This window comes from Pseudochaenichthys georgianus, chromosome 20 (assembly GCF_902827115.2).
Source record: "Pseudochaenichthys georgianus chromosome 20, fPseGeo1.2, whole genome shotgun sequence".
NCBI lineage: Eukaryota > Metazoa > Chordata > Actinopteri > Perciformes > Channichthyidae > Pseudochaenichthys > Pseudochaenichthys georgianus.
Window position 1 is genome coordinate 6,610,573 of NC_047522.1, and position 144,179 is coordinate 6,754,751.

Here is a 144,179-nt window from a genome sequence, read left to right on the forward strand (position 1 = left end):
AAGCTTACAGGTTATTTTAAACCTGTAGGCCAGGATGAGGAGGAAGGACAGATTAGTTCTGTACCGAGCGGCAGCGGTGCCGGCCGCGGGGCCTCGGAGCCAAGTAGGCCGTCTGGTTCTGATAGCGATGGAGTAGCGGGAGAGGAAAAACAGACAGGAGGGACATTATCTGTTGGAGGAGATGGAGAGGACGACGAGGACTTGCTACGTGGAGGGGAGCCAACGGCAACCGGACAAATACATGAGGGAGGCCCGATACGTCACTCATCTGGAGGAGAGGACCAGGCGCGCGTAGAGCAGAGTGGAGAAGTGTGATCACAGAGCCTGCCGAGGAAATGACTTTGATTTGTTGTTTAAATAGGGGGCCTACAAAAAACAAACAAAAAAAAAACAGCCCCAGGGCCTGATGGCAGGTTAAGGCGGGCTTGGTAGTACCATTCAATAACGCAATCGCTGCTGTCTGTCTGTCCCATAGAAGAACATGACAGCGCAGCGCAACTATACTACGGACGTGACTGCCCTGGCAGTGACAGCAACATAGCCTGCTTGTGTTACCACACTTTCCCCTCAAAATATCGTTAAATAACGAAACTTGTAAATAGTGCCAATCCATACAAAGTGTAACCACATCATGTAAATATGAAAGCAATCTTTAAAAAATAACAGCGTTGGTTTAATCTATGACTATTTTGACCATGTTTGTGCTGTTTTTGCCATAGAGAAGCATTGCCACGGAAGTGCGTTTGGAACTATCCCGGCATACATAAACCACGTGACCGGCTGGCGGCGACATCATAGATAGTGTCGTAACTCTTATCTCTCGAGGGCTCTGGTTGTAATCAAGTGACCAGAAATTATGCAAGCTCCTCCCATTTCTCCTTGCCTGTGAAAGAGAGATCCTCATTGCGTTCTAGTAAGTAAACATTTTTACAAAAAAACGTGTTTTGCTTGTCAAAGTACATTTTCTAGATGTCAGCTATATCGGCTGTCATGTAAAAAAAAAAGTATCCTGGTTTAAACACTTATATTGTATATGTTGATGTGTTGGCAGCGTATTAAACCATGTGAATCATTAAGCTAAAGATGACTCTGAATTTTAATGCTAGGCTATTTTTTCTAAAATGGTGGCTATGGGGTAAAGTGAACCATGGTTCTTGGGGTAAATTGAGCCAGTTTTTCAATGGAGAAATGAATGAAAGTAGGCCAAGTTGATAATAAGAGCTCATTGTAGGCTACATTTAAAGTTGATTTTACCCTGTCTTTGATTGGTAAGATGTATGAAATTGTATCACCATTTGTATGATTACTTTTCCTTTTAACATGTTAAAAAAATCAATCAATTCAATCGAAATGTATATTAAAAATATTTGAAAAACTAAGGTTGTATTTGGTTTGTTATTTATTATTTATAGTTACCTTTAAGATTTGTTGTAGGTATGCCCAGGTTTGAACAGGTATGCCCAGGTTTGAACAGTGGTTCAATTTACCCCTTGACCTGGATCAACTTACCCCTACACTGGGGCAAGTTGAGCCACAAGACTTTTTTTTTTAAGAAGTAATATTTTCACTGCCCTTGATCAAATATTAATTCTTATCATTGCCATTGATAGGAGACATCCTGAATTATAGGTGTGTGTTTTCATTTTTACTATGTGTCATTTGTCCTTGCTTAGAGGACAGCATAACTAAAAAATGGCTCAACTTATCCCACTCTCCCCTACCGGAAGTACGGTGTCGCGCTCGGCCCAATACCCGTATGTGTGTGTGAAAGAATATATATAAAAATAGGGACACCTTGTATTGTTTACTCTCAGTACAGCACCACTTTCCGAACAGGAAATGCACGCTAATACAAAATAAAATAGCACTGACACTTATTATCTATATATATCTATAGATATATATATATTTATTTATATATATAAATACGACATCTTGTATTTTAGTTACACCCGCTAGACAACAGTGGAAGGTTCGAGAAACAACCGTGTTTGCCGGGTGCACCGCGGCAGGTGGGGAGGTTCCAGCTGGGAACCTCCACCCCGCTGCGGGACCCCTGGACAGTGCGTCTTGGTCACGCTTCATATCGGCCGGCGCGGAGGTCCTCCGACAGTGGGTCGCGTTTGCCATTCGATCAGTGAGAGGAGAGGAGAAAAATGCAACACAAATTGTCAAAATCTGTTAATATATGGATGAGTGTGGGGGGGGCCACACTGGCTGTACACAGGCCGTGGGGAGACCGGGCAATGTCCCCGGTAGAAACCGGGTGAAATAGCCAAAATAATAATAAAACCGGGGGAAAGTGAAAAAAAGTGTCCGAAAATAGGCACTCGTGAGGAGGGCAGAGTCCCCTGTCAACTCCCATTACATTCCTCCATGGTGTCATTTGAGCGAAAAACTTTTACGAGAACCAGGCTGGGGGGGTCAAAAGGGCTTGACCAAGGCCGACCCAAAGTGCACGGTGGTCGGACTCGAGTCTCCATTGTGATTTGAAAACTGTAGGTTACTTACGTAACCCCAGGCCTCTGAGTAACATGAAGTGAGATGTCTCACTATGGGATGCGCCTCATCGCGGAGCAAACAGAAGCATCAATCTCATTACGCCAATCCTGATTGGCTGGTGATCTTGACGTCAACGTCAGGGGAAATCACCCCCTATAAGTAGCCTGCGCCACGACGCATGCTTCATTCAAAATAAGCACCTCTTCTCGCTTCACCATAGCAAGGAGGGCCGTCTGGTGAGACATCTCACTTAATGTTACTCTGAGAACTGGGGTTACGTAAGTAACCTATAGTTCTCATTCATAACACTCCGTTCGATGTCTCACTATGGGATATTGTAGCTCCCGTATTGCCAGACGAGCTTATCTCGAAGATCACCGATCAACCAGAATTTAACAGGTAGAGTCCCGACTCAACAAGGTGCCCAGCACTGCTCGGGCCACGCTTGGAGCGGAGACATCTAGCCTGTAAAAGCGGACAAAAGTGAGCGGCGAAGACCAGCTTGCCGCTGCACAGATGTCTTGGATGAAAACACCCTTGAACAAAGCCCAGGATGTAGCCAGGCGCCGAGTCGAGTGAGCCCGCAGACCCGAAGGTGCTTGCAGATTCTGACTCGTATAGGCCAAAGCAATCGCCTCCACGATCCAGTGGGAGAGCCGTTGCTTAGTAACAGGTTTACCCTTGTGAGGATTAGCCCAGGACACGAAGAGTTGGTCATTAAGACGAAGCTCTTTTGATCTGTCCATCTATGTGTGTAAAGCCCGGACTGGACACAACAGATCCTGCTGCTGCTCCCCGGAGGAAACCAGCTGCGGAGGAAATGCCTCAATGTCAATTGGGGTACACGAACCAACCACCTTTGGTGTAAAGGCAGGGTTGGGTTTCAACAACACTCTCGTTTGCCCTGGGGCGAACTGAGTGCATGAGGGATGTACAGACAGTGCATGGATATCGCTGACCCGCTTGGCGGATGCCAGGGCCAGTAACAGCACTGTCTTGAGTGACAGATGTTTCATGTCAGCTCCTTCCAGGGGTTCAAATGGGGTCATTTTGAGCCCATTTAAAATCACTGCCAGGTCCCATAAGGGCACCAGCGACCTGGAGACAGGGAGGAGCCTGGGAGTTCCCTTCATAAAACGGCAAACCAAAGGATGTTGGCTAGCCGTCTTACCCTCAAAGCCCACATGGCATGCAGCAATAGCAGCCAGGTACACCTTGATCGTGGAGAAAGCTCTGTGTTTTTCGATCAAGTCCTGTAGAAATGATAAAATCACCCCGACAGGACATTGAAAAGAGATGTGTCCTTCTTGAAGGCACCACTCCTCAAACACCCTCCACTTACAGTCGTAAAGAGACCTGGTGGAGGAAGCTCTCGCACTCTGAATAGTGTTTATCACCTTCTGAGGGAGTCCCACTGTATTCCGATTGTACCACTCACGGGTCAGGCCCATAGTGCCCCGCGCTCTGGGCGTGGGTAAAGGATCGCCCCCCCCCGCCTGAGACAATCTGTCCCTGCGTGGTGGGGGCTGCCATGGCTGCCCGCACAGCTGATATATCTCCGCCAGCCCGTACATTGCGGGCTAGGGCGGAAACATCAGAGTAAGTGTGTGGTGTTGCTCCTTCACTCTGGCCAGAGTTGGGGGTAACAGAGCCAGGGGTGGGAACACGCACAGAGGACCCGGAGGTCGATCGTGTACGAGTACGAGTGTGTCCCCGCCTAACAGTGCGTTTAAATCGTGCATTAAAGAGAACAGCTGTCATTGAGCATTTTCTCCTTTTGCGAACAGACTTAACGCGGCTCCGCCGTAACACACCCACAGCGGACTCCCGATCCTTGGATGAGGAGTCCAGTCTGCATAGAGTGGTGCACCTCTGGACAGTAATTCTGTCCCGAGGTGCATAACTCCCGGTACCTGTGTCGCTCTCAGAGAGAGGAGACGTCTGCCGCTCCAAGGGATCAGTTTGTGTGCCAGTGACTGGAGACAACGCAACCTTCCCTGGCGGTTCATACACGATATCGTGTTGTCTGTCCTCACGAGGACATGGTGTCCTCTGAGAGAAGGCAGGAAGCGTTTTAGGGTGGGGAACACCGCTAAAAGCTCCGGGTAGTTTACGTGTGCCCGCTGGAGGTCTCTGCTCTAGGGACCTCTCACCGGGCAACCTTCGTAAATACCCTATCAGCCTGTCTGACCTGCGTCCGTGGTGACCACCTTCCGTGAAAGGACAGCACCCGTAGGCGCGTCCCGCACTAGAAAAGTCGGGTGTAGTGCCACTACGCATTACATAATAACCAAAACTCTCCGCACGCCGTGGCGCGCGGGGTTTAGTTTTATTATGAGGCCCATGTTGAGTGGGTGCTTTACGAGGACATTTTCCCCCGTAATCTGACTCCGCTCGGTGGACATCATAGATAAAACCAGTGGCGGCCGGCCTATAGGGGCGCTAGGGGCGCCGCCCCACCTCTTGCCAGATACAAAATAAAAATAAATAAAAAAATATATATTTAAAAAAAATATATTTAAAAAAAAAATATATTTTATATTTTAATTTTTAATGAACAAGGTAAATATCTTGAGAGATGCCGTAGCTACTCTCAAAAGGGGAAGAATTGGCGGGCTGTCCTTTACAGCTCTAGCCGGCACTGTGCATGCGCGTGACGGTGGAGCCTTTACGACCCCAGCCGGCACTGCGCATGCGCGTGACGGTAGTGCCCTTAAAGCCCCAACCGACACTGCGCATGCGCGTGGCGGTGGTGCGTTCACAGACCCGTTTATTATCCACCTTTTGAGAGAGGCCGTAGCTGCTCTCAGAAGGGGATTTATAGTTAACGGACTGTTTATTGTTTTTCTTTTCATTTTTTTGAGCTGCGCCCTTGGCCGAAGCCTGGATGCGTCAGCGGAAAATGGTTTATTTAAACAACAAAGATGTGACATGTGTTTTATGCGGACTTGAGGATGACGTTGAGGCATCTCTCGAGGCAGCGGGGACACGTTTAGAGCCGGGGAAAGAACTTCCAGCTCTGTCACAGAGGGGAGAAGGAGGGGCTGTCAGGCCGCTCGCTTCTTCTTCCTCGACTGCTGGCCGAAATTCTGGGTTGGCTGCGCCTGGGCTGAAGCCGGAACCGGAGATTTTCTAGGCCAACTCGCCCTCGTCTCCTGCCTGGGCTGGGGACTCGGGGTGGGCTGCGACCTCTGCTGTCCTGGTACTTTAAACCTAGCAGGGTTCGGTGCAGCTTGGGCGAAGGGCCGCTGTTGCGAAGGGCCGCTGTTGCGAAGGCAGCGGCTGGACCCTTCGAGGGAGACAGAGGTGGAGGGCCTCGTCTTCCTTCTTTTTCGACTCGCACTTCCTCTGCATGGAAGCGAGAGCGGAGCCGAAAATCCTCTCGGGAACGATGGGCATATCAAGCACATCTTCCTTTTCCCGGTCTGGGAGGTTGGTGAGGTTGAGCCATCTAGCTCTTTCCTGCACCACCATGATCCCCATTACCTTGCCCGTGGCCTGGACGGCGCAGCGTTGGACACGGAGACAAATGTCTGTGACCGCGGCTATCTCGTCCAGAGTGGCCGGTCCAGGATTGCTCGACAGATCCTCACAGAGCTCCGCTTGGTACGTGGTTAGCATCGAGGAAACGATTAGAGCCCTGGCGGACAATGCTGCGGCTCTGTAGGACCGTTCAGTCATGGTCGACTGGAATCGGTCCGCCTTCGCTGGCAGTGTGGGGTTCCTGCTTGGTGACGGGCCCATCCTCGGTAGGAGGTGGGTTGCCACCAGCGGTTCCATAGGCGGTATGCGGAGCAGGCCGAGCCTCTCCATACCGTCACAGTCAAGGGAGGAGGCATCCTGGATTGGGGCCTTGTTGCTAAAGGGCCGGTCTCTCCACGAGACCGACACCTCATCCAACATCTCCGGGAAGACCGGAAGGAGTTGCCTCTTCGTCCTCGTTGTTTGGGGAAAATGTTTCCCCTCGTAACGGGACCTGGAGGTCTCCTTGGCCATTTCGGGCCACGGGATGTCTAGCCTGGACGCAGCGCGCTGACACACGGCTTGCAGGTCCATGCTTAGACAGGGCGAAGCTGGTGTGCTATCGCCCGGGAGAGCAGCCATCGCTCCCGGCTTTGCAGCCTGAGCTGATGACACGAAGATGTTGTCTTCTTGCTCATCCGAATCAGACAGGAGGAACTCAGAGGCATCCTCTTCGTCCTCCATGTAATCCAATTCTAGGACATCCTCCGCGGGTGAAACCATGGTGAGGTCCAGCCGGGAGCCCCAGCTTGGTATAGCGTGGGGCCCCGTTTCCGCGTCTCTTGCCGCCACCGGATCCCGGCCTGATATGGAGCGGGAATCCGGTTCCGCGGCTGCCGCTGTTGATGAGCCCCAGACTGTAATGGTGAGGGGCTCAAACTCTGCGGCGGACGCCCCCGCGTCTTGATTGCCAGCCGGCAAATCAATGGACATGAGGGGATCCTGTCCCGACAAGCTAGCTTGTCGTGCTAACCGTCGGCGGAGGCTCTTCATGGTGAAGCGGGCACAATGCCCGCACGAGCCGGGGTTGTCGATAGCCTCCTGGGCGTGTTCCAGCCCGAGGCAGGACGAGCAGACCTGGTGTGAGTCTGTGCCTGATATCTTCAACCCGCAGCCGCAGAGTCGAGCCTCCGAGTCGAGCCTCCGAGTCGAGCCTCCGAGTCCCTGACTCCTCTGGTGTGAGGGAGAGAGGCGTCCATCTCGTTCGCCGCGAGGCGTGGAGAGGACCCGCTTTTAACAGGTACGTCAAGAAAAAAGGTGTTACCAATCTGTCTTTAATCCGGAGAAAAAAGGACAGTGTGGGTCTTTTTCCTCAAAGAATATTACCTGGTGTGGTAATATTCTTTTTAATCCTTTTCTCCTCCGTGAGAAGAGAAAAGAAAAAACGTCCTCGCTACCGTGGTGTCGGCAGTGAGGGAAAAAACACAAGCTAGCAACGGGTGTGTTGCTAACTTGAGAATCAAAACCTTACCTTAATTCCAGAGGAAGAACGGCGAGGTTGATTATAATACTAACTGGTGTGTTAGTACTATACTCTTCTGCGAGGCAGAATAGGGTAGCCGGCTAACGCCCGTCGACCGAAATTAGCTTTTGGTTCAGTCTGTGGACTGTTAAGCTAGCCCGGCTACCATTAGAGATGTGCTCTGAAGCGAGAAGAGGTGTTTGAATGACGCATGCGTCGTGACGCAGGCTACTTATAGGGGGTGATTTCCCCTGACGTTGACGTCAAAGATCACCAGCCAATCAGGATTGGCGTAATGAGATTGATGCTTCTGGTTGCTCCGCGATGAGGCGCATCCCATAGTGAGACATCGAACGGAGTGTTATGAATGAGAACTTCCATCAAACGAGTCCTTCGGTGGGCGGGAAAAAACGCGTAAGAATCGTCATTTCCTGTACTGACAGTGGAGGTGTCCTGAGAGTCGAGGTCTGCACCGGAACTGTCCTGAGAGTGGAGGTCTGCAGGCAGGCTCCCATGACGAAATGAGCCAGGCCCTACTGCATTATGAAGCTACAGCCAGGGGACCCCAAGTTTATCTTAGCATTAGCAGTAGAAATAGAGTTAAACAGCTAGCCTGGTTGTGTTTACGCTAAACAAATGATAGAACAAGGTAATACGTTAGCTTTTGGAAGTGCTTTCAAGCACAATTTGTTAGCTTCTGACAGAGTAAAGAAACCCTATTTTCACCCTAGGCTAAATTGAGCTAAACCAAGCTAAAATAAGCCAAGCTATCTGTCTCATAACTATTGGCAAACAGAGACTATGCATAGTTTCCAAAATGTTCAACTAATAATCCTTTATGTTCTTTAGTTTCATTTCAAACCTTTATTTATACAGATAAAATCCCATTGAGATCATTGATTTCTTTTCCAAGGGAGACCTGCTCAAGTAGTTCCACATGAAACATAAAAACATAAATAGAACAACAAAAGGACATCATACAGCATCATTTACAAAATTATCCACATAAACAGGTACCAATAGCTTCCGATTGAGTAGCATCCAACCGAGCTTTAAAAACATTTAGTGGCACCAGATTGTTCAGTTTCCATTTAATTTGCAGACTATTCCAAGACAGAGGAGCTGCGCATCTAAAAGCTGTCTTCCCTAAGACAGTCCTAGCAGTTGGCACATTTAATAAAACCACAGCATTCGATCTCAGGCAGTAGCCACTTACAATTCTCCGTGAGATCAGGGAGCAGATATAAGATGGAAGTTTCCCTAACATGGCTTTGTATATAAAAATGTACCAGTGACTGAGCCTCCATACAGTTAGTGAAAGCAAACCAGCCCTTGCATACAGGGTACAGTGATGTGTTAATGCTTTACAGTTTGTCACAAATCTCAGTGCACTGTGATACGCAGCATCTAACTTGACCAGGCAATTGGCAGGTGCATTCATATAGACCAGATCCCCATAGTCCAGCACAGGTAAAAAGGTCACAGTGACTAGCCTTTTCCTGGCCTCAAGCGAGAAACAGGACTTGTTTCTGAAAAAGAACCCTAGCCTAACCCTCAGTTTTTTAAGCAGGTTATTGACATGAAGTTTAAAAGTGAGACAATCATCAAGCCAGATACCAAGGTATTTGTAACAGGCAACAACTTCAAGTTTTGTTCCTTGCATAGTTACAATATCTTGTTGTGGCCCCCAAAGCACTGCTCCGGAAGGTTGGGGATCTCCTCCTCCACATTGACGGCTGTTCCATCTCCCCGTCTCCCGAAGTCCGTAACCTGGGTGTCATCCTTGACTCCACTCTCTCATTTCAGTCACACATCAAATCCGTCACTAAGTCTGCCTTCTATCACCTCAGGAACATCTCCCGTCTACGACCATCACTCTCTGATTCCGTGGCCGAAACCCTCATTCATGCATTCGTCTCCTCCCGGTTGAATTACTGCAACGGAGTCCTGTTCGGGGTTCCCAGTAAAGCCCTGGACAGGCTCCAGTATGTGCAGAACTCGGCTGCCAGGGTGCTCACTCACACCAAGCCCTGGCAGCACATTACCCCCACCCTGATCCACCTCCACTGGCTCCCAGTCAAGCACCGTATCACCTATAAACTCCTTCTTCTGACTTACAAATCCCTCCATGCCCTCGCCCCCCAATACCTGTCTGACCTTCTCCGCTACCACACTCCATCCCGGAAGCTAAGATCATCTGGACAGGATCTTCTCTCCACCCCCCGCACCAGGTTGCAGACTTTTGGTGACAGAGCCTTCAGTGTGGCATCCCCCGCCCTCTGGAACTCTCTCCCCCCCGAAATCCGCAGCGCCCCAACCCTGGACATTTTCAAAAAAGCCCTCAAAACGCACCTTTTTACTAAGGCTTTCCCCACTAGTTAGTTTAATAGGTTTATTTTTCCACTACTTCCCCCCCCCTACCCGACTTGTAAAGCGACCTTGGGTTTCCTGAAAGGCGCTATAAAAATATTATATATTATTATTATTTTATTAATATCTAAAACAGGCTCTGGTGTCTTTTTGTCTTTTTTGCTTTTGAAAAGAGCATTACCTTGGTTTTATCCACATTTAAAAGAAGCTTTAATTCAGAGAACTGAGTCTGAATAGTGTTAAAAACAGCCTGTAATTTAACAACAGCCTCCTTAATGGTGGGACCTGCACAATACATCACAGTATCATCTGCATAAAAATGTAAAGTAGCTTCATCCACATTATCACCTACGCTGTTAATATGGAAAATAAAAGTGGTCCTAAAACAGAACCTTGTGGTACACCATTAGAAATATTTAACCACTCAGAAGACAGTCCATCAAAATGAACACATTGGGACCTTTCAGAGAGGTAGTTCACAAACCACCCCACTGCAAGGCTGGATATGCCAATACTGAGTAGCCTCTGCTTTAAGATGCGATGATCAACGGTGTCAAACGCTTTGGAAAGGTCAATAAACAGAGCTGCACAACTCTGCTTATTATCTAAAATACTAGTAATGTCATTCACCACTTTCATTGTGGCAGTGATGGTGCTGTGTTTCTTTCTGAAGCCTGACTGATGTTTAGACAGGATGTCATTTGTACATTAAAAACTCCTTTACCTGTTCACTCACTAGGCGTTTAAGAACCTTAGCCAGAACTGACAATTTAGAGATTGGCCTATAGTTATTTAAAATAGTTGCCTCTCCTCATTTCAGTAAAGGCAAGACATAAGCAGACTTCCATACTTTTGGAATTGTATTTGTGCTGAGGGAGAGGTTAAAAAGAGAAGTAAGAGGTGGAGCAATAAAATCTGCAGCTATCTTTAAAAAGAAAGGTTCTAAGTTGTCCGGGCCAGCCGGTTTCCTAGGATCTAGTTTAGATAAGGCTTCATGAACAACATTGACAGTAAAAGGAGTAAAACTGAAAGGGTTTTCCAGACCACGTTGTTCAGAGTCACAGACTGTAGTGTTCACAGAAGCAGAGTTAGTCACAGAATCAAACATAAAACCGCAGGACACAAAATGCTCATTAAAGCAATTTAGCATAGTGGCCCTGTCCGATATAGAGCCAGATGCTGTGGTAAGGCACGGAGGTAGCTCATTACGGATCTCACCGGTTGATATCGATTTGATTGCTTTCCAACATTTCCTAGGATTATTTAGGTTTTCTGTGGTAACTGACAAATAGTACTTCGACTTTGCACTTTTGACATTTGAAGTGAAGCTATTCCTTAGCTGCCTAAAACGCAGCCACTCTATCTCTGAGCCTGATTTCCTAGCCTTTGCCCAGGCCTTGTTTCTCTCATGAAGGAGACTAGACAGCTCAGCAGAAAACCAAGGATTGTCTCGTCCATTCACTCTAAATGTACGCAGGGGTGCATGTCTATCAATGATCTCCATAAAACCAAGATAAAAATAAGACCATGCGGTTTCCACATCAGCACACAGATCGATTTTACCCCAATCAAAATCAAACAGATCATGCACAAAACCCTGCTCCACAAAATGTTTTTTGTCTCTCTTGATGATAATGCAAGGTTTAACCTTTTGGACCTTAGTGTCCCTAATTGTGGCTACAACACAGTGATCGCTCAGATCATTTGCAAATACTCCCACAGATGAATATTTATGGGGAACATTAGTTAAAATGAGATCAATTAGGGAGGATTTATTAGGGGACTTAATATTTGGGCGAGTAGGACTCTCCACAATCTGAGTAACATTCAATGAGATACAAAGGTTTTTAAAATCCTCTGACACTGCAGTTAACCAGTCCCAGTTAAAATATCCAAGTAGGACTATTTCCTTGTAGACTAGTTGTGATAAAAGATTTGCTAGTGAAGACAAGGAGTCTTTGACAGCTGAGGGGGGTCTGTAACAACTCACTACCATGACCTGTTGACCCTTTGCCACTTCTATATTTAAGGCTAAAAATTCAAATTGCTTACTGATGGATTTGGAAACTAATGTGGTTACACTGAACTTATTCTTAACATAAATTGCAACGCCACCACCTTTATTAGGCCGGTCGGTACGATACACATTAAAACCATTTAAGGCAATGTCAGAGGCCAAAATAGACTTATTTAGCCATGTTTCAGATAAGACAATGACGTCAGCGTCAGTCGATTTTGCCCAGATACGGACAAAATCTAGTTTACCTAACAGACTGCGCACATTCAAGTGGATGAAACCCAACCCAGACCTAGCTTTAAAATCAGCAGGAGTAGCGATCTGACTATTACTACTGGGCGGACCAGGGTTAGGTTGTACATTTCCTGACAGTAATAACAACAACAAAAACAGGCATCTTTTCCTCTTAAATGACACACATAGCCTACATTGTCATCTAATTTAGAAACACCGGAAAAGTCTGCAAGAGTGTGATTAGAGCTTAAGAAGCAGTCCTGAAGAACCATCAACGCAGGAAAATAAAAAAGACAAACATATTTTGTCGAGCAGATTGACTGTGACAAGGCAACCGGTAATTGTTTGAGCAACACATCCGAACCTTTGCAGGGGATGCCCACTGCGGGTGGCAGAACAGACCTGAATCCAGTAGTCTTCTCAGAATGACTAGAGATCTTCTCATAGTCCAAAACAGTTAACAGGCACAGTAGAATCACGATATGGGCCATTTTCCCAGACCAGCACAGCATCCGGATAGGCGTGCAAGCAGGCCCGAAATGTGGAGGCGCTCCGTTCTCCTCGCGATATCCCCGGTGCAGAACCTCCTCAGTACAGCAGGATAGGCGAAGCAGGACCAGCTCGAGGCGTAGAGGCGCTCCGGTCTCTCCGCGATATCCTCGTGGTAAAACGTCCTCGGCACCGTAGAGCACGACAGGTGGAGCAGGTGGATACAGGCCTCAACTACAGCAGGTGTAAAGCAGGCCGCAGCCCGAACGCGAAGCCGCTCCGGTCTCTCCGTTACGCCCCCCGGGGCAAAATCTCGCTAGGACAGCAGCACACGACAAGTGGAAGCAGGTCCCCCCGCCACAGCACAAGTGAGGCAAAAGAGGTACCATTTGAATCCTCCACCCTCCTCACCTCCAACACTGATTGGGACTAATTGAGGAATGTTATCCTGTATCCAGCTACACATGCTAGGTAATTGCTTGAGGCCGGAATATAACTTGGGATGTTATGGTTTATGGCATGTGCTGCAAATATTCAGCTACCAAGGCGCTCCGTGTTTATTGTCTTTTTCTGTCAAACTACGTAGCCTACGTATTTGGCTATTTATTTTAAAAATAAATAGCCAAATAAACCATATAATTTGAATCATTAATACAATACATGCTGTCAACACCCCTTAACTGTGCTCTTTGCAATGTCTGCACTGTTGTTGTTTACCTGTGTAAACTTGACTAAAACCAACAAATTCACCGCTGTGTTATCTCCACTCCACCTACTGTATACCCAACATCCTACAAAAAAGAAGAAAGACAAATGAGAGCTGTGATTGCACCCTCAGCCTCTGTGACTAGGATATCTGTTCCATGGCAGATACTCCTCCCAGTAGACCTGCATTCTTCCAGAGCTGGGCGTCACCCTCTTCAAACTGCACACAGAAATGTTTCCTCTTCCTCTCCTTGACTGGAGTCAATACACTGCTGCTCTTGGAGCTATTACGATATGCTCCGGCCAAGTGTAAAACCTCTATCTGCCACTTATCAGCACAGCAACTCTCCTCTATGAAAACTTCCCATTATGACACACCACCTCTCCTCCACTTCCAGCACACGTCATATTTCAGCTATTTCTGTCCATTTGAGGCCTTCGGAGAGGAAGTTTGATCACATAGTAAAGTGTAAGCTTCAATGTAGCACCACCAGCATTTTTATAATTCTGCTACTAAACAACACTGTATCTTTATAATGGGTATGTTAAAATATGGGAGAAGCCAGATTAATCATATTTAGTCAATTAAACTGAAAGTTGTAAGTAAATAAAAACATCTGACTCAATTGGAGCATGTCTCCTTTGAAAAAGCAAAGTTATGGAGATTCATGAGCTTTTTAAGAAAGCAGAATTTCATTAACTTACATCTTTATTCGAATCTTTGTAGGTATACATAATAAAAGAGCCAATTAAGATTGTATAAATGAACTTCTGTGTGAAGTCAAATGGATTTGGCAAAAGCTGTGGGGTAGAAGCTCTCTCTCTCTTTTACACAAACACACTCACAGAAAAGAAAGGGACTCGGGGTCCTACTATAATGGGAGAATAAGCAGAGCCGCTAGAAATGGATTAGCCTTGTAAAACCAATTTGGTTTCAGTTTTGAAAGAATGAAGCCATGTTCTGCGCGGGTCTATTGGTAAAACAAAGCACAATGAAAACAAATGTGCTACAATAAAGTAATCAGATATCACAAACAATCAATGCAATCAAACCTTAAGAACTCGTCAAAACATAGAGAAAAATAACCTTTTAATTATTTTCTGCACATATGGGGTCAAGATGTAAATAATTACATTAAGCTTACGCTTTAATCCAAAGTGACTTACAATAGGTGCAATAAATCATCAAGAAAGAAACTCAGAAAAACAAGAAAGATATATCTAGTGCAGATATATTTGCTTCAAAAGAGTCAAACCATTGTAAGTGCTGTTGCATTAGTTTCAAACAGGATACACTCTTTAAGTGCTATTTATTCAATGGAAAAGGTACAATGGGCCCTCAATGGGGAGGTCGTTCCACCATCTTGGAGCCAGGATCGCGAACAGGTGTATTTTTGTTGAGGGGTACCTGGGTCCAACTCTCAGTGGGGAGAAGCAATCTGATCGGCTGATGCAGAGCGAAGTGCACATGCTTAAAGAGAACAAAAGTGAAGAGTACAAACAATCAATAGAGGAAGCAGGAAAGCACTCAAATCTTAATCTGAATTTAACATAAAATAATAATGGCTTCAGATTTATCTTGGATGAATAGTGGGTCTTTAGTAGGATCAAATCAAACAATCTCCATATTGTTTTCATTATCTTGGATGCCAAAAAACGTTGAATAAAGATGTGTTCATTGTGCTGGCCTGGAAAACCAGATTGCACATGAAGCTCATGGTTAGACATACATTCAATTGTTGTTGAATTTAATGGGCAACTCATTTAAAGATGGGACAACAATGAAACTCTAATACATGTCCTGCAATCAGTTTTAATTGTTGTATTCAGAAGTATCAAAAATCACTTAAAGTACAACAATTAAACTCATGGTGGACTCCTCCTTCCATCTGCAGCTGCTGGGTGGTGCTTTACAGGATGGGTGTAATTAGAAAAGGAGGCAGCCGGTATACCTGCAGAAAATCCATGGCCTGGAGCACATCGTTCCACCAACAGTGGGATGCAGCCTTCTTTGCAAGCCAAGCAAACTGCTCGTAGATGTGGGCTTTCAAAGACTGGACGATGCCTGCTTAAAAAGGTAAAATGTATGAGCTAGGACAACAGAGAAGATGAAATCATCAGGATTCAGAACAATAAGAGACATATTCAATGCCTGGTTCTCCTCTCCGCTACATTGCACAGTATTCCCCAAGAACTGCATGATTTACCTTTAAAACAAAAACATCTGCACACTCTGCTTTACAGACTAAGGGAGCAGCTCTCCTTTCATTATTCCATAAACATGTGTTAGCCCCTAGGGTGGCTAATGTTGAATGTAATAATCTATTTAATCACAACTTAATGTTATTGATCCCCATGTTAAAAGCTATGTATGTGAGGGCCTGGGGGCTGGCAGAGTGACGGGCCAACTCCCGTCTGTGTCATTTACAAGACAATGGTACTTGCGTACCATGCTGCGAATGGATCTGGCCCTTCCTACATCCAGGACATGGTTAAACCGTACACCCCAGCACGTGCACTCCGCTCTGCATCAGCCAAACGGCTCGCTGCACCCTCGCTGTGGGGGGGACCCAAGTTCCCATCAGCAAAAACACGTGGATTTGCTATCCTGGCTCCAAAATGGTGGAATGAGCTCCCCATTGACATCAGGACAGCAGATAGCTTACACATCTTCCGGCGCAGACTGAAAACTAGTCTCTTTCGACTCCACTTCGAGCGATAGAACTATTAACAAAGCACTTATATACTAATAAAGGACTGGCTTATCTAAAGCCAGTTGAGTAGCACTTGAAATGTTTTTGCTCTATGAAGCCTGATGTACTTATATGATTCGGTTTTCTTCAAGTTTGTATTTTGTTGGTCGAACGCACTTATTGTAAGTCGCTTTGGATAAAAGCGTCAGCTAAATGCAATGTAATGTAATTTATTTCCCATTCCACCATGCTAGCCAGAGGCCTGCAGCGTGCTGGTGAGATAACAAATTAAATATGTGTCTGCTGAGAGGGATCATGTATGCCGGGGCTCAGGAAGAGGAGAGCGGTCCTCACTCAGACCCTTAGCAAAACATACAGTACCGTATTTACAGAAGAGTGTGTCAACACCATGATAACGTGTGTGTGTGTGTGTGTGTGTGTGTGTGTGTGTGTGTGTGTGTGTGTGTGTGTGTGTGTGTGTGTGTGTGTGTGTGTGTGTGTGTGTGTGTGTTTCCATTTGTCTGCCATTTAAAGGAAGGTTGCCACCAAACATGCCTGCAATTTGTGATTCACACTATTTACTGTCAAAGCAAGGAAGAAGTGCCAGCTGATGATACATTACAATAGATGGAATAATGTCCCTCCAAAGAGGTCAGATAAGGTATGGATTTGTTCAGGATTTGTTTTTGTTTTCCTCTTTCCCACAAACAAAGACATTAATCCATGTGTCTTTTTTGTTTGTTTGTTAGTATGTTGTGTTTATTGACACATTAGTAAGTAAGTAAGTACAACTGTATTTATATAGCACCCTTCTCAACACGAATGTACAAAGTGCTTTACAGTATACAGTAGGGCTGCTCAATTAATCGTATTTTAATCGCGATTACGATTTTGGCTTGCAACGATTACGAAAACAACGTAATCGAAATAAAACGATTATTTTGTTTTTAGTTTTTATTGGTTTTTCAGTTGAATTATACTTAAAGTTCAGGGTAATCAACTGTTAAAAACATACTGTTCAAATGTATTTTTTCAATAAATGGATGTTTTAAAAGTAAAAGGATAATCGTTTTTAATAATCGTGATATCAATTATTGACCCAAATAATCGAGATTATGATTTTTGCCATAATCGAGCAGCCCTAGTATACAGTACACAATACACAATTCAAAGTACAACTATAAAATGTAGAATAAAAGGCATAAAACACAGCAGGTAAAACATAGTCAGTGTCCTCAAACTGCTCCAGTCCCACAATCAGCACCATGGACAGCAGTCGGGAAGCACTGATCATAAGAAACACAAGATTTGAGAGATGCTTAGAAAATTAGATAATTTATTAAAGATTGAAATCTTCTTCTCGACCCTTTTTGGCTATGGAAACTACCTCAGAGAGAGTATTTTATCAAAATATATTATATTATTATTTATATTATAGGCCCAGTCTCATTCAAACAGCCTGCAGGAGCATTTTAGATTACATTTACAATAAACTAAATGAATAACAAACATGATTAAATGCAAATATATGAAAATCATTCTTTTTCATTTATTTAAAAATGAAAAGTTGTGCCCCTAATACTAATCTATCCCCACAAATATAAGGCTTTTTTCAGTGTATTGTTAATATTTGTATGGTTCATGAATCTTAATTTGGGCATGTTTTAGATTTTTAGATTTCGACAGTGTTGTTCATGATATGAAAAAAAAAAAAATATATACAAATAATATATATATATATACACATGTTGCTGCATGGCTGTTGCTGTACTAGAACTAGCTTACCACGCGTGGTGTAATGGTACCATAAACAACAACATTAATAATTGCCATGCAAGCAAACTCACGCACGCTCACGCTCGCACGCTCACGCGCACGCGCGCACGCACACGCGCACACACACACACACACACACACGACGTACACACACACACACACACACACACACACACACACACACACACACACACACACACACACACACACACACACACCACACACACACACACACACACACACACACACACACACACACACACACACACACACACACACACACACACACACGACGTACACGTACACACACAGGCATCAGCTGCATGTGCCAAGTAATTAAAGCCTAAATCATGATATGTCAGAGCCCTTCCCCACGCCCTGCGGCTCCTGGAAGGTGTCCTGGCTTATCAGGGTCGTATTGATCTGTGCCGCAGGGGAAGCTGGTCTGAGGGAATTTGTGTTCATTTTGGAAGAGGACACAGCTGTCAGCGGGCCAAAGATTAGTTTGTCTTAAGAGCTTTTCTGACAGCATCACTAAATAGTGTCTGGCTGGATGCAGACAGGGAGAATCAAACCTCAGTCTCCTGTGTGTCAAATAAATCAAACTGTACTATTTGTATCATTTGTCCAAGAGTACAGAGACAGGTTTGAGATACCCCAGAAATGTGAGGCGCATTAGGAACCAACACAGAAAGCCACCACCTAAATGTTCATCTGGCTTTTGTATTGTGAGAATAGGATTTGTTTTCTGTGAGACAGTCAGCACGGTGGAGGTTCATTACTGTAAGCATCTACAACCAATTTGAACCATGACCAAGTACGATTGCCTCCTCCCCCCCACTCCCCCGCCCATCAGCTTAGAAATAAGTCATGTTGTTTCACACCACAGTGCACTTGCGCCACACGATACGTGACATTTGTTTATGTTGTCGCTCAGACAATGTCAAGAAAGGCCGCGTCGCGTACTCTTCTGCTTAACCACTCAAGTTTAAGTACAGTTGGTTTTCTCGCTTCCTGCTAACAAAAGATGAACTTTTCTAGGGACCAACTCTTTAAGTGGGCCATGGTATGGATTGACAGACCTTGCCAGGGTACAACGCACAGTGTCCACACTAATCAAACAGGTCAGTAGATTTAAACTAGCTGCCTTAAGAGATGATTGTGACACAACATAAGGTTCCGAAAAACTATGTTAGAGTTTTAGACTGTAGACTTGGAATCAAGAATCATCCGTTTCTCCAAATAAAGGCATTTTCTAAATAAGAAGCTGTTTCCTGTGTCTTCACCTAAAGGACATGAGAATTGGCTGGCTCTGAAATTCTTGAGACTAGACATTGACTTACGCCTGGGTTGCTGATAAACCTCTGGGGATGGGTTGATTGTTTGGCCACTTTCTACTGTTGCTCTGGAACTCCCTCCCCCAATACCTCCGTGAGTCTGAGTCCCTCACCCTGTTCCAGTCCCGCCTCAAAACCCACCTCTTCAACTCTGTATCCATAAGCCCCCCCCCCTCTCAACCAACTTCCTCCTGACTGCTTTTCTGTTTTGTTTTGTTTCTTTGTTTTTCTTTTGTTTGTCTACCCTCCCTCCCAAATGTAAAGCGTCTTTGGGTTCAAGAAAAGCGCTATAGAAATAAAATGTATTATTATTATTACTGAAACAATTGCTATGATTCTGGTTTCAAGTGAAATATCTCAACAACCATTGAAGGGATTACCAAGAATGGTGCTATGGACATTCAAGATCCCTACCTTGATGTCATAAAGTATAGAGTTAAACATCTCCACGTCCACAGAATGAATCGGCACTAATTCTGGAACACATGGTCCCCAGAGTATGACACCTACTGACGTTTTCTTCAGTGTCGCATTGAGATTGACATTTGGGGTTCAGAGTGATATGCCTCAAGAACTGATGGATGGATTAATGCGGCGTTGTGCTGGACTTCATGGCGTTTATGACCTTTTTGTACCCATCTTTTCATTAATTTGGTCAATGAGTCCAATCACTACCATATAGTACAATACAGCCAACAGCTTTTGTATCATTTTAGACACCATTGCATGTTTGACTCTGTGCCTCAGAAACTCTCTTTTCACCTCTTTGTGGCGAGATACTGAACACTTTTTACTACAAGATTACATTATACTACTTCAACATGGTAAGATGTGTTTAATACTTGTACGGTGTATTATATAAAGACTGAAAAGTGTGAAGAGATTAGAAAGCTTTGCTTTAATGATTCATGGGTTGAGTGGGTGTCAATTTTTTAAATGTCGCATCAATATTATTTCATTGCAGCTTCTCTTTTTTTAAACTGTTGCTGCTGATATGTGCAGCAAGCTCAGTGCTACACCCACTATTTCTTCACAGTTGCTAAAGTACCTCCCTGTCTGAACCCAAGTCCCTCTGATGGATCCCCTTGTGTTCATGTATTGAACCCAGGTAGGTGTATCCAATTAGTGTTTCTGTGTCTCCCATGTCAGGCTATGCTAAATCTGGCTCCAAAAACCTGGGGATCCTATTAGCTCGGAGTAACGCCTCTGTATTTTATACTATGGCTTTTATGGTCTTTCCAATGTCACTGCATCAAAGGAGCCTTGTCTGTACATGAATCTCACCATGCCAGAATCCTTCAACCCCATTATCTGGGTGAAGTGCCCTTCCTCAGCTATTTGTATCCTCCCGCGCCTCGCGCCATTACCTTCCACTGTGTAATAGCTCTTTAGGTTTCTTGTCTTTTTGTTCGGCTTCTGTTACAAGAAAAAAAGTGCTAAACTTGTTTTGCTTCTTTTTCTGGGTTTCTGGGACGCAACTTTTTATGTTCTAATATTTTTTCTATATAAGATTGGACAACAATTGCTGCATTGTGAAGTCTCTTACAGTAAGTGTTGATACTGGAGATAACAGGTACATACTCTGTCATGATATTCTGTAATGAGGATACAGAAGCGTAAAGTGATAAGCACTGGGTAAATACCATAAGAATAGCTCAGTGAAACAACTGAAATTGACATACTATTATATCATTTAACTTGAGTAAAACTCAAGACACCACTTTCATCTTTTCTCTGCTTTCCCATTAAACTCAAATGAGATGATTATTTACCCTGGATCTGCTCTGTCATGCATAGCCGATCTCTCAAGTCCCCTACGCAGTGCTGGATGGATATAAAAAACAAAAACCTCAAGGATAATGGAAAATTGATTTTTATCTCCCCCATATCTGTTTAAATATGATTAACAGTGAGTTTGACACAGCACATCAAATTAATAATGACGTGCAGTGGGAAAAGGCAATCAATAATTGACAAGATACATTTAGATAACGGTTCATAATGCTCCTGACGCGGGTCACGCCGATAACAAATGAAGCATTAGCATGTGAATGATAATCAGGAGTCATTAGGCAGGTGTGAATGACAATACAATAGCGTGATGGCGGCCGCTTTTTGACATCACCTCTAGCACTCAGAGGGCAGCGTGTGAAATTAACTGAGCTCTGTATCTCTCTGTTAATCTTTTCCGGGAACCTAGAGGTCATTTCGCAAAGCGCCACATTACTCCTCCGCGTTGACCCCGCCACCACGCCGCTCCACTGTTTCACCGCATCAAAAAAAGTGAAGTGGCGGCTAATGAAAACAAATAGCACATTTTTATGTCGTTAGTACAGAGCGGGGGCTCCAGGGGGAGGGGGAGCGTTGGTCGCGTGTACGTAGTTCAGCAGTGATTAGGCAGAGGTTAACGGCCGCCCTGACATAAGTGTTAGACTCCTCGTATTATGTCGATTCACTGAGCTGTTGAACCATTACCAGTCTCCCACTCACAGGCAGATACAAGTATTTGCCCACGGCTAGACACATGTACTTTGCATTTATGAGAGCATACATTACGCTTGACATCAAACATTTGCTTAACACTGCCTTGGGATCTCATTTCATTTTCCTCAGGTTGCAGTATTCTAGCAGATACTATTTCCTGTATTAAATAAATACTTATAAGGCTGCAGAAGTGTAAGCAGCAAAAAACGGTGCAAAGTCTCAGCCTTAACTTATCATCCGCCTGCTCAAAACTATGGGTTTTTAGATGACAGGGCTCGTAAATGGGTTATCTAAAATCCAATAAATATTGGAGGAGAGATCGCAGGGGGAGAGGCGCGCTTGACTGTATCATCCTGATCCATAACTTTCCCTCCAACCAGGGGCCCATTTATTGTCGATTCCATCCGAAAGATGGGTCTGTCAGTTGGGTGGGAGTCTCGCTGCTGTTTATTTTCAAATCAATACTCAATTACTATAAGGAAGATCCACTCCCTTGGCCATTTTCAAGATGAAATTATGAACTGCAGCAATAACACTTAGTCAAGGCGGAAAGCTGGTGTCATTAACTCACAACTGGGCAGGAGAGGTACACCGGGATTTTACAACAACTGGATTTCTAACGTCCCCCTCCTTCATTTACCATTTTAGTTTCTAATTCATCACTGTGAAGAAGACCCGTCGCACCATGAAGGATGGCCGGAGAAAACAATTTTCACCCTAAGAGCCTTTTAATTTTAAACTCTGAGAGCTCATTGACTGCAACTCCCAACAACCCATCAATGCTGGTTTTTAATGCACTTCCTCTTTTGTTATTGTGAAGAATGGAGAGGCAGCGAAGGCCCCGGCTCCTCTCCATAACTCATGTCATTGATTTGCTAAATGCCAGACATTTGCCATCTGCACGAGTCCTGTCAATGGCTTTGGCAGGGTGTGTGTAAATTACTCCATTAGGGAGGATTTTGGGTTATTTATGATTGGGAGAAGTAGCGGTAGGGATGCATAAATGGGCATGGATTGGGCACTAGAAGTCAAATACACCCCATGTTGGTCATGATGAGGTCACTTAAGTAGAAGAAAAAGCATGTCCAATATTACAGCATAAAAACAGAAAAGCCGCCATTCACCGTAACACTTTATGACAGACGTGCTTTGCTCTTGTGAAAGTAGGCTAGACAGGTCCGAGGGCTAAAATCCAGCCCTGACACAGACTGTGCCAAGCGGTTCTGTTGGAGTTACTGTTAGCGTCCACAACAGCTGGATGGGTCAGTCGTGTGGCATCGCAACACGTTGGCAAGATGCTGTCTTTTGTGGAACGCAAATCACAAAAAGAAAGTTCAGAGACAGCAGACCAAGACAGAAACGGGTCATAGCTGTTTGCACTTCACAAACATAGGTCAATCTAATCCTCTGCCGATTCGTTGAATTCAACATAAGAGGTCCTGGAAGTGGATGAATGGGATCTAATTCATCTCCGTTAGGCTGTTACATTCATCTATCTTATTGAAATAAAAATGCATGTGATTTAATAAGGTTTAACTTACAAAATTGAGAAACTCCAAAATGTAAACATCAAGTTTTGGGTTAATAAAACCATTTTATAATAGAAATTATAAATATCTTCTGCTGCTTGTATCAGAAATCAATCTTTTGTTGATACTGTTATTGATACTCTAACGGTGGTTTAAGATGTATATTTTAATCGTAGCAAGTTCGAGTCCCACTGCAGTCAGCATGTCGTTGTGTCCCTGGGCAAGACACTTCACCCCAAATTGCTCCTGTGGGGACTGTCCACAGTATTGAATGTATGTAAGTCGCTTTGGATAAAAGCGTCTAACAAATGACATGTAATGTTGAGTACTATTCACCGGTTGCCTGTTAACAAAACAAGAAGAAGTTTGTGTGGCATTCCAACAAATAGCAACACAACTTACCCCTCAGAAAACCACACATTTGTGTTGTTTTCCATGAACCATTTTCAGGTTCATATTTTTTATTTTGTGCCTCGACTGTGACATATCTCCATGCTTTAATGTTGAAAATTGTCTTTATTTTTCTCATACTGCCTGTGCTGCAGAACCTCTTTTCACCCTCTGTCTGAAACCAGAGCCAAGTCTGCTCTGATTGGTTATTTGGCAGGCTCCGTTATGATTGGTCAATTGCATAAAAATATCCCGCCCCTTAGCACGTACAACATGTTGGAGCGCTAGCCAATAGAAGAGCAAGTGTTACATAGTGATGTTAGAATGTAATGGAAGTAGACAAAGGAGCCAATGGAGGCTTTTCAAGTAGGGTGGGGGGGGAGAGAAACTCGCTCTGGATTTCAGGACTTTGGGATTTCAGCCTATCCAGAACATTTACATGCACACAAACCTTTATAACTCACTACAGGAAACGGAAAATCCCAATCATAGGGCCCCTTTAATGTTTTTCTTCTCATAGATTAGGCTTAGAGAAGATGTCACCTTAATTGGAGAGCATTACTTACCCATCCAACTGTTAACCATAGCATTGTCACATCGTATAACAGATGTATTATTCAGTGATTTGAAACAGTTTTGGAAAGCACACACAAATAATGTCATCCTGCAGACAGAGGCGTCAGACCAGGAAATGGGCAAATTCAGGTGGAGATGTAAAGCATTCGGACACATGGTATAATAATTACAGCTATAGTTTGAGCAACTCTGACATAAACTGACAGTGCAAGGTGTGAACAAAAACATTTCATAATGTGAATATTCAGACTGCTGCACCGCTCACAATTCAAGGAGCATGTTCTCCTTACAAACATTCACCTGCATACTTCCATGCTTCCTGGACTGTTATTTTGTATTTCTACATAAAAGCAACATGTGACTTCCTTTGTACAGAGAGAAGATTACTGAATTATAGCTAGTAACTCAAAGATATATACATTTGAGCTGTTCAATTATGGGGTGAGTGATTGTGCATTCTTGTGGTCCCAAATTATCATCAATCATGGCAACCATTTTAAAATCCTTTAGCTGTACATGCAATGATGTAGAAGAAAATATAAAATACCATGGTATTATTTTTAAATAATTGTTGGTGAGCAGCTAAGGCCACAATCAGCCGGTCATTGTCTGAGCTTTCTTCTGTAATCACAACATTGTAGGTTGTAGGTTTTTTTTATCTGGAGACATATTTCAGTATTGTTGCTGCCTTTAAAACGGGCTCCTGATAGACAAAAAGCTTCCTGTTTCAAGTGATTGCCGAGGAGGCAGCATTCAACTTGATTCAAAGTAGTTTTCTGCACTGGTATGCAGTCTTCAGGATCCCTGGATTGATTCCTATAGACCTTTCTATTTGTTCACCTCTGCTGTTTGGTTTCAATCACTGCAAAATGACACGGTACAAGATAAACCAATAGCAATCTCCATGGGAAGCACAGAGCTTCGATATCACATCCTCAGGAGACGACCACATGATCATTTTTAAATGTTATTGTCACAAAGTGAATAAAGTCAGTATGTTAGACAGTGGGACGGATGGTTAAACCTTTTATAAATTGTTGCATGTTACATATAGTGTTGTGATTTTAATGTTGTGCACTATTTAGCGATGAACTCTTTTTATTTACATGCTTGTTTAACCTCCTCAACGAACTGTCACAACAAAGACACAGACACTGCTGATTGACACACCGGCACCCATTGAAAATCAGCGATCTCATTCGCCAGTTGCCAAATCCACTCCCCCATAAATACGCCGACCACCTGCTAGACGGCAGCTATTCTTCTCTTGACAGTTGCTGCCTCACCTCGCCGCAGATCGGACCGGATCGGACCCCTCCTGCTCCTCCTCACCTCGCAGCAAATCGGACCGGATCCCTCCTGCTCCTCCTCACCTCGCAGCAAATCGGACCGGATCGGATCCCTCCTGCTCCTCCTCACCTCGCAGCAAATCGGACAGGATCCCTCCTGCTCCTCCTTACCTCGCCGAGGATTGGACCGGACCCTCCTCTAACCATCGGATTCAACGCTGAAACAGACTCCAGATAAAGGGAAGTGGCTATTTCTCCTGCTTTTGGGCGTCTAGTTTTACATCAGGAAAGTTACATTGTTGTTTTCCCCCTTGAGTCTCCTTTTGTTGTTTACCGAGGGCTCCGCGACCAGAGGCTGACGGACAGACTGCGGCGGGCCGGCAACGTGGAAATCCTGGCACTGGATTTCCTGGAGGGGACTTGAACCTTGCACTTCTGCCTGGCAAAAACCCGGAGTTGAGTTCGCTTCCTAGCGGACAGGACTTTCAGGATTTTATCAACCCCTGCTAGAACTGTAATTCTTAAGTAACTGGTTTATATTTATTGAGCATCATTTTAACCTTACGTTATTTTAAGTATTTATCAAAGGAGTGTTTTTAAAGTAACTTTGTACAAATAAACCATTTTACACCTATTGTGCTGTCCTTCTCACTGTATTGGTGTGGCCGGGAATCTGAATCTTTTAATATAAATTTGATGTTAACAGGCCTCACTAGGCTGTTACATTAGTGGCGTTGTCGGCAGGATTCCTTTTCCACACCATACAGTGTAGAATGGCAGATGAAGGATATGAAGCTGCAAGGCCCAGTGGGTCATCAGAAAATGGGGGCAGGCTAGAAAATAGTCAGCCTGTTATAAATGCAATGATGATGCCTTGGTTTATGGGTGTCCCATGGATCCCAAAGTTCAATGGTGACCGAAGCAAGATGTGTTTTTCTGAATGGCATGGGCAGGTTCAGGCAATGCTGAGGGCACAAGGGTTAAATGAGGAACAGAAAATTGATTTTATTTTTGCGGCACTGGAGGGTGACGCAAAAAGGGAGATGCGGCTGCTTGACCCCAACAAACTCTCAAGTAGCGTAGCCATACTGCAGGAGTTAAAGAGACTGTATGGACGTGTAACCCCAGTAGCCCAGCTTCGGACACAGTTTTTCAAATGTTACCAACAGGAAGAGGAAACTGCTGCTTCTTTCCTCCTTCGGCTCTGTGAACTATTCCACCAATGGGAAGAAGTTGAACCAGCTGGCTCAGCCCAGGATGAGAGTACTATCCGAGACCAGCTTGTCCTTGGTTTGAAGCCCGGTATGGTACAACAGGAACTTCAACGGCAGGTGCGTAGAAATCCTACAATGTCTTTCCGTGAGGTGTCTGGTGAAGTTAAAGCATTAGAAACTGAACTAAGGATGGAGTCTGCCTGTGCATCACGTGTTTCAGTGCCACAGCCATGACTGGCCGTGGCACCACCTAGACTGGAAGAATGGAGAGAAACAGTAAGAACTGAACTCAGGAAAGAAATTAAAGACCAACTGTCCATTATTACAGAGACTCTTACAGAAGAGATCAGACGCCAACTCTCACCACAAAATGCCCCAGTTGGGCACAGAGACTCTACCCCACCCCCTAACAGACTAGCTCAGAGAGGCCATAACGCATCCTCCCCCAGGCAACAAAGGTTTGAGTGGGACCAACGTGGCCAACCTATTTGCAGAGGCTGTAGGCAGGCTGGCCATATTCAGAGAAACTGCCAGCATGTAAGGGGGCCGTTAAACTAACAGCCTCAGCCACTGAGAGCCATGTGGTTGGGGAGGGGAAACCAAGCAGACAGGCCCTCTATTGTTGGGGAGTGCCCAGGGGTTGACATACTAGTAGCAGGAGTACAATTGCCCTGCTTGCTTGATACAGGCTCACAAGTTACGCTGTTTAGTGAAACTTTCTTTCAGAAATGGTTGAGTGGAGAACAGAAAAGAAACCCACAAGATCTGCACTAGCTAACGCTCAAGGCAGCCAATGGACTAAAGATCCCCTACACCGGGTACGCCATCCTGGATTTCTCAGTGGGACGAGTCACTGTGCCAGGAAAAGGAGTCATTATCAAAGATGAGTGTCTGAAGGCGGAAAGAGGTATACTAGGGATGAATGTGATTTCACACTGCTGGAAAGAACTGTTTCAGGGTGTCCACCCCGGGCTGACTGCATTCGGAGCCACCATGTCCCAACAAGCCAAAGGAGAGTAGGAACGTGCCTTTGCTGTCTGCTAAAAGGTGTCACAAATTGATTCCTCGGATGAACCGGTGGGAGTGGCCAGGTTGACCCGCCAGGAATCAGTGGTTGTGCCTCCAAACAGCGAGATGGTGCTCTGGACACAGCTGTATGGGGCGGAGACCAAGTCAGATTTTTGTGCCCTGGTGGAAGGACCAGAAAGAGATGACGTGTGGCAGGTAGCCCACACCGTCTCCTGGGTGGTGAAAGGACGGCTCCCCATAAGGGTATGTAACCCAAATCCTTACCCAGTCACAATACCCCAATGGCGCCCGCTTGCTAATGTCTTCCAGGTTGAACCAAGCCAGATTCGGGGAGAAAAGGACCTTGTACTGAAAGCCTCAGACCCAGGTGTAGTAGAGGTGAATGTCCAGGTGAACCGGGTCACCGTTGAAGGCCAGCATCCAGTCAACCTGCTAAAAGGGGAGGGATTGTTGACCGAACAACAGCAGAAAATGGACTCCCTGTTGCAGCGATGGCGGGATGTCTTTGCAGCAGGGGATGAGGATTTTGGTCAAACTGATGCAGTCCTCCACTCCATCCCCACAGGCTCTGCACCACCTAGCCGGGAGCGCTACAGGCCAATCCCACCAACCCTCTACCCTGAGTTGAGGAGCCTCATCCAAAACATGTTGGACACAGATGTTATCAAGGAAAGCTCCAGCCCTTGGGCGGCACCCATCGTATTGGTAAGGAAGAAAGATCGATCCTGGCGCTTCTGTGTCGATTACAGAAGGCTCAATTCTCTGACTCAGAAAAGATGCCTACCCCCTGTCAAGAATTGAAGAATCCCTCACAAGTCTCAAACAAGCTGCTTGGTACTCCACTCTGGACCTCGCCAGTGGATTTTGGCAGGTGGAAATGGACCCAAAAGATCGGGAGAAGACTGCATTCAACACCCCCATGGGCCTCTACGAGTTCCAGAGGATGCCCTTTGGCCTTTGTAATGCCCCAGCGACTTTCAAAAGACTAATGCAGCGCTGCCTGGGAGGACAGGTCCAGGAGTCTCCTGATCTATTTTGATGACGTGGTAGTATACTCCCCTGATTTTGACACCCACATTGAACACCTGGAGCAGGTTTTTTCGAAAAGCTGGCCGCCCACGGCCTGAAGTTGCAGCCCCATAAATGCCACTTGTTTCGGAAAAAGGGCACCTACCTCGGACATGTCATCTCGAAGGACGGAGTATCCACAAACCCTGAAAAGACCGCCGCTGTAAGGAACTGGGCAACCCCTTCGACCATCAAGCAGGTACGGTCATTCCTTGGATTTGTAGGATATTACCGTAGATTTGTGAAGGGCTTCTCCAAAATCGCTGCACCCCTTAACGCTCTCCTAGTAGGTTCTGCTAGCATGCGACAAGGGAAGAATGCAGTGGATTGGACTGCAGACTGCCAGGTGGCATTCGATGCTCTGAAGACTGTGTTGGTGAGTGCCCCAGTTTTGGCCTTTGCCGACTTCGCAAAGCCATTCCATCTCTACACTGATGCTAGCCTAGGAGGATTGGGGGCAGTGCTATCACAAGTACAGGATGGCAGGGAGAGGGTTATTGCTTATGCCAGCAGAAGCTTACACCCCACTGAAAGGAACGACAACAATTACAGTTCATTCAAACTGGAGTTTTTGGCCCTCAAGTGGGCTGTCACTGAGAAATTCAAAGACTATTTGTGGGGCAACAAATTCCTAGCTTTTACAGACAATAACCCACTCGTCCACCTGAACACAGCACACTTAGGTGCCACTGAACAGCGGTGGGCAGCCCAGCTGGCAAACTTTGACTTTGACTTGAAATATTGCCCTGGCTCTGCAAACCAGAATGCTGATCTTTTGTCCAGGCTGCCACAAGACGCAGAACCCACCCAGCAGACCCAAGCAGAGACAGCAGTGGTGGAATTGGAGGACACCCCTGAAACTGAAGAACATTGGAAGCATTGTCAAGAAGGAGACCAAGCACTGGTCCAAGTGAAGGGGTGGGTGGCAAGAGGACACTTCCCACTACCTGAGGAAAGGAAAGCCAGTCAGCCTGCAGTAAAACGTCTCTTGCGAGAATATATACATCCAGGAAGGTGTGTTGAAGCGGAGAACCCAAGAGCGTCATACTGGGCTGAACCTCTCCCAAATTGTGGTGCCCACTGGCAAGACACAGGAGCTGTGGGAAAAGTATCACCAAGCCTCAGGACACATGGGCATAGCCAAGATCGATGCCCTGCTGAGGAAGACTTTCTACTGGGTAGGGATGGGAACTGACCTACAGACATGGGCGTCCAATTGTGCGAGCTGCACCCAACAGAAAAAGGGCCCAGAGGTAAGAGCACCTTTGGTTCCTATCCTAACATCATACCCTTTGGAAATTGTCTCAATCGACTACCTGTCTCTTGGCCGGCATGGCGACACTTACCCTTATCTATTGGTTATGACTGACCTTTTCACAAAGTATGGATGGGCTATCCCTACAAAAGACCAGACGGCAGCCACCACAGCTCGTGTTCTCTGGCGACACCTCATCCAGCCATGGGGTTGCCCAGAACGTATCCTGTCTGACCAAGGGGGAGCCTTTGAGTCAAACCTGGTAGCACAGCTGTGCAGCCTTTATGGGTGTGTGAAGGTCCGAACCACACCCTACAGGCTCCAAAGAAACGGGCCTGTGAAAGATTTAACAAGACTCTGTTGTCTCTTCTAGGATCATTGAGCTTGGCGGACCAAGTACACTGGCCAGACCACTTGCCTTCTCTGCTCCAGATGTATAACAATACCACTCATGAGAGGACTGGAATGACCCCACATTTTGTAATGTTTGGCCGGCATGCCCGCCTGCCTGTTGAAACTGCGGTGAGAGCACCACCACTGACTCAGAGACATGACCTGACCTTGCAGAGAGTCTACAAACAAGTGGCAGCAAGGACCAAAGCAAACAGACTGCGAGACAAGGACAGGTACGATCGGAAAGCAAAGCACCTCCCCTTGTTACCCGGAGAGCGGGTGCTGTTGCGAAATTTCCGACGCAGAGGGGAGGGAAAGTTGACGCCCCACTGGCAGCCCCAACTCTATGTTGTTCATGATCAACTACGCCCCGGCCTGCCAGTTTTCCAGATCAGGCCAGAAGGAAAAGAAGGCCCTATTAAGACAATCCATCGTAACCATCTTAGGCCTTGCCCTTTCGATCCACCTGAAGTACCACATCATGCCCCAGAGATTGAAACAAACTCAATCTTCCCCAATTCGCTACTTCCCAGGCCCCTGTTGTTGCCTTTGACCCTTGTGCCCATAGTAATTGCTCCTCCCACAGGTCCCGTAGGAGAGGACCCTGTGGCCCCACAAGAGCAGAGAAATGCATCACCCCTACGAAGGTCTCAGAGGCAAAACAGGGGTAGGCCTCCAGACAGGTATGGACAGTAAGATTGTCGGGACGACAACTGTTAAAGGGGGGAGGAGTGTCACAAAGTGAATAAAGTCAGTATGTTAGATAGTGGGACGGATGGTTAAACCTTTTATAAATTGTTGCATGTTACATATAGTGTTGTGATTTTAATGTTGTGCGCTATTTAGCGATGAACTCTTTTTATTTACATGCTTGTTTAACCTCCAACGAACTGTCACAACAAAGACACAGACACAGCTGATTGACACACCGGCACCGAGTGAAAATCAGCGATCTCATTCGCCAGTTGCCAAATCCACTCCCCCATAAATACGCCGACCACCTGCTAGACGGCAGCTATTCTTCTCTTGACAGTTGCTGCCTCACCTCGCCGCAGATCGGACCGGATCGGATCCCTCTTGCTCCTCCTCACCTCGCAGCAAATCGGACCGGATCGGATCCCTCCTGCTCCTCCTCACCTCGCAGCAAATCGGACCGGATCGGATCCCTCCTGCTCCTCCTTACCTCGCCGCAGATCGGACCGGACCCTCCTCTAACCATCGGATTCAACGCTGAAACAGACTCCAGATAAAGGGAAGTGGCTATTTCTCCTGCTTTTGGGCGTCTAGTTTTACGTCAGGAAAGTTACATTGTTGTCCCCTCCCCTGAGTCTCCTTTTGTTGTTTACCGAGGGCTCCGCGACCAGAGGCTGACGGACAGAATGAGACGGGCCGGCAACGTGGAAATCCTGGCACTGGATTTCCTGGAAGGGACTTGAACCTTGCACTTCTGCCTGGCAAAAACCCGGAGTTGAGTTCGCTTCCAAGCGGACAGGACTTTCAGGATTTTATCAACCCCTGCTAGAACTGTAATTCTTAAGTAACTGGTTTATATTTATTGAACATCATTTTAACCTTACGTTATTTTAAGTATTTATCAAAGGAGTGTTTTTAAAGTAACTTTGTACAAATAAACCATTTTACACCTATTGTGCTGTCCTTCTCACTGTATTGGTGTGGCCGGGAATCTGAATCTTTTAATATAAATTTGATGTTAACAGGCCTCACTAGGCTGTTACATTATAACTTTTTGAAACGATTGCAAAATGTTTTTGTATTAAATGAGAGTAATTAAATCACGCAGGGTTCCAATTTGAAATTCATTTTTCATGTGTTGTTCGCGGAAGTGGGCAAAGTAGTTTTCATAGATGCTTCAAAATCTATTTTACTCATTCAATTTGTAAAATATTTAACAGAATAAAAACTAAAAAAAGTTTCCCTAAGGGTTAGTTTTTTTTTTTGCCTTGACTTTTCTATGACACCTTACAGTACAGAGTAATTACCTTAACAAGAAGCATTTAGAGAAAATTATCCTAATTTTTCTGCTAAAATAACACCAAATCAGTAGTGAGTGAATTTCAGAATCGCTAATCAGCATCTCATTAGGTGTTGCAAATTCCTGATTTAGTCAGCTTTCAATGACAAATGCAATTAGTGCTACAAAACAACAAGAAAGTGACAACATCGTGCCAAACAGAGCGATTTAATCTGTCACATCCTTCAGAGACTTCCCATGTTTCTTCAATTCATAATGTCTAATTATATTTGGAGAGCGCGTGTGCACGCTCCTGAGATGCTATCCGTTGCCCGAGTGAAACAAAAGGTTCAAAGTCAATGGGAGCCACGCTGGGAGTGAGGGTTGGAGAATCTCTCCTCCTCCAGCAAATGGAGCAGATAAGCGGAAACGTTCTCTTCCTCTCTTCTCCCGAGTTAGCTGGTGCAGCAAGGTCAGGTGAATGTGATCAGCCACTGTGTCTAAGCGTATTATCAGGTGGAATCTGCGGAGTGATGTGAGCGAACCGGGCCAGTCAGCTGTCTGCAAAAATCATTATACAGAGCAAGACATTTTTGGATAACTCTGGAGGCAATCGGCCGCATGGGATGCCGGCGTGGAGCTCTGTGTGAACAAAACGCCCTTGAATGGAAAAACTTCAGGAGCCTAATTGAGATTTGACTGAGGAGAAAAGGCAGGTATACTGTAAGCCTATGACTTTAAAAAAAAACTCACTGTCGAGCCACTGCTTTATAGATCTGATGTCTTTAAGTATTAGTGCTAAAAACACACATCTAAAAATCAAGATCATAATACCACACCACCATATCTAAAGATTGTGCATATTTGAGGGATTTGTGCATTACAACTCATTGGAATCCACTTCCAGTTTAGTCTACATCTATAATGTATTCCAGTATATAATTAAACTTCATTATTAAATTCATTATTAAATTAACACTATTAAATTGACTGTGTACAATGTCTTCAGACCAGTGGTGGATTGTTACTAAGTACATTTGATTGAGTCATGAACATAAATCTGCTCTAATAAATATTTCTTCAGAGCTTTATGAGAACAGTGAGAGTCCGGATCAAAGTTGTGGGCCCAAAAACAATAGCATGAAAGACTCTAAAAGGTTCCGTAAAGCAGATACAGAAATGTTTCTCTTTGCAATTTTCCCAATCAGTGACAACATTTACATACACAATGTCATTTGATCTACTGTAAATATTGATTATGCTGTCATTTAAAAACATCCCAACTCACTATAAATCACTTAACCCAATGCTTATTATTTGATAGAAGGTTTTCACTTGGATACATCCATGTCCACAAGTCTACGCTTCTAATTTTCAATATGATTATCAATGTCCACTTAATTGTGTTTATCCCAAGTAGCCATTTTTTCTTTATGTAATATTTTTTTTATTTATATAGGGATCCATAAAGAGTTGTAGTTGCCCCGATACCATCTAATGGGGGTCCAAAAACCTGGATCCAAAGAACATGGCAAGTCAAGCAAATCATCTCCCTTCAATCAGTCAATCGCCCACAGACAGGAAACAGATGCTTTCCGTTAGTTTAAAAGTCACCAAAGTCAACTTCTTTAATTAATTTCCTTAATGTTTAAACATCACGCAAACTTTAACTCGGAATTCATAATTACTCCCATAATGATGGCTCATTAATTATAAGCTATAATTAGTCAGCGATCGGCCTAATGATAAGACACAATTATGTCTCCAGATGCATTGTTTCTAATCAAGCCCTAATATTCAAACACAGCCCAGTGAGCGTCAGATGTAAACTGTCTGTCATCGCGGAGTCACTTCCTGCGTTTGTGAACCCCTTTAAATACATTTCACCCCGTCTCCCGGTGTGCCTGTCTCACTGCCGGTGTGTGTGTATCCGTAAAGTCTGATGAGGTATAGTTATTACCATACATAAACTGGACGTTTGAAGTAAAATAGCATTTAATGACTTATTTGAAGTATTTGAATTGCAAAGGGGATGAAACATCCCTTTGAGGGAGGAAATGCCATATTCCAATCAAACATTTCACTGTTGCGAAGGTTAATGAATGCCATTAGCCCAGCGCCAATAAATTCAGACTTCTACTTTCACAAGATGCATAAATTAGATAAAAACCCAGAATCCAAAGCTTCATACGGTGGGGAGAGGGAACGTATGACAGCAACACAATTACATGCCTGTGGAAGAGAAAAAGGCTGCAAAATGGAGACAATTCGACAAGCTTCAGCAACTGGAAGTTTCCATCAGCTTTTACTTCCTTCTAAACACTACAGCCGTTTTTCTTTTTAAACACTAATGTGGTTCATTAACACATATTTGTGTATCCTAATTGTAGCTCATCTCCATGCACATTAGCGAGATTCATTACCAAACTGAATAATGCCACCACAAAATGTTACCAATTCCTCGGATTGGTTTGTTGCATGACTGAATGGGTTATATTTATTTTCAGATTTTATAATAATTATAAACCAATTTGCACATTATGTTTCCTATGAGACGCTAACCCGTGCTAATGGCTCATCACTTCTTCAAGTGTCCTGCTTGGCACTAATAAGGTCTGACGTAGGCATTTTCTATACTTCATTACTCCTTTCAAATGATCATTGGCCTCCTTAATTATATGACGGTTGAGTTATAGCCCCCACTGTCGACTGCGACCTTCGAAAGAAGTTGAGATCTGACAAATGGTACTCTGAGCTTGAGAGATAATGGACGGAATGACACTTTGTTTTGTTCTTAGAGACTGGTCACTTTGAGGAGTTTTCACTTTTACTGCAATTTCAGCTACATGTAAACCCCCATTAGGATACCTGTGATCATTAAATGTCAGTTACAAGAAGAGAGTTTGATACAAGTCATACAAAGATAGCAGCAGAGGTGAAGGAGGAGACTGCGTGACTTCATGCACAGTGTGGTGGGATATTAATAATCTCTGCAGCTTCTCCATGTTGAACGGTTTTATCGAGAATTCATTTCCAAACATATTGAATTATTGATACAAACGAAAAAAGTTTGGTTCCCTCCAAAATTCTTAAAGATCTGCCAACTGCTGTTGCCAAAAACTCAATGTTTAGTTTGGTATAAGTTAAAGGGGACCTATCATGCAAAATGCACTTTTTTATGTCTTTTATACATAAATATGTGTCCCCGGTCCATCAGGGAACTTTCGCAGCGTCAGAAAATAAAACCCTCTCTCTTTTCCTCCGTACCCAAATCTCTAAAAACGGGGGTACAACGGAGCTGATCCAGATTTGCGGCCGATATGACGTCATATCGGCAATGCAGACCCACAGCACTATCAGAAATGTTGCTATGACAATTTCAATTTAATTTGGGACCGACCCGCCCTCTTCGGCACTGATGGAACCCACCCCAGCAGGCTTGGTAGCCGCATGCAAGCGGCTAACATGCATCACGCTGTTCAGACGTCTCCCTGACTTTTCCAGCGCCACGTTGACACACCCCCCTCTCGGGCGGTGTCATCTAAGGCCACTGTTTCCACGCCTGCCGTCTCGCTCTCTGGTGCCACCCAGCGACCAGAGGCTTCTATGCCAGTGCAGCGTCCAATTTGTGTTGTGGCCTGCTTACACAGGCTGGTGACTCGGACTGAGAACAGAGGATCCAAGGGCATCCGTCTGAATGTATGTAATGTATCAAATGTTGCAGTGATTCCACGTGCTCCACGTTCTGTCGTTAACAGTCAGAGTGGTGGTATGTCAAACACACTCAAACTGACTTTATTAAATGTCAGGTCTTTAGCAGGTAAATCATTTTTAATCAATGATTTTATCACCAAGCACAACCTGGATTTAATGTTTTTAACTGAAACTTGGTTAGACCAAAACAACAGCACTTTAATTCTATGAGTCAGGCAAGACTACATAAGAAAGGGGGTGGAGTAGCTATTTTGTTTAATTACTTATTTCAATGCAAGCAGACTATGTATGGGAACTTTGCTTCTTTTGAATATGTGGCCCTTCAGTTGAAATGCTCCTTTCGAGCTCTTTTCCTAAACATCTATAGACCACCCAAATACTGTGCAAGCTTTTTTGATGATTTTACCGAGTTGTTGTCTATAGTGTGATTTGACTTTGACCGTTTAATCATTGTTGGCGATTTTAATATCCATGTTGACAACCCTGAGGACAGAGGGGCTAAAGAACTGTTTTGTGTTATCGACAATTTTGGACTGACTCAGCATGTCAAGGGTCTGACGCACAATAAGGGGCACACCCTGGACTTAATTGTATCAAAGGGTCTGAACATCTCCAAGCTTGTGGTGACTGATGTTGCGCTCTCCGACCATTCCTGTGTTTTCTTTGAGAGCTCTATTACCGTCCATACAATTGTTAAGAAAGAGGTAACCACTAGACGTCACTTAACTGAAAATGTATTAGAAAGGTTTTCCCAGATTTTTACTCCCTCACTTGCCCATGCTAACTTCTCAGTAAATGAGCTAGTTGATCATTTTAATTCTAAAATAACAAATGTCATGGATACCATCGCTCCCATTAAAATAAAGGAAGTATCTGGCAAGAAAATATCTCCATGGAGAAAAGCCATGACTGTGAGAACAGAAAAAACTGAGTGCAGAAAATCTGAACGCAGGTGGAGAAAAACAAATCTCCAGATTCACTTGGAAATATATAAAGAGAAACTCGGTTTCTATAATCAGGAAATAAAAAAGGCACGACAATCGTTCTTCTCTGACATCATTAACAAAAATAAAAACAACTCACGTGCCTTGTTTGCTACCGTCAACAGACTAACAGTGTAGATAGCCTCAGAATTTCTATCCACCAGGGCCTGCAATGACTTTGCCTCCTTCTTCACTGACAAAATCATGCAAATTAGACAGGCAGTCAGTGCCTCTGTATCAGTTACAGCAAATGTACTGTCCCTATGTTCACCGAAAGCCATTTCAGACACCATGTCACAATTCCATCTGATAAAGGCTAAAGACCTGGAAGACATTATCCAACATCTGAAATCCTCCTCCTGTAGCCTCGACATCATCCCGACAGGATTTTTCAAAACTGTTTTTCATTGCTTGGCCTCAGATATACTACACATAGTAAACAAGTCTCTTCAATCAGGTGTATTTACACAGACCCTGAAAACTGCAATAATTAAACCGCTCCTAAAAAAGCATAACCTAGACGCAACCATAATGAATAATTACAGGCCAATATCAAACCTTCCCTTTTTAAGCAAATTGATTGAAAAAGCAGTTTTTCAGCAGTTGAGTAATTTCATGTTTTTAACTGACGGTTTTGATGTGCGTCAGTCGGGCTTTCGACCTAACCACAGCACTGAGACTTCACTTGTTAAGGTCTTAAATTACATCCATTTGAACACAGACAGTGGCAGAATATCAGTGTTAGTATTATTAGATCTCAGCGCTGCCTTTGATACTGTTGACCACAACATATTGCTAGACCGTCTTGAAAACTGGGTGGGAGTTTCAGCAACAGCTCTAAACTGGTTTAGCTCCTACTTAAAAGGACAGAACACCATCCATCCATCCATCCATCTTCTCCCGCTTATCCGTGGTCGGATCGCGGGGGTAGCAGTTCCAGCAGAGAGCCCCAAACTTCCTTTTTCCTGGCGACATCAACCAGCTCTGACTGGGGGATCCCAAGGCGCTCCCAGGCCAGCGAAGAGATATAATCCCTCCACCTGGTCCTAGGTCTACCCCTTGGTCTCTTCCCAGCTGGACGTGCCTGGAACACCTCCCTAGGGAGGCACCCACGTGGCATCCTAACTAGGTGCCTGAACCACCTCAACTGGCTCAACTCCGAGTCCCTCCCGGATGACCGAACTTCTCACCTTAGCCCTAAGGGAGACACCAACCACCCTGCGGAGAAAACCCATCTCGGCCGCTTGTATCCGCGATCTCGTTCTTTCGGTCATGACCCATCCTTCATGACCATAGGTGAGGGTAGGAACGAAAATGGCCCGGTAGACAGAGAGCTTTGCCTTCTGGCTCAGCTCCCTTTTCGTCACAACGGTGCGGTAAAGCGACTGCAGTACCGCTCCCGCTGCTCCGATTCTCCGGCCCATCTCACGCTCCATTGTTCCCTCACTCAAGAACAAGACCCCGAGATACTTGAACTCCTTCACTTGGGGTAAGGACTCATTCCCTACTTGGAGTGGACAGTCCATCGGTTTCCTGCTGAGAACCATGGCCTCAGATTTGGAGGTGCTGATCCTCATCCCAGCCGCTTCACACTCGGTTGCGAACCGATCCAGTGAGTGCTGAAGGTCGCAGACCGATGAAGCCATCAGAACCACATCATCTGCAAAAAGCAGTGGTGCAATCCTTAGTCCACCGAACTGCAGACTCCCTCCCCATGACTACGCCTCGAAATCCGATCCATGTATATTACAAACAGGATTGGTGACAAAGTGCAGCCCTGGCGGAGGCCAATCCTCACCGGAAATGGGTCCGACTTACTGCCGAGGACCCGGACACAGCTCTCGCTTTGAAAGTACAGAGATTGGATGGCCCTGAGTAGAGACCCCCTCACCCCATACTCCCGCAGCACCTCCCACAGTAACTCCCTGGGAACTCGGTCATACGCCTTCTCCAAGTCTACAAAACACATGTAGACCGGATAAGCGTACTCCCAGGCCCCCTGTTCCGTCGTTCCACGACCAGGACGGAATCCACATTGTTCCTCCTAAATCTGAGGTTGGAGGACAGAACACACGTTGTCTCAATAGTAGGGGTGTAACGGTTCACAAACATTTCGGTTCGGTACGTACCTCGGTTTTTAGGTCACGGTTCGGTTCGGTACAGCAGAAAAAATCATCACAAAACATAAAATATATATATATTTTTTTTAATTATTATTAAACTGTGAATAATGTAATCACTCAATAAATACAAAATATAATAAAATAAACATTAAGGTGCAGCATTTCGATGAACTGAAATAATCTGTATTTGAACTGTACTGTACTAGTACCTAAGCAGCCAGTTTGACATTATGACTTGCTTGTCATTGTATTTTCATGTTTTTTTAAAGAAAAATTAACTTTGCTTGCCGAAAAATTTACATTGCTTGCCGAAAGGGCAGATCTGCTGACACTAACAATGTCTCCTGCTGTGGAGAACACCCTCTCGCTAGGGACAGAGGTAACAGATATAGCCAGGTAGCGCTTTGCTAACACGGCAACATAAGGATATTGGCGTTTGTAATAGCTTTGGCTCGGTCTGAACTTTTTGCGAGTGGTGGAGGCTTAAATGCTAGCGGGAGTTGGGTTTGCACTTCAGTCTTTTTTCTTTTGGTACCGGTGATATTCAAGTTCGGGTGATGCCTTTTCAAATGAGTGTGCAAGTTTGATGTATTGCCAGCCGCGTAACCAATTTTGGTTGAACAATGCCGACAAACAGCTTTGGTTCGGTCCACCTGTCTTTGTCCGTCATCCTTGTACGTAACTGCGAAACCAAAATGTTCCCAAACCGGAGACTTCAATGATGCTGGAGGATTTTTGAGCTCAACTTTATCTGCGTTCGCCATTTCGACAGTTCCTCAAATTACCGACTAAATTTGAACGCATCCCTGTGACCAGCTCTCATAGTATGTCTCTCGTCCAATGAAATGACTTGCTCGCTCTATGACGCGTTGAACCCAATGTGAGCAAATTACTCTGAATGCTGCGACGCAGCACCTGAGATTAAAAGTTGTTCACGTTCTCAATTTTTACGTTTAACGTTATATTCGTTCGGTACACTTCGGTACACACGTGTACCGAACCGAAGGGCCCGTTCCGAATAATTTTGGTACGGGTACCGTTACACCCCTACTCAATAGGCAATTACAAATCAACCCTGATAAATATGTCATGCGGGGTTCCTCAAGGTTCCATCTTAGGACCTTTGCTTTTTAATATTTATATGCTACCTCTGGCTGAAATTATTAAAAACGGCGATCTAAGCTATCACATCTATGCAGACGACACCCAGATTTATTTTAAAATTACACCGGGAGACTACTCTCCGATTAGAACACTAAGCAAGTGCATTGAGCACATCACTGAATGGATGACTCAGAACTTTCTCCAATTGAACAAACTAAAAACTGAGATCATTGTTTTTGGAGCAAAGAAGGACCGATTAAAAGTAATCACAGAGCTTCAGTCGGCAGACTACAAAGTAACTCACAAAGCAAGAAATATGGGTGTAGTGATGGACTCAGACCTGAATTTTAACAGTCACATTACAACAGTTATTAGGTCTGCATACTACCACCTGAAGGATATTTCAAGGATTAAAAAACTAATGTCGCAACAGGATTTATAAAAACTTGTCCATGCTTTTATTTTCAGTAGACTCGACTACTGCAATAGTGTATTCACAGGGCTCACTAAAAAATCTATCAGAAAGCTGCAGCTGATTCAGAACGCTGCTGCTCGAGTACTCACTGACACTAGAAAAGTGGATCACATCACTCCGGTTCTGAGATCATTACACTGGCTTCCAGTCTGCCAAATAATTGATTTTAAAATACTACTGCTAGTTTTTAAATCACTAAATGGCTTAGGACCGAGGTATATAGACGACCTACTCCATCACTATGAAGCATCCAGAAGTCTCAGGTCTTCTGGGTTGGGTCTGCCCTCTGTTCCGAGAATAACCACTAAACATGGAAAAGCAGCTTTTAGTTATTATGCCCCAACAATTTGAAACAAACTGCCTAAATCATGCACGTCCGCTGAAACACTTCCTATTTTTAAATTCAGATTAAAAACACACCTATTTGCCGCTGCTTTTAATTGAGCTGCCCATACTCACACTACAATATGCCTTTTTAGTCATGTATTCTGTACCTGCTGTGTTTATTTATTTATTTTATTTCATTATCTTTGCTTTTTATGCCTGTTTTTAAATGCCTTTTTAATAATGTATTTATGCTGTATTTGTTCTTAAATGTCTTTTTCTTTTAATCTGTAAAGCACTTTGAATCTCCACGTGCTGAAAAGTGCTATATAAATAAAATTGCCTTGCCTTGCCTATCAGAAACAATGCCCGACTGTTTTGAACGTAATATGGTCGGTGTTTACATTAGCATCGCTAACACTCAGAAGCAGGAAATAAAAAGGAATTCACCTTGTGGTATAATAGAAAGCCTTTGAGCTCCACACTGTTTAAGAAATAATCCTTGATAATCCATGATATGGCATTTCATCACAGCAGAATCTGCCGGTAGAATCTCCCGCATGAGCAGGCATAAGCTCCGCCCCTCTTTTTTAAAGCTTTATACCCAAAATCAGAACTTTTGAAACAGGAAGTGAAATAGAGGGATATGAGGAATGGCTAGAATGGGTGATCTGTTTGGTATTTTGAGCAAAACACTTCATAATGTTTTTTTATATATTTGTATATATCTGAGACCTATGCTATTGCCTAAAAATAGCATGGTAGGTGACCTTTAAAACTACCTTAGGCAATGTATTGACATGCAAAAATGTCAGGAGATCACCCGAGTCAGTAGGCGTCATGCTCTGGGCACCATTGATAAATGTATATACAAATCAATCGCATAGTTATCGAGATAGTTCCGCTTGTACCAAAGTGGTGGACTGACCTACCGACTGACAAACCATTCCTATACAAATATATTCACGTTTGTGGTTGGTATTCACTGCACATCAAAAACTGGACAGTAGAACTACAGTAATAGCGATTTCAGAAAATATTCTTAAAAATCAGAGAAGATATTGTAATTTCCCTAAAGCATGCCTTTGAGAAGACAAATTATCCTTGATATATGAATGACTGGATAGATGAAAGGATGAGGGAACACTAGTAAAAGTAACAATACTGTAGGTTAGGCAAATGTTTTTCAGGAGCTACACTTACTGGTTTCTTTTCGGCAACACAACAGGCAGCATTTAAGAGAGCAGGAGTTCAACAACACTCTTTAGCAGAGTTTGATGCTCCTAGTTAACCCGACCTGCTACGGCTCCTGCTCCATCACCGAGGCTCCACTATCACTCTTGATGTACACCCCCACATCAGTCCAGTAAGCAAAATCCCCCGAGACGGGTCTTTTCTCAGCGCTAACATGTGAAATATTGTTTTGCTGGGTGTTCACTCAGGCGAGCAAAAATCATTGCCTCTCTCTAGGTAAGGTTGACAGATGGCCATCCGCACTGTGAGAAAAACAAAGGCTTGGATGGCGGAGTGAACAACCAGGTCGGCCCATGTTTTATTTCCCTTCATTTTGTAAAACGGCCCCCAAGGTTAACCCCGGCTGCCTTTCTTTGGTTTTTATTTAAGGAGAATATTTCAAAGAAAGCAGGATCAAGTTACTTTTAGATTTACCAGAGTCTTTCTTCCCCCGTGGATAAAAAAATGATTTTCTTTTCATGTTTTTCATTTGAACTCCACATCAGTATGTGGCAGGATATCTCTTACATATGCTTACACTCAATCAACACGCATAGAAATTAACAACTTCAAAATGAAATGCAATTTGCATGTGTTTGCTTTTGCAGAATAATCAAATCATGCGGTATTAGGGCACGCATGAAGCATTGGAGACAGTGGTTTTGTTCAGTCGGAGGTAATTGCGCCCCTCTGCCATCTCTTTTTTAGAATACAGCCTGACATAACCACTGGTTGTCGGCAATCTGACAAGTATCAGATGAATCATTTTAATGTTAATTACAGGGAAGCAGAAATACATTTAAAAATCCTTTGATGATGGGCAATGAAGGAAGTTAAAGATGTTGTTAAATGCACTAAACTGGGTTATTTTTAAAAGCAGAAGACGTGTGAGATCTAAGAGCTGTGTTATTTATAAGTAAACTACACTTTGTTAGTTTAAATTCATCCATGAAAGCCTGAAGGTCTGTTACTTTGACCCTGAAATAATGATAACCCATTGCTGGGTTCATAATAAAAGTTCATATTAAAGTTCATATTAAAAAGTTCATATTAAAAAGGAAGAAAAAGCATTTTAAACTCATATCTAGAAGAGAGGTTGTCTGATATCTTTCCATTGTTTCCTGAGGTGCAGAAACAAAAAATGTTCAGCACTGACGCTGGGGCTCCATTATTGTTTTTCATGGATATGATTTACACTTAATTTCCAGAATAGAATTTATTGATTTACTTATCCACCTGCTGTGATCTCCTCAGAACCTCTACAGAACGGTTGATGATCTCATTTTCAAACACTGCAACATGCTAGATTCTTAAATTGAAATGGATGATTGATATGGATGAGTTGATGAAAAGGGGTCACTGGAACTTTCAGTGGGAACACCAAAACATCAGTATGATAATATAACATTTTATGTGACTTAATAAGACAGTAATTCATAATCCCTCAAAGCCCTTTTGCAAAGCCCCCACTCCTTTTAGACCAGAACCTATTAAGGCAGAACCTTACACAGATCAGACATCTTTATTGTGTCTATACAAAATCACAATTTATACTAACTATTGTCAATACGGTCAGTGCGAAGGTCCAGACATTTCAATACAACTGTCACAAATCCACAGCCTGCATCCAATTGTAGGGCCAATGTAGCAGATGGATATCGTGATAGCTAGCTAGCAATCACCGTTAGCACCGTATCTATAGTCAGTAAAAGTATTAGTGCTTACTAGCGCAAAAGTCAACAAAAAAAGTGATACAAATCGACAACGATTGACAATATCAGTGTAGATACAACTTGTGTATTATTGTGAAAGAAAAGTCTGGCTCTTTAGCAGCTAAATACTGTTCTATGTTCACTAGCTAGCTGCTAACTTTGTCCTATTGCTGTTTGAGCTTGGCTAGTAGTGTAGAGTTGCTTTATCAGATATTTTTCACTGAAAACAACTGCATGCCACAGTTCTAATCATTAAGATTGATGCGAGCGGTGAAACTGAACTAAAACAGTAAAGTTGCATGCCATAAAATCAAAAATAGTTAGTCAAATAGATGCTAAGAACTCAAATAGCGCTAAAGAGAACTGCAGTTGGGAGTTGTTTATCCATGGGATAAATTACCGTTGCATTAAAGGGCCCATGTCATGCTTTTCCGGTTATTACCCGTTCCCTCCCTTGTGTGTTACAGTATGAAGGTTTTTATGCATGTAAACGGTCTGCAGAGTCAAAAACCCTCAAAGTACACCCTGTAGCGAGTAAAACTCCAGAACGCCTCGTTGGAGATTTCTCATTTTCCATTGTTTTCTTCCTGGGTTCTCCGACGTGTGAATACCCAAATCAATAACAAATGACTGGATCGAAGCACCTCACACACCAGGATCCCTTGGCTAGTCCCTTGGGAGTCCCCATTGACTTGCATAGAGCTCCCTGAACGCTGGTAATAGACGAGTTGGGATCGTGGAGAAATGCTCTCCGCAGACCCATTCTCACAGCATTATAAACCTTTTTTGTACTCAATATCAAGCCACACTTATTGTTTTTACTTCGGCTGTGAGTGTTTGTGTGTGCTCAGGATGAGTTTCGCTGTGTCTCGCTGTGTTGCCGACCCGGAATCCTGTCCGCTCCTCGCAGCAGCGAGCCTCGCAGCAGCGAGCCTCGCAACGTCCTGACCAATCAGAGCACACTGGGCTCACAGGGAGGGGGGGCAGGAGCTCCAACAAGCCGTTTAGGACAGAGTGAATACCTGGTGAATACACATACTATACAGAGATGCTGGATGAGAAACCAATGTGATTTTGGAAGATTGCACAATTTAAATCTATTCTACTAGACCTCAACAATGGAAATATGATCAGTAGAAATGGCCATGACATGGGACCTTTAAACATAGTTTTTTGAGCCGAACAAAAATATTGAATAGCTGCATTGAAGTTCAACTTTATTTTGAACAATAGATAATTTGATAAAAATAATCTGTAATAATATAAAATAGGTTTTTTTGGTCTGGGCCAAGATTGAAGTCAGCTCTGTATTTTTAAGATAGAGAATTGTCCGCTACCTTGAGACGGCAGCACCAGCTATCCATCAGTGAAAGATGAATGCTGAAGTCTGGTGGGTGACATAAAAATGACCAGCCCTTGCTTGGCAGTGATGGAGACGCTCTGTCGCTTTGATGCGTCGCCTTGCAATTCGGTGTTAGCAAAATGGACTGGGTGGCTGTAAATGCAGGTGTCGAGCTGTACGTCTGAATATAGACAGGGTCACTTCACCTGGTTACTAAGGGCGAGGGGCTGCTCAGTCAACCCTGAAAGCCTGTGTGCAGGAGGATTCGATCTGCTGAGGCGGCATAGAGGCGGAAAACCCATCACATGGAGGAAGAGTTCACTCTAGAGGCAGGGCAGTAGAAACTTGAAGATCGAGGTGCTTGAAACTTGGATTTAAAACAACATGAGCGAGCTGAGGTAGTATGTCACGCTCGGCACTCACATTCACTGTCAACCTCGCTTGTATCTTATATTCTGGCTGCTGTGCTTCACTGTCCATCACTCTCAGCACTTCTTCAGGGTGGTCATAACTCATGCAGAGTTTTGTCGTAGAAGACGCCTCCTGTCCTCTGGGATCAACTCCATGCTATCCCCCTCAGCATTGATTAGCACCGCGTTACGCTGACATGGACAAAGACAGATAGACTCTCCCGGATCTGTCCGCCTGATATTCCCCGCTGCCAAAAGAGGGGAGGACGCTAAACCAAACAGGCACAATGTGTTCAAACATCTCTGCGGCTAATGTCCGGAGGAGGTGTTTCGACAATGAGGAAATGAGGAGGTGACCCGGCGAGGCCACGATGCATATTGCTTTGACCCTCCCACTTGGCCCCGCCATTGTTTTTCAATTAATCGCAGCCACTTTGCGGCGAGCGACACTGACAGATGGCAAGGTCTTTGTCGGGGGTTCACGGGGGTGCGAGGCTGATAGTGCTTACTGGTGGGGAAAAGTGAATTTTAGGGCCAAATGATACACGCCCCTGAGTAGAGCCACTGAGGCAGATTTCTAAGTGCTGATCTATTCAAAGTGCAAGGAACCAGGAAATAAGGTGGAGGTGTCTCCACAGGTCCGGAGGATATTACACGGCTGTCAAGATAAGAGTTTTGCATGATGAAGAGACGTAATTTAAGTATCATAGTTATTCAATTAGCCTTTTAAACTTTTAATGCAGCACACAGCCCTTTGTCAGTGTTTCAGAACATTGACAACTGTACAGTTCTTGAAATATATAAAAATAATGAACGTCATTTATAGACATCTTATAAATGTCTGTTAACAAATAACACCTTACCAATGACGTATTGCTTTTATCAGCCGTCTTAATTTTGCGCTGCTTATACAGAGCCAAATATCCTGGGAAATCTACCTCATTGCTACCTTCTTGGCATTTGTTATGACAAACTGTCAGGAATAAGAGATGTATAATTGGCATCTTAAGGTAAAATGTTATGGCAACAAACCAAGCCAGTTGAGAATCTGTAGCGGTCATGTTTTATGCAAGTCATAGAGTTCTGTTCATTCGAGTTAGTTAGTTTGGAACCATTTCAGAAGTTAAACGATCTATATGTTGATTACATTTTTAGCTAACTGTTTAAGATTATCAAACCACTACTTCACCCAATACAAATATTACAAAATTGAAGTTTGACAAACCTCTTGGAGAACTATTTTAATAGTTTTTAATTGTCTAAAGCGGTCACAACTCTGGCTCGGCTCAGAGCACATAAAGCAAAGTCAGTAAAATCAGTTGTGGCTGCTTTTAGTATAGTTAAGTTTGGTTAGGAATTCAAGAAAATCCAGAGATGAATGCAGTTGACCCTCCTCTCTCTCTGTGAGGGCCGATCCTCGCCAATCACTCTCCTTTATGGGCCACTACACGCTGGCAGATGTGCTGTTAAGTAGCTCTCAACGATTGTTAGTGGAGCCCTAACTTCTCCCTGGTGCTGAGCTATTGATTTTGCATTAGATAAACATGAATCTTGTAAATAAGAGGTGAGCGTGGATCCATTGACCCTCCCCATTGTGCTCTGAGAGAGAGCACGAAAGGGACAGAGAGGGAGAGCTTTAAACATTAGCCGACACAATGAACGGAGCTTCATTTGAAGCGTAATTATCTTTCCCACTGAAGTGCAGTGAGGGGACAAATGGGAGCGTGGGAGGTGACAGATTCCCTACTGGTGGACGACAAAGGTCAAATATCGGAGCTAAAAGACTAGCGAGGGAATACATAGTGTTATGATGAGCAACAAATACAATTTAGGCTAAAAGTCAAAACTGCCAGCGTGATTGAAATATTGATGAATGCTTTTTGCAAAGAAAAAAGATTGGGGTCAAGGCACTTTTAGAAAATCTATCCGAGTGGCCTTTACAGTTAAAGTAACAGGATTGCACATGAAGATTTTCAATGCATGACGAAACAGCTGTGTTTATTGTTTGCCATTCTCCATAGGCATATTAATGGAGGATAGAGAATAGGCCTTCTGGGCTTTGTTGCATGAATCATGTGTCTTCAGGGACGAGAGGCTCACCAGAAAGTCAATATATACCAGATATGATCCAATAATGTAAATCTACTGTGTGTGATATGGATATAAAACAAAAGCTTGGTGCTATGGCTCTTGGCTTACTACCACAGATTTTCATCAGGGCTTTAATGACGGCAATAATGTTCTGAACACTGCGAGGACAGAAATTCATTCCAGGAAAGAGTAAATAAAAAAATAAAAAGCCCTGGTGGTATTTCATCCATCTGTTGAGGCAGCTTTTTTCTGCAGTGAGGAATTTATGAAAAAGTCTCTAACAAGTCTGATTTATGTTTATAGGCTTCTAAACAGACAGGTAGTCAGTGGAGCTCGGGGAGCGCTAAACAGAAGTACATAAAAACAATGGAGAAGGGATTGGATCAGCTCAGCTGAAACACATTTGTCCTGGGGGGGAAAAGCCTCTTTGGCAGCAAAAAGAGCAGCGGCAGGCAGACAGTATATCTGGGAAATGGAATCCTTTGACCGTTTATTAATCAATAAACACATTGGGTTGCATCAAAGCGTGACGCATTTCGGTCTGTTTTTTAATGTCACTGATTAATTTTACCAGGGTCCTTCGGTGCTGCAGACAGCTAACAAATTGTGTGCAGGCCTGTAGTTGGTTGAATCAGACGTAGTAAATACTCCACTGCTGTAAAGCACAAGGATCAGAATGGGGAACACATTATAAACTTTCACATTCACATAATTTAAAATCCAAACCGCTGGACAGCACATGAAACATCCATATTGGTTCGATGTTTTGTGGCTAACAGATACCAAGCGCAAGTATATGTCGTCTCTGCTTGTTGAAATCCAAAGCCCCTCTATCTCCTGAATCTCGAGGCATGTAAGTTGGAGGTTGGATGAGATTGAAAGTGAAAGCCTTCCAGTTTTATTTAACCCTGTCCCTCTGATTCAATATGAAGCCTGCCTGTGTGCAGATGATAACTGAGAGCAAAAGGTTGACATCAATAGGACTGACTGACTGACTGTCTGTCTCTGCTCGTGTGTGTACGAGTCTGTCGACATGCATGTTCGGGGGGTGTTTATGACTGTGATTACACATGAGCGTTCAAGTGTGTGTGAGCGTGTGTGTGACAGCAACACCCCAGACGACAGGGCTGCTAGCACAGAGCCGGTCTGTCAGTGAGTGATTAGTGAAACCTGCTACACGAATAATCCTCCTGTAATAGTTTTCTCAGAAGATGGCCCATTTGATTATTGGAATTCATTGGGGCCTTTAATTACATGCGCCAGGCATTTCCAGGCTAATTTGTACCTCCGTCCCTTTTAGCATTTCAAAGTGGAAAATCATTCTTGGCACCTTATTAGACATCTCCGATTCTTGGCGCAATGTTCTCTGCCGCCTCAGCCACGTCAATAAGGAAGTATTTTGAAGAAAGTTGAATTAAATAACAGATTGGTGCCCGGGAACATCAATGTAACACGGTCAGGGAAGCAAATACAAATAGCTTATGAATTAAATTACAACCTTGATCACTTCTTGAATTGCTGTATACGTTAATCCTTAAATGCGCAGGTAAAAGTAACATGATTATTCTTTTTCCCCCCCCAAAAATAATTCTGCATTTATATTCCAGGTAAAAGACCTCGTCTTAGATCTAACAGTCTTTTATTCCGCTACATTGCTTTTGTGCACAAAAGAAAGGAACTCCCGCTCTTATGAAAATCTAATAACATTCATCTCAAAGGGAGTTATTGAATTTTGATGTTCTCCCTATGAGAGCCATTTATAAACCTTAGCAGGAAATCAAAAGCCGTTTGACAAGCCTAGGAATCAAACAGTGCTACACCGGCTTATCTTCTTCATCTCCACTTTTTATAAAAGTCAGCTATTATTTCTCCATTTCCTCTCCCTTTTCTTTTTTCCAATCACGATGCTCCTAAGGCATTTTTTGTTATGTTTTTTCCCCCCGTTTCTTAAGACGTTTTCTCTAATTGTTGAACCTCTGCTATGAATTACTCCTTTCCCTCCCTTCTGGCCGTAGATGCTTCAAATGATTCCTCAGCCTGCCTACACTGATAAGGTGAGGAAGCCTATCTGATGGCGCTTTCTGAGGAAGCATGATTAGATCTAAGCTATAAAGTCACTTTAGTCTTTTCTAAAATAGCCACGAGGCAAAAAGTTCTCACCGTAGAAAAATGTAATCTACAGGACAAAACGGTCAAACAATCCTCTATACATTGAATGTTCCATGATCTCTGGAACATGGTGATGTTTTTCAAGCGATGCAGCTTTTGTTCCAACACCGATTACATCAACTAAAAACATTTTGAGACAAATATCTGTAGACAGGCTTGTTGTGGTGGGGGGTACAAATAGAAACCATTCCTTTTATTTTCTGTAGTAAAAAATGTGCAGTGCTTCTTCAAAGAAGGCATGTTTCATAATTTAATCAAATGATGGAACTAGTTTTATTAGTTATTTGTTGGGTCGGCTAATACTGCTAGCTAGCTAACATTTACGGTTGTGTGTTTCATGTCCGTGGAGCACCACAGTTTTCGATACATCTCTCACTTAACCATTGATTTATAAAAGTGTATCATCTTGCAATGATCACATTTCAATAAAGTACTGTACCACATTCCCTTGAAAGTCAAATGAACACCCAGAACAAATATTTGGTGTAATAAATGACGTTGATGATTATTATTTTGTAAGTGTCACAGTAGACTAAACCCTCCTAACAGTAGACTAAACCCTCCTAACTTCAAACAACATTACTAACATTGCTTTAAATGCTAGTATGGGGATACATAATTGCCCCCTTCTGTCATTTTGTTTACTTTATCACCATGTTGAAGTTAGTTTAAGTTACTTCCCTTCATTTTTTTATTCTTAGCCTATACTGTAGCTTGTTGTTGTTCATTGCGCCAGGTGCATCTCGTTGACTAATTAGTTCAACGCCTACTGATTACAGACACCTGTCTGACATTTAACACGCTGAAAACAGGGTTTGTTGCTTGCTTCAGCTTAATGCTGTAGCTTTCTGGACTGCAGTTTCACCGTTTGGTTCGTCCTCCCAGCTTTCGTCTTGCACCTTTAACAATGTTAGCCAGTAGCTTTTTATAACATGTTCAGCTAAAGAGCTATTTATTCTTATGTGCAGTTTGTTTAGAGAAAAAGGATAGCGAATATTCGACTTTTTATGATAAATTAATGCTCACTGTATGTTGCGACTTATCTTCCCATATTATGTCAATTGGGCTTAAAAAGAGATTAAAGTATATTTATAAAAAAAAGTTTAACTGCACAATAAATAAACCATTAAAATAATGTCAAAAATAATGACACTTTATTTGATTTAATTATCTATTCATAAATGTTTTGTGCCTTGTAATTGCACTGTTGAGGTTACTGCAATCTAAGTTTTTCATACATTACATAATTGCACCGTAGTTTTGTATGTGTTTATGACAATAAACCTGTAGTATCTATCAACTACACTGTTATTTTCCATTGACAAGATTGTCAAAACAGGCTCCTTTGTTTAACATCTTCCCTCACGGTGGAGTAGGCTCCAGAATATATTTCAGCGGGTGGACACGTTGGTGGTCTATCTTGTGGCCGTGGGGCTAAAGCAGCCAGACTTTGATTTCTGGTTCAAGGTTAATGCCTGTTGGCTCACCTCTGGACACACACGGCTGTGATTGATGCATGCTCAGTCGCTATGCTCGAGGGATTAACACTACCCGAATAACAGCAGCGTTTACATTCAGTGACCTCTTGCATCACCTTCCCACTGCGGCATGGATTACTGTCACATAGGTTGCCATCCGTGTTCCTTGTCTACCTTAGTTTTTTTCAACCAGAATACAAATTTCTGAAGACGAGGATTGACAGAGATTTGAATGTGAACTTTTGGTCCTCTCATCCCTCAAAAAACGATAAAAGTCCTCACAATGTTTAGTTAGAATGAGAACTGAGTAAGGCCAATGACCTGTGTTCTCACCTACTGATCTGTTAAAGACAAATGTTCTAGAAATCCGAATTATGCTGAATTTATTCCACCTTATAATGCATGTGAATAGCATACTGGGCCCTGGGGTAGTGGACACGCTGCATGTGTATCACAACACATGAGAGTCGATCACAGGCCATCTGGTCAGGCCCGGCAACAGCTCCGCCCGAGGCAAACTGTACAAGCAAGTCATTTATAAGTGTCGCAGGTGGTCCCCCGCGTCCTCAAACACTGTAATGAGTAATGAGAGTTAGTCCATCGAGGATCTGTCTTCCGGCAGGGGCTGCAAACGCAAGGACGCCGCATTCACCAGCAGGTAGTTTGATAATGTGACCAGGAGCCGATGCATTAATGCACACTGTGACCTTCGTTTACGTGATATATAGTGCATGTCGCTACAGACGTTTTACTAAATGGTATTGACAATGAAAATCTGATAAGTAATTATCTGCAGCATTTTTATATAAATCAATGTTTTGCCAACTTTGCGTGATGACCTTTCAGTTCAGGAGTGTCATGCAAGCTCAAGTTATGGGCTGGCAAAACTAGAGTGGGAGGCATGAAGTACTACACCCAACTAGAAATTGGGTGTAGTTTTCTGCACTTTTACATAAATATACTAGGGCCGTCAGTCGATTAAAATATTTAATCGCGATTAATCGCATGATTGTTCATAGTTAATCGCGATTAATCGCACATTTTTTATCTGTTCTAAATGTACCTTAGAGGAATATTTTTCAAGTTTTTAAGACTCTTATCAACATATGAGTGGACAAATATGCTTTATGCTAATGTTTATTATCATTTGAACAATGACAACGACAATGGCAACCTCTGAACATTACAAATATTCGCCTCAATTCAACCTGGAACCTCTCTCATTCAATAATACAATACGTGTGTGTGTGTGTGTGTGTGTGTGTGTGTGTGTGTGTGTGTGTGTGTGTGTGTGTGTGTGTGTGTGTGTGTGTGTGTGTGTGTGTGTGTGTGTGTGTGCGCGCGCGCGCGTGTGTGTGTGTGTGTGTGTGTGTGTGTGTGTGTGTGTGTGTGTGTGTGTGTGTGTGTGTGTGTGTGTGTGTGTTCGTTAGAGCTATGTGCAACTCAAGGCATATGCTCGAACGGGAGCTGCCTGGACGCTGCAATCATGTTGCGCCACTATCCGTGCTGAGTGTGCTGACTTTTCGTACAATCTCCCACTGTCTGGCTGCCTGCATAAAGTCACGTGCTCGGCACAGTTGTGGCGAAATGTCGCTCCTCTGTTTTCATTTAAACAGCTCCTTATATCCGTTAGCGCAGCTAGCTAGCACCAGATGCTAACAACAACAATACACGTAAGGTCTCTCTCTCGCTCGAGCCACACATACACACACCCTCCCGGTCCTCCCGATGGCCAGTCGGTGCCTGCCAGTGAGCGTGGAAGTGTGGTCTGCCGCAAGCAGGCAGCAGGAGCGGGGCTGTCAGCATCAGCTTGTAGATGGTATTTTAAACTCGATGCGCTCTGAAACTACGGGGCGGCCGAGGAAAAAAATACACATGTGTTAATCGCGTTAAAATAATTAGTGGCGTTAATTTTTTTTTGCGTTAACGCGTTATTAACGCGTTAACTTGACAGCCCTAAAATATATATTTTAATAATAGGGATTTTTTCTACTGTACTAAATCAATTTTGTAGCTCTGAAATGTCCTAAAATGAGGGTTCAAACTTTATATGTATTTATAGATTTTCACCTCAATTATTTGTGCCGTCATGGTTATTGACAATCACGCTCAAATATTCACTTACTACTATACTTAATTCCATTATTTCTATTTTCTGCCAATGCATTTAACTTTGGTTAAAACTACAGTATCTGACTATGTTTATTATGTTGCATTATTAGCTGTGCATTTGTCAAATATTAGCAATCCCCATCCTCATTTTTCTCAGCCACCATTTCCTATCTTAAGCGAGAACCAGAAGTAGGGCATGAATGTATAAATGAATATCTCGTGTAGTTTTCATTTTCATTTCAAACCTTTATTTAACCAGATTGGTCCCATTGAGATCATAGATCTCTTTTTCAAGGGAGACCTGCAGTAGTGATTATTTCTATCGGAAATTTAACAGAGTTGGAAACTGTTTTGGAATGAATTGGTAAGGAAATATGTTAGTGTGAGCAGTGTAATGGACGAACACACAAATACCACAAAATATAGAAAATCTAGTGTGACCAACAGGAAATCCAAGGCAAACTGGTCACACTGCCACCCACACTGTGTGACTGACAGCTGAGCTCTGGCAAATTCTGGCAAGTCTTTGGCTGCTAAACTCCAACACAGATGGAGCCAAAAGAAACATACGCACATAAGAAACAGATTTGTGGATTTCTCCTACATAAACCACTCGAAAACATCCATTGATAAAGAAAGCTCTCAGCATCACTGCTGCCACGCAGTGCAGAAAGTTCTGCAGCATAGATCAGAGTGGAGTGTATGGGGATCATGGTGTTCTTCCCTCCCACTCCTCTATATCTGAGGACCTAAAGACTGCTCTCCCTGGCTGATAATTGCTGACACACCAAAGCCAACATAGCCCAGCGAGCCTTTAATAGTTTTCATTTTTCTTCCTTACAGGATGGCCTCTAAGGTGCCATCATGAATGATCAGCACACAGCACTGCAGCTCCCTGTGCAGGCTGCACACACACACACACACACACACACACACACACACACACACACACACACACACACACACACACACACACACACACACACACACACACACACACACACACACACACACACACACACACACACACACACACACACACACACACACACACACACACACACACACACACACACACACACACACACACACACATCCTATAGCCATCCCAGACATCTCTCAGCATTGGCCATTACTCCCTCTGTGTCTTCCTCACTTCTCATCTCCTCCCCATACAGACAATTTATAAAAGATTTTCCTGCCCACACCTTTCATCACAGCACCTACTTTCAACACTGCGCCTATTTCCCAACATTAATACACTCTCTCTTACCAAAACCATAAAAACATTAACTCAAACTATTTTCGGGGTCCAATTTATCACGTCCTGACAGAGGATCATGCGCAAACATTACGACAGGATGGCGGCTGATATGACACACTGACGTAGGCTACTTTAGCTCCTCAGCACTGGTTAGAAACTCACCGTTACTTCGTCCAAAAGCCTAAAATCGTGAGGAGTAATACAAAAATGAATCACGGAATAACAGAGCCAACAAGGCTGAAGTACCCCCCTGAGTGGAAATGTCTGTGAGGAATTGGGCGCTCTTATGTTCGGCATTGCGACTCATTAGCCTAGCGGTATGCATGGGTGGAGAAAAGCAGAGCATGGAGGCTCAGCAGAAGCAGATATTTCCCACATCATTACTCGGTGCCCAGTGTGGGGGCGACCTACAACAATTCACCATCTGATGTTGGTCTTATTATTACTCTAAACCGTTTTACTGTCGTAAGTTATTATAGTCATCTATATCCATACTGTGAGATGCTTGCTTTACAAACAGGACATCATACTGTAACACAACCCGAGTTATTTTGAAGCTTCCTATTTTGAGTCCAAAGGTAAGGTCTCTCATGCCCCTTTCACACCAACACGTTTTCAGCTCCGGCTCGGAGCTGGAGCCTGAAAAGTACCGGTTTTTCCTGTTCACACTGCAGAGGCGCCGCCTCTTAGCTCCAGAATCCGGTTCACTTCCAGCTCCAAAAGATTGTCGGTCTAGAGCAGGGATGGCCAACCCGCGGCTCTCGAGCTGCATGCGGCTCTTTGCCTAGTTTCATGCGGCTCTTCAGTTCATATTGAATTGTATATGTGTGAGTTTGGGGGAGAGACACTGACTCCTGACTAGTGTTGCACGGTGTACCGATACTTGAAAGGTACCGCAATACCCTGCCGTTAAAAACTTTCCGATTCCTCCGTTTCATTAGTATCGGTACTTTAAGAATGACGGGAAAAGTACTCCGGTGAGAAAGCGCCGTTTTAATAAGAGCCGTGTGTTCAGCGCTCTGCTTCCACTCCCTGCACTGCAGCTGTGCCTGCAGTCCCGCCCCTCTCAAGCACGCTCAAGTGCCTCCCCTCTCTCGTGCACGCGCTAGCTGCCAGAGCATGTGAGAAAACGAGAAGCATGGCTGCAAGTGGGAGTGCAACTGCCGCTGCGCCTCGGCTTGTTGACAAAAAAGACGCAAGAAGCAACATTTGGAAGTATTTTAGCTATATCTCTGACAGTGAGGGCAAGCCTACGGACACCACGAGGCCTGTCTGTAAGAAATGTATTAATTTTATTTAATACGAATTCTTGTCATTTATTTTATTTATTGTTCTCATTGTTTAAAAGTTTGTGTTATGGTTCTGGTGTGAAATAAAGCACAATAATTACATTTAAGACTGTTTCCCTTTTTTTAAGAAAAGTATCGAAAAAGAATCGGAATCGCAATTCTCGACTTGGTATCGAAACCAAAATGTTGGTATCGTGACAACACTAGCTACTCCTGACAGTTAAACCTGATATTTAGTAGGTCTGTTAAGTATTGAATGCTGATAATTCTGATGTAATTTGGCCGGTCAAAGTTGTTTGGGCTCGGATAAAATCGCTCCGTTACTTTCGTCCCGTGTTACTTTCGTCCCGTGTTACTTTCGTCCCGTGTTACTTTCGTCCCGTGTTACTTTCGTCCCGGCTCTCCCTACGTGTGTATGTGTGGTGTCAGTATGAGAGGATGACAGCGCGTCTAATTTTGATGTGGCCCAAGAGCCAATCACAATAATACCTGCGATGCAGTGAACCAATCACCTTTGAGGGGGGGGAAATCATTGATTAAACACTATCCAGTGTTTCCCCTACCATTGTCTTGGAGGGGCGCTGCGCCCCGCCAACGGAGCCCCGCGTCCCCCCCCTGAAATTCAAGGTGTTTAAAAAATATATATAATTTTTAAATATATAGCACCAAATTGCAAATAATCTATACTGTAACTACTGTCACTTTTCACATTGAACATGTGCTCTTTTATTAAATAAACTAAACGCTTTCATTTCAAGTTGTGAGTTTAGTGTTTTTGACCCTAAGAAACACTGATGCATTAATCAATAACAATAATCCACAGCTCCTCTCTCTGCTTCAGAGGATTTAAAAAATATATATCCCAATGCCACAAAAATGCATCAGTGACGTGGTTGAAATCTTGTCTCCAGAAAACAAAAAACTGAAACAAGCAGTATCAGTGACTGTGTTTGATGTGGCTCTTTGCAGTAACATAGAACACATGTGGCTCTTAACCTCTGACTGGTTGGCCACCCCTGGTCTAGAGGCAAGAGCTTACGTCTCTCTTACGTCGAGGCGGGGGCAGGGGCATGTGATGTTTGTAAAGTTCCAAGTAAAGTCGTCCCTTGTAAAGTCGTCCGATGCTTTCCATTTCGTTTCGTAAGAGGATAACCAAAGCGAACAGCGCTTCAATACAATCGGCCATTGTTGTTGTTGTCGATGTGAGGGATTTCCGCGCGGTTTGGATTTTATGAAGCAGGCACGTAAACGGTGACGTGATGACGCAGCAGCGGCAGCTCTGGGCAGTGTGAACCGGTGTGAACAGAGCGGGAGCAGAAATGGGAAACCGGAGCTGAACCAGAAAAGCTCCCGCTCGGAGCTAGAAAGGGAAAAGCGCTGGTGTGAAAGCCGCATCAGAGCAATAAACCATTCGGTCTTAAAAATGTCTTGTAAATGACATTTTATATATATGATATCTTCAAAGAAACAGTAACATAGAATCTGAGTAAGTATTTGTCTTGTTACATGGAGTTCAACAGCCTATGTTGTCTTTTCACCACGTTAAAGACTCTCTGTTGGTTTTAAATAAGAACAACTCATCAGGTTTGAACAAATAATTCAAGTTTAGTTCAATTAACCCCATGTACATTACACTTACACAAATAAAAAAGGAGCCTTTGTAAATATTTTATAAAAAGTTAGATTCTAAGTGTTTGTTTTGGAAGATATTATTCAGTTAAGAGGATATTGAGACTTAAAGAGGGACATGACAGCTGTCTGAGTCACTTCTTGTTTGCTTGCAGCATCAGTTTCACCCATCTCCAACACAAAATTGGATTTTCAAATCTATTCAGGTTTCTAAACGTCCCTTTAGAAATTGGTAAAGACATAAATAGATGTGTTTTTACAGTCTACACAGTATGTCTCAGGACTACTTCCTGCATCTTAAAGTCAGAGAAGTAGATGCAATTGTAAACATAGCAAACAATAACCAAAATAAAAAATCATTGCCTCTTTGCTTCGTCTACCTTCTGTTTAGCTTCATTGCACTTTCTTCGTCATCTTCCCTCCGCTGTTGTTGTCACCTCCCTGATCTGTGTCAATCAAAAAGTTTCATATAACAGTTTAAAATCTAAACAGTCTCACTCTCACCATCAATCAAACATCTCCGAAGTGAGAGACCTCTGATTGTTTACGAAGACAATTTGTTCAATCTTGTTTGTCATGATTGCTTTACATCAATATTCTCCACTCCAACACTCCCAGAGCTCCGCCATATTTCCCCCATCAGCCCCGGTTCTGCTTCTCCTTTCGGGGTTTCCTGATCTCGTACTGCCGCCGCTGCTGGCTCTGTTGGCTGTCAGACAAGGGGGGAGGGGGGGGGCTGCGAGACATACACCACCTTCTTTTTAAACGTGGGCTTGTTTGTCTTTTTTTCTGCCGGCAGGCTTCATGTCTGGCTGGTCACAACAGGAATCAACAGAAACGTCACTTTTTGGGGACATAATGTGATTGCTATCAGTGAGATTACTTTGGTTTTATGACATATTGTGGTTCTGTGTTTCTGGACCAACACAAACCTGCTGGTGTCAGGGTCTAGAAATACCACAATGGCGGCTCAGTTAAGCTTCCTTTCCATCTTAACGTTGCGACTAAATGGGGATACATGCTCCGTCAGGCGTGGTTGAGCTAATGTGACAGGCAGCGATGCACGTATGATAATTGCTCAGATAAAGTTTGACGTCACATACACATCTCGGAGAATACCGGGGCGTTTCATTCCGGAGTGCATACTCCTCTATGATTGATCACACTCCTTATACACTGAACACAAATATAAATGCAACACTTTTGTTTTTGCTCCCATTTTTCATGAGATGAACTCAAAGATCTAAAACATTTTCTATATACACAAAATAACCATTTCTCTCAAATATTGTTCACAAATCTGAAAAAATCTGTGATAGTGAGCACTTCTCCTTTGCCGAGATAATCCATCCCACCTCACAGGTGTGGCATATCAAGATGCTGATTAGACAGCATGATTATTGCACAGGTGTGCCTTAGGCTGGACACAATGAAAGGCCACTCTAAAATGTTCAGTTTTATCACACAGCACAATGCCACAGATGTCGCAAGTTTTGAGGGAGCGTGCAATTGGCATGCTGACAGCAGGAATGTCCACCAGAGCTGTTGCCCGTGAATTGAATGTTCATTTCTCTACCATAAGCCGTCTCCAAAGGCATTTCAGAGAATTTGGCAGTACATCCAACCGGCCTCACAACCGCAGACCACGTGTAACCACACCAGCCCAGGACCTCCACATCCAGCATGTTCACCTCCAAGATCGTCTGAGACCAGCCACTCGGACAGCTGCTGCAACAATCGGTTTGCATAACCAAAGAATTTCTGCACAAACTGTCAGAAACCGTCTCAGGGAAGCTCATCTGCATGCTCGTCGTCCTCATCGGGGTCTCGACCTGACTCCGGTTCGTCGTCGTAACCGACTTGAGTGGGCAAATGCTCACATTCGATGGCGTCTGGCACGTTGGAGAGGTGTTCTCTTCACCGATGAATCCCGGTTTTCACTGTTCAGGGCAGATGGCAGACAGCGTGTGTGGCGTCGTGTGGGTGAGCGGTTTTCTGATGTCAATGGTGTGAATCGAGTGGCCCACGGTGGTGGTGGGGTTATGGTATGGGCAGGCGTATGTTATGGACGACGAACACAGGTGCATTTTATTGATGGCATTGTGAATGCACAGAGATACCGTGACGAGATCCTGAGGCCCATTGTTGTGCCATTCATCCACCACCATCACCTCATGTTGCAGCATGATAATGCACGGCCCCATGTTGCAAGGATCTGTACACAATTCCTGGAGGCTGAAAACATCCCAGTTCTTGCATGGCCAGCATACTCACCGGACATGTCACCCATTGAGCATGTTTGGGATGGTCTGGATCGGCGTATACGACAGCGTTTTCCAGTTCCTGCCAATACTCAGCAACTTGGCAGCCATTGAAGAGGAGTGGACCAACATTCCACAGGCCACAATCAATAACCTGATCAACTCTATGCGAAGGAGATGTGTTGCACTGCGTGAGGCAAATGGTGGTCACACCAGATACTGACTGGTTTTCGGACCCCCCCAGACCCCCCCAATAAAGCAAAACTGCACATTTCAGAGTGGCTTTTTATTGTGGCCAGCCTAAGGCACACCTGTGCAATAATCATGCTGTCTAATCAGCATCTTGATATGCCACACCTGTGAGGTGGGATGGATTATCTCGGCAAAGGAGAAGTGCTCACTATCACAGATTTTTTCAGATTTGTGAACAATATTTGAGAGAAATGGTTATTTTGTGTATATATAGAAAATGTTTTAGATCTTTGAGTTCATCTCATGAAAAATGGGAGCAAAAACAAAAGTGTTGCGTTTATATTTTTGTTCAGTGTAATTTCCTAATTTCCAATCCACTGGGGGACTTAACTGGAAGTAGCCCTTTTTCCTGAGCACCGACCAGCTTCCTTTTATTTCCGCGCAGGGCTAAATGGGAAGAATCTTCCAGCCCATTAAGCAGACTTTCTGTGTCATAAAAGTTTGGGGGCAGTCTCTCTCTATCTCTCTCTCCCCTCTCTCTGCAGCAGCATGGAACAGCCTGTTTGATCTGCAAGCTGCAGGTTAATAGAAATCAGCCTGCTCATCAGCAATAGTGGATTGAACTTAACCACCCACCTCCGCCCTGTCAATTCAGATTTGGAAAAAAACACTAAAACTGGTCGTAGCCTCATTTCCCTCTGTCAGGTAATCAGTATTTCACTATAATCCTTTACAGGGGTAAAATTACAATGACCTGTCCCTGGCTGCTGAATCAGGACGGCTAGTTGGATTTTTGGGAACGCCAGCCACAGAATGTAAACCCTAAAAAAATGTGATATATGCAGTGTTTCCCATACATTGATTTATTTGTGGCGAAAAAATATTTTTTTCTTTTAACATTTTTCTTTTGGTGGTTTAATGCAGGGATCACTACATTTGTCCAAGGGCCACCGGAGCCTCGCACCCACCTGAGCCCCCCGGTGGGTGCGTTTCTGTGGGAAACACTGATATGGGTAGAATGCACATGCTGCAAAAAAATTTCGTGGCTTCTAATGAAAGATTTGCAGGTTATATTTAAAGAATACATATTGATAAATGGCAAATTACGACCATGGCTTCGATGGTATGCATTATTTGATTTGAAAAGCGTCACCGATTGCTGTTTTCCTCAGTGACAAAATAACTATAATTACAGTCGGTCAGTCAGTCAGTCCTGCAAAGACATATGTTTATGTAAAGTCAAATACCTGCAAATGGGATTTTTCAGTGGGAATATCATTAAACTGTTATTTTTTTGAGGGGCAAAGGTTATGGATTTTGGGCTTTTCAATGCAAAGTTGTTTTTTCCTCATGTGAATTTCAAAGTTATTTGACAAAATGTCACAATCTTTGATGCCCATTACGATGCAGCAAGTGAGGAACCACTCACACGTTTAAATGAACTGTTAAAACAAACATTTTGAATGAATAATAAATGCCTTCATGGAAAAAATAGTTAGATTTGTTAGCTCTGCAACAGGTCAGTCGTGAGCAGTCAATTAGCTTAGTTTAGCATGAAGACTGGAGTCTGGACGCAGGGGTAAACAGCTAGCCGAATGCTCCCAGCAACTCCACATTTTAAAAACAAACTCATTTGCTTTTTTACAATTTAAGATGGACAGAAGTGAGCTTTAGAGCTTTATAGATACAGAGCCAGGCTAGCTGCTACCCCCTTCTTTTAGTCTTTTAGATAAACTAACTAAATCCCCTCATGGCTCAGACTTTGTTCTTTACTTTCAGACCTGACAGTGGAATTGATCTTCTCATCTAACCCTCAGCAACAAAGCCAATAAGCGCATGTCCCAAAATGTCAAACTATTTCTTGGTGCTGTATTTAATGGGATGTACTTAAGTCTGTTTTCACGGTGTGCGCAGCAGTCAGAACTGCTCTTCAGAGCTGGTTTCTTCTGCTGTTTCGAGAAGATTTAACATGGTCTTTGTTACCGATATAAACATGAACAAAAATGTGTCAAATTCCATTTTGCACCTACACTTCTCCTGCTTGTTTGAGGACTTTTTCAATCATGCTTTGTGCTCTTTACTTTTGCCTGAATTAACTTTCCAAAAGTCTTCAGTTTGTCTGTCTTTCTTTGGGATAAAACACAGATCTGGTGTTTCTTGTTTGCATGTCCCAGAATCGGATTGTGTACCACATATTCACGTGTTTCAGGAGTATTCCTCGCTGTGGGGAGCTTTTTTTGTTCGCAGTGATAAGGAAACATCAGAACTGTTTGAAAAGTGAGGAAAGAAATAGGTTGTCGTGTCAGTTTATCTAAAACCACTCTCTCAAATCAATCACAGAAAGAAAAACATCAAGCCTGAGATTATCCGTCTCTAACTCGGTGCTATGTGCCGGTTGATGGAGCGATGCTGTGTTGGTTCACGTTGAAATGAATAGAAGTGATAGGCAGCCCATTTTCTGACCTTAACACCATTAACTGACTAATTGAGATGAATGGAGAGATGATTTTAGGACAGGGGGAGGTGACAGAAGGACCACTGTATGTTTGCATGTTATAATCAGGTGTTGATTACAGACCTAGCTGCTGATTGAAAAACTTCAATCAGCAAACTAAATACATCTCCATACGCAGTCAGAAGAGGGAGCTTTCAATCATCATTTCATCATTAATTAATAGTGATGAGGAAGAGATATGACTGGACTGCATGACACCCTACATAATGTAAAGTAAGGAGGTTAAAAATACCTTGGAAATAGTTTGGAATATGTTATTCAGAGGATCAAAAAGGTAAAAAAAACAAGCTGCAGAATATGACGATGTTTAGTTTTGGATATGTTTGAATCTGCATTCTACTACATGGTTGGACATGACTCAACTCCACTGCATCAGCTACTTTGAAATGGTAGGTTTTGCCTTAGCTAGCTTGAAACATCATCCCTGATTAACAAAAAAAAAAAGGACAAGGTATCCACAAGATTTGCTAGTAGAAAACCAACAAAGAGCAAGATGAGTCGCATAGAGTAGTGACATACCATGCAGTGAAAATGTTACAATATAATATAAATGTTACAATATAAACTCATGGTACAGTGCAGATTTAAACATAAATGCTTACAAAAAAGCGTTATCTCCAAAGAGTGTTAATCCACCTTACTGTAACTGTGCAGAAAGAAATAAGCAAGATATGCTAATGCTAACGTTTAAAACAAAATATGCTTTTTTATGCTTTTGGTACTTTGTGTTTAGGAGCCTCCATTGCATTAACTAGTGCAGTTGATGGCTTGGGACACTAAGGCCTACCTCCAAACATTATTTTCAGTTTTTTCAGCAAGTAGCAATACATGTAAACACTTAAAGCTATCATCACAATGAGTCAACACTACCCGAGATGTGCATAATTTGACGCAATGAGTCCAAATGTTCGCCATAGTAAAGGCCTTTAATTACTAAATATTTCTAGGGACCGGTTTATTTTCAACTTTGACACACAATACATAATGCATTGTGACTGATGACTGCATCTAGCAAATGGCAAACAATATGCCACTTAGCTATTAGGGCTGTGCATCTTCACTGGTCTCACGATTCGATTCGATTACGATTATCCTGTCAACGATTCGATTCGGTTCGATATCCCGGTGCATCACGGTGCATCACGATTCATACCAATGCGTTGCATCCTCAATTTTCTATATTACTGCACATGGCTTATTTTTCATCAATGCATACTGCATGTATGTAAATACATATGAACTCTCTTTTTATTATTTAGAAAGTGCTTCAGAAATCAATTACATAAATGTCTTGACATTAATTTATAAACCAAAATAAATGAATTGTATAGGTCTAGCCTCCGTGTGTGAAGTTGTTCCATTCTCAATGTCCTGAATGTGGCATCACACACAGGACTTGAGTCTGAACACAGTAGACAACAGGAGTATTTACAACAGCATATACAAACAAAAATACTGCATGTGGGTGCACACTTACATTCTCTGTCTTACTGTTACATAAATCCCATGAATGTATGAGATTAAATTAGCTGCATTATATCTCAGTGATTAAGTGAATAACAAAGTTTCTATCGGGTCACTATCAGCCTGTCACTCATTATTTTCAGGGAGGGGGCGGGGCTTGGAGTAACGGAGAGGAGACGGTGATCGCGGAAGCTTTTTTCCTCCTGCCTTCACAAACTTTACACACGTATATATCGTCTGCAAATTGCTAGAGGACATTCATACTTTGCAATCCAAGACTTAATTAAATCCACCAAAAACCTGACATGATTGTAACGCGATTATTTTTGAAAAACATAAATCCCTCCCTGTGTCTCTGAGCCGCAGCGACATGCACGGAGTGATTCAGAGCGGGTCCTGCTGTTGTCGGTTCTGGACTGGTGTTCTTGTGTTGGTGGATAAAGCAGACTGCTCCGTGTTGCTGTGCCGCTGTCACGTATGTTCCCTGATCTCTGAGTCACCGACCGATTTGATATTAAAGTGACAGAAAAAACGTTATAGTAAAGCCGCGGCCGGAAAATCAGGAAGCAACGTTACTACTCTATAACCGATTATCTTCCGTCACTGCATCGAGACCGAATCGTCCACGTCCGCATCGCAATGCATCGTAGAAACGATTATTTTCAACACCCCTATTAGCTATACATATAATTCTCTACTGGTGTTAAATGGAAGAGCTACTAGAAAAACATGCATTGCAAATAAAACATGAAAAACAATGATGCACTGCTTTAAAAAACCATCACTATTAAAGTTACTACACTTTACAACATACCATGGAAACACAGCTGCTGAGTGAAATATATTTGTAGTGGAACAAAACTATGTCAAAGCAAAAATTATGCTAAATTAATATATTCTATTGTGTATGACTTTTTCTTCATTCTCATTTGGTGTCCGCAGAAATAGAAGAAGCTTAGTTTCTATAAATAGGCCTAACCCTGCAGTATTGATAGATGTTCTCAGCCTTTCCTAGGTCAGTGTTTAACCCCAAAGCAGATGGCTGTATCTGCTTTCTTCGAATATTCTGGGAGTTGGATTGTATTTTAGGGATTGAATGAACTCTTTATACAAACAGAAATGGACCACTGAGAATTATATTATAGTTAGAGCTTTGAAGTATGGAGGACAGAACATGACATAAGTATAAAAAAAATAAAATAATTAAATGTGTAATAAATACATGTATATGGAAGCCCATTTCCGCCACTTGAAAAAAATAAAATCCCCATGAAAAGTCATAATGAGATAAAAAAGTCGAAATAATGAGATAAAAAGTCATAATTATGAGATAAGAAAGTCGAAATTATGAGATAAAAAGTCATAATAATGAGATAAAAAGTCATAATGAGATAAAAAGTCATAATTATGAGATAAGAAAGTCGAAATAATGAGATAAAAAGTCATAATTATGAGATAAAAGTCATAATAATGAGATAAAAAGTCATAATTATGAGATAAGAAGTGCGCATGCGCTGCAGTGGCGCTGTCTTCAAAGGTCCCTTCATCACCTTGCTGCTCTCCACCATGCAAACGGCATCTAGTCCTAAATAAGGTAACTATTACAGGTGACTTTTGTAAATGTTAGATGTTAAATATAGCCTATATTGCAGCTACACTACAACAATGCAGTTTATAGCTTTGACATTACCTGTTATGAACTATAATATATATGCCTATAGTTTTGTGGTAACATTCACGGATTAGAGTTAGAGCAACTCACAGCAGCAGTATGCCTACACTATTGTCATTAGTGGCGTGAACGTTACCACAAAACTATAGGCATATATATTATAGTTCATAACAGGTAATGTCAAAGCTATGAACTGCATTGTTGTAGTTTAGCTGCAATATAGGCTATATGTAACATCTAACATTTACAAAAGTCACCTGTAATAGTTACCTTATTTAGGACTAGATAGATGCTGTTTGCATGGTGGAGAGCAGCAAGGTGATGAAGGGACCTTTAAAGACAGCGCCACTGCAGCGCATGCGCACTTCTTATCTCATAATTATGACTTTTTATCTCATTATTTCGACTTTCTTATCTCATAATTATGACTTTTTATCTCATTATGACTTTTTATCTTATAATTATGACTTTTTATCTCATTATGACTTTTTATCTCATTATTTCGACTTTCTTATCTCATAATTATGACTTTTTATCTCATAATTATGAATTTATCTCATTATTATGACTTTATCTCATTATTATGACTTTATCTCATAATTTCGACTTTTTTATCTCATAATTATGACTTTTCGTGGGGAATTTATTTTTTTCAAGTGTCGGAAATGGGCTTCCATACATGTATGAAGAAATCCAGGAATAAATAAATATGGAAATAAATAAATAAATCCAGGAATAAATAAATGAGGAAATAAATACAGAAATAAATAAATAAATGTGGAAATAAATACAAATAAATAAAATAATAAATGCATAAATAAATATGGAGATAAATATGAAAATAAATACATGAATGTATAAATAAATAAATAAAAGTCGAAAATAAAACAGAACACACGTTATTATTAGTGCTGTCAAAATTATCGCGTTAACGGCGGTAATTAATTTTTTGAATTAATTGCGTTAAAATATTTAACGCATTTAACGCATGTGCAGAATGGCCCGCCCCATACGTGCCACTAGTGGCAGCGCCAGGGTATGGCTGGGGTAGGCTACACCCATACCAAGAAATGGCTTAGCCCCACCATGAACAATGATGTTAAAGTAAGCAAAATAAAGTCTGCCAACTCTCGCGGAGTAAATTGCACAGACAGCAGTTAGTAAGATTGATTTCAGTAGCCAAGGTTTTGAAAACTTTTGTCACGTAGTGATCGTCTTCTCAATAGAACATCTTTGATAACGGCGTGGTGTTGTTGCAGGAAGTCCCGACGGAGAATACTCTTGCTGTAGTACAGGCAGTAGCGTTTCTATATCTACAAAAGTGGTGGGGCACAAAAAACTCAGATGTCTATAATATATAAGCTTCTGCAGAGAGGTTCATGGCTGGTGACGCACTGGCACTGACTCTTCAGGTTTACTAATATATTAAATCAAAATATAATATTATTTTCAAAAGCTTTTTTTGTCTGATGCTTCAATTACTTTTAAACAGACAGTTCAACAGAAGGATACCCAAAAAAAATGTAATTTTATCATTTAAATATTGAATTGTTCTCTCTTAGTAAGATCCCATTTTCAATAAAATTGCAGTCTTACCTTGACTTGAAGATTAAGTCCATTTGCCTATCCTTCTGGACAAACATCTCTATTACTTTTTTGTAAAAGTCCTCCTTATCTTCTTGTAGTTTCAAAAGTCTATCATAAATCTAATCTAATCAATAGATGTTTGATTCGAAAATGATAAAAGTAGGGTAGACATGTGGATATTATCCGGCTGAACAAAACGTGCATTTATCTAACAGGTTTGTTTCCCACAGATCTTATTTGGAGCTATTTTCTAAAATCCTATGGAGAAATCTCGTTGCTTTTTTGTGGAGGGAAGCCATGCGCAGCTTACTTCCTGGTTTTAGGACGCCTCACTGCAGCTCTCTCTCCTCCTCTTCACACACCACACTTTTCGCGGCACACGTACTTACAGCCAATCAGCTCTGAAGGATGTGAGATGACGTATGGTGGGGATGGCAGCACTTTGCCCCTATGGTCATTATTTTTTGCCACACACATTAAATAGGAAAATACTCTGAGCATGCGCAGTGTAGTTTTTGCAGTCACCGTTCACTAATGGCGCATTTCCACTGCAGCGGGTAGCCCCGTTTAAGCGTCCTGGACCGTCCTCAAGCGGCCAGGCCAGTTTTTGGTGGCATTTCCATATAGCCTAGTACCGGCTAGCGGGTACTTTTTCCCTCTTTTTCCGGCCCCATAAAATCGTGGTTCTATCAGACCAGGCCAGGGCTGTGACGTCAACACTCGACTGCTGATTGGTCAGAGAGAATCGTCACAAGATCGCGCGCGAGATCATCCCTCGCGTCACATATATATCAAGAAGCAAGCTTGCAGCATTTTGTAAACGGAGGAGCTACAAAAATGGCAACGTCGAAGAAAAGCACACCGTGGTCGACCGAGGAGGTGACGACGTTCCTACATCTCATTGGGGATGATAAAATCCAGCGGGAGCTCGACGGAACAACGCGAAATGTGAAAGTGTTCCAGGATGTCTCTGCACAGATGTCCGAGCGCGGATTTTCGAGGAATTTCCTGCGATGTAGGGAAAACGGCAACGGCTTTACTGGAGTCCCTGCAAGGTACGCTCACTTCTAACAAAGAAGTCTATTTTATCCTTACATTAATGTTCGACAACCCGTGCTTTTATGGAGCCCCGGAGAGCTACATAGCTAGCTAAGGCAGATAGCCTAGGCAGATAGCCTTAGCTAGAGCTATTGTTTGCTAACACCATATGTGCCATTGTTTACGTTCAGTTTTTCTTTTCTATAGTTGTTGTTGCTATTTAGTATTGTGCTGCAGTAGTTTGTGGAATTAACAAGTCATGTTGCTGTTCTAGATGATTACATTGGGACTCGTGAGGAGGAACATTCCCGAACAACGGGTGATGGCAGTGTTCCGTCCACTTCGTCATCGAATCCAGAACGGACCCCAGCCGAATAATCGACACCAACTCAACCACCAACACCGAGTGCCATCACGACACCGCAGCGTGTGGTTCTAGGTAAGAAATAGAAATGGCAAAACGACTGGAATTGTTTTTTTGTTTTTTTAAACCGTGGATCATCCATCGTCAGTAATTAAAATAAGCTATATCACTGTGTGGAAATGCTCTGTTACAAGTAAAGTCTTAGCTAGTAAGCAGCTAGTACAGTTGTGTGTGACATCCTATCATATACATACATTTATATTCATTATCAACAGGCTGGACATAATGTAATTCACTTTCACAATCATTGTAAACATCTAGGGCCAGAACTTTCTTTAGTTCACCTTACTGTTGTTCTGTTTATACATGTTATTCTTATATCCTTGTGTGACCTGTACCTGTCCTGTGTGTTTTCCTTATTGCTAATTATTATCTTATTGTCACCCAGGCAAGAGGAAACGAGGAGGAGAGGATCGGGCCCAGCAGGAACGGCACCATGACTGGGCAGCCGACGTGGCCCGTCTCCTCCCTGATACTTCAAAAAACCTTAATAGTTGTTGTACATATTATATATTTTTTATCTAGTTAATATTTAAATGCAACATTTGTACTTCCTTGTTTATTTATTTTCTTTAAAATGTTCATTTTATATTTACAATTCCATGTATATTTATGCTGGCTGCAATACAGTTTTACATTTTGTATTTGTATTGTTTAATGGCATGCCTTTTTGATACAACATTTGTATTTTTATACTGCCATCAATAAAGTACTTCTTTGACTTATCTTATCTCTTGTTGATAATGAATGGCACCCAACAGAAAAAAATCATAAACATACATGAATTTATAAAGCAATAACAAACACCATCAGTTAGGAAAAAGCCCCTTACTTTTAAGAGATTTAAAGCAAGAAATTGAGTTTGCTAGCTTGAGGTCCTACTCTAAAACATTATTACATGTTTATTTTGTAATGGTATTAAGAATACATGATTAATACATGTAGAAATTGCTCAATTGTAATACCCTCGTTCTACTAGACTCAAACAACACATTCCTTATATATTTCAAAGACGAGAGAACAAAATAAACCTATAACCCATTCAAGCAAGCTTTTAACATGTCTAGAAGAAAGATTGAGGTTATATTTAATATATTATTTGATGTTGTGGATACTTTAGTCTCCATCCATGTTTACAATTGTCCACACTATTTTACACTTGCATTTATGAATATAGTGTTGCCGTGTTTTACACTTTAGTATTTATGTTTATAGTTAGCTTTGATATTTGCTTAATTGATTAGAAAGATTTTCTTTTCATGATCTGATATTTCCTCAAATGTCATTATGGGGCAGTACTTACTGGTGCTTGAATTTCAAATATTCAATTCAGATAATATTTGTTTAAAACATTTGACAAACACATGTATATGAAAAAAAAGGATTTATTTATGTTCAATACAATGAATACAATACAATGCTTGCTGTGATCACTTTCCTTCTTGCTGTGATAACAAGCCACACACCAAGAAACAAGTAAACGATCGCTTCCACATCCTCCATTGTTGTGTGTGTTTTGTGAGTTGTGTCGCATTGAAGATGACGCCACTGCAGTTTTACCCAGCGTCGCTCCGACCAAAAAGCTGATCGCCCCGCCTACACTGCGTTGCTACCCCAGGTCCTAAACTGTAATGGAAATGCGCCACGGCCTCGGCCGGCCAGCGAGGCAGCCCGAGGCCTGAGCGAGGACGCTTAGGGACGCTTAAACGGGGCTACCCCGTTGCAGTGGAAATGCGCCATTAGACAGTCAGAGGGAGGGGCAGGATCAGGTTTTGTCCCACATGGCTCTAAACAGCTCAATAGGCACACACTGTAGACACTAATTAGAAGAGCACAGACTAAAACAGCAATGAGACGAATCAGACGATTAAACATGATCTTAAAATATATTTTATATATTTTTTTATTTATTTTTTGCATTTTGTTGTAATCATTATTTTAATACTTTCTGCTGACACTAGGTGGGGCTGTGCCCCACCTGCCCCTAATGACCAGTCGCCACTGAGTACAGGGCAGAGCCATATAATAGTAATAATATGGCTCTGGTACACAGGGGTGCACATAACTAACTGGTACGCAGGGTATGTGCTTAATCTGAAATGCGTACCGTCACTTGTGTCACAAAGCGCATTTGCGTGCCGACGTACTTGTGAAGCTTTTCCAGAAGGCGGTTCGATCACCGGACGACAGAGTCGGTCTCCGTGTGCACACTCACAGACAGGGCTGCTGTTAACGTCGGTCTGTACAACGGAATTGTGCCAAAACTACGCCAACCGGCTGCGGAGGGAGACTTCCCCCCCCCTAAAACAGCTGATCACAACGTTCACACTGTGTGGTCACGAAGTACTTCACTAGCCCCCCCCCCCCCCTCTGTCGACTTTCCTGAAGTAATCCCCGCTGATAGAAATCAACACGTAATGAATTAAGACCCCACGATTTGATGATTGATAGGTGTGTGGGCTGTCTTTCATTTTGACATGCAGAAAAATGTTATAATAAACATAGATACTGTATGTTAAATGGATAGATCCGCCTTCTTTCATTTATCTTTCCATTCCCACAACAATATACATAAATAAATGGCATATTTTGGACATAGTTCGAATGGTGATTAATCATGATTAATTAATTTTTAAACTGTGATTAATCTGATTAAAATTTGTAATCGTTTGACAGCCCTAGTTATTATATATCTTTAATATATTTCTACATTTACGGTCATTTACATTTATTTATTTCTGTATTTGTGTCCATATGCTAATGAAGTGGGCGGTCCTAACCTTAGTCTGAAGCATGATTGGTTACAGGAGTGTGATCATTTCTGGCAGATTGGGCTCTACTTCTAACGCCTGGCTGACAGCGCTGATTCGAATGCAGGAGGAGCATTACTGCCCTTATCTTTATACATCCATGGTTTATCCACTAGTGCTGGGGGGAAACGATTATTTTGAAAACGATTAATCGGGCGATTATTTTATCGATTAGTCGACTAATCTAACGATTATTTTTCTGTTGTTCGATTAATAAAAAAGATAATGTATCTCAAATAAATACCAAAAAATTCTTAATAATATCGTTTTTTTTTATTGCACAGCAAAATAAGAAATATAGAATAAAAGTATACAAAATAAAAAGGCCAGCCTGTTTAGTCTTACAGTCCAACAAAAAATCTCTTCTGTACAAAATTACAAAAGATAAAAAATGTAGTGCAAAAACAAACACTGTGCCGTGCACAGTACAGAAATTCAGAGTGTTTAACACAATATAACAGTCCCAACACAGGACCTCTTCTTTAAGTTTCCCTTCAGATCGTCAAGAACACGTTGGTATGCTTTCTCCAGCTGCTTGGTAAACCACCACCTGGAGGGACATTTGAAGCCTGGGCAAGCATATTCAATCATATCTATGAAGGCTTCACCCTCAACGAGAGACAAAGGCCTCATGTCTTTGACGATCACCTGTAAGATAAAACAAATATATTATTATTAATAACAACACCGCACCTTTCATAGAGCCATGTTGCTTACAGTGTAAGAAGCTTAATTATTACACAATCCAAACAAGGACACAAATAAAAAGGCCAAGTGAAGAAACACCTATAAACTAGCTAATAAATCAGGACACAATAAATGGGATCAGGACAGCCATTCCCTCCTAAAAGATGCTCAAAGGAAGCAAATAATGACTTACTCTCAAGATTCTTTTGCTGAGTTCGGCTGCCTTCTGTGGAGTGCATTGCGCCTCTTTCCCAAGATAGGACGGCAAGGTTCTTTGCTTTGTCCTAGAAAACACAACAGCAATGAACACTGGAACAACAGCTATGACAGTGGGGCATATTACATCTACTCTTAAACTCATTGCAGTGCTCTGGTATAATTAGCTTACTTGAAGGCTAACGTGGTTACTTTTCAAACAATGTTAAGTCCAACAATGCATTTCATGTTTATCTAAAAGCTTGTAGAGTACTATATACACACAGTGAAAATGTTTGGTAGTGCAACTCATATGAGCCCTATCACACTTGGATGTGCTGGTGCTCATTTTAATGTTTTCAATGCTCATAAAAACATTAATTAATTCATGACAACTGCGCACCAGCTTACGTGCAGCCCTGGCCTGGACATTGCTTGGCTCCGTTAGTTGACATACATTGATACTATAAGCTGACTAACGTTAGTCTAATGTCATGTTTGACTCGTAAACGACCACAACATGAGTTAGCTCTCTGTGTAGTTAGTTCGTTCCGGGTTAGTAGCGGCTAGATAGCGGTGTTCTGCAGACGTGAACTAGCTACCATTCCAGCCAACATTAAATGCTGACAAACGTTAACTAACACACAGCTGGCGCCGCTAGCTAGGTAGCTATTAACCAACTAAGCACGAACAAACCGCACGGAGAGCTATAAGATAGTTAGCACTACCGAAGTGCACAGAACTCAAGCTGCGCAACACACTACACAAACGTGGAATTAATTTAGCCAAAGTTAGTATTTACTTATCATTGTTCCCTCCACGAGAGACAAGGGGGTGCCTCCGCTTTAAATGCTCCAACATCGCTGTTGTGCTAGTGTGGTATGCCAACTCTACTTGGCAAAGACTGCAAATAACAATGCCTTTGCGTTTTGGACTAAATGTAAAGTATTCCCATGCTTTTGAAGACCTAGGGCGAGATGTTTTTGTTTGGGGGCTTTTTGCAGGGCTTCGTGCGCAATCCCGTGAGGAGGAGGTGGTAGCCGTTTCAGTCTCCATAGTGTTTCAAGTGCGATTGCGAACTGCTTGTTGTTGTTTTGGGTGTGTGGCGATGCGTCGACGAGGAAATATGCCGGCGACGATATTTTGAAGTCGCGTCGACGTCATCACTATCATCCACAGTTGTAATTGTTGACAATTCAAATGTACTCAGGTTTATTTATGGTTATTGGTTTAAGAGCCATTGGAGATCATTAGCGGACCATTTAGAGAATGGAGAACCAAAAAACTATGTCCAGTTTTGTGTGGAACGAGTATAGAGGACTTGCCCCCAAATGTTATATAAGCACAGGTTCGTTACTGCGGTCACCTTAGCCGTCTCTCGCGTTTGCTTGGTCAAATCAGCAGCTCTTCATTTTTGAGTGCACGATTTATCACGCCTTTACGGTAATCGCTGAGAAGCGGCTCTGACGCTAGTACAAGAGTAAAATAATGCATGTTTTTCAGAGCGATACAAATAATTGTTACCATAAATTCTTAATAAAACGGACACTGTTGGAGTCAGTCCTAGTTTGACTGCTACCAACAATAAAATGAAGTACTTTTACTGTGTACTTTTTGGGTAATACTCTCTCAAATTCTCCTCCCGAGAACAAAATCATGCCACTTCTGCTAAACACAATCTTTCAGAAATGATCACACTCCTGTAACCAATCATGCTTCAGACTGAGGTTAGGACCGCCCACCTAATTAGCATACGGACAGAAATACATAAATAAATGTAAGTGACCGTAAATGTAGAAATATATTAAAGATATATAATAACGTGTGTTCTGTTATATTTTCGACTTTTATTTATTTATCTATTTATACATACATTCAAGTATTTATTTCCATATTTATTTATGCATTTATTTTATTTATTTATGTGTGTATTTATTTCCACATTTATTTATTTGTGTATTTATTTCCTCATTTATTTATTCCTGTATTTATTTATTTATTCCTGTATTACTTCATACATTTATTTACACATTTATGTATTTATACTTATGTCATGTTCTGTCCTCCATATTGAAGGAAGAAGCCAGTACTGAAAAATGCTTGCGACAAGAAGTGAAAAACTTGTTTTCATTTTGGAATACAAAAGTTAATGTGTGTGGATTATTTAAGAGATAGTGACATGTTGTAAGGAAGCAGACAGGAACACCAGGTGCTGACAAGCAGAGAACTGTGATTGTTCCAGAAGCTTCTCCAACAAGAAGTCACGGCAGATGCTGGAGATGACAGAGCGGTCTGGGTGTCAGACTTCAGCGCACGTCAAGACCCAGCTGCAGCACACTGCGCTCGACAAGCGTCTGCAAGCTATGCTGCTCGGCACCGTGCGAGCACAGATCTGTACTGACCGCCCTGCTAAGTCTTACAGACAGCTTCTTTTAAACCCTCTCTCCAGTAATGTTTTAGACGTATACAAATATTTTGCTTTGAAGAACAATTCTGTCAGATATGGTATCTTCATAAAAAAAGTTTAGTTACATTGCTCAAATATCAGAATTCAGTATATATATATATATATATATACACATAAATAAATGTTATATTGATGGAGTTTAGAAGACACAAGATGACTCAATGAAAGACCATTCTCATTTTTTGGAACACGTGTTATTTCCATACTAACACTTGATTGGCTTCCAAACTGGTGATGTCAGAAAACCTGGTTTGATGAACACGTGTAAAACTAACACTTGATGGTGAGGTGAGCACACAAAAACGTCACTCTTTTAGGAATGTGGAAACGGTGTTAGAGTGTTCTGCACATGCCTCATTCAGCTAAGCGCTAACACCAAAGTAAATTCACATTTTCTGAATGGAGGGGCTTTCAATTAAAAGCATTAAACATGTACCTTCCTGTAAGTAGGGCTGCTCGATTATGGCAAAAATCATAATCTCGATTATTTGGGTCAATAATTGATATCACGATTATTAATTTACTTTGAAAACATAAATGTATTGAAGGTGTAGTATGTTTTTTTTTTTTTTTAAAGAAATAATAATAAAAAAAATAAAGAATTAATCGTTTTATTTCGATTATGTTGTTTTCATAATCGCTGCAAGCCAAAATCGTAATTGCGATTAAAATATGATTAATTGAGCAGCCCTACCTGTAAGCCTTTACAGGTAGTTTGTTTATTCTCATTTATTCAATGACGTGTTTAATCAAGTTTTAAACTAAAGCAAATACACACATTAAAAAGGGATTATAATGCAATTTGTTTCTTTTAGGAACAAAAAACTCTTATAAGGAAGAATCAGTGGCATGGTACCCTTCAATGAGGTTATACTACTCTCTAGTGGTAACCTCACGTTATTGCAGCAATACAAGTGTAGGTGTTTAACATGCACTCAAAGCCTTCATACGTGTTCACACTCTTATTCCCTAAAATAAACATGTTTGCTACCAAAAAACTACATATCCAAATACATTTTAGCCCTACAGACAACCATTACTGCCTTAAAACGTATTTCTCCTACCAATTTGAATTGAGTGAAGATATTTGGATACAGTACTACAAATAAAGAATTAATCTGGATTGTGTGTGTTTTCCTGTTTCCCTTGAGCCGGATTTGTGAAACCTTGAAAGAGGCTGCATCCTTCTCCCATTATCATGTCCTAATAGCTTGCTCAATGGTGCAGCGTGTTCTGAGGGTTCACTGGTCAACCAAGACACACGCCATTAGCCCGAGCAAACGTTGCCTTGCGATGCTACACAAAGCACACCTTATTTGTATCACATTAGCTCTTTGATGTGGCATAGCATATTATATCAACAGCTGCAATTTATCAAACCATTCTGGGGCTGATTTGCCTCACCGCCGGCGCCACGGCAGCAGCAGCAGCACCACCATCTTCAATTCTTTCCTTTACCAGAAGCTGCAGCGGCAAATAAATTAAACATGTGTCATTGAGCATGCTAAATGGCTTGCAACACATAATCATCTAAATAATTATGAGGCTGCCATTAAAGTGAGCTAGATGGATGACACATGAGGCATTATGGAAAAACTGGAGGTAATGGTGCAGGATTTTGATATGGGAGAAAAGGGGAGATGGCGGGGGGATAAAATAAAAAAAGAAGAAGAAGAAAATGCAGCTTTCTGTGCGGTTCCTTCTCGTCTTGCTGTTCAAATCCAAAGTGCTGAGGGACAATGGGGTGATTAGCCCAATCAAGAAAAGCAGTGAGGGATTGTGGGTAGGCTCACAGCCGTCTTTTTGTCCTCCCACATTTCATTAATCAGCAACCTGAGGCCCCCCGAAATCAGTTCAGCAGATTGGCAGCTCGCTCATTTGTTCCCATGTGGCAATCAGAGCGGAAAAGAAATCAGTTCACAACCTTTATGCTGTTACCTGACATTATAAACTACCTCTTTGTGTTCCCTTTGTTAATTCTCTCATCTTTTTTTCTGTCTCGTCACTGCTGAAAATGTACGTTCCTGACACCAAATGCGACCTCCATTAACCCCCAGACAAGGTGTTTTTTCGCGCCTATTGGTAACTATACTGCCAATTTCATCTGCCAGTCAAAGATAAAAGAAATAAAACATAAGTAATGCTTATTTTAATAATCAGCACGGTTGAATACACGAGTACAGCATTTCCCCATTTAGATTCCGTTGAAAAATAGAGTCTGCCAACAAGTAAAATATTTTAATGAGCCTCATGTATCAGGCTAAATGATGCAGCACGTCACCGGACATGCATGACGAGCGCAATGATATTCTGTTCATGGAGAATATTGTTCACGGCTCTACAGTTCTTTGTACACCCCATTACCTCACAATGTCCGTCCACTGTGTACTTTTTCATGATCACACTTTAATGGAGAAGACAGACATTAACTGTAAATAAGCCAAAGATGAGAAACACAAACACAGCATGCAAATAAGGGCAGGGGCTACACAAATACTTGTAGTGCTTTATATAGGATGTAATCTTGTTTTATTAGCAGTATGATTGATTTAGGTAATCATTTAGATTGGAGTCTGCACATTTTTATTGAGTTATTGCAAAATATGTGGAATCTTTAAAAGGACTTACAGTGTAGTTCTTGGACTATTAGGAAAGTATTGAGAAATATATGGAGATAAATAAGAGCTAAATGTGCTTTGCGAGATCTAAAAGTACAATAAAGATTTAAAAATGTGTATTGCAATTTGTGAGTAATGTATGGTGTTGACAAGCTTTTATGATTTTATTTGTATTTTACTTATTCCAATTTTAAACATCTATTTATTAGTTTTATTAATAGGGATAGGACCAATTATTTATATAGGTAACTTCATATTTAAAGGGTACCCTTTTAGTTTTCATCAGAAACAAAACATAAAAATGGGTAAAATAAGGTAACAGTCAAATTAGATAAGTTATGTCAGGGAACACAGCACAAATGTGTTGTTCATAATCGATTGTCTTCTATAATCCAATGTCATTTCAACTTGCCTTGAACCTTCTAATTGATGAGCAGTTCGACTTTTCTAACTTCTCTGCTTGACATCAACTTTTCCACACTGTCCAGGCAAGAGGCAGCAGTTCTTCTCCTGGGATGAATACAGATTGAGCTCCGTCCCTTCAGGACACAACATCTGCTAAAACTTGTCCCAACAGAAAGGACCAATCTGAGTGACAACCTCCAGCCAATAAACACACAATCAATGTGAGCCTGCAGAATCCTGCTCAAATTGGGACCACCGGATTTCCCCAGGGATACAGCTAGCAACTGAATAAGGGACGAGGTTTTAAGGTTTTGGCGCAAAATTGCAACCAGGAAATGTAATTTGACAGAGATGAAGTCCTCCCAAAGGGACAGAAGGCCGCTGGGAATGGAGATGATGTCATGAGTGACCTCTGCTGGGGGGGATCTGTTAGAATCAGCTGTATTAGGTTCATTAATGCTTCCAAATGTATTAGTACTAGATGCAGTTGTGGGAGAAGTACTCAGTTCCATTACTTTAGTACAAGTAAAAATACTTTGTTCCCCATTACAATTGAAAGTCCTGAATTGAGGTGTTTTTTAAGTAAACGAACCGAAGAATTATCAGCTAAATGTACTTGAAGTATCAAAAGTAGAAGTACTCAGTGTGCGGAATGGCTGTTGATATTATCCTGTCAATAAAAAATACATAGAAAAGTTCATTTGTCAATAAAATGGCACTTTTCTTTCCTTCTTTTTTTTTTTTAAATACTGGTTAGTATATGTATTAGGAAATACAGTTCTGTATGACATCATCTATATCACATGTTTTGTATCAGTAAAAAGTGAGTAAATATACAATATTGCCTCTGAAATGCAGTGAGTATAAGTACAAAGAAGCATAACATGGGGAAAAGTACAATGAGGTCAAAATAATACTTAGCTATTGTACTTAGGTGTACTTACATTCCACCGCTGACTTGATGCTATGTCGGTATTTCGGTTGCTGATATACCATCAGACTCAAACACCTGTGTGACAAGTATTCATAAGAATGGTAAATGATGCTTAGTCGTGTGGTCTCACCCCACAAAAAAACCTCTACAATTAATACTTAACAGTGTGGGGCTTAAGTCAGTTATGAGTGCAAAACAAAGTCAATAATGGAAGTTGCATCAACACCATGCAATGGACAGTGCCTCTACACATCAAACAGCAAAAAACATTCTCTCAAAAATTCCCAATATGTTATCCACATTAAAGATGGAAGCAAACCAATTAACCTTCAAACTATGATATGATTGTGGCCTTGGCCTACTTACCATATGTTGGGGGATCAGCTCAGAATGGGCCTAACAAATTTCCCCAGATGAATGGAATTCCTCAGCAAACAGTCTTTCCACTTTTTCCTCAATGTTTTGGTCAGGTCCTTCTCAAACCAAGTTGAAATGTGTGAGCTTTCCCAGGGTGCTTCTTCGGTGTTAACAGTGCCAGCATCTCCTTTCACAGAGTTCTCAACCCAGGGTCGTTAGGTGGAAAACAATCCAAGAGTAGCCGTTTTGGTTTATCCACTCCGAGGTCATATAGAATTACACAGCTTTATTCTCCAAAACTAAGGTTAGGATATACATTGATAACAGATAGCCTACTGATGGCCGCCTCGAAAGTACTTGATGGGTCACAGTACATGGCGGGAGATACAACGCGCTAGCCTCACTTGACCCTGCTTAGCATGCTAACTCGGTGCTAACGTGACGTCCAAGCTAGTTCCCGTTCATTACTGGGATTTACAAAACTGCAACTAGCTGCTTCTTGTATGGTGGTTGCAGCTGCTGAGTGGCTACCTATATTTGGTGAGCTTTTTCTGTCTAAAACCACTTGCTTATGTCAGTTTTCCCAGAGCAAATTATTGCTAAAAGTTCAACCAAGCTAGTCAGGCGTATGTTGCCAGACTACTGCCCGCTGAGGGGAAGCATCATACTAACAAACAAACACTCGCAACTTAAAACCGCTCAAAACTAAACCAGGCTCGTGGATCACCAGCAGAGGGCGCCATGGACCATTATGACCAAAAATAAACCAAACAATAAAAAAACAATTAAAGAAAACCTGATATCCCATCACCATAGTGATGGGATATCAGGTTTTCTTTAATTTGTGATTATGGTGTTAACATCAAGTGTTATCACTATGGTGATTACAGGTCCATCTTTAACATTTTAAATAACATAAAATAAATGCCACATTTTACTTACAGAAAAACATTACATTTTGTGTTTACCTTTCAAATGTTGTTGTAGGGAGCCTCTGGAGCAGAAATTAAAGAGTTTTACCAATTTTTTACGTTTTGGTAAGTTTTTAGGGAAATGTTGTAATATTGCAACGTTGGCCTTAGCTGGGAGCAGAATTTCTACTCACATAGTAGAATAAATGTATTGAACAACTATGGGTACATTTGCAGGATTGATTGCTTACTTAGACCTATATCAGTATATAGCATGAATAATAATCACACATCAGTCATATTTGTTATGAATAGTAATTTATTAAATAGTAATGCAATGGTAGTCCCAAAAACAGTTCCTGTCGTCGGAAAAGCACAGACGGATGTCACACTTGCTGCATTGCGTGTTTGTGTACCTGTAAATGACTTCCTCTGTGATATCTGGACCAGAAAAGTCAGTATTGGGACTGATCGAATATTTTTTCAGCCAGCGATATCTGTCACAGGGCTTGGTGTGTTTATTCGGTTGGGGCTCGATGTCCACATAATCACTGACTGGGCGGTCATTGGGTTGTTGGTTTTCTTTGTCCACTTGTCCACAGGCATCTTCATCTGCCTCTGCTTCACTCATAGCAGTGTCACTGTCCTCTGATTCCATCTCAAAATCACTTTCTCCTTTTTGGATGACATCACATCTTGCACCCTGAATCCAGGATCTCTCTTTGCTGGTGGCATTCTGAAATGGAAAAATGTATTAATAAATATGTGTCAATAATACATGTGCTTATTATATTGTAATATATTACCTGAAAGAATAGATAGGGTGGTGGAACAAGTGTTCATTCTGTCTGGCTTAGCCTATTATCACACTAAAAGGAATGCATGCAGCACCCCCCTTAGCAAAAAAATCTATAAAATCCTATAGAATCCTACACTGTAAAGAAAGATCGTAATTTTACAGGAAATAACTGTAAATGTTTATAGTAATTATCATGTTTTTTTAAATAACTTGCAAAATCTTTTACTATTACTATTATAAGACTTTAAGATGTTCTTTGTAATTTTAAGGTAATCATAAAACTGTAAAAAAAAATCGTCATATAAAAAAAACTTAAAATGTAATTAAAACCTTTTTACATAAATCATTTTCTCAATATTCGATTGAATCCACCACAAACACAAAATATCCAATGTTGAAACAAAAGTAAATAAATATGTTCTCATTACATTCCTAACTTACTATTAGTGCTGCGTACCGGTACGCCGAACCGGTACTGGACTTGTAAAAAGTTTCGGTTCAAGTCCGGTTAAAACCGGAACGTCAGGAACCGGTACTTGGACTCGCAAAAAAACTAGCACTTACGTATATTCTGGTGTCTGTGGTTATTTAAACATTCCCTGATAAACGTTATTCAGCGTCAATAAATGAGTGCTAATCCCAGTGTGCTCAGTGTACAACATCACATGTCATTTCACCTTCGATTTACGGTTTGAAAACGTAGAATTTCGCCACATGCTAATGCTAACCGGAAGTGAAGAATTTTCAGAATAAAAGTTTTAAGTTAATAGTGTGAACTTTCGGTTTTTTCAGAATAAAAGTGATTTAAATTAGTGTTTTTAATTCAAAATTACGCCATATCAACATTGATTTTAATTTCTAACAGTATGTATTGTAGAGTTGTAGAAAATACATGGTGCACAGACAGTACAGTACACTCTGACTGTACAGTCACTAGAGTGTAGCCTATACTGTATATTAGGCGTGTAACAGTGTGATGCGTATAGTCTACTCTACACTCTACCTTTCAGCAACGTTTTAGGGATTTAGGCTCAGTCAGCTCAGGGACTGTTTGGTTACTTTAGTTTGGTAAATGAAATAAATGTTTGAACTTTGTAGTAGTTCACTGTAGTTGCTGTCATAAGTCATTTGTAGACTAAGTGGCACATTTGTACTTTGTAGAGAAATGTAGACACAAGTTGGAAGGGAGCACAATAAACCTGATGAGTTTGAATTTGAGTTGATTATGAGTTAATTTTCAATTGATAATTAGCTCACAATAAGTTCACTTTAGTTACTCACACAACTTGACACAAGCCATGGGTTCAGGTCCGGACTTATAAGTCCGGACCTGAACCTGAACCTCTGGACTTGAGTCCGGACCTGAACCTGAATGTGAGTCCAGGTACGCAGCACTACTTACTATATTGTAAACATCTACAGTTGACAATATCATTAAAAAAAAAAAATGATAGAAAGTGGAGACATTTCTGCAGGGAGGACCAAGGTTTAAAACACACACTGTTATTTACTCAACAAGTCACAGTTATCCTTGTTTTATTTATGTTGCTGTTTTTTTTTCTTCCATTGGTCAATATACAGTAATAAGCCTTATTAGTTTTACAGTATAATGTATGGTTTTCGGATTCTGGCCGACAGCCAGAGCTACGGCACTTGAAATAGAATTCAGCCAAAACACGGCAGACAAGTCAGGCATGTTTGGAATGTGTCCACAACACTCCTGATTGGTTAATATAAACGTAATCGAAGAAACCTGCCAATGAGAACTGTCCGCCCTGTCGTTCACATTTGAAACATCCAAGTCAGTTTGAGCAGGTCTCCTCCTGCGAGCTACGGCTGTCTGTATGTCTGCTGCAGGAATTTATGGATTAATATCGGGATCGTTTTACATCTACACGTTAAATATGAGCATCGGGACGTCAACAAAAAACAGAAGACTTGAGATCTGATGAGTCCTGCAACTGTAATGGAGTTAAATATGTATTTAGATAATCCTTAGTTTGTGAATGTTTTATTTTTTATTTAAGGTTACGTTTCTTCTTCTAGTTAGCTGAGTTTCTTCCCGTTAAGTTGGTATGCATCATTAATAGGTTGTTAAATGTTAAGAATCCCCGAGATGCTGTTTCTTGCAAGATGTTGCGTCCGGGAAACCTTGATTAACAGGTGGCTGCTAACGTTAGCTTACAGTTTATTGCAGTGCTGCCCCTCCACCCTCTCGTCTCCAACACGGGAGAATTACACATAAACATGCAGCGGGGTGTCACAGTGTTGTCGCCAAGTTTAATGTAAAGTTTCACAGTTTTCTTACAGCGGAATCTAGTTTGTTAATGTTCAGTAACAGCTAGCATAGCATAAACAGCTAACCGCTAACGTTCGGCTAACTTGCTAGTTAGCTCTGCTCTATATATTACAAGCTAACATGACTAGCTAATGTCACACTGTGTGAACTAAAATACTTGTTGTATTACTAAATCATACATGCTTGGTCCAAATCACTGCTAAAATTAATTATTTTTGAAAATGTATAGTAAAGAAACACTCACAGCCATGCATGAAATAACATAGCAAAATAATACGGGTAATGTTTGACCCATGTTGTGCCTTAGAAGTATAGTGATACGAACATGATTTTTATTAAAAAAGTAAGAAAGGGAAACATAAAAATTGGTGTTGATCCAAAACAGGTTAATTGAGGAATACCTGGAATCCTGAATGGTTAAAGTAATTTATTGCAAAGATATTTACAATTAAAACTAAATCGGGTCACTTTTGACACATGTTGGTTGTATGTTGTGTAACAAAGGGTTAACATGACAGCTGTGATGTTCACTCTTTTGACAGAGCACCAGTGGACAGCGAGGACTGTGGAAGAGAAGATGTGATGGCTTTGTGTGGAAAGCTGCTGACGCCAGCCGGTGTCCCTCATCAGTCTCTCCAGGCAGCACCCAGCTATTCTTCCATCTTGCAGATGAAAAGACTTTGATATGTGAGTAATAACTAACTTGTGTCTAACATAGTATTGAATGTGGTTTAGTAAAGTATTTAAAAATACCCCACATTGTACATGTACAGGACAATCAGACCTTGTTCAACAAAGATCATCAGACAATTGTTTTGTCTTTGAGGTACAGCCGCAGCAGAGAGTCTGAGTTTGAAGAAAGCACTAACATTTTATTTAGTGTTTAATCAATCAATATTTACTGGTCTTGAATTTCCTCACTGGATTACAACATGCTCGAATCTTATTGTACAGATTTCATCACCTGAAGATGAAAATATAGATTCATCGATATGTACCATTTTAAGGAAATAGACTGTTAGCGGTATTGACCGAAGCTCCGCAGCTGTAGCTAGGCGCTGCTAATGAAGACTCAAGTGCTCAATTTGTTGGTTTTTATTTTTTATTAAGAATTGAGCAAGCATATCTTCCTCTTCGAAATCCCAGTTGTACTTCGCTAACACGCAGTGCCTGGGAGGGTGCGTTTGATTGTTCCCACCCTTACCTCACTTATGGACTAGGTCAAGTTAGACAAGCAATCCAGTGGTTAGTTTTAGGGTCACCTCCATTGTTTTATTTTTTATTTATTCACTTTAAGAGAAAGGGATTTCAGAAACAAGTCTCACAAGTTTGGCTCGAGGTAAAATTAACAATTAACAATTCACTTCCTCCTCCAGCACCTGGACACAGCAGGAACCTACGCCAGGATCCTGTTTGTGGACTTCAGCTCTGCCTTCAACACAACCCTCTGGCTGGAGGCTGCGCTCCATCAGGACCAAAACCTCTCTCCATCAGGACCAGTACCTCTCTCCATCAGGACCAAAACCTCTCCATCAGGACCAGAACCTCTCTCCATCGGGACCAGAACCTCTGCATCAGGACCAGAACCTCTCTCCATCGGGACCAGAACCTCTCTCCATCGGGACCAAAACCTCTCTCCATCGGGACCAGAACCTCTCTCCATCGGGACCAGAACCTCTCCATCGGGACCAGAACCTCTCTCCATCAGGACCAGAACCTCTCTCCATCATAGGGGTGGGCGATATTGAAAAATATGTTATCACGATATTTTCAAGCAGTATCACGATAGACGATATATATCACGATATTTTTTCATGTCGGTTATTATGGTTATTTTTCAAGTTACTTAACAGAACAAGCACCTACAAGGTTACAGAAACTAAAACAAAAAGGAGTAACAGACCAACACAGCATTTCAAGCTGGTTTTATTTCTGAAATGGATCCCTGAATAAACAAGTGAGCAGTGAACATCAATAAACATGAAAAGGAGGGTAAAACATAACTAAGTAAAACATAAAACATCAATGAGGAAAAGTCAGTGCCAAACAATTAAAATGTAAACTTTAGACTTGAAGTGTAATAAAATACTTTAGCATAACGGAAGGGAAAAACATAAAACGCCACCGCGTCAGTTATGTCTTTCCACCGTTTGCTAGTCTTTTCATAAGGAGCCCCTTTATGAAATGCCTGCCCTATGGTAGTTTGTTTTGGTGCAGTCGCTGCGGTAGATTGTGCATTCACACGCGGGGGACCTTGCACTCTTACAGTCTCTGCATGCTCTTTCTGGTGCTTGCGTTTGAGGTGGTCTCGTAAGCCCGACGTGTTGCCATCTGTGGCTTTGAAATTTCCTTTTTTGCACATTTTGCAAATTACATTTGTTTGCTCCGTGTCTGTTGTGTTATATCCAAAATATTTCCATACCACAGACGTAGAGTTCTTTTTGGGGACTAAATCTAATTCTTCTACATCAGAATCTGACTCTCCGTCCATTATTGCTGTGTGTGCAGACTGCCAACAGTGTATTTTCCCTCGCTGCAAAGAAAGGGGGCGGGAACTTTGGCAGCGTGTCAAACAACTCGGACTGAACGAAAGCAGAGGTGCGCTGACATTGTGAAATCCCGTAAATTAATGTTATAAGTTCTGCAGAAAAAAATGTATAGAAAACAATAGCAATTTTCTATAGGAATCCATAAATTATTTGGTGGAATCTATAGTAAAATTCATAGGTGAATTATATAGAATATTTGCCAATATCCTGCAGTATATTCTACAGAAACATCAATAGATTTTCTATAGATTATTTTGCAGAATCTATAGTCAAATCCATAGGTAAATTCTATAGAATATCTGCAAACATTCTATAGTATTCTTCAAAGAAGTTCTATAGAAATGTCCACAGATTCTATAGAATATAGGTCACAAATTCTATAGTATTCTACAGAATGGTATTCTACAGAACAGTTCTATAGAAAGCATCCATGGGGTTTTCTATAGGAGTCTATAGATTATTTTCTACAAAAAAACCATCTACACAGTATATATATTCTATAGATTATTTTCCAGAATCTATAGTAAAACACGTAGGCAATTTCTATTGTATGTCCGCAAAAATCCTGTAGTATTCTACAGACATTTTCTATAGAATTCGTCCATAGATTTTTCTATAGTATTGCTAAGGGAATGCAGACACAGAGAGACCTTTTGAAAGAAGTCTAAATGCCGTTAGAAGAGGGCTGGCTGCCGGGGAGATTATGAAAACTTCACGATGTGATTGCTCAGAGTCTGTATATCGGTGGGAGGTCTCTTCGTGTGTTCATCAGGGAGAGGCAAACACTGGCATTACACATTACAGAAACACCGGAGCGTTGTTATTCACTCGCTCTTATGAGTCAAAGCAGGAACAGGAGATTCCCTCGCCTCCTCCGTGAGATACACGGACTCACGCTCTGTTGCTATGGCACCAAGAAAGTGAAAGAAAGCTCTATACATGAAGATACTCAGTCACCGAGGGCAAGGTATTTGTTCTTCTGTCTAGAAAACGTATGAACATTTCTAACAAGTGTGCTCGCTTTCGACTTTGAAAGAAGACTGAAGGCGTACTTCTTCGTGTTCAAATCTATTCACCTTATGTAGCCCCGTCCCCTTTTCCACTTCTGTTTCATATGTGTACGTTTGTCTGGTTTAGCACTAGCTGCAATGTAAACAATGCTTTTGATTTGGGATCATTTCTCAGATACACTGCGGCGATTGGATGGTTTTACAGCATCCTGAAAGGGACATGACACAAAGGCCACAAATCACATGTGTTTATTAACTCTGTAGTGTCTTTTAGTGTAGATGGCTCCGTTATGAGACGTTTATAATAACTCTCACTGCCAGAAGAGGACACAACGGCCAACAAAACAATATAATAAAAACAAGTTAACCTACAGATCAAACTACCGTACTTTTCGTACCTGCATATAAGCCGCAGCAGCTAAGTTGTCCGTCTGTCTTGCTCTCGTTCTGTCTCTCGGTTCCACTTTTACTTTGGCGCGCTACCTGTCTCACTCTTTTCCGGCCTCCAGCTTTTCCTGCTGGAGCCCGCCGCTTAGAGGTGGTGGGCGCGGACCGGTCCTAGAGCCCGTAGAGTTAAAGGTGGTTAATTTTACCTGTAAAATCCATAGATTTAGGAGGTTCCCTAGTGGCTGTTAGCTGTACAAAAAAAATGGGGGGAAAAAGTCGCGGTTTATAGTCCGAAAAGTACGGTAGTGTGATATCTACTAACTAGCAAATGTTAGCTATTGTTATCTGTGTGTGATTATTCTAGCGTCCAGGACAGAAGTTTAAAAAGGAGACTAAATGGAGTCTCTGAGAAGGTTCAAATTGGTACTTTAATTACCTCCCTGCAGGCCGGCTCTCCACATTTCAATGTCCATTGTTACGCATATCAGAGGATAAAGACATTGTACATTCAATATATATCTAAACACGCCTTTTCTCTTCCTTAACTCTTTCATGACTTTTCATTTAACACATTCTAAACGCTGTAATCAATACTCCTAAAAATACAGGAAATACTTCACAGCAGTTTGGTTTCCGGTCAGTCAGAATGTTGTCACATGCTACCCACATCTGTAAACAATAACGTAATCAAATAAACTGTACCTTATCCAACAATAATAATATCTCAACGTCTATAGTTGTAGTGTTGAAATCAGTAGGTTTCGCTGTGCAACATAATATCATATCGCTGCTAAATTCACCTCTATAGTAAATGGTATATCAGCCTCATGCTAACCGGAGATGAAGGATTTTCAGAATAAAAGCTTAACAACTGGTTGTGCACAAGAACTTCTGGTTTTTCAGTATAAAACAGCGTTTAAACTGACTGTATGTTTAAGGTGCACTATGCTCTCAAAACATTGATTTTAATTTCTAACACTATCTATCCAATAAGCTGGCTAGCGACCTCTATCGATCCATCGTGCAAACATTATATCTACTTTACAAGCTAACTAACTAACGAGTAATTATAAAATCATGGTGACGTGTTTTATTTAAGCCAAACGAGCCGCTTTCATACAGCAGCAGCTCCAAACATTGCCCTAATTTCTGAAATGTACATGTAACCCTAACCCTATAATTAACTTTCATTTTAAGTATTCAACCTAATATGGAGATCTCAACACCCTTTAGCGGGGTATTTATAGACGTAGAATTCAAATCTGTTCAGCTTGTGTGAACCATAGAACCATATGAGGCTTACAACCAAAACACATTCAGAGAACCATTGACTTCCAGACAGGAAGTGGTGAAAGTCTTTTCCGGGGTTTGAGGACTCATTCTTGCACCTCTCTGCTGCCAGACACTCCGATAGACAGCAGGGTTCGTACGGGGGCTGGAAATCCTTGAACATGCTTGAAACTTAAATAAAAACATCTATTTTGATTCTGACTTTTCTACATCCAACTCATCCAATAAACCGTCACGGCAGCCTTACCTTACTGATCCCTCTTCAAATGGAAAAACACACGTGACTTTACCAGCAGAGAGAAGATGGATTATTACAGTATTAATGTGACTAATAAAGATTATTAAGTATTATTCTGTTGATGGATGTCATTACATTTGGTGAAAAGCTCATAAGGACTTGTTTAAGACTCGTTTGTCAAAGTTTAGGACTTGACTTGGACTTGCCCATCTGACTTGAGACTTGACTCAGACTTGAGTGCAAGACTTGAGACTTACTTGTGACTCGCACATTGTAAATTAGTAGCTTTGTGTTTTTATTTAAGTCGCTGTTCATAGTTTTTTATATGAAGGAGATTTAATGATATCCTATGGTCGCTGATGTGTGGATGTTGTGTCGTCTTCTGATAACTTTGTTGAGCTTGTTTTTAGCTGCATGTCCTTGATCTCACTGAACAAAGTAAGATAAGGTAGGATAGTAATAGTAAGATAAGATAAGAACATGTGAACTGCTTCAGCTGAGGAGGCTGGTTATGAATCAGAGGAGGAGCTGCAGTCAGGTGAGGGAAGGTGAAAGTTTGAAGTCAGACTTGTCAGACTGCCAGACGCCATTTTACAGCTCGGAGCAGGAAAAGAACAGGGTGAGTGTGAACACCAGGATCTGCTTCCTAACACATTCATTATTTACTCTGTTTTACTGGATGTCAGAAAATAACTTCTTGGTTAAAAATCAGCGTCCTAGAGTCCATTGAGACTTCTGCAAGTGTTGTAAACTTTGATTATATCCTGTTTCCTCATTGATCAGAGTTACATAACATGTGACAGACCAGCGCAGACAAAATGGAGAGTGGCCTGCAGTCCGACTGATTTCATGTATTTTAACCAAGTTATTGGAGGTCCCCATAAGGGGGATCATTACTTTTAGGGTAAAGACTTGGTTAGGGTTAGGGTTAGACATGTGTTGGTTATGGTTAAGGTCAGGATAAGTCTCCAGGAAATGCATGTAAGTCAATCTAATGTCCCCTGAAGTGATGTATACATGGTGTGTGTGTGTGTGTGTGTGTGTGTGTGTGTGTGTGTGTGTGTGTGTGTGTGTGTGTGTGTGTGTGTGTGTGTGTGTGTGTGTGTGTGTGTGTGTGTGTGTGTGTGTGTGTGTGTGTGTGTGTGTGTGTGTGTGTGTGTGTGTGTGTGTGTGTGTGTGTGTGTGTGTGTGTGTGTGTGTGTGTGTGTGTGTGTGTGTGTGTGTGTGTGTGTGTGTGTGTGTGTGGTTTATCACTCAGACTGGAGACGATGAGTGATTTAAAAGATGAGGAAGAGGACAAATCTCCAGTCCCCAGCTGTCTGTCTCTGAAGAGTGACCGGTCTATGTGGAACCCTATAAACTTCAGCAATGAACCTGGACCCTCAGACACAAAGTAAGAGTTTCTCCTGTGACCTGACCTGAAGAGGATTCTGTATGTAGTGTCTCTACCTTAGCCGTGGGAACATGTTTCAAAGGGGGGTGCTGTGGGGATGACACCAGGGCCGGTTCTGACCAGTTTGCTGCCCTAGGCAAGATTTGAGCTGGCAATGAAAAACCTCTACAAAAGACCAATACACTACAAACAGAGAAACCTATTGACACGGTGGACAGCTGATATAAAAAGGCTTCAAATGTATTCAGTATTGTATGAACATGTTTTAATTGGGGGGTGGACCTCACATCCTTTATGGGGGTCCGGGGGTATGCCCCCCCCCCCCCGGGAAGATTTTAAAAAACATTTCAAAGTAAAATGCTTCAATCTGGTGCACTTTGAGCGCCCAATCACTAGAGACCTGATCTAGGGGGTACAACACCCATATGAAAAAGATCGGTTTGCATTTAATATTAATAATCAAATAAGTATGTGAACATAACCAATAACCTACCATAGCCAATAACAAATACATGTAACTTATTTTATTTTTGTGGTTCATTTATATCTTATTTTACCAGTTAACATTTATTTATGCATATTTGTTAATCTCTCCTGTTTTAAACGATATTTCTGGTTACTGTCCTATAGTATACACTGGAATGATTTCAAACCTGTTTTTATTTATCCTAATAATTATAAAGGAGTCCCTTGGAAATATTTGTTTACATAAATTGTGATCAAACCGTTTGAGAGCCACTTGATATAATTTAGATTAAAGTGAACTATCTAACACTCTGAGAGTCCTTTACCTCAGGGAGCCTCAGTCTGACAGGAGAGCTCTCCCTCCACATTATTGTAGAAACAGCTTCTTATATCCGTTAACGCAGCAGAAGCTAACAACAATCCCGCCGGTACCGGTGTGCCCTCTCTCTCTCTCTCTCTCTCTCTCTCTCTCTCTCTCTCTCTCTCTCTCTCTCTCTCTCTCTCTCTCTCTCTCTCTCTCTCTCTCTCACTTTGGCTGTGAGCTGCGGGCGCCTGATAAGCCAACATCCCCCACTTTCATCACTTACAGCGCCCATCGTACAGGGCAAATGGAAAATGTAACCGGGGGGAAAAGGGTGTTATTCAGCACCCTCAGCACCCCTACTTCCTACGGCCATGGTATCTGATCATCTAAACTAGGGGTGGGGAACCTTTTTCCTCTCAAGGGCCATTTCAATTTTTTCAACATCCTCCGAGGGCCGTACAAATTATTGACCTCTGCTTAAGAATACTACGTGCACGGTGTGGCATGACCACCAAAACAGAAAGATATGGACTCAAGATGTGTGCAAATGTATTTAGTTTCCTATCCATGTGGACATGATTTAAGTGTGGGGGGGGGCTAACCTCCTCTAGGGGGGGGCTCACCTCCTCTAGGGGGGGACCTAACCTCCTCTAGGGGGGTCCGGGGGCATGCTCCCCCGGGAAGATGTTTTTTTTAATGTTGAAGTTAAAAGCATCAATCTGGTGCACTTTGAAAGCAACATTAGGAGCTCTATGGAAACATCTCTCAACACGATATGAAACAGAACTGGAAGCAGATTTTCTTTTCCTCTATGGATGTTTTACAAATCACTCCCCTTTCAAACTGTACTCTTGTTTATTAATAACAACTTTTTTTTACTGTCATATAGTATTTTATACCTGTTTACTTTATTCTCTTATTTTTTTATAACTATAATGATCATATAAAGATGTGCCTTTACCTCACTGGTTGGAGAAAAAGCTTCTTATATTCGTTAGCATAGCTAGCTAACCAGATGCTAATAACAACAAAGTTATTGACTGCATGATCAGTATGACAGATGAGCAGATCGCCACTGGGCTTTCATCTAAAGACACAGCCACGCAGAAACTGCGGCATGTGTCCGGCTCCTTATGGGTACTGCTATTTTTAGAAGTGCCGAGTGGCGTTCCGGTTCTCTCCTTCAGCATGTGTCAGACCCGGGCTGCAGTCGGATAGTTTAAAAATCAGCTCCTAAGTTCTAACCCTATCGTCTATTCCTTGACCTCTGAGTGAAACGTCACGGGGTTAAGGGATAGTGGTTAGGAGAATTCAAAAGGACTTAGGAGAAGAGACTGCGGTACTTTAGAGAATCCGAATGCACTTTCACTGTCGGACGTGTTTATGATGCGCCAGCGGACGTCATTGTGTGCGTCTGCTGCTGTGGGGAAACTATGGAAACCACAGTTTTCTATACAGCGGACTACAACATGGATGTTCAATAAGAACGAGGGACTACTGTAAACTCATCTAGAGACTCTGCACCGTGCTCTGATGCTGCTGCTTTGCTTTATGAACGTGGACAACAGAGAAACATATTCTTCATGACCAAAGTTGGAATTGAAATAAAAAAGGAAAGTGAAACTTCTGCTCGTCTCCCTCTCCCTCCAGTACACATTAATACTAATGATCCCAAAGATTGTATGAACTATGAAAAGATCTTAAAATCAATACAAATGTATTTATTATAAACGTTAGTCCTTAACATCTATCACTGTGTATATCACCATTCAAACATCTTTTAAAAGTTGAACAAACCCCACACAGCTCAGTGAAGACTGTGAAATGTTGACTTTATTTGATCATTTCAGTAAAAACTAACGTTCATATTTCTCTTTTTGATTATAATACTGATGAATGTTCAAAACAAAGCACTTTGGCAACTTACCACATACGTTTTAAAATGCTTAATAAGCACCGTAACTTTCATGATATCATTTCTCATAATCGGTTGTTTCCGTGAACGGCCGACTGTTGAGTGACGGCAAATGCTGCGGCTGCAATGCATTGTGGGGCAGCATTTTCTCCTCTCCTCTCGTCAAGGGAGATCCAGTGGTTCCTAAGCTAAAGGAGGTGATAAAGGAAGTTTGAAACCTCCTTTCCTTTCATTCTCATCATTCTAGAGAATTCGAACGGCACTTATCATGGCTGCCACTGAGGGACTTCCGGGTCATTTCACTCCTTTAGGAAGGTTCCTAAGCTAAATGGACTATTCGACTTCAGCCCAGACATATACCACGTGATGACACGTTAGGCTCGTGTTGTGTTCAAGGACCCTGACCTTGGCCAGGAAAAACAGGCACTCGTTTAATTTCTTTGCGGTCTAGATTTCTTAAATTTCTTTCTTTTTTGCGTTTGTTTATAAATCACCTCAAGGGCCGTACCAAATGGTTTCGCGGGCCGTATACGGCCCGGGGGCCGAAGGTTCTCCACCCCTGATCTAAAATGTTTAATGAAACCCAGTAGAGTACATTAACAAAGTGTAATTGCACTCTTGCTTCTTGTCAGCAATAGTAAATAATCTACTAGTGAAATCATCCTCACTCTACATGTTGGACTTGAATGAATTTTTAAAGCAGAAACCCACAATCACGACTCAAAAACTCTACAAATCTTTAATCAGGTGAACAGTCATAGATCAAAAGCTGCTCTTTAGATGAACTGATGATGTTTAAAACATGTTGTTTCCACAGACAGAGAGCAGAGTCTCCAGTCCCCAGCTGTCTGTCTCTGAAGAGTGACCGGTCTATGGGGAACCCTCCAGTCTTCAGTGATGAACCTGGACCCTCAGACACAAAGTAAGAGTTTCTCCTGTGACCTGACCTGAAGAGGATTCAGTATTTATAAACTAATATATGAAACTGATCTTTAATTAAATCATGTGAGCAGTTTGTAAAGGGAAAACGCAGCAGAGCAAGCTAACATTATTTTAGGATATTTCAATATGCAATTATATTATCATTGTATCTGTGTATAAAATGGTTTTAAATAGCAAGAATGTTGATACATTCTCATTTAAAAAAAGAAATATATCGTCCAAAACATTATTTAACTACTCGGGCATGTCTATGATGTGTCTCTTTTAGATGTTGTTAATAATAGTGAGAACCTGGAGAGCTGGTTGTGTTTAGCATTAGCAGATACAACAGAGTTTCGTGATATCACATGTAGAGTCAATGCAAAGACCCAGATCCGTGCCTGGCAACAGGAAGGAAGTGAAGATGTTAAATTCATATCACCTGCGTATTCGTGCAGAATTCGAAACATTTCAACTTGAGCTTAAAGTTTGTGACGCTCTGTTTCAGAAACCTGTCAGTGTTGAGATTGAGTTCCTGTGGTCTCTGACGGTCTGAGGGGACCAGAGAGGAGAGCAGAGCTCCACAGCAGCTCATATTCAATCAGGGTTATTCATGTTCCTGTTTAAACCAGAGACTGTCTGTGGCGCTAACAATAAGACACTGCTGTACTTATGACTTCATGAAGTCACTCTGAGTGAGGATGGAGCAGCTAACGTTAGCCTAGCTTTAATCAAACCGGTCTCGTTGTGTTGGAGACAGACCCGACAAAGCTTTATCTCAGGCTGTTTACACACCAGTTTCATTCTGATGTTATTTAGGCATCCTTTCCAGATGTTTACTGATATGAATTCACAGCAGATTCTATGCTGGGTTTATAAAGCACCAGGTTCATACAGCTGAGTGTAGATGCAGGGAACATGTGCTCCTCTGGCTCACGAATCCAGACAGGAGGCTCTCTGGTGTTATGATCATGTGAATTGTAAGCTACCTGATCACAAGGGTATATTATTAAATATCAAAGTAGAACTTTCCCCCTTGTTGTACCTTTGGTGAGAATCAGCTCCCCTAAAGTCAAGTGCTGTAAAGGATGTGTTCCTCTCCACAGAGGGAAGAGGAAGAGTGGTGTTCCTGTGGAGGAGACGCTGTCCAGCTGTGCTCTGCGTCAGGACGTCCTGAAGGATCCAGTCTCTACCAGCTGTGCTCTGTGTCAGGACGTCCTGAAGGATCCAGTCTCTACTAGCTGTGGACACTGGTTCTGCAGACAGTGCATCACCTCATACTGCGAGCAGAGACCTCCATCAGGAGACCCCTCCTGTCCCCAGTGTGGAAAGAGATCCAGACCCAGAGCTGGCCTGCAGACAGCCAGTCAGACCAGCTCTGTACGAGGTAAGAGGCCGAACTCATGCAGCGTCTTATTCCTCTTCCTGGTCCATTTTTTTTTATTAGGTATTCTGTTGAAGAGCAAAGACATTAAAATGTTTATAAAACATTTAAACTTTTTATTAAATTAGTTTTATTGTTAGATTCTCTAAAGCATGTTCCTGATTCTCTCCTGTTTCTTCTATTCCAGCAGAACGTGGTCTGCAGGAGGTTCTCGATGAACACAGGCTCAGTCTGAGGAGGAGATGTGAACGTGTGACTGAAGGAACTGATCAAAGTGAAACCCTCCTCAACAGCATCTTCACTGAGCTCTACATCACACAAGGCCAGAGTGAAGAGGTGAATACCCAACACGAGGTGAGGCAGCTGGAGACGGCTTCCAAGAAGGAGCCCCTCCATGACACTCCAATCAAGTGCCAGGACATCTTTAAAGCCTTACCTGACCAGCAGACTCCCATCAGAGCGGTCCTGACCAACGGAGTCGCTGGAGTTGGAAAAAGCTTCTCGGTGCAGAAGTTCACTCTGGACTGGGCCGAGGGTTTGGGAAACCAAGATGTCAGTCTGGTGATCCCGCTCTCCTTCAGGGAGCTGAACCTGATCAAAGGAGAGCAGTACAGTCTTCTCAGGCTGCTCCATATCTTCCATCCAACCTTACAGAAGGTCACAGCAGAGCAGCTGGCTGTCTGCAAAGTGCTGCTCATCTTTGACGGCCTGGATAAAAGCAGACTTTCTCTGGACTTCAGAAAGAAGAAGGTTGTGTCTGATGTCTCTCAGAAGTCCTCAGTCAACGTGCTGCTGACAAACCTCATCAGGGGGAAGCTGCTTCCCTCGGCTCTCCTCTGGATAACTTCCAGACCTGCAGCGGCCAATCAGATCCCTCCTGAGTGTGTGGACAGGGTGACAGAAGTACGAGGCTTCACTGACGCCCAGAAGGAGGAGTACTTCAGGAGGAGATCGAGTGATGAAGACCTGTCCAGCAGAATCATCTCTCACATCAAGAGCTCCAGGAGCCTCCACATCATGTGTCTGATCCCAGTCTTCTGCTGGATCACTGCTGCAGTTCTGGACCACATGTTGACCACAGACCAGAGAGGAGAGCTGCCCCAGACCCTCACTGACATGTACTCACACTTCCTGCTGGTCCAGACCAAGAGGAAGAAGCAGAAGTATGAAGAGGGACATGAGATGAGTCCACAGCAGCTGACGGAGGCTGACAGGGAGCTTCTCCTGAAGCTGGGGAGGCTGGCCTTTGAACATCTGGAGAAAGGACACATCATGTTCTACCAAGAAGACCTGCGGCGCTGTGGCCTTGGTGTCACCGAGGCCTTGGTGCACTCAGGAGTTTGTACAGAGATCTTCAAAAGAGAGAGTGTGATCTTCCAGAAAACAGTGTACTGCTTTGTTCACCTGAGCATTCAGGAGTTCCTGGCTGCAGTCTACTTGTTCCACTGTTACACCAGCAGAGACACAGCGGTGCTGAAGGACTTCCTGAAGAGAGACTGGCCCTATGAGAACAGTAACAGCACTGATCAGGAGTACCCATCCCTGGATGTCTTTCTCAAAGGAGCCATGGCGAAATCCCTCAGAAGTAGAAATGGCCACCTGGACCTGTTTGTCCGCTTCCTCCACGGCCTCTCTCTGGAGTCCAACCAGAGACTGTTAGGAGGCCTGCTGGGTCGCACAGACAACCGTCCAGAAACCATCCAGAGAGCCATCAGCAACCTGAAGGAGAAGAGAACAAAAGTCTCTCCTGAAAGGAGCATCAACATCTTCCACTGCCTGACAGAGATGAAGGACCTCTCAGTGCATCAGGAGATCACAGAGTTCCTGAAGTCAGGGAAAAGATTAAAGGAGAGACTCTCTGAGATCCACTGCTCTGCTCTGGCAGACATGCTGCAGATGTCAGAGGAGGTTCTGGATGAGTTGGACCTGAGTCAGTACAAAACATCAGAGGAGGGGAAACGGAGACTGCTTCCAGCTGTGAGGAACTGCAGGAAGGCCACGTGAGTCCAGATGTGGTTCACTTTATAAACTAAAGTCGATCAGGAGTTTAATTATTCAAATAAACACGATAACATTTCTGCAGTTTAAATACTGAGAGGCGACATGTCAAACACATGAAGGACTTTAGAGGCTCCTCAGCATGTGATCACACCTCACAGCAGGACCTACAGTTATCAGTTATTATCACTTTCTAGTAGTTTCTTTATCATCAAACACACAATTTATCCCAATGTGTTAGAGTTTAAAATCAGATCTATATAATCTCCCACCAACACCAGAGGTATGTCTTAATGCTGATATACTGGGAACATCTGATGGTATTCAGTTTGAAATATTGAAACTTTATTGGTGTGTTAATTGTGTTTGTGTGCGCAGTACATTTCCAGATGCTCAGAGAAGCCAACACATCCATCATTCACATCCAAATATTAATTAACATCTAAATATGTACTTCTCTAATATCATCGAGTGATTTATTTAATTTCTGTTTCTTAGGTAACAGTCAGTGACAGACATGTGATCAGACCACACTGACAACGCATTACTCTGTTATTATATATTATATAAAACGGACTAACAGCAAATCTCAATCAGAACATTTCAAATATGTATTCATCAAATGCTTGAGGTCATTATGTTTCCTCTTTTTAACACATGTTGTGATTTATGTGTTATTATAGACTTGACTGTGGACTCTCAGAGACTGAATGTGAAGTCGTGGCCTCAGCTCTGAAGTCTGACCCCTCCCACCTGAGAGATCTGGACCTGAGTTGGAACGCTCTGAAGGACTCAGGAGTGGAGCGTCTGAGTCCTGCACTGAAGAGTCCAGCCTGCAGACTGGAGGCTCTCAGGTCAGTTCACTGACTGAACTTCATCTGCTTGTGTTTATGACTTTCTGAATTTGAACAAATACATGTAAACTATTTGTTCCTCTTTGCTAATGACTGCATATTGATCAGAGTAACAGAGAGAAGGGGAATGTGAGAGGGGGAGAGTCTGAGCTTCCACAGACTCTCCCTGTGCTCCAGGAGTCAGTGGAGATGCTGTCAGGACTGAGGAGCTGTGAGGGAGAGGAAGGACTTGATGAACATCTGATCAAAGTTAGAGTTCCAGATCCTCAGTGGATTGTTTCTGCATCATCTCTGACTTTGAACCCCTGGTTGACTCTGATCAGATTATTAAACCTGGAGTTATTTCAAACAGGAACTTTGTTTTCTAAACTGACATCATGTTTTCTTTATTCAGTCTGAGGGACTGCAGCTTGTCAGAGATCAGCTGTTCTGCTCTGGCCTCAGCTCTGAAGTCCAACCTCCACCTGAGAGTTCTGGACCTGAGTGGGAACACTCTGAAGGACTCAGGAGAGCTGCTGAGAGATCTCCTGCAGGGTCCAGCCTGCAGACTGCAGACCCTCAGGTCAGTCACTGACTCTCTGTTCCTGCTGGAGATCTCATGTTTCATTAGATATTCATCCGGATTCTTCTACGTCATGAACTAACATCCATTCAGTTGGAAATGCTGTTTTGTTCATATGTTCCTTTGTAGCTACTAAAGTAAGAAATGCAGACTGAAATGCTGTCTGACTCCTGAGGGAACTGCAATAGATGTTAGTTGTAAAAAGTAAATCTATGTTTTTAATATTTAGTAAACGATAGCGTCTGAATAAAGGTCATCTGAAGTGATATTAGTTTGACTTTAATAAAGTATACTTTCTGAAGAAGACGTGTTGTTGTTGTTGTTGTTGTTGTTGTTGTTGTTCCCATTCATTTAAATGTTGAGAAACATCTGATTAAAGACTGATTTGTTCCTCATCATGTTTTCTTTATTCAGTCTGAGGGACTGCAGCTTGTCAGAGATCAGCTGTTCTGCTCTGATCTCAGCTCTGAAGTCCAACCTCCACCTGAGAGATCTGGACCTGAGTGAGAACACTCTGAAGGACTCAGGAGAGCTGCTGAGAGATCTCCTGCAGGGTCCAGCCTGCAGACTGCAGACCCTCAGGTCAGTCACTGACTCTCTGTTCCTGCTGGAGATCTCATGTTTCATTAGATATTCATCCTGATTCTTCTACGTCATTAACTAACATCCATTCAGTTGGAAATGCTGTTTTGTTCATATGTTCATTTGTAGCTACTAAAGTAAGAACTGCAGACTGAAATGCTGTCTGACTCCTGAGGGAACTGCAATAGATGTTAGTTGTAAAAAGTAAATCTATGTTTTTAATATTTAGTAAACGATAGCGTCTGAATAAAGTTCATCTGAAGTGATATTAGTTTGACTTTAATAAAGTATACTTTCTGAAGAAGACGTGTTGTTGTTGTTGTTGTTGTTGTTGTTGTTGTTGTTGTTGTTGTTGTTGTTCCCATTCATTTAAATGTTGAGAAGCATCTGATTATAAACTGATTTGTATCCTCATCATGTTTTCTGTATTCAGACTGGAGAACTGCAGCTTGTCAGAGATCAGCTGTTCTGCTCTGGCCTCAGCTCTGAAGTCCAACCTCCATCTGAGAGTTCTGGACCTGAGTTGGAACGCTCTGAAGGACTCAGAGAAGCTGCTGAGAGATCTCCTGCAGGGTCCAGCCTGCAGACTGCAGACCCTCAGGTCAGTCACTGACTCTCTGTTCCTGCTGGAGATCTCATGTTTCATTAGATATTCATCCTGATTCTTCTACGTCATGAACTAACATCCATTCAGTTGGAAATGCTGTTTTGTTCATATGTTCATTTGTAGCTACTAAAGTAAGAACTGCAGACTGAAATGCTGTCTGACTCCTGAGGAACTGCAATAGATGTTAGTTGTAAAAAGTAAATCTATGTTTTTAATATTTAGTAAACGATAGCGTCTGAATAAAGTTCATCTGAAGTGATATTAGTTTGACTTTAATAAAGTATACTTTCTGAAGAAGACGTGTTGTTGTTGTTGTTGTTGTTGTTGTTGTTGTTGTTGTTGTTCCCATTCATTTAAATGTTGAGAAGCATCTGATTATAAACTGATTTGTTTCCTCATCATGTTTCTTTATTCAGTCTGAGTGACTGCAGCTTGTCAGAGATCAGCTGTTCTGCTCTGGCCTCAGCTCTGAAGTCCAACCTCCATCTGAGAGATCTGGACCTGAGTGAGAACGCTCTGAAGGACTCAGGAGAGCTGCTGAGAGATCTCCTGCAGGGTCCAGCCTGCAGACTGCAGACCCTCAGGTCAGTCACTGACTCTCTGTTCCTGCTGGAGATCTCGTGTTTCATTAGATATTCATCCTGATTCTTCTACGTCATGAACTAACATCCATTCAGTTGGAAATGCTGTTTAGTTCAAATGTGTATTTCTCTAAATGTAGTCTGCAGTCATAGCAGTTGATTGTTTCCTAAAGAAACCATTATTCTTCCTGTTAGTTGTTAAAGTAAATGTATGTTTTCTTTAGTAATGGTCTGAATAAAGACGCTCCTCTGAACTAATATTAGTTTTACATAAAGTTTACTTTCTGACATAGAAATGTTTATGTTCCCAATCATTTGGATGTGAACAGAAGGCTGATATAAAGATGATCCGGTCTCTGATATTCAGGGAGAAGTTCATTGATTAGGACGCAGTAATGATGAGCTGCACATTTCAGACCTGAACATCTCATTGGATTAAAGACTGATCTTTTCCTCATCATGTTTCTTTATTCAGACTGAGGGACTGCAGGTTGTCAGAGATCAGCTGTTCTGCTCTGATCTCAGCTCTGAAGTCCAACCTCCATCTGAGAGATCTGGACCTGAGTGGGAACGCTCTGAAGGACTCAGGAGAGCTGCTGAGAGATCTCCTGCAGGGTCCAGCCTGCAGACTGCAGACCCTCAGGTCAGTCACTGACTCTCTGTTCCTGCTGGAGATCTCATGTTTCATTAGATATTCATCCTGATTCTTCTACGTCATGAACTAACATCCATTCAGTTGGAAATGCTGTTTTGTTCATATGTTCATTTGTAGCTACTAAAGTAAGAACTGCAGACTGAAATGCTGTCTGACTCCTGAGGGAACTGCAATAGATGTTAGTTGTAAAAAGTAAATCTATGTTTTTAATATTTAGTAAACGATAGCGTCTGAATAAAGTTCATCTGAAGTGATATTAGTTTGACTTTAATAAAGTTTACTTTCTGAAGAAGACGTGTTGTTGTTGTTGTTGTTGTTGTTGTTGTTGTTGTTCCCATTGATTTAAATGTTGAGAAACATCTGATTATAAACTGATTTGTTTCCTCATCATGTTTCTGTATTCAGTCTGAGTTGCTGCAGCTTGTCAGAGATCAGCTGTTCTGCTCTGGCCTCAGCTCTGAAGTCCAACCTCCATCTGAGAGATCTGGACCTGAGAGGGACCGCTCTGCAGGACTCAGGAGAGCTGCTGAGAGATCTCCTGCAGAGTCCAGCCTGCAGACTGCAGACCCTCAGGTCAGTGAGGGTCTCTGCTGGTTCAGCAGTATGGTATGAAACTCAGGGAGGTGTTTCTCTCTCTGGGAAACAGTCAGTGATGTTTCCCACTGACTGCAGGCTCTTCCATTCTTCCATTAGCTACAGAAGAACAGCTGAACCTGCAAAGCCACACTTCAGTGATCAGCTCTCTGACAGACAGGTGGGGTTTAGAGACGAGTGGGAAAGGGGTCTGTTCTTATGGGATGTTTTTAGACCAATGACTGGTTACTTCCTGTCAGCAGAGAGCTGAGGCAGGCAGTCGTAGTGTTTGCAGAGCAGATATGATGGGATGTAGAGCATGAGACCAGGACTCTGAAGCTGACTCAAAGAACCAACACTTATTTAACCTGGATCTCAAACTGTTGGGTTGTGTTCGTCTCTACAGGATCGGATATGATAAGACGTTCAGAGCCACGATCCAGAAGAGCTGTGAGTACTGAAACCATGTCCTCCATTCATCCAGATATGAACTGTTTCATGGAGCGTGAGCTCAGAGGAAAACAACACTCTCCTCTCTCTTCATCATTCTGGCTGTTTCTCTTTGTTTCATCATCATCATCATCATCATCATCATCATCATCATCATCATCATCATCATCATCATCATCATCATCATCATCATCATCATCATCATCATCATCATCATCATTCTCTCTCTCTCTCTCTCCTCTCAGGTGACAGGAAGTGAAGACACACAGAAAGGTGAGCGGTCGTACCGAGTGAAGTTTATTCATTGAGGTTTCACCATGGCTCAGGGATTCCAGACAAACCCATGACGCCTAAAACGTGTAATTAAAACATGTGTTCTATATTACATACATATTACATGCAGAGCCTCTCTGTTCAATTAAAACCAAGGAAATAAACATGTTCAAGGTTAGGTGTTTACAAATGCATGCTGTTTAATAACCAAACAACAATTACAACAAAAAGCGAGTCAGAAAGGTTTGTAAATACATTAAAACACACAAAAGAATTGGATCAAAAAAATAAGAAACACAGGAGAGCTCCGACATAAAGACGGTACGACTCAGTTCCTAAAGTCTGACTCCATTATTACTTTTCATTATTCTAGATCTTACTGATTATAATTATCCATATTTCTTTTAATCAAGTCCTATGAATAATATATTGTCCCTTTCATCCAGATCTCAGGTTCCAGCATCACGTGATTTTTGGTGCAGATACTTGAATCTGGAGTTTTCATGATGTGTCTAATGTCAAAGCAGCGCGCCGTTACTGAATAAGGCATACAGTACATTACATTACATTACATGTCATTTGTTAGACGCTTTTATCCAAAGCGACTTACATACATTCAGTACTGTGGACAATCCCCACAGGAGCAGTTTGGGGTGAAGTTGCTCAGGGACACACCGACATGCTGACTGCAGTGGGACTCGGACTTGGTAGCCTCTGATTCGAAGTCCAGCACTCTATCTACTGCCTATAAATCAAAGTGCAACAAAAAATATTGATTTGCTTCTAAGTAAGGTTGTGGTTAAAACACTGGCCAGTGTTTATCACAGAAATCCCACAAATAAATCAATGTATGGGAAACACTGGTGGCTGAACACGCCTTGAAATGGGAAATAATTAGCTCTAACGAAGAGTGGGATTAAAGGAACAATAAATATGCCATTTAGTGTTTTGGGTGGTTTTTGGTTGTCAACCTATTTTAGGTTGTGAAATGTTGAAGTGATCCTACTGATCCTGTATCTTTATTTCTTCTGTTTTTGTCTGTGATTGGAATGTCATCTCCTATATATTATTGTTATGTCCATGTTTGTGTCTTTAGCCTGTACAAAATAAAATTTAACATTTAAAAAATGTTGGCGGCCCACTTGCAATGCCTTCACGGACCACTAGGGGCCCGCGGACCACAGGTTGGGAACCGCTGCTCTAGAGTTTATGGTTCATAGAGTCTCAACACAGGGTCGGCGTCATGGGGGGTCATTCGCGGGCCATGCCCCCCCAAATGAGTCACTGTGCCCCCCCCCAACGCAGGGTGGGCAAGCCTTACCACTTTGCCGTTTTGTTTTTTGGAATCATATTGTGAAAACGTTTCCACTAAAGGTTTTTTGTGTGAAATACATCAGGAATAAAGAATACAAATATAAAACACAGCCTGAGGTGTGCTCACTGCTGCTCTCTGATTGGTGTGTTGCTTGACCAATGACCCCCGACCTTTTGTTTTGTTATCATTACGCAAAAAAATCTATAACATCCTATAGAATCCTATAGAATCTTGTAGAAATCTATAGCATGTTATAGAACATAGTCGTATTTGTAAGCCATGCTAAAGAATTCTATAGAATACTATAGAAATCTCTAGATCATTCTGTAGAATACTATACATTTGTACTTTTCTATAAACTTCTATAATTAAAACTATAACAATCTAAAGAATTCTATAGGGCAGAACCGACTCATGACATATCTGTAGAAATCTATAGAAATGTGTAGAAATCTATAGCATTCAAAGAAAACATGCATGACATTTTCTCTCTGATATGCTATACTAAATTCTATAGAATGATATAAAACTCGTCTTTAAATTGGAATAGAGAAAATCATAGTAATCTACATCATTTTGTGGAACTGAGCTTCTTTGCAAAAGCTGTACGGGTAGATCCCTTTGAAATCTTTACAACTGTATACTGGATTATGTGCCCAATTAAATTATCTAAACTATACATAACCATATACAACCATACAACATATTGGAATGGAACTCTGAACTGAATGAATGTCACTGTCCTTGTATTCTGATGTAAATGCTCCAGAATTTCTGTGACGGCATCTGTACGTATACGTTGATCACTTTTGTTATGTAACTAATTATCTGTTTTAACTGGAGATTAAAGCTAAGTGACATATAACAATATCTATTGTTAGTGTGAGTCTGTTATAAACAACTCATTGGAGTCTGCAGTACTCTACTCTGTTTTGCAGTCTATTATACACTGTAAAAAAAGATCGTAATTTTACAGGAAATAACTGTAAATGTTTATAGTAATTATCATGTTTTTTTAAATAACTTGCAAAATCCTGTAAAATGGCAGATATTAACTATAAATTAACAACCCAAAATATTATTTTAAGTATTTTGACAATAACCACAAATAACGTTTATTTCCTTTTTTTTTTACAGTAGATTTACTATATAATATTTACAGTATTTTTGCACTTTCAGAAAATACATGCAGATGTACGTAAAATAAAAAGTATTATCTGTAATTAAATATGTAACTCGTAATATAAAAGTGTATTACTATTATAAGACTTTAAGGTTTTCTTTGTAATTTTAAGGTAATCATAAAACTGTAAAAAAAAAAATCGTCAAATAAAAAAAACTTAAAATGTAATTAAAACCTTTTTACATAAATCATTTTCTCAATATTCGATTGAATGCACCACAAACACAAAATATCCAATGTTGAAACAAAAGTAAATAAATATGTTCTCATTAAATTCCTAATTTACTATATTGTAAACATCTACAGTTGACAATATCATTAAAAAAAAAAATGATAGAAAGTGGAGACATTTCTGCAGGGAGGACCAAGGTTTAAAACACACACTGTTATTTACTCAACAATAAGTCACAGTTATCCTTGTTTTATTTATGTTGCTGTTTTTTTTTCTTCCATTGGTCAATATACAGTAATAAGCCTTAGTTTTACAGTATAATGTATGGTTTTCGGATTCTGGCCGACAGCCAGAGCTACGGCACTTGAAATAGAATTCAGCCAAAACACGGCAGACAAGTCAGGCATGTTTGGAATGTGTCCACAACACTCCTGATTGGTTAATATAAACGTAATCGAAGAAACCTGCCAATGAGAACTGTCCGCCCTGTCGTTCACATTTGAAACATCCAAGTCAGTTTGAGCAGGTCTCCTCCTGCGAGCTACAGCTGTCTGTATGTCTGCTGCAGGAGTTTATGGATTAATATCGGGATCGTTTTACATACACGTTAAATATGAGCATCGGGACGTCAACAAAGAACAGAAGACTTGAGATCTGGTGAGTCCTGCAACTGTAATGGAGTTACATATGTATTTAGATAATCCTTAGTTTGTGAATGTTTTATTTTTTATTTAAAGGAGACCTATCATGCTATATTTAAATGATATAGTGTATGACCATACCTATATAAGGTATATTTATACATTTTATTTGTCAAAATACCAAACGGATCATTTTTTAGACATGCCTCGTTTCGCTCATTTTCGCTTTATTCCAAGCCCGTCTTTGAAAATTCTGAGCAGCAGCTGACCACGCCCCCCTGCAGAAGAGCAGGCATGAGCCGGCGAGAGTCACGTTACCATGCTTGCTGTGATTACGAGTGTCGAATAAACATGTCATCTCAGAGCAATGCATGTGTTCAAGCATACTATCAATTTGATCCAGAAACTGACCCTGAAGCAGCGGAGGTTTTGGTGGAGGTGCAAAAATCTCGGTTGCAGCAGGACGTTTCTGAATGGTTAGCTGACAAGCTGTTGTCCCTATTTATTTTACTCTGTTACGATGCTTGCTCCTTATTCCGTTCATATTTTGGCTAATTAGCAAGAATGCAATGTGTACAGTTTGTAACGCAAAAACAGCGATATATATATATATTTATAAAGGGAGACATTCATATTTTCAGCATATATACAATGGCCTCATTGCGTTTAATAGTTTACAGTCCTTTTCTTCCAACATCCTGCAACAACCGTTGGAAAGTTGAATAACTTAGGATGATAAAAAGTATAACTCCAACAACACCTCAGTTGTCAGCAATGTGTGTAGTTTCATGTGTTTTTAAAAGCACAGTTATTGACTTATTTGTGCAAATTGCGCCACGACGTCATTGTACTATTATATACTACACAGCAATGGCATAACACACCCATGTGTACGACAAAAAGGTCCACACACACAACCTTATGCTTTTGAAATCAGAATATTCTTTACCCATCCAAACATGAATAATCACGACACATTTTGATATCAACTTGGAACTTTATTGTCAAAATCAACGGTTAAAAAAACCCATACAAAAAAACTAAATGTAGCCTACTTGTATTTTGTATAAATGACACTAAATATTTTTACAGAAGCTTTGTGAGCTGGTGCTGGGGCTTCCTTGGACGCAGGATCAGAGTGGTGATTCCGGCCTGCGTTGTCCTCAGGATACGCAGGGAGTTTCCTGATCCGTGAAATGTCGATGTTGGGTTCAGACAGCAGCCAAATTGAACCGTGTAGCATACCCGGCGATGACCTCCTCCCTGTCAGGTCGCTCATAATGGTGCAGGGTCCACAAAGACTTGCTCGAAGATGAGGTCCATCAAGTTGGCCACGTAGGGCTGTGCAATGGTAAAAAAAGCACAACAAAAAATGTGGTTTAGATTAGTATATGCATGTAAAAAACTGAAACTTCTTAGCAAAGCTCTCTATTTAGCAAAGCTCTTTGCTTAGCCTTTTCCAATCTGAGTTAGTTTTGAACCGTAACGTGCATGCTGTGTTTCTGACTCAAAACAGATGATGTGTTGGAGAGGGGCTGAGCTCAGTAGACTGACTGTAATGCGTGCTAGCCACTAATTAGCCTTTTGCTAGAGGTAAGGCCTTGTCAACAACAGACCGACGGGGCTTTAGCTCAGTTTTACTCGTGGTGTGTGTCCCCCCTCGCATACATACACAGTGTTGTATCCTAACACACCCCCATTTATATTCATGTGCGCAAACAAGTAAACACACAAAAGCTTTTACATATAACGCTGCAAAACACGGCATGTCTCATTAGCGTAGCGTAGCTTAGCTTACAGATCGATGATATCTGATCGTTCTTACAGACTACAATCACAAAAGCGTTTACATATAACGCTGGAAAAAACGGCACTTGCCTACAGAAGATTACGTTTGTTATTATAACTTACTCAATATGATTGTAGAGGATACAAAATACTAATAAATAGTAGAATAAATACTTGTGTTATCGCCTAGGGCGTGGCTGTACAGCCTTCACACAGATCGCCATTACGGCAGTATGTCTGAACATGTTAGCAAATGCCTGATAATTCAAATGACAAAGCAAAGACTGCGGAGCGTACAAAATAAAATGCGACAAAAATATATAAACACCTAACCGATTACTATTTGGGTTTGAGGCGACATTGATGCGGCGAAGCTACATGCTACATGCTACAAGCTAGAGATAGCTTTATCAGGAAAAACACCGCTAAATAAAAACTTACAGCTTCAAAATTGGATGTGTCCTCACTGGCCTGGTCCCGGATGGTTGGTATTGATCCCGGGTTTAGCATTAGTTTGGAGGCATATCCGTGTTGGACTTGAGAGAAGTTAATAAACATGTCCGTGGTAAAATGTTTGGAACACACAAACAGAAATCTTCCGTGGTCTTCTGGCACATGTCCCTTGTAAATGAAGTCTAGCCACAGATTCATTTCTTTTTCCACTGATGGCATTGCATGCAGTCCCCTGTCCCGAGTCTTGCAGCCAACAACAGCACAACGTTTAACTGGCTTAGACATCCTGGCAAGAGCAGGCAAAAACACAGATGTGACTGGGGTGTTGATTATTTAGCCTGCCGATGCGAATGAGAGGTTTGGCAATGCACGTGGCCGTGGCTCATTCCCCTGATAGGTGGAGAGTTGACCAATAAGCGGAGCACTTCTTTGTGACGTAGAAAAGTATTGGAATGTGGATCAGTTTTTTTCAGATCCGTTGCAGCCCCTTTTTTAGAGATTTGGCGAAGGAGGAAAATAGAGAGGGTTGTGTTTTCTGACACTTGGTGAGTTCCCTGGAACACCGGGGACACATATTCATGTATAAAAGACGTACAAAGGTGCATTTTGCATGATAGGTCCCCTTTAAGGTTACGTTTCTTCTTCTAGTTAGCTGAGTTTCTTCCCGTTAAGTTGGTATGCATCATTAATAGGTTGTTAAATGTTAAGAAGCCCTGAGATGCTGTTTCTTGCAAGATGTTGCGCCCGGGAAACCTCGCTTAACAGGTGGCTACTAACGTTAGCTTACAGTTTATTGCAGTGCTGCCCCCCCACCCTCTCGTCTCCAACACGGGAGCATTACACATAAACATGCAGCGGGGTGTCACAGTGTTGTCGCCAAGTTTAATGTAAAGTTTCACAGTTTTCTTACAGCGGAATCTAGTTTGTTAATGTTCAGTAACAGCTAGCATAGCATAAACAGCTGACCGCTAACGTTCGGCTAACTTGCTAGTTAGCTCTGCTCTATATATTACAAGCTAACATGACTAGCTAATGTCACACTGTGTGAACTAAAATACTTTTTGTATTACTACATCATACATGCTTGGTCCAAATCACTGCTAAAATTAATTATTTTTGAAAATGTATAGTAAAGAAACACTCACAGCCATGCATGAAATAACATAGCAAAATAATACGGGTAATGTTTGACCCATGTTGTGCCTTAGAAGTGTAGTGATACAAATATGATTTTTATTCAAAAAGTAAGAAAGGGAAACATAAAAATGGGTGTTGATCCAAAACAGGTTAATTGAGGAATACCTGGAATCCTGAATGGTTAAAGTAATTTATTGCAAAGATATTTACAATTAAAACTAATTCGGGTCACTTTTGACACATGTTGGTTGTATGTTGTGTAACAAAGGGTTAACATGACGGCTGTGATGTTCACTCTTTTGACAGAGCACCAGTGGACAGCGAGGACTATGGAAGAGAAGATGTGATGGCTTTGTGTGGAAAGCTGCTGACGCCAGCCGATGTCCCTCATCAGTCTCTCCAGGCAGCACCCAGCTATTCTTCCATCTTGCAGATGAAAAGACTTTGATATGCGAGTAATAACTAACTTGTGTCTAACATAGTATTGAATGTGGTTTAGTAAAGTATTTAAAAATACCCCACATTGTACAGGACAATCAGACCTTGTTCAACAAAGATCATCAGACAATTGTTTTGTCTTTGAGGTACAGCCGCAGCAGAGAGTCTGAGTTTGAAGAAAGCACTAACATTTTATTTAGTGTTTAATCAATCAATATTTACTGGTCTTGAATTTCCTCACTGGATTACAACATGCTCGAATCTTATTGTACAGATTTCATCACCTGAAGATGAAAATATAGATTCATCGATATGTACCATTTTAAGGAAATGGACTGTTAGTGGTATTGACCGAAGCTCCGCAGCTGTAGCTAGGCGCTGCTAATGAAGACTCAAGTGCTCAATTTGTTGGTTTTTATTTTTTATTAAGAATTGAGCAAGCATATCTTGCTCTTCGAAATCCCAGTTGTACTTCGCTAACACGCAGTGCCTGGGAGGGTGCGTTTGATTGTTCCCACCCTTACCTCACTTATGGACTAGGTCATGTTAGACAAGCAATCCAGTGGTTAGTTTTAGGGTCACCTCCATTGTTTTATTTTTTATTTATTCACTTTAAGAGAAAGGGATTTCAGAAACAAGTCTCACAAGTTTGGCTCGAGGTAAAATTAACAATTAACAATTCACTTCCTCCTCCAGCACCTGGACACAGCAGGAACCTACGCCAGGATCCTGTTTGTGGACTTCAGCTCTGCCTTCAACACAACCCTCTGGCTGGAGGCTGCGCTCCATCAGGACCAAAACCTCTCTCCATCAGGACCAGAACCTCTCTCCATCAGGACCAGAACCTCTCTCCATCAGGACCAAAACCTCTCTCCATCAGGACCAGAACCTCTCTCCATCAGGACCAGAACCTCTCTCCATCAGGACCAAAACCTCTCTCCATCAGGACCAGAACTTCTCTCCATCAGGACCAGAACCTCTCTCCATCAGGACCAAAACCTCTCTCCATCAGGACCAGAACCTCTCTCCATCAGGACCAGAACCTCTCTCCATCAGGACCAAAACCTCTCTCCATCAGGACCAGAACCTCTCTCCATCAGGACCAGAACCTCTCTCCATCATAGGGGTGGGCGATATTGAAAAATATGTTATCACGATATTTTCAAGCAGTATCACGATAGACGATATATATCACGATATTTTTTCATGTCGGTTATTATGGTTATTTTTCAAGTTACTTAACAGTACAAGCACCTACAAGGTGACAGAAACTAAAACAAAAAGGAGTAACCGACCAAAATAGCATTTCAAGCTGGTTTTATTTCAGAAATGAATCCCTGAATGAACAAGTGAGCAGTGAACATCAATAAACATGAGAAGGAGGGTAAAACATAACTAAGTAAAACATAAAACATCAATGAGGAAAAGTCAGTGCCAAACAATTAAAATGTAAACTTTAGACTTGAAGTGTAATAAAAGACTTTAGCATAACTGAAGGGAAAAACATAAAAGGCCACCGCGTCAGTTATGTCTTTCCACCGTTTGCTAGTCTTTTCATAAGGAGCCCCTTTATGAAATGCACATTTTGCAAATTACATTTGTTTGCTCCGTGTCTGTTGTGTTATATCCAAAATATTTCCATACCACAGACGTAGAGTTCTTTTTGGGGACTAAATCTAATTCTTCTACATCAGAATCTGACTCTCCGTCCATTATTGCTGTGTGTGCAGACTGCCAACAGCGTATTTTCCCTCGCTGCAAAGAAAGGGGGCGGGAACTTTGGGAGCGTGTCAAACAACTCGGACTGATATATATATGTCGCCATTTTGCAATTTCTGTTATTTTCAGTTGAGAATGTTTCAAAGTAATCTTAAAAAATTCAACTTACTTTTCGTTTCTACTGTTTATAAGTATGATGTTTAAATATGAAATGCTGTATTCATTAATGGTTGTATAATTCTACAAATATTTTTATATTTGAAGTTTTCAGAGTAATTGTTTCCTACAGAACATTTTATGATGTCATTTTGTTGAACCTGTTTGATTGGAAAATGTTAGAAAGCTGTAAAATAACAGTATTCTCGCGTTAGAACTTTAGGTTCTGTATTTATTTTAGTGTTTGACAAATCTAATAAAAGAAAATGTAAAAAACTGTTTTTCTCATCAGAACTTTATTTAAGGTATTTTAATGTAACATTTTAAGACAATGGATTTTGAAAAGAGAGGAAGGTTTCCTCTAAAATCTTTAAGGACAATTTCTGTAAACTAATTGCTTTTGCAATTTATTTCAGTTAAAGTATCTTTACTTTAATTTTATGGTTTTTGTTTGGCATTTGACCGTTTTTTTACCCGTAGAAGTTTTAATGCTGTACTTTTATTAAAGGTTATTGACTGTAAAAAGAGCAGATCAATCGGTAAAATTAGTGTTTTCCTGTAAAATCTTTAAGGACAATTCCCGTAAATTAATGTTATAAGTTCTGCAGAACAATTTTATAGAAAACAATAGCAATTTTCTATAGGATCCTATAAATTATTTGGTGCAATCTATAGTAAAATCCATAGGTAAATTCTATAGAATATTTTCTACAAAAAAAACATCTACACAGTATATATTTTCTATACTATAGTATTCTATAGATTATTTCCCAGAATCTATAGTAAAACACGTAGGCAATTTCTATAGTATGTCCGCAAAAATCTTGTAGTATTCTACAGACATTTTCTATAGAATTCGTCCATAGATTTGTCTATAGTATTCTATATATTTTTGTGCTAAGGGCTGTGTGTTTAGATGAAAGCCCGGTGGCGATCTGTTACACTGATTATACAGTAAAGCCATCGAAAATAATATGATATACAGAACAGTACAAGTAGCCTACTTCTGGGTCTCTGTTTCATTCAAGCTCGGCTCTGCGTGTGTGTGGCACGATCAAATTTTGTGAGTGCGCGAGTGGTAACGCGGAATGTTGTTGTTAGCATCTGGTTAGCTAGCTATGCTAACGGATATAAAAAGCTGTTTCTACACCAAGGTGGAGGAGAGTCCTCTCCTGTCAGACTGAGAGGATCGTATAACGTCAGCTCAGTGAGGTGAGGACTCTCTCAGTGTTTAGATAGTTCACTTTAGTGTAAGTTATCTCAGTGGGTCTCAAACGGTTTGGTCACCATTTATGTAAACAAGTATTTGCGAGCAACACATTTCTATGATCATTAGCCTATAGTTATTAAAAAAAATAAGAGAATAAATGAAAAACGGGTATAAAATACTACAGTAACACAAGAATACCGTTTAAAAGGGGAGTGATTAGTAAAATATCCATAAAGAAAAAGTAAATCTGTTTACAGTTCTGTTTCATATGGATGCTGAGAGATAGGCTATCCATAGATCTCTTCATGTTGCTCTCAAAGTGCACCAGATTGATGCTTTTAACTTCAATATTTTAAAAATAATCTTCCGGGGGAGCATGCCCCCAGACCCTCCTAGAGGAGGTTAGGTCCACCCCCACCTAAAACATGTTCACATGGATAGGATAGTAAATACATTTGCACACTTTTTGTATGGTGGCCTATGTCCATATGTTTCTGTTGTGGTGGTCGTGCCTCAACCGTGCATGTATGCAGAGGTCATAGGTGCGCTATACAATAGCGCTGCACCCTGCAACGTGTGTGAAAGACAAGAGACTTTACAGCATGTTTTTTGAAGTTGTGTTTGTGTGTTGGTTGTTGACGGCAGTGTGTGCCCCCGCTTGGTAAATGATTGCCCCCCCATTCGATTTGTTCTAGAGCCGACCCTGTCCACCTCCATCAGCTTTAAGGATGTTTGCACGCGCCACTTTGATGTGCATGTCGGCAGCGTTTTATCACACACTGAGCTTCTGGTCTGAATTCCCTTGAAGAAACATTACAATATGAATGAGATCTATTGCACGGCAACAATATGTGCTTGATTGCCCCGCCTGATGATCAGAACGACGGGAGCACAGCGAAAAGTCCCGAACAACGATTTAGAGCCGCCTAAGAAAAGAACCGCGTTGACCCAACATCTGCGAGTGAAACGGGAGCATGCAATCGAGCCCATATGTTAGCACCACAACAACAAGTCTCTGTTGGGGGGGGGGGGCTTTGTTTTGCATGCTATTGTTGCACAGCATTCATATTCAGGAGATGCTTGGCAGACTCTGAGCGAGCTAGATGGCCCTAAAACCCCATTACGCACAGTGAAAACATGACTTGTGTGTTCCCGAGATGCTGTGCAGCTTGTTGCTATGGTTTTCTGTGAATGTGGTGCCTGTGTTTCTACTTTGCAAACCGTATTAACATCAGCCATTATTTGGAGTAAGGTCCAACAACATGATGCCATTTCGCTCTTGGCTTAAGCATGTTTTTCTTTCATTAGAAGAAGGAACATTTGATCTGCCTGCAAACCCAGAGCTGAGAGAATCACTCGATGCTGAACATGTCTGTGGGAGCTTTTCCAGTTTTAAACATCTTGTGCATGGATGAAGTGCCGGCAGTGGTAGGCGTGTGTTGATACATTGATACATACAGTAAGAAATGTTGATTATCTGTCAGGTGAGAAGCCAATAACAATTAATAATATAGATGAATGACAGACCAGAAAATATAATACACTGTAAAAAAAGATCATAATTTTACAGGAAATAACTGTAAATGTTTATAGTAAGTATCATGTTTTTTTAAATAACTTGCAAAATCCTGTAAAATGGCAGATATTAACTATAAATTAACAACCCAAAACATTATTTTCAGTATTTTGACAATAACCACAAATAACGTTTATTTCCTTTTTTTTACAGTAAATTTACTATATAATATTTACAGTATTTTTGCACTTTCAGAAAATAAATGCAGATGTACGTCAAATAAAAAGTATTATCTGTAATTAAATATGTAACTCGTAATATAAAAGTGTATTACTATTATAAGACTTTAAGATTTTCTTTGTAATTTTAAGGTAATCATAAAACTGTAAAAAAAAGCGTCAACTAAAAAAAACGTAAAATGTAATTAAAACCTTTTTACATACATAATTTTCTCAATATTCGATTGAATCCACCACAAACACAAAATATCCAATGTTGAAACAAAAGTAAATAAATATGTTCTCATTAAATTCCTAACTTACTATATTGTAAACATCTACAGTTGACAATATCATTAAAACAAATTAAAATGATAGAAAGTGGAGACATTTCTGCAGGGAGGATCAAGGTTTAAAACACACAGTGTTATTTACTCAACAAGTCCTTGTTTTATTTATGTTGCTGTTTTTTTTCCTCCCATTGGTCAATACACAGTAATAAGCCTTAGTTTTACAGTATAATGTATGGTTTTCGGATTCTGGCCGACAGCCAGAGCTACGGCAATTGAAATATAATTCAGCCAAAACACGGCAGACAAGTCAGGCATGTTTGGAATGAGTCCACAACACTCCTGATTGGTTAATATAAACGTAATCGAAGAAACCTGCCAATGAGAACTGTCCGCGCCTGTCGTTCACATTTGAAACATCCACGTCAGTTTGAGTGGGTCTCCTCCTGCGAGCTACAGCTGTCTGCTGCAGGATTTTATGGATTTATATCGGGATCGTTTTACACGTTAAATATGAGTATCGGGACGTCAACAAAGAACAGAAGACTTGAGATCTGGTGAGTCCTGCAACTGTAATGGAGTTAAACATGTATTTAGATAATCCTTAGTTTGTGAATGTTTTAGTTTTTATTTAAGGTTACGTTTCTTCTTCTAGTTAGCTGAGTTTCTTCCCGTTAAGTTGGTATTCATCATTAATAGGTTGTTAAATGTTAAGAAGCCCTGACATGCTGTTTCTTGCAAGATGTTGCGCCCGGAAAACCTGGCTTAACAGGTGGCTGCTAACGTTAGCTTACAGGTTATTGCAGTGCTGCCCCCCCACCCTCTCGTCTCCAACACGGGAGAATTACACATAAACATGCAGCGGTGTGTCACAATGTTGTCGCCAAGTTTAATGTCAAGTTTCACAGCTTTCTTATAGCGGAATCTAGTTTGTTAATGTTCAGTAACAGCTAGCATAGCATAAACAGCTAACCGCTAATGTTTGGCTAACTTGCTAGTTAGCTCTGCTCTATATGTTACAAGCTAACATGACTAGCTAATGTCACACTGTGTGAACTAAAATACTTTTTGTATTACTACATCATACATGCTTGGTCCAAATCACTGCTAAAATTAATTATTTTTGAAAATGTATAGTAAAGAAACACTCAGCCATGCATGAAATAACATAGCAAAAATAATACGGGTAATGTTTGACCCATGTTGTGCCTTAGAAGTGTAGTGATACAAACATTATTTTTATTCAAAAAGTAAGAAAGGGAAAAATACAAATTGGTGTTGATCCAAAACAGGTTAATTGAGGAATACCTGGAATCCTGAATGGTTAAAGTAATTTATTGCAAAGATATTTACAATTTAAAATTAATTCGGGTCACTTTTGACACATGTTGGTTGTGTAACAAAGGGTTAACATGACGGCTGTCATGTTCACTCTTTTGACAGAGCACCAGTGGACAGCGAGGACTATGGAAGAGAAGATGTGATGGCTTTGTGTGGAAAGCTGCTGACGCCAGCCTGTGTCCCTCATCAGTCTCTCCAGGCAGCACCCAGCTATTCTTCCATCTTGGAGATGAAAAGACTTTGATATGTGAGTAATAACTAACTTGTGTCTAACATAGTATTGAATGTGGTTTAGTAAAGTATTTAAAAATACCCCACATTGTACATGTACAGGACAATCAGACCTTGTTCAACAAAGATCATAAGACAATTGTTTTGTCTTTGAGGTACAGTTTCTTTGAAGAAAGCACTAACATTTTATTTAGTGTTGTTTCATCAATCAATATTTACTGGTCTTGAATTTCCTCACTGGATTACAAAATGCTTGAATCTTATTGTACAGGGACATTATGCAGATTTAATCACCTGAAGATGAAAATATAGATTCATCGATATGTACCATTTTAAGGAAATAGACTGTTATGCGGCTTTCACACCAGCGCTTTTCAGTTTCTAGCTCCGAGCGGGAGCTTTTCTGGTTCAGCTCCGGTTTCCCTTTTCAGCTCCCGCTCTGTTCACACCGCCCACTGGCGCTCCAGAGCTGCCCCTGCTGCGTCATGACGTCACCGTTTACATCGCTGATTTGCTCCCCAACGGCAGCCATTACGGCGCTCACAACAACAACTGCGTCGGGTCGATAATCGTGTTGCTTTTAATCACACGAAGCCAGAATAAATTGAATAACGACTTCTCCAACCTTATACTTTGCTCCAGAGTGCCGTGGTTCATTGTTTATTAATGTGTTTCTGCAGAATTTACCGACCGCTGCAGTGCTGGCTGCTCTTCCACGGGAGTTTATTCTCCCGTTAGCTCCCGGTTAGCTCACACTGCAGCGGCCGCTCTAAAGTATTCACTGTCCGACTCACACAAGCAGCTGATGCATATCCCCAGTTCCCCTTAGCCTAAGTGAATGTGTGTCAGTCTGAATTGACGCTGTTTGGTATCACAACGCTGTTATGAAAGTTTCTCTGGTATAAAACGGGTGATGTTAGCATAGCAACCGAAGCTAAACTGACTACTTGCATCCGATAGCTGCAATAATACAAAACAACACGTCTGCCTCTCTCCACAATGATCGATAACAGTGAACGGATGGTCAAAGTAAGGCACAAATAAACAGAATCACACGAAGCCTGGTTAGTGTTGCCTGACTTTATAAAGTGTGTTTATAAGCACACTGCTTGTAGGCAGGCATGATAGTCGACCCATGTTCAGGGGAGGTGGGTTTAGTTTCCTGCACGCCTCGACGTAAGAGAGACGTAAGCGACGTCGCCTCTTAGCTACAAAGCTCTTGCCTCTGGACCGACAATTTTTTGGAGCTGGAAATGAAGCGGATTCCGGAGCTAAGAGCCGGCGCCGCTGCGGTGTGAACAGGAAAACCCGGCGCTTTTCAGGCTCTAGCTCCGAGCCGGAGCTGAAAAGGCGCTGGTGTGAAAGGGGCATTAGTGGTATTGACCGAAGCTCCACAGCTGTAGCTAGGCGCTGCTAATGAAAACTCAAGTGCTCAATTTGTTGGTTTTTCTTTATTATTAAGAATTGAGCAAGCATATCTTCCTCTTCGAAATCCCAGTTGTACTTCGCTAACACGTAGTGCCTGGGAGGGTGTGTTTGATTGTTCCCACCCTTACCTCACTTATGGACTAGGTCATGTTAGACAAGCAATCCAGTGGTTAGTTTTAGGGTCACCTCCATTGTTTTATTTTTTATTTATTCACTTTAAGAGAAAGGGATTTCAGAAACAAGTCTCACAAGTTTGTCTCGAGGTAAAATTAACAAAAGCTAACTGTTGTTAGACTATGTTCCCCCCTTCTAAACTTATGAAATAATCAATGCCCTGATAATAACATCCATCATTATGGTTTACTAATAGTTATCACTTCACTTCCTCCTCCAGCACCTGGACACAGCAGGAACCTACGCCAGGATCCTGTTTGTGGACTTCAGCTCTGCCTTCAACACAACCCTCTGGCTGGAGGCTGCGCACCATCAGGACCAGAACCTCTCTCCATCAGGACCAGAACCTCTCTCCATCAGAACCAACACCTCTCTCCATCAGGACCAGAACCTCTCTCCATAAGGACCAGAACCTCTCTCCATCAGGACCAGAACCTCTCTCCATCAGGACCAGAACCTCTCTCCATCAGGACCAGGACCAGAACCTCTCTCCATCAGGACCAGAACCTCTCGGCACCTCAACAAGGCCCGCCCCCCCCACTGACACTTTACCTCAGCCACAACGCAGACTCTGCATGGAGATCACAGGATGGTAAATAATGCAATGTTTAAATATTGCTTACTGCCAATATTTTATATTCTATAATTTATTGCATTCTATTTCTTAATATAGTTCGCCATCTGTGTAATTTTTACATTTTTTTATTTGTATGTACGACACCTCCTCATACGTGTGAACATACCTGGCAATAAACCTGTTTCTAATTCTGATCTTTTTGTCCTCGAGGTTGCACTGCCACGTCTACAGTAGCACAGAATGGACAGAGGAAACATGATTGGGCCTCAAGTGTTTTGCAGCCAATATACATTATCCTACAAACTTGGGATAGGAGGGTGAGTGAACAAGTTATCCATTGGTTGGAACCTACATCCCCATTGTTAGACGTACTAAATCCTGCACACTGCTCCTTCACATTGACAATGTGAACATATGTCGCCATTTTGCCATTTCTGTTATTTTCAGTTGAATGTTTCAAAGTAATCTTAAAAAATTCAACTTACTTTTTGTTTCTACTGTTTATAAGTATGATGTTTAAATATGAAATGCTGTATTCATTAGTTGTACTATAATTCTACAAATATTATTAAGTTTTCAGAGTAATTGTTTCCTACAGAACATTTTGTGATGTCATTTTGTTGAACCAGTTTGATTGGAATATGTTAGAAAAAAGCTGTAAAATAACAGTATTCTAGCTCTTTAGGTTCTGTATTTATTTTAGTGTTTGATCATACAAATCTAATAAAAGAAAATGTAAAAAACTGTTTTTCTCATCAGAACTTTATTTAAGGTATTTTAATGTAACATTTTAAGACAATGGATTTTGAAAAGAGAGGAAAGTTTCCTCTAAAATATTTAAGGACAATTTCTGTATACTAATTGCTTTTGCACTTTATTTCAGTTAAAGTATTTTTACTTTAATTTTATGGTTTTTGTTTGGCAGCCTGCTGCCAGTCATTTGACCGGTTTTTCCGTTTTTTTTGCCCATAGAAGTTTTAGTGCTGTACTTTTATTAAACGTTATTGACTGTAAAAAGAGCAGATACATCTGTAAAACCTGTAAAATATTTAAGGACAATTCCCGTAAATTAATGTTATAAATTCTGCAGAACCATTTTATAGAAAACAATAGCAATGTTCTATAGATTATTTTGCAGAATCTATAGTAAAATCCATAGGTAAATTCTATAGAATATTTGCCAATATTCTGCAGTATATTCTACAGAAATTCTATAGAAACATCAATAGATTCTATGGAATATAGGTCACAAATTCTATGGTATTCTCCAGAACAGTTCTATAGAAAGCATCCATGGGGTTTTCTATAGGATTCTATAGACTATTTTCTACACTATAGTATTCTATAGATTATTTCCCAGAATCTATAGTAAAACACGTAGGCAATTTCTATAGTATATCCGCAAAAATCCTGTAGTATTCTACAGACATTTTCTATAGAATGTGTCCATAGATTTTTCTATAGATTATTTCCCAGAATCTATAGTAAAACACGTAGGCAATTTCTATAGTATATCCGCAAAAATCCTGTAGTATTCTACAGACATTTTCTATAGAATTTGTCCATAGATTTTTCTATAGATTATTTCCCAGAATCTATAGTAAAACACGTAGGCAATTTCTATAGTATATCCGCAAAAATCCTGTAGTATTCTACAGAAATGTTTGCTAAGGGCCCCTTCCAGGTCTCCCGATGCAACAAGCATCTGAATCCTATTTACATTGTACATTTGAGTCACACAATACTACCTGGCTTAGCCTATTATCATAATAAAAGGAATACCTACACCCACACATGCAGGTAAACCAGTTCAACAAGTCACACAATGCTGTCTGGCTAATGCTAACAGGCTAATTATCATACTAAAAGGGTTACATCCAAAAGTGTCCCAACACATTTCAGAAAGAACTGTTTCTGCCAGAACCAGAGAAGAGTTAAATGTATTTTTGTAAGTAATTAACTGATAAGATACAAATAGAGTTTACAATATTGCTAGAGATATAAATTCACATACTGCTATCAGAAATAATGTATTAATTTATTACATTACATTGCATTTAGCTGACACTTTTATCCAAAGCGACTTACAATAAGTACATTCGACCAGGAAGACACAACCTTGAAGAAAACAGAATCATATAAGTACATCAGGTTTCATAGAGCCAAGCATTTCAAGTGCTACTGAACTGGCTATAGATAAGCCAGTCTAGTATATAAGTGCGCTGTTAACAGTTCTTTGTTAGTAATTCTATCGCTCGAGGTGGAGTCGAAAGAGATGAGTTTTCAGTCTGCGCCGGAAGGTGTGTAAGCTTTCTGCTGTCCTGATGTCAATGGGGAGCTCATTCCACCATATTGGAGCCAGGATAGCAAACCCACGTGTTTTTGCTGATGGGAACTTGGGTCCCCCTCGCAGCGAGGGTGCAGCGAGTCGTTTGGCTGATGCAGAGCGTAGTGCACGCGCTGGGGTGTACAGTTTAACCATGTCCTGGATGTAGGAAGGGCCAGATCCATTCGCAGCATGGTACGCAAGTACCAGTGTCTTGAAGTGGATTCTAGCAGTTACCGGAAGCCAGTGAAGGGAGCGGAGTGGTGTGGGAAAATTTAGGAAGGTTCAAGACCAGATGAGCTGCTGCATTCTGGATGAGCTGCAGAGGTCGGATGGCACATGCAGGTAGACCAGCCAGGAGGGAGTTGCAGTAGTCTAGGCGTGAGGTGACGAAAGCCTGGACCAGAAGCTGCGTCGCTTTCTGGGTCAGCTGGGGACGTATCTTCCTGATGTTGTAAAGCGTGTATCTGCAGCAACGGGTTGTAGCAGTGAAGGACATGTTGTTATCTAGGATCACACCCAGATTCCTTGCAGTCTGGGTCGGGGAAACAACAGAGGTGCCGATGTTGATAGTCAGGTCAAGAGTGGGACAATCTTTTCCCGGAAGGAAAAACAGTTCAGTCTTGTCAAGGTTGAGCTTGAGGTGATGAGCAGACATCCACTGAGAGATGTCAGCTAGACAAGCAGAGATGCGTGCAACGACCTGGGTCTCTGAGCGGGGAAAGGACAGAATTAATTGGGTGTCGTCAGCGTAGCAGTGGTATGAAAAACCATGCGGGCTAATGACAGATCCGAGCGAGTTTGTGTACAGGGAGAAGAGGAGGGGACCAAGAACAGAGCCCTGAGGGACCCCTGTAGTTAATTGACAAGGGTCGGACTCGGACCCTCTCCAAGTTACCTTGTAGGTACGGTCTTTGAGGTATGAGGTGAGGAGGGAAAGTGCAGAGCCTGAAACTCCAAGTCCTTGGAGAGTGCGAAGGAGGATCTGATGGTTCACCGTGTCGAATGCAGCAGACAGGTCCAAAAGGATGATGACAGAGGAGAGGGATGCTGCTTTGGCAGTGTGCATTTCCTCAGTGACAGCAATGAGAGCAGTTTCTGTGGAGTGACCTGCCTTGAAACCAGACTGGTGAGGATCCAGAAGGTTGTTCTGATGGAGATAACAGGAGAGTTGTTTAAAGACAGCGCGTTCAAGAGTTTTAGACCGGAACGGGAGGAGAGAGACAGGCCTGTAGTTTATAACATCAGACGGGTTGAGAGTGGGTTTCTTTAGGAGAGGGTTTACTCTTGCCTCCTTGAGACTGTTTGGAAAGTGACCAGAAGTTAGAGAAGTGTTGATGAAATGGGTGAGAAACGGTAGAATATCAGGAGCGATAGTCTGAAGGAGGTTTGAAGGGATAGGGTCCAGAGGACAGGTGGTAGGGCGGGCAGAGGTAATGAGGGTAAGAACCTCACTTGGCGAGAGAGGGAAAAAGGAGGTTAGTGTGCGGGTGGAAGGAGGGTCTGGTGACCCATCGGTGAGTAAAGGTGAGTCAGAAAAAGAAGGGCGAATATCATCAACCTTTTTTTCAAAGTCACTTGACAGAAGTGAGGAGGGGGAGGGGCTTTGGGAGGGTCCAAGAGGGTGGAGAAGATGGAAAATAGTTTTTTAGGATTGGAATAGGAAGATTGGATCTTATCTTGAAAGAAAGTGCTTTTTGCCTGAGAGATCGAAGCAGAGGAAGAGGAGAGGAGAGCCTGATAGGTTAGGAGGTCATCGCGGTGTTTGGATTTCCACCGTTTCCGCTCTGCTGCCCTAAGGACGGTTCTATTAGCACGCAGTGCGTCATTTAGCCAGGGAGCAGGAGGGGACTGACGAGCCTGCCGAGATGTGAGAGGACAGAGAGAGTCCAGAGAGGATGAGAGAGTAGAGAGGAGAGTTTCTGCAGCAGAGTTTGGAGGCAGGAGTTGGAACGAGTCAGAGGAAGGGAGGGCTGAGAGCACCGATGAGGCAAAGGTAGAGGGGGAGAGGGAACGGAGGTTACGGCGGACAGGTGCAGGATGAGAAGAGATTAGTTTGTTATGTTTGGAAAGGGGTAGAGAGAATGAAATGAAGAAGTGATCGGATGTGTGGAGCGGGTTTACAGAGAGGTTAGAAGTTCCGCAGTTCCTTGAGAATATGAGATCAAGGACATTGCCAGCTTTATGAGTTGGTGGGGACGGAGACAGTGAGAAAGCAAAGGCGGTTAACAGAGTTGTTAGTTCGTCTATCTTCCCCGTCTGGAGGTTGAAGTCTCCGAGAAGTACAGCGGGAGGGCCAAATTCAGGGATGTGTGAGAGGAGATTATCCAATTCCTCCAAGAAGTCCCCCAAGGCGCCTGGTGGACGGTAGAGAACAACAATGGTTAATTGTATAGGATGGGTTACTGTGACGGCATGGAATTCAAAGGTGGAAGGAGTGAAGTTAGGTAGCTTGAAGAGGGAAAAGCTCCATTTGGGAGAGAGCAGGAGACCAGTGCCACCTCCTCTGCCAGTGGGTCTGGGTGTATGGGAGAAGGAATATGCTGTGGAGAGAGCTGCTGGGGTGGATGTGTTGAATGGAGTAATCCAGGTCTCAGTGAGTGCAAGGAAATCCAGGGTCTGCAGGGAGGCGTAGCCAGAGATGAAGTCAGCCTTAGGAACAGCTGACTGGCAGTTCTACAGGCCACCTGAAACTAGATGTTGGATGTCAGTGGAGCACGTGGGATAGACGAGAGCAGGCCGGTTATATCGATTACGAGATACACGGGGCCAGTGATAATTGCGAGAAGACACATGAACAGGAATGGAGAAAATACACATGATTATAGCATGAGGGGCTAGAAAGCTAAACATGGTCTTAATTTAATCTTAACAGAGGACACATTTAGAACTTAGTTATAGAGAATTATCAAAGATATTATATTTCTATTTGTGTTTTATTTCCATATGTGAACATATAAGAAGGGCAATATCCATAACTGGTGCTCATGCTATTTTGACTACCACACTGACCCAGGTATTGCAACAACGACATAAGCTGCTCCAAATCAAATGTGATGAATGTATTCCACACTGAATATGTCCATGTTCTAATCTAGACATTGTAATAATGACAAAAATATATATTTGAGGCATTTTACTTACTTGAATCTGACAAATCCAGTCCAATAAAACAAAGAGATGTTGCTCGTTTGAAGAGTCTGAAGTTGTGTGAGTGTATGCTCCAGAGGGCAGGACCTATATACACATGTAATACCTGTTGTGGAAACTTCTGTGTAGCAATGTAGTGGGAGTCACCGACTCAGGAAAGAGACACGGTAGAGCAGGAGCTTTGATGTCAAACACTGGAGGTTTATTTGGAGTTTCGGCCGGAGGATTCACATCACAAATTACAGCAGTCACGGTGAGACTGCACGGAAGAGTTGCCACGTCAATTCTCGAGAACCTCTCCCTTGTTAGCCCATTTAACTGGTTTCACAGAGAGTAATCAACATATCTTGATAAGATAGTTTAACCAGTTGGGCACACTGAGTTACTTGCGTCCGTCACTTATGGCCTCGAGGATGTCATACCCTGGAGTCCACAAACAACAAAGAAGGAAGTGTCCCAGTGCACCCACAACAACAGACCATCTGTGACCTAGTGTTGACCGGTCACAGAATGGGAACAATAACATTATGGCTCAAGCAGCCTACTGTATGTCCTTAAAGGAGATAAACAAACGTCAGGGTTGGTCCTGTACGTCATATCTAGGAGTCTAGGTCAATAATTTTCCTAACAGTTCCTTTCTTTTTATCATTTATGATAACCTAAAAACATTAGTCTAATAATCATTTGGTCAATACTTAAATCAATAGGTGTCTCCGGATTTGAGTGTGGTCTCACCTTACATTAATTACATCACAAAGTAGAATAAGATTGAAACATTCAATCACAATGATTGAGACAGCCAATCATAATAGGAAAAATCATCTCTCATCAGTGTTTGATCATCTTTCTTCAAAGGCACAATAATGAACACACATAATAACACAGATGCATAAATAGCAAAAATACTTGTTTTAAACTAATATATTTTATCATTTATCATTAGTTAATTTCATTCATCAAACTATCAAATCAAAACCAGCTTGCCGCTTTAAAGATTTACTCCAAGGCAATCACTAGTCAAAAGTATTTTAAAACTTAGGATCGTAAGAGATCCAGCTAAAAATGCACAGTTAGGGTATAAAATTCACAATGTTGATTTGATCAATCTGTAATCTGCAAAAGTGCAGTGTCCTCAATTTTAGAATTACTTTTACGTTTACTTAAATACGCTTTAGTCAAGAGTAAGGCACTTAGTCAAATCAATACATTCATTTCAGTCAATTACATTGTTCAAAATCTGAAAAGGAAAAGTTAGGCAAATATTCAAAGACTTTTGTAAAAACCTGGTAAGGAAGGATTAAACGTTCTTAAAACTTGAATTATTACATTTGTGAATGCTACCACTGATCTGTACCAAATTAAGTCTATCAATTATTTCTATTAGCCATACTTACCTGAGCATCTACTTATGGTACTTGGAAAGGATTATTCTGTGTTTATCTAATGTTGAATGTATAATATCAATTTCTTTAAATTATACTTCTCTAATTTGAGGATCAACTATGCTACATAATTGTTATATGAAATATTATAAATATTTGTTTTGGGCCAAAACTGAAATTAATCCGGTACTTGAATCATCATTGTAGGTCTTTCTGTGCATGGATAATACTTTAAAGAGTAGTGTTGTTGAGCCTGATTGCTGGACGATTAAGGATATTAACATTATCTGTGATAATAGTATAAATATCTTATTATTCAATCTGAAAATATTAATTAATTAATTTTGTTTAGTGCGAAAGTGTAATCTGATCCGGCAAAATATATTAATCACCACTATTCAACACATGTCTGGTCATTGGAAATATAAAGACAGTCATTAATTGTACATCTGTAAACATCCGAGATGTAAAATCAATTCAAAGTTCATCTTTGTACGAGAGCTGGAAGAACGTGTCCTTCAGTCTTTCTGACTCGTTCTCCTCCTCTCTTTATGACAAAGAGTGTGTGGTGTGTGTAAAAGCATCCTGATACTGTAGATTAGCACTGAGGTACTCAAACTCTTCTTCATCAGAGCGCCATATTTAAACCCCCCCAATTGCTCTGCTTTTCTTTTTGTGTGGCTCATTCAGTGAGCACTGTAGTTGATCCCCCCAGTGAAACGGAGGCTCATCTGCCTGCATTCCTTCTGCTATCTGCTAGAGAGCAGTGCCAGACAAAACTGCGTATTCCAAGTGGCGCATCCAGGTCTCCCCCCGTGATGGGAGAGGTTAGGAAGACATCAAACTGCTCCAAGAAACAAGGAACCTTGTATGAAGCCTCTGAAGTCCTCGCTCGTCCCGCAGGGTTGTCTGCCTGAGCCCACCGAGCAGAATGGTGAAGAAGCATCCCATCTCCTCAGATAGTTGAAGATTAGAATCCTCATCTCGAACGACCTCGTGCCTCCTTGCACGTGGCTGGGGGTGCCCTCTGCAGCCAGAGAGCGTGACCCTCTCTCTCTGACCCTTGGCCTTCAGAGCTGTCCTAGTTATTGGGTTAACACTTGATCGGGATGTTTTCCTGAGTGCAGACAACTCAAAGTAATGGATTAGCACATTATCATTTAATTACAAAAATAGGATGGGCCCCTCAGAATTATTTGGGAGCCTTCCTGACACATGCACATGCATAAATGTAGGGTTTGTGTTAGTCATTTAACATGCAAGAATCATATACTCATCAGTCCAAAGCAGAGAAATGTTATTGTAATTTAAAGGTGAGCTAGTCCCTGTGGATATCACCCCTTCTCAATGATTCTAAATGTTATATTTGTCATAGTCTGCTCCATCATTCACCAGTAGTTTTCCATTCACCTGTCTCACCTGTTTTCCACACCCACTCGTTAGCTCACTCTCTTTCTCTTCTGCACCCATTAGCTTCTGCCAGTATTTAAACCCGCACCTTACACACACTCTTTGCCAGATTGTACTTTGCCTCATGCTTGTCTTTCCCGCGTTTGATACCAGATTGCCTACCCGGTTCCGACCCTGCCTGTCCTCGATCTGCCTGCTCTGCCTGTTCCCTGATCCTGCCTGTCCCTCGACTATCCTGTCTGGCCTGTTATCCGACCCTGCCTGTATCTACGCTGACCGCCTCGCTTACTCCCTGACTCTCTGCCTGTCCCTGACTCACCTTCTGCCCGCTGTCCTCCGGTGCGTTAAACTGCTCGGTTGGTATTCCTCAGATCCAGTGGAATCTCCAATAAAGTCTATTACCAATTCTCCTTTGTTTCTCGAGTGCTGCATTTGGGTTCTCCTTAAGATTGTGACAGAACAATCTGGCCAGAACATGGACCCAGCGCACTCCTCTTCACCAAGAGACCGTTTCGAGAGAGTTGAGGACGCTCTCCAGAGGCAGGAAGCCTCGATAGCCGCCCTGGCCACCGAGGCTCATCATGCTAACTCTTCACATGACCAGAACCTAACCTATTTATCTGCGCAGCTACAGCAGCTAACGGCTACTGTGCAGCAGCTAGTGGCAGGAGTGGCCGCTCCAGCGCCTCTTCCTATGCCGTCGACATCCGCTTCTGTATCACCTCTGATGGGATTTACTCCGGAGCCTCGGGTGGGAACTCCGGAGCGCTACGCCGGGGAACCGGAGGGCTGCAGCCCGTTTCTTACGAACTGTTCAATCCTGTTTGCGCTGCAGCCACACACTTTCGCTTCTGAAGCTTCTCGTGTGGCGTTCACGGTCAATCATTTGACTGGGAAAGCCCGACTGTGGGGCACAGCGGAATGGGAGCAACAAACACCCGCCTGCTCTTCATTCCCCACTTTTTCTGCAGAGCTGCGCAAGGTGTTTGGACCCGTGTCTGTGGGTCCAGACGATGCAGGAGGACTACTGAACCTGAGCCAGGGTAATGGATCTGTGGTGGATTATGCCATTGAGTTTCGCACCCAGAGCCGCCTCAGCAACTGGAATTCTGCAGCCCAGTGTGACGCCTATCTGCGTGGTTTGGCGGATTACATTAAAGACGAGCTGGTGTCGTTTGATCTGCCAAATTCACTGGATGGGTTGATTGAACTGACTTCCCGCATGGATCGGCGCATCCAGACACGGAGACGGGAGCGACGATCGGAGGGAGTTCAACATGCCTGGGCGCCCCGAAGTCCAAGTTTGGCTGCGACTCCTCACCTCACTCCAGAGCCGCAACCAGGGGGCGATGAGCCCATGCAGGTGGGTCGCACCAACCTCACTTTGGAGGAACGTGAGCATCGCAGACGTCGTAACCTGTGTCTCTACTGCGGCCGGGCCGGCCATTTTGTTTCTCACTGCCCGGTAAAAGGCAAGGCTCAGCAGTAATGGGGAACATACTGGTGAGCCAAACCCCTGGATTTGTTCCCGCTCAGAGACCATTGAGCCACGCCAGGTTGCTATTACCGGATAGCTCTCAGGCTCTTGCTGTTTTTATTGACTCTGGTTCGGACGAGAATATAATGGACGAGAAGCTTATGCTGCAGTTGGGAATAGACCGGGTTCTTTTGTCTCGCCCAGTTCCAGCCAACGCCTTAGACGGTCACCTGCTGGGGACAGTGACTCATCAGACTGTACCCGTTCACATGCTCCTGTCTGGGAACCATCACGAAACTATTCAGTTTCATGTTCTCCGGTCTCCACATATTCCGCTGATCCTGGGTTATCCATGGCTCCGCCGCCACAACCCTAACATTGACTGGGAGACTGGAGCCATTTTGGGTTGGAGTCCTGCTTGTCATCTGATCTGCCTGAAACAGGCTGCCGCGCCTCAGCGTTCGGTGAACCCCAGCCAAGTTCCAGATGTTACAGGGGTTCCACCGGAATATCTGGACTTCAAGGAAGTATTCGGCAAGTCGAGGGCTACTTCCTTACTACCACACCGGCCCTACGACTGTGCCATCGACCTGCATCCCGGCACCAGCCCTCCCAGGGGTCGATTGTACTCCCTGTCTGCTCCGGAAAGAGTTTCTATGGAGACTTATATCAATGACTCTCTGGCGGCTGGGATTATTCACCCGTCCTCATCACCTGCTGGCGCAAGGGTTCTTCTTTGTGGAGAAGAAGGACAAGACCCTAAGGCCCTGTATCGACTTTCGGGGTCTTAATGACATTACGATCAAGAATCGATACCCACTGCCTCTTATCTCTTCTGCATTCGAGTTGCTGCAGGGAGCAACCATATTCACAAAGCTGGACTTGCGTAATGCGTACCACTTGGTACGTATTCGCGAGGGGGATGAGTGGAAGACCGCCTTCAACACCACCTCGGGGCACTACGAGTACCTAGTCATGCCTTTTGGGCTTACCAACGCCCCTGCAATATTCCAGGCATTGGTAAATGACGTGCTCCGAGACATGTTGGACCGACACGTGTTTGTTTCACTTGGATGACATCCTGATCTTTTCCAAGACGCTGAAGGAACACGTGCACCACGTCCAGGCGGTTCTCAGGAGATTGCTCGAGAACTCGCTGTTTGTTAAAACGGAGAAGTGCGAGTTTCACACATCCTCTGTCTCTTTTCTGGGATACATCGTGGGACAGGGGAGCATCGAGATGGATCCTTCCAAGGTTGATGCGGTCACTTCCTGGCCGGTTCCAGAATCCCGGAAGCGGCTACAACAGTTCCTCGGGTTCGCCAACTTCTACCGGAGGTTCATTCGTGGATACAGTACCTTGGACGCTCCTCTCACAGCCCTGACCTCCTCTAAGGTTATGTTCCAGTGGTCCTCCTCGGCTGAGGAGGCGTTTCAGAACCTTAAGGCCAGGTTCACCTCCGCCCCCATCCTCCAAGTACCCGATCCTGTAAGACAGTTTGTTTTGGAGGTGGATGCTTCTGATATGGGGGTGGGAGCCATCCTGTCTCAGCGAGCAATGGACAGCCAAAAACTCCATCCCTGTGCTTTCTTTTCAAGGCGTTTGACTCCAGCGGAAAGGAATTATGATGTGGGAAACCGGGAGCTGTTAGCAGTGAAGTTGGCTCTGGAGGAGTGGCGTCACTGGCTCGAGGGGACCAGTCAACCTTTCCTGGTGTGGACCGACCACAAGAATTTGGAGTACATCCGGTCGGCCCGCAGACTGAATTCCCGACAGGCTAGATGGGCCCTTTTCTTCACTCGGTTCAATTTCTCCCTCTCCTACCGCCCTGGTTCTCGGAACATTAAGGCTGATGCTCTTTCTCGTCAGTTTGGAGAGGCAGGTAACATTCCCAGGGGCTTGGACACCATTTTTCCCTTTAAACTGGGTTTTCTTTGGAAGTTTTTCCTTGTACGATGTGAGGGTCTAAGGACAGAGGGTGTCGTATTATCATACTGATATTCTGTATAAACTGTGAAGACCACTGAGACAAATGTAACATTTGTGATATTGGGCTATATAAATAAACATTGATTGATTGACCAGCCGGGACCCAGTGCCTGTCCACCGCAGACGTTGAGGTCTGATGTTATCCAGTTGGCTCATAACTCCAGACTCACCTGCCATCCTGGGATCCAACGTACATGGGAGGTAGTCCAGCAAAGGTTTTGGTGGGCAACACTTAAGGAGGACACCAGGGAATTTGTTAATGCCTGCCCTGTTTGCAATCAAAACAAGTCTTCTCACCAAGCTCCTGCTGGTCTCCTACGACCTCTGCCTATCCCTCATCGCCCCTGGTCTCACATTTCTCTGGACTTTGTTACTGGTCTGCCACCGTCCAACGGACACACTGCCATCTTGACGGTGGTAGACCGATTCAGTAAGATGGCTCATTTTGTGCCGATACCCAAGCTCCCCTCAGCTAAAGAGACGGCAGAGCTGGTCCTGCTCCATGTGTTCCGGCTCCATGGGCTGCCTACTGATGTGGTTTCCGATCGTGGTCCTCAATTTACCTCGGTGTTCTGGAGGGAATTCTGCACGCTACTTGGGGCCACGGTCAGTCTGTCAACCGGTTTCCATCCGCAATCCAACGGTCAGACAGAAAGAAAGAACCAGGAGATGGAGACGACCTTACGCTGTATAGTCTCCAAGCACCCAGCGGCCTGGGATAAACAACTGCTCTGGGTCGAGTACGCCCACAACACTCTGGTCAGTTCTGCCACCAAGCTGTCCCCATTTCAATGTGCTTACGGGTTTCAACCCCCTCTGTTTCCGGCCTTGGAGAGGGAGGTTACCTGTCCGTCCGTCCAGGCTTTCATCCGTCGTTGTCGACGGACCTGGAATCAAGCCCGGAGAACTCTCGTTTGTTCGGCCAACCGGTACGCCTCCTCTGCCAACCGCCGACGTTCCAAAGCACCTGTCTACCAGGTGGGCCAAAAGGTTTGGCTTTCCTCCCGGGATATTCCTTTACGGGTGGATTCAAAGAAGCTTGCACCTAGATTCATTGGACCTTTTGAGATTGTCAGGATAATCAATCCCGCAGCAGTAAGGCTAAGACTGCCTCGGACTCTGCGGATCCATCCCACCTTCCACGTTTCCAGGATCAAACCTGTCCGAGAGAGTGCCTTGGTTCCTGCGGTACCTCTCCCACCACCCCCCCGGATGATTGACGGCGGGCCTACGTACACTCTCCGACAAATTCTTCGTTCCCGTCGCAGAGGAAGAGGAGTCCAGTACCTGGTGGACTGGAAGGGTTACGGCCCTGAGGAGAGGGCTTGGGTTCCAGCTCGTCATGTGTTGGACCCCCGGCTCATCAGGGAGTTCCATCGGCGTATTCCCGAGCAACCATCTAAGACCGTCACGTCGACGGGCAGAGACACAGGGAGAGTCTCTCCTCTTACCGTCAGCTCTTCAGAGGAGGACAGCGAGGGGCCGGCTTCTGATGAGGACGCAGATTCCCACAGGGGGCAGGAGAGGGAGGCCGAAAGAACTTTTTCAGATGAGTATTAATCCTACCTCCCACCCTCCTCTGTAGATTAGCATTTAGGGACGTCAGGAGCCGTCCATTAAGGGGGGGGTTCTGTCATAGTCTGCTCCATCATTCACCTGTCTCACCTGTTTTCCACACCCACTCGTTAGCTCACTCTCTTTCTCTTCTGCACCCATTAGCTTCTGCCAGTATTTAAACCCGCACCTTACACACACTCTTTGCCAGATTGTACTTTGCCTCATGCTTGTCTTTCCCGCGTTTGATACCAGATTGCCTACCCGGTTCCGACCCTGCCTGTCCTCGATCTGCCTGCTCTGCCTGTTCCCTGATCCTGCCTGTCCCTCGACTATCCTGTCTGGCCTGTTATCCGACCCTGCCTGTATCTACGCTGACTGCCTCGCTTACTCCCTGACTCTCTGCCTGTCCCTGACTCACCTTCTGCCCGCTGTCCTCCGGTGCGTTAAACTGCTCGGTTGGTATTCCTCAGATCCAGTGGAATCTCCAATAAAGTCTATTACCAATTCTCCTTGGTTTCTCGAGTGCTGCATTTGGGTTCTCCTTAAGATTGTGACAATATTAATTCACCATTTGATAAAATATTAGTTTATCAGAAATATATATTTTCTCCTCTTCCGTAAAACAGGTTTGAGAAATAAATGTTCCAATATAAAATCAATTACTCAATATAATTGACTCTTCCCTCCCTTTTCTTACATACGTCACATATGAAATAATAACTTAGGAGTCTATTTAAGCATGGTGTAATCTATTACTCGAGAAGACTCAGTATCACCTGTGTGCAGTTTGCAACAAAAAAATAATTGTGAGAAACATATTATGCAGGAAATGTATACCTTTGTTGAAAAACAAAGCATCTCTGATTTGGGAGGAAAAGCTTCATCCCCCCTAACATCTGAGTTATTACTGATGGCATAGCATAGCATGAATGGAATTGGGTGTCTGAGGGTGTTATTACTGAGAAATGTCAAACAAATTCAAAACCTTACATTTGAAAACAGGTTTGCATTCCTCCACTTAAGGTGACGTTATCATTGGAAACAATAAAAGCTAATTGTTTTGATGTAGAATCTATCAATTGAATCGTTAGAGCAGAACAGAATGGTCGTATTGAATGTACCGTGCAGCCTTTAGTTTTACCAGGTGCAAACATGGTCCATATAATGTGAATACATGTAGAACTAAGAGGCCCCTGACATTAGGCCTTTTTTAAAAATAGTAGGGGCTTTTAACAGCTTGCCAACTTTACAGGCATCCTCTGCATAGCAGTATGAATAGCCTTAAAAACAACCCACTCTGCGGTAACGAGAGTCATATGTCTGAACCAAATGCCCTAGGTTAAGCCGTTAGTCCCATCTGAAATTGTGAGGCTGAACAAAAGGACCTTTTGGCTATGTAAATGTGGTCTTTTAAAAAAACAAAACATTTACTGACTTTTTTAGGATAGCTTAAAGTAATGTTGTAAAATTACAACCAGGGTCTTCACAGAGAAAATCTTCAAAACACAGCAGAAATGGCTGCTTAGCAACACCGATGGAGACACAAACTTAAAAAAATACTTGAAAAAGCAGCCTTTCATAAAGCCTGGGGAGCTCTACCTGCAAACTACCACAGCATATCCAATCAGAAGTCAAATTCGCACCCTTTTTATCCTGAATGCACCATTAAATCTCCCCCACTGAACACATAGACATTTATTTCCCTTCAATGCAACTTATACCATTCTCTTCACATCCAGTATAATTTTCATTGTAGTTTTGAAGCTAACAGAGTGTTCAGCAGACACAAATGCTTGGTCTTGGCTTGGTTCCTGTGTGAGGCAGCTCTTTAAATACAGTGTTTTTGCTGTACAGGAACAGTGGGAAAATCACACTGATGCCAACTTGAGTCGAGCTTTCTCTGGGCTGTCAGAACATGATTAGTTTAAACTTTATTGTCATTCAACAGAGTGCAACCATGGCCGTATACCCACAATTGTGGTCACCGAGGTCCGGACCACGGCAATTTTTTCGAGGTGTATATAATAAAACTCGTGAAATAACTGCACATAATTAACAGGGTTCTTTGTAGTACTTCCATTTACTGGCGGTGGGGGCAATGCACAACTAAGTAGCCTACATTAAAGCAAACAGAAGAAGACAACATACATTTATCAACAAACAGCCGCAGTCCGGACTTCTACCCATGGATGTAGAATAAGGGAAGGGGAAATAAATACTTTACATTAAGTTATTTTCGTGTTGTGTAAATAATGATGTAATGCTTTTGAAAGGCAAAGAATAATTTAAAAAATATATATATGTATATATGCTCAGCCCAGAGTAAAATGCTTTTGTGTGCACAAACTACAGGTGAACAGCAAACACCAGTGGGATTTTGGTGGCAGTACGACTATCTTGGACAAAGTTATAGTGGGGTTGCCAAATCCGGCAGCACCAACACCTGGTCTGCCACATGTGGAAGCCCCTCTTTAGTTTCTCACCTGCTGAGCCCAGAGTAAAATGCTTTTCTGTGCACAAAAATGTTTGGGGGGGCCTGCCCCCAAGCTCCCCTAGCATGTTTTGGACCTCGGTATTTACGAAATCCTGGGTACGGGCCTGAGTGCAAGGACCGTGACAATAATATGCAGATAGAATCAGAAACAGGTTTAATGCCAAGTAGGTTAACACAAATGAGGAATTTTCCTTGGTGTATGTGGTGCACATAAACACAGTTAAGAAGATAAATTGTAAGAAAAAGGACCAAAAAATAAAAATATTATTAAAAAACTATTTAAAAAAATTATTATAACATTAAAATAAAACAATATTTACATGAATATATTGAAATTTGGGAAGTATTTGTATGAAAAGTGAAAAGCAATGCAGATATAAGAGGGCATCTAACCGGAAGTGCAGGCTAGCAGTAATGTGCAGACTGCAGAGTAAAGTATATTTATAAAGTATACAGATATAAAAGTTATAAAAATCTACAGTATGAATAGGTGTAAACACAATGAGCAGTGTTTTAAATATTCAAAAAGTTACATCCATTTGTTACATGAAAAATATTGTCCTCCAATTAGAATGGTCCCAGAAAACATACTGTACTGTAGCGAATGTCAACATTTAACAGATACAGAGTTTTTGTTGTTTGAAGCACATAAGCTGAAGGCAAAAAATGGTGAGCACAGATAAAAATCCAAAATGAAGAGGCTCTTCTCGAATTTCCTGCTGGCAGCATCATTTCTGTAGTTTCCAGCAAAGTCATCCTTTCAGCAGCCCCATGGAGTGAAACCATACGATTGCTGTAAACGCCGGAGGGGAAGGAGACGTGCTGATGTGAAGGCAGCAATTCCCTTTACCAGAAGTACGAGACAGTAAACAAGCAACAGCGAGAGTGACGTTGCATATGAGGAAAATGGAGAACTAAACCAATCTTTTACATTTTCTGATTTTTACTATACTGTAGCAATTCATAAATGCCAGTTTCAGAGATAATGCAATGATCAGATAGAAATCACTTTCATTTTAACATTGCCTTCTTCACACTTTTATTAATCTTTGTCGTTTACGAGTCTGACCTCACTTTTAAAGCTAATTTTAACTTTTGTAATTGCTTTGTCAATCGCTTACTGATTTAGGCACTAAATGGCCTTGTCTGCTTTTATCTCACATACTCTTTATCATGTTATGATACTCCAGTCTGCAGGAACTCTTGAATCTTCAACAAATGTTCCCAAGGTCACTACAAACTTAGGGGAGGCTACTTTTAGCCACAATGCCCGATTCATATGTTATTTGGTTTAAAATGTCTTGGGTAAGGTTAAAGCTCTTTAACATGCTAGTTCAGTTTAATTCTAGATTCTTTATTTTATGCAACTTAGTATTAAGTCGTTGTGCCTGTATGACACTTTATGACACTGGGGGGAGACAGTGAGACAAAATCTGAATTCAATATTGATATTCAAGTTTATGTTTGTAAGAAGAATTGTGAGCAAATATTTTTGCATTGAATAAGGTAATACAGCTTCAGTTGGTTATTACAGTCAACACATGAATACAGATATGCTAAGCAAACACTCCTACTCCAAGTCATAAACAAATCTTGTTTTTCTATAGATGGATACAACTTTCAGGCAGGCTGTGATAATTACTCTATGATATTCCTTACAGTTTCATTGCATATGTTTGTATTTTGTTGCTACTTATTTGCCACATTAGAAGAGTGTCATTCAAATAATTTAACACTGCTAGGCTACATTGTATTAAGTTACATCGGTTAAACATTTAACATATTGCAGTGTGTTGTGACATGCTTCCAGCAAACATGTGTTGGACTTCCTAAAAAGGAATTTAGAGAAATAATCTTATTATAGGTTGGTTTGTCCTATGGGTTTGCGTTTGCCCCATACATCCGTGAGAATCCGTGCTCCACACTGGCATCCTCCTACTTACTGCTCCGCCCACTATAATCCACGCTACTTCCCATTGGTTTCAAATAATAGGAAGGCATCTTAAATCAAAATCTGGTTGGTTTACGGCAATGTCAATCACTCTTCCCCACGGTCGGTCTATGCAAATCAGGAACAGGGAGAAGGAGAGCATAGCGGGCATATATAGGTAGAGAGGGAGCGGACGAGTGTTGCCCTTCATCATTTGAGCACAATTTTATACTTGCGGGCCCATTCTTTTATTTTATCGATTAGGATTGGGATATACACTGAACCGCTGTAAAAATGGCGCAGCCAGACACCAAGAAAATATTCTTTGAAAACCTGTCGGGAACAGGAAAAGCCATCGCAGTGTTGACGAGCGGAGGGGATGCTCAAGGTAAACTGCCGAGTGACCGTTCTGTAGAAATGTATCATTGTGGACAGGCATGTAGAGGGCGAAATACTTTGTATGTATCTTGCGATGCTGTACCGCCAGTAAAGCCGCTAGGCTCCTCTTATTACAATGTAAAACCATTGTACAGCTGCCATATGTACCCCAGTGTAATGGTAATTCAGCCTGGCAGCCCGCCAGTTAGCATGCTAACATGACATATCCTGCTAACTTGCTAACAGCATCTTCCTCTGCCATTGTATTGGTGACAGCTTTTTAGCCAAGCACGGTGAAAGCAGTTTAAAAATATGTCAAGGTCGAACTGTGCCGACTTCTTCTATTCACAGACCATGAATTACTGCTAGCCTATATAACTTATGGGATAGTGTAACCATGTAATTAACTTAGTGTAATTAACTTAATTGAAGCAGCAATAGCGATGGAAGTGCAGGCCACTGCATTGCAGGTTGTGCTGGTCGACGTGCAGCTAGCAGGAGCTGACAGGGAGTTGACAGTGCAAAATACCATGCATGTAGATTTGAGATGAGACTTGATGTTGGGGTTAGTAAGCAGTCTCTATTAGGTTCATGCAGTGTCCTGTGTACGTGATGAGCTGCATAAATCTCTGCTACTGTGCGTCTCCCTCAGCCGTGCTTGCGTCACAGAGGAAACCCTGGTCACGTGCCCTACGGCTCTTCTCGGTATTTGACTGAAACAATAGTTTTAAACACCTACCACAGCTATGTCATTAATGAGCTAGCATTACACAGTAGTTTATTATACTTATATTGGCTACTGCAACTTCATGTAAAATACCATTAGCTACATCTTTTCAGTTTCATGAGTTTGACATGAATTCTGAAGGCAGAAACTAAACAATGTTAAATGAAAGCTACCAGTAACTAGGAGGAGGCATGTTATGTGGCAAAGTGACATTTTAATTTAAAAACCATTTAAGGGACTATAACCACTAGAGATCATACAAGTGTAACACATGTAAACATTGTTATATTTTATATCTCCATACAATTAGTAGTTGTAGTTTTCCAATACGTTTTCATCATAATGTAAGGAAATAAACATAAACAAATGCATTTTAGCACTGACTTTTAAAGATATATCTACCACTTTCTAATAATAGTCGTTGTTCTATTATATTGGCCCACTAAGTCATGACAGTATTCAAGCATGCAATACATTACAAACTGAAGCAGGTAAATAGACTGTAGCCACTTGCACTCACTATCCTGCATTAGACGGAAAATGCCAGCCATTTATGGGTATTCTAGCTCTCCTAGACTCAGGAGAAATGGATCAATCCTTGGTGCCTGGCTTTAGAATTACAATGCACTATTAGATCACACATGAACGCATTTACACGGCAAAAGCCCTTCATGGAGTTGACCTCAGAACAGACTAATGAGGCGGGTGCATGCATGACAGGAACTGAATGTCAGTGTCAGAGGGCATTGTGTAGCCTTGGCTTGATCTTGGTCTGCATGAGAGAGTCAGTTATGCAGATTGATAGGGCCAAACTTTCTAACTTTAAAGGTCCCATGTCATGGCCATTTCGACTGATCATTGTTGAGGTCTACTAGAATAGATTTACATTGTTTAATGTTCCAAAATCACATTGGTTTATCATACAGCATCTCTGTATAGTATGTGTATTCACTCTCTGTCCTAAACGGCTTGTTGGAGCTCCTCCTCTTGAGGATAGAGGAGCGGACAGTGTGAGCTGGGTTACTGGTGTCGTTTCCTGGTTAATGCGTGGGGTCTGCGAGACAGCAAGACATCACGGAACTCAGCCTGAGCACACGCATATGCTCACAGGCAGGCTGTTCGCCACACAGTTCGCCACACACTCACAGCCTGAGAAAAGATAAGGCTGAGTGAGTGTTTCTCCACAATCCCAACTCGTCTATTACCAACGTTCAGGGAGCTCTATGCAAGTCAATGGGACTCCCTGATAGTTGAAAAGCAACACTAAAGGTCCCCCCACTGCGTTTGATAGTGACGCCAAGGGATCCTGGTGTGTGAGGAGCTCCACGCATTGGTCCATTTGGACGTCGTTACGTCACTTAGACCAGGAAGAAAAAAATGGAAGAAGAGAAATGTCCAACGAGGCGTTCTGGGGCAGCATAGACAGGTCTTTTCTGTGTTAGAGTTGTACTCGCTACAGGGTGTACTTTGAGGGTTTTTGACTCTGCAGACCGTTTACATGCATAAAAACCTTCATAACACACAAGGGGATGGGTAATAACTGGAAAAGCATGACATGGGACCTTTAAGCTTTAAACATACCTCCTAAGCTCAACAAGAACCATGGAAGATAAATATTTTTTGATCATCTTAAACTTGCCTTACACTATTTTCCCTCTTTTGAGCTCCTCTGTCATCTCTGACTGATTGAACCAGGCTCATTTTGAAAATAGTTATTTTATAAAACTGAAATTCCAAGTTGGTCAATGTACTGTTTCGACAATCTGGAGAAGTCAACTCCTTTCTTGTAATTACGGGGTGCTTTGTTTGTTCTATTTGAAATGTAGGAAATACTCCAATTTCTTAATTTACTTCCCACTGGCCGTAACCTTTGTGTTGCTAAGTAACAGCTCTGCCTGGCTGCCATTGGATGTCTAGCGTTGCCCGGTTTGTGCTCAGAAAAAGAACTCAGTCCTTTCTTCCGTTTACACCTCTCTGCCAAAATCCTGTCTATCTGCTGACTCGTCCATTACTCCCACTCAGTGTTTAAGCCAACCCGTCATTGACATTCAAGTCACAGAGAACTGCCTTATTGGTAACTGAGTCCACTGACTGACCACAAAATAACTTGGGAACTGAGGAGGAGCTGGGAAACTGTCTGACCAAAAATGGCAGTGTGTTATGAAGAGAAAATAATTGGACCTAAGCCACATTTATGACACATTAACACTTAGTTAGGGGGTTTAAAGTGTATCCGCTGTAGTTCTTTGTGACTGATTTGAAATATGTCCATGCAGCAACTGTTGAACAGCCATGCAGATCAGGATTATATAATGATTTGCTTCAGTTGAAATGTGTTTTCTCTCTTAAAGCTCACTCTGAATGAAAAGTTGTTTATTCTTAAGATAACTTTTTTATTTTTCCAGGGATGAATGCTGCGGTACGTGCCGTGGTTCGAATGGGGTTATATGTTGGAGCAAAAGTTTATTTCATTCATGAGGTGAGCCCAAACTTTGTGATGATAATTGTTAAAGCCTTTTTGTAACTGCTTATAGTTTATAAATGCTTTTAAAGCCAGTCAAAGTTGGAAATCATGACGTGCGGCCACATCACAAATGACATTATAGCATACCTTTTGTGCGTACCAAATTAGGTCAAATGTGTAATAGGTCAACACTTTTTCAACAACAAATGTATAAGACATCTTTTTTAGCAACTATCAAAGATATGAAAAGCATTTCTGTGTTTCATACTAACGCACTTTAGCTGCACTCTGAAAACTGAAGTGAAAGTACATCTTTGAAGGGATGTTTATTTTGACAAAGCAGATGTTAGGGGGCTTTGTCGAGGGCCCGCGTTCTGCTTACTCATCCCTGATGTGCGATCCCTGCACATCTGTGTGTGTCGTGGACCTCCTCACTCACTGTACCGTTACATAACTGACCTGAGGCTTTAGTCAGCACTCAGTCCTGTCAGGTACCACAGTAATCTGTGTTCTGCCACACATTACTGCAACACAAACACACAAAAGGCACCAATAAAAAATAATGATAGTTACATTTATAGTGCATACTTCCACTATAACCCTTTTCACTTAATCCCTGAGAGCATATTATTATTCCTACAAGACAATAACATCATTTAGAGTCTATCTTTCCAGTTGTCTTATTGTTTGGAATTAGAATGTGTTTGGGGATTTCTTGAATTTATTTTCTAACAAGCTTTGTCTTTTTTAAATCAGGGGTATCAGGGTATGGTGGACGGTGGAGAGAACATAGAGGAAGCCTCATGGGAAAGTGTCTCCAGCATGCTACAAGTGGTGAGTGATTATCACGGGATGCATTTCACACCCCTAATGAAATTACTGTAGGGGATCTGGAAACAGTTCCCTGAAGACGTTTTGTTCGTCATCAGGGTGGGACCGTTATCGGCAGCGCCCGCTGTAAAGAGTTCCGCAGCCATGAGGGTCGCCTGAAGGCAGCACACAACCTGGTGCTGCAGGGCATCACCAACCTGTGTGTGATCGGAGGAGACGGCAGTCTGACCGGGGCCAACCTCTTCAGGGAGGAGTGGAGCGGGCTGCTGACGGAGCTGGTGGACCAAGGTACTGAGGAGCTGTCATCTTTACCTCTCCCTCATACTGCTTTTTCTTGAGGGTGTGCTGGAAACCCTGTGTGATGTTAGAAAGCACAGTGGTCACTTACATGTTTCCATACTGACTCACTGCAACACCTGCTAGTATTCGTGTGCATTTTTGTTTGCAAGTTTGATGTTTTGCACAACCCTCTTTTCAAAGAATGCTGCAAGAATAAGTCTTTAGACCTGGAAATGAGTTGGCATGTTTGCACTTTCTCTTCCTTTATCTCAAGCCAAAGTTTTTTTTTTGTGCAAAGGGGTTTTGTTGGATGCCTTTAATAAAGTATGTGATTAATACAAGTATGTCAGTTTAAATGAATGCTCTAAAGAGACATTTTTAAGTCTTGTATAGAAGGCGATTACTAAAAGGTTTCTTAATGAGACTGTTAGATGCCTCACTGCACCACTCTATCAAACTTACATCTTTAAAGAGCTTACGAAATGAAGGACAATACTGTTCTTATTACAATAATATATATACTATTATTAATGGGAAATCATGTCATTCATGACAATATGCCCGCTGTATTTATAAATCTTGGTTTATTACAACTTTCCATGCTCACTTCCGATGTTACACGACCGCTCCGAACAAAACAGCTTTCGCCGGTTAGTGACGTCACGCACGTCACGAGTAGAACACTTGTTGAATAATACACTACCTCTATGGCTGATGTCGGACTCTGGAGACAGAATCGAGTGACAGTGAGTCGTCAAGACTCATTTGGCGGAGATCCGATGCGGCAACAGAACACAGACTGGTATACATTTGACTTTAATTCATAGATTCTCAATAAATAGTAAATCAAAAATAATACATCGTAATGTAGTAGGCAAACTTGGCTCAGGCAACAGAACAGAGACTGGTATATACATTTGACTAAAATTCATAGATTCTCAAAAAATAGTAACTAAATAATAATGACTGAAAAAAACCAGCTTAGATAAATGTAGCTGGTCAGGCTGTTGTAAATTGACCAGCCAGTAGATATTAGGCTGGAATGGTTGGCTGGGGTTTTGGACACTTTAGCTGGCCAGGGTGGCTGGCTTATCCATCTATCACCAGCTTATGTTTAATAATAGTATTACATATACCATGCTGGGAGCTTACCAGGATTCCAGGTGACCAGCATACATTAAATACTGGTATGATTATTTAAACAAGAGAACATAAATATATTACAAAGATTCATTGTGTCATGTATTCTGGTATCTACCAAAATAAAGACATTGTATAGTGTTCATAATAGTATTTTAATTGAATAAATAGCTAGTTAATATAATAAAATACACAGTAACAATACAATAATTATACAAATAACAACCAACCGGCAAATCAACCTACACATCAACATAAATATATTATCTAAAACCGGTGCATTTGATTTAAAAATAAAAGTAATACATAGAATTCAATATTTAAATGGTAACAAAAACCGTAACACTATGTATGATAAGAACAAGGCAACCTAACCTGCTCCGGGGCAGGTTAGCCGCTCAGCATAAGTTACCATGGAGATCTAGCCTGCTAAAAAGAGAACCAGCTTCGTAAGACCGGAAAGCCGGAGTTTTCCCTGAAGTTAGCCGGCTAAGCGAAAATCCTGCTTCGTAGTACAGGCCCCAGGACTGACTGAAGACATGTGGAACAGAGGACAGGCATGGTTCGATGTACAGGAAACTGGAACTTTGAACAGGTGTTTTCATCTTTTCTGCCTGAAGATTCACAAGTTCTTGATCAAGTGTTTGATGTGGGCTGGCATGATCCTTTCTGCAGCGATAAATAAAGAAAACATTTTTAATGATGGTAACAACAATAATATTAGTATAATTATGTATATAGCACTTACACAATTGCAAAGTGATTCTCACAACAAAAATAAAGAACAAAACAATAAAAAAACAAATTATTATAGGAATGTTAAGAGACAAATAAATGTTTTTTCAGTCTTTACAATGCACTGTTGGAAATGACCTTCCAAAGGCTAAATTCAAACTCACTACCATAAATAACTGGGTACCAAAGTCCTTTACCTGATAGAACACTCTCCACACAGAGCAGCAACCATCCGGCTCGGACTTTTGCTGCATATCATCTCCTCCCTCTATCTCTCTCTCTGGTGTTAGGTTCCAGTAGATCTCTACTATCCAATAAAACAGAAATTCCCCAAAAAATCATATTAAAAAAAAGTAAAAAAAAACGACTTGCTGTTGGCATTGAAATGGATTAGAATCTCACCTTTTTCCTGGATGTCAGGAAGGCCATGGAGTCGTTCCCTTAAAGTCTGCAACCAGTCATAGGAGTTCAAATGCAAAGCCTGAACATGAGAAGAGCGAGAGACTTACATTTTACAATTATATTTTTAATTCATACCAGAGCAGTGTGTACAGGCCCTGTACGACATGCAAAGAACAGATCAAATCCCCTGACAGACTCACACACTTTGGTGATGTCCTCATCTGATAATGTTTACTTTTTTAGCAGCAAAGTAACATTACTCAAAGTATATGTCAGACCCAACTCATTTACAGTATGTTTAGCATCTCCTCAATAATGGTCTGTATAGTTGAGTAGAAAAAAACTGTCCCTACAATTTCAGGTAGATTAACACACAAGTTTACAATGAAGCACAAAACCCCTCTTTGTATTAAGCGAGCTGCCACATAAAGTGCAGCTTAACATGCTAACCTTTGGTGAGCTACAGTAAAGCTAACTTCATGCTCAACACAAAACCTTTAACGTGCATTACATTGACGATTTTAAACACAACTTAACTCTCTCTACTTGTAAGATAACGTTTAGTTAACTTACCCTTAAATAACTACATCACGTTTTTCAGTGGAAACACAAACGGCAGAAAACGTTAGCTGCTAACTGTTGTTAGCAAAGACAGCTAGCTCTTAAGGGAAGTAACATAGCCTCATGGCAAACGTAAGGTTGAGTTAACGTAACGTTGTAAGAAAGCAAAACGAACCTTCGAGAAAGCGTTTACTCTCTCTCCTTAGCGGGCATTGTTGATTGTTCGAAACACGGATCTCTCGATGTGCTGCCATCGTCGGTTTCATCGACCCCGGGTTACCTGGTCTAGCAAAAGTCCGCCTCATACGACGCACTTGTTTTGTCCATATACGCAACATTTGATAATTTTTTGGCCACAAAAACATCCCATAACCAGATGTTGAGACGGCCCCACATCCCCATACAACATATCGCTTGCCAATTATTCTTGGCGTCTTATTGCTGTGCATCCTTTATTATAATATTTGGCCCTTCAATGCATTCAAACGGGACTGAGCTCAGCTGTGTTCTACTCATGACGTCACCGCCGGGAAATGGCCGAAGTTGATGTTTCCGGCGCAACGAACGATTGTCAC

General features: G+C 42.0%; 2 protein-coding genes and 2 long non-coding RNA genes across 13 annotated transcripts in view; 3 read left to right on the forward strand and 1 right to left on the reverse strand.

Moving 5' to 3' along the window:
• Positions 1-14,423: 14,423 nt before the first annotated feature.
• On the reverse strand, positions 14,424-80,021 carry LOC117465882 (uncharacterized). Of its 4 annotated transcripts, none has more exons than XR_011645101.1 (5): positions 79,394-80,021; positions 79,038-79,102; positions 58,139-58,204; positions 15,254-15,366; positions 14,424-14,772 (listed from the first exon to the last, which is right to left on the reverse strand). It is a non-coding gene; the product is annotated as an uncharacterized lncRNA (long non-coding RNA). The 4 variants fall into 4 exon arrangements; XR_011645100.1 differs by having other exon boundaries at positions 15,254-15,369; XR_004554218.1 differs by lacking the exon at positions 58,139-58,204.
• A 9,389-nt stretch (positions 80,022-89,410) lies between these two features.
• Positions 89,411-103,808, forward strand: LOC117465754 (NLR family CARD domain-containing protein 3-like). Of its 3 annotated transcripts, none has more exons than XM_034108755.2 (15): positions 89,411-89,486; positions 90,126-90,260; positions 93,762-93,866; positions 94,972-95,252; positions 95,437-97,249; positions 97,931-98,101; positions 98,496-98,663; positions 99,078-99,245; positions 99,679-99,846; positions 100,269-100,436; positions 100,909-101,076; positions 101,494-101,661; positions 102,068-102,111; positions 102,357-102,384; positions 102,831-103,808. In XM_034108755.2, the coding sequence occupies exons 2-14, from the start codon at positions 90,136-90,138 to the stop codon at positions 102,368-102,370; spliced, it is 3,561 nt and encodes a 1,186-aa protein (XP_033964646.1). In that variant the 5' UTR covers positions 89,411-89,486; positions 90,126-90,135; the 3' UTR covers positions 102,371-102,384; positions 102,831-103,808. The 3 variants fall into 3 exon arrangements, with proteins under 3 accessions (XP_033964646.1, XP_033964647.1, XP_033964654.1); XM_034108756.2 differs by having other exon boundaries at positions 95,440-97,249; XM_034108763.2 differs by lacking the exons at positions 98,496-98,663; positions 99,078-99,245; positions 99,679-99,846; ... (4 more) ...; positions 102,357-102,384; positions 102,831-103,808 and adding an exon at positions 98,210-98,482.
• Positions 103,809-115,069: 11,261 nt separating this feature from the next.
• Positions 115,070-118,132, forward strand: LOC139435911 (uncharacterized). The gene is made up of 3 exons (XR_011645123.1): positions 115,070-115,177; positions 116,064-116,208; positions 118,015-118,132. It is a non-coding gene; the product is annotated as an uncharacterized lncRNA (long non-coding RNA).
• An 18,087-nt stretch (positions 118,133-136,219) lies between these two features.
• Positions 136,220-144,179, forward strand: part of pfkpa (phosphofructokinase, platelet a) — a 21,098-nt gene continuing 13,138 nt past the window's right edge. For 2 of the 5 annotated variants that reach the window (XM_071206879.1, XM_034108539.2), the window contains exons 1-4: positions 136,220-136,475; positions 139,598-139,671; positions 140,413-140,490; positions 140,586-140,775. In XM_071206879.1, the coding sequence (XP_071062980.1) occupies positions 136,382-136,475; positions 139,598-139,671; positions 140,413-140,490; positions 140,586-140,775 (436 nt within the window). In that variant the 5' untranslated portion in view covers positions 136,220-136,381. The remainder of the gene's footprint in view (positions 136,476-139,597; positions 139,672-140,412; positions 140,491-140,585; positions 140,776-144,179) is intronic. The other 3 variants (XM_034108538.2, XM_034108537.2, XM_034108536.2) reach the window with 2 other exon arrangements.

Coding starts and splice junctions, on each gene's coding strand:
- LOC117465754 (XM_034108755.2), top strand. CDS start 90,136: ATGAGTGATTTAAAAGATGAGGAAGAGGACAAATCTCCAGTCCCCAGC. Junction 99,246..99,678: donor TGCAGACTGCAGACCCTCAG/GTCAGTCACTGA, acceptor TTCTGTATTCAG/ACTGGAGAACTGCAGCTTGT. Junction 100,437..100,908: donor TGCAGACTGCAGACCCTCAG/GTCAGTCACTGA, acceptor TTCTTTATTCAG/ACTGAGGGACTGCAGGTTGT.